Source organism: Rhea pennata, chromosome 1 (genome assembly GCF_028389875.1).
Source record: "Rhea pennata isolate bPtePen1 chromosome 1, bPtePen1.pri, whole genome shotgun sequence".
NCBI lineage: Eukaryota > Metazoa > Chordata > Aves > Rheiformes > Rheidae > Rhea > Rhea pennata.
This window is the reverse complement of record NC_084663.1, coordinates 64,259,102-64,398,887: the sequence shown is the minus strand read 5'-3', so window position 1 is coordinate 64,398,887 and position 139,786 is coordinate 64,259,102. Positions and strand designations below refer to the sequence as shown.

Sequence of the window (139,786 nt, the reverse complement as noted above, 5' to 3'; positions counted from 1 at the left end):
TCCCCTCCAAAACTGTGGATAACCTGAAAAGTGGCATTGGGTATCTACTCTTTTCATCTTTTTACAGTGAGTTATTTCTTTCTTTTTCTGACAATGCTTGCAAAGAAGCACAGAGAAACTCTGTTCCCTTAGATGCCCCAAAGTGCTCTGACTCTCTAGGTATCACCGGTGGTATTTGATGCTGGATGAATGCAGTGTATGCTCAAGTGGCCTTCAGAAGGAAGGCATTTCTCTGAGCATTTAATGCTCACTCGGACTGTTTCACCTGCCAGCACTGAAGAAAGCACAGGGGGACGAGCCTGGCGTGCATCAGCCCCAAAGGGATGGGCAGGTTGCTCTGGGTTTGTTTTTGGCTTCCCTGGCTCATTCGGGCCATGGAGGGGAAGAAATTCTGCTGGTGGCTCTGTCCCTGCACCCAAAGACAGCCCTTCTCCAAAGCACATCGCCACCGTAGCGATGATAGTAATGACAATAATAGCACTGAGTGAACGGCTGCCAATAAACAGACCTTCTTATACCTTATCCCTTAATTCTGGTGCCACTTTGAGGAGGTGGTTGGTAAGTTAGAGACTAGCAGTCTGTAAATACTTTTAGACAGTGTGTTTTAACATGACCAACAGCATATCCCGACTATGTACAGAAATAATACAATATGTGTAATACTATCCAGATAAGATTATAATGTAAATATATCACAATGAATGTCCAATTACTCTCCAAGCTGTATCTACGAGGAAGGACCTTGTCTCTTCTTGAGACTTTTTCTAACTTAAAAGTATGTAAAACCTGTTATTTATTTATATAAAACCAACTGCATTCTTTTCTTCAAAAGAAAATGCTATTGCAAGGAAAAACGGAATGCAATTACATGTAAATGATATCCAAAATCATATTACTATATGACCAGGCTGGAAACCAAGGATCGTACAAGTCAGGGGCTGGTCAAATTCTTGATGCCGTACATTTGATCTCATATAAATAAGATAAGCACAAGTTTATGGTTGGCTATGTAAAGCTGACTCACTTGATTATATATACATTATAGATATATATTTATATATACTGTATAGATATATACGTATTATACACAGCATTCATACAGCAAAAGCAAAGTTTGATAAAGTCATATTAACTGGGAAGCTGGGTGTAATGTTGTGCTTCATTTGGAGGAACGATGTCGTGTTATTCAGAAACTTTTGAACATGTTACGCAAGATGAAAGAGGAAGGTGTTTCATCGAAACAATTCATGAAGGACTGAGATAATGAGAGTTTAAAATATCTTCAAAACACAACTAAAATTACATGCAATATATGTGTATGTATTTCTGCTGAGTTGTATTCCTAGTTAAAGCATTTCATTAAACTGCAAATTATAACAATAATAAAAATGTTTTTGTATGTGATATCTCTGTTGATTTTTCTCCTTCTGCTGAGCGAACTGTCTCCAATAAAGACGTTCCTCTCTATAATTCTGTCATCTAATAATCTTAGAAGGGAGTAGGTAAGACTTTTTTGTAGCCATCCTGTTACATCAAAGAAAAAAAGAGACTTTTGTTTTTTTGTGGGGATGTCACCACTAGCAATCAAGTATATTTTATGAGTTTCCTTTGCTTTATAAATCTAAACCTAGCTACATAGCCGACATAGAAAGCACGTGGGAGGAAGAACAAAACATATAAGTTGCATATCTTCAGCTCCTCAGAATCACAGGATATTGGGTCACTCCTACCTCAAGACAAGACAGGGTTTAGATGCAGTGTGGGACACCAGTGGTAACGGCTGGACACTATCTCTGCCCACATAAACCCGGCTTGTGGTGCACAAAGTCATTCTGTCACTTTGACAAGTGATTTTAGTGTCATAAATACTGTGTGTGTTGCATATACACCAACTCTGTGAGGATTCTTCAGAGGAATAACAACTTTGCTATGGATAAGAATATCAGCCCAGTTTCTCCAGAAAGAAAAGTAATTTTAATAAAAAGATCTGTGATTGACTTCCTCTTTTCCAATCTGTTCCTTCATCGATGATTGATGATTTTTACTGATCCCACTTTTCCAGGATTTTACATCCATCTTTGCTATCTCTATGCAAGATGGTCCACCATTGCCATTCATTCTGCTATTTCTTCAGTCCAGCCTTAGCTCCTTACCTTCCACTACTTCCCCACCTTTCAGTTCCTGAGCTTTGCACAACGAAAGCCAGAATAGTCTCTTTTCAATCTACTTTTTTTCCCCAAACAATCATATAAATTTATCTGTGTGAATATATTTCTTTGCTTGCCCTTTATTTAAATCCCTTGCACTCTGCAAAGCATATGCTCTACTGATAGTGCTGTGAGGTGAGAAAATACTGTTACATCTCTATTACAGTTGGATTCTGAAGGTCCAAAGGGTCTTATTAAGGTCACAACAGAGAGAAAATTTGGTCCCTGAACACTTGTTTTCCCAAGCCATAGTATATCATTTTTCTGAACTATCTCTTCCTTGCATAGCATAGATTACTGGTTTCAGACTCCAGTACGCTAACCATCCCATCACAGAACCATATGCATAACTGTAATTGCCAGAACACTACTGTGGTCCAAATAATTCCCCCACACACTGTAACATCCTAGAATTGCCAACATATGGCTTCAGGAGGGTCTCTAGATGCCAAGGGTGAGTGTTTTGACAGATGGCAGAGGTTTCAGCAAATATGAGGGTTAATTTCCGAATGGGTGGAGCTGCCAATCCTATTCAAAGCGCAGCATCGCATGCCATGACTTAACTAGCCTCTGCTCCATATGTTTCGGGAAGCAAGGTCCAAAGAAACCCTTTTTCCAGTATGTAGGTTTTTTAAATATGTATATGGGCTTAAAATTCACTTAAAATTACAGAAAAGTTCCAAGTAAGGGTACAGGGAAATTCAGGGCACTATAATTAAGCTTTTTTTCCTGCAGAGTGTACATATATTGCTTTGAGACAAAGACAAATCCTCTGCCCCTGTGTCCAGAAGAGACACGAGAGGATTTCACTGACCACACAGATTTTAAAAACTCTGTGACCTAACCTGGTTACACATTTGGAAAAAGGGACATAGCTGGTGCCAAACTATCTATCTGCTTTCCTTTATCACTTACTCTTCCCTCATCACTTCACCATTGGGATGTGAACAAGGCTACCTTTTCTTTAAGACTGTAGATTCACACAATACATATTTCTACTTGCACCTCCGTATATAGCCAGTAATGTTTAAACTCAATTTAATATCTAGTGGCTTCATCCTGCCCCCTCTTGAGAGAGGAGAACTTTAGATAATGTCATCCAGACCAGAAGTATCTTTATTAAGTGTTTGCCTCTGAGGCCTTTGATTAGCAAAAAGGTTGTGCAGTATAACTACCTACTGTTCGCTGTGTTCGGGAAAGACCCTGAGAAAATCAAAGCAGAGAAATGCTGCTATTTTGTAAATCCATTAGCTCTGTTTCTGGCCCCTTGCCAGCCATTGTACGCACTGTCTAGACATGGGAACCTACTTGGCTGTGCCAGGAAATGGACTTTGCTGCCTTCTCCTCAGCAGAGCTTGCCAGCTTTCATTTCCACCAACTCAGAGAACCACGGGGAATATTAAAACCAGCAAGAATGATTTCAGAGAAGTAGACAAAAATATCCCTCTGCTTCCCTCTTTTCCTTCTCTCCTGCATTTTCCTTCTCCTCTTTCTTTCCCTCCTTCCTTCCTTCCTTTCTCTTTCTTTCTTTTTTCTCTTTCTTCCTTTCTTTTTTTCTTTCCTTCCCCTGAAGCAGCATTTCAGCTAACTTTTATTAACAGCTTGCTAAAGGTGCTGATTAAATCACTATAAAAGCAAGGCCTTTGGCTTAAAAATGTGAAGTAACGTAGGAGGAAAAGAGGCAAGACGGAATGCTCAGAAAGCTCCCGAGTTAATTCATTTAAGTTTAGAGACTAAAGGCTTTCCTTAACTCTCCCCATTACTACTACTATGATTTTGCGTGCAATTGAAAAATGCTCAGAAGCAGGGCAGAGCAGGACTGATTGGATCCATATGGCATAGCAGCAATATTCACAAATGGAAGTGTTACTGGTGGCAGCTGCACCAAATCATTTTCTGGGAGTATGGCCACAATGGGTCTGTGGCCTCATAAAATTCTTCCAAACCCCACTGCAACTCCAGTCTAAGAAAGAATAGGGAGCAAGGTCAAAGCAATTAAATCCCTCCAGCACAGAAGATACAGCTCAGCTCCCCTTACAGGAGGGGAGACTGATCGCTCCAGAAAAATGCCAGTAGCCCAAAGGAGAGTTTCCCTCTGCAAAAGTTACATTCTTTAGCAAAAACTGAGATGCTCCTGGGTCATTTGGCCAGGCTGTCTTTTTCGGTAACAAGAGCTAACCTACAGCCAATAATAGCATGTATTACAACAAGAGGTTATACTTCAATTCTCGTGCCAGGAGGCAAGGGATAAGGCTGCAAACAGAATACACTGTATGTAGACTTACTTATTAAAACAGTTCATGTTCTATAGAAAAAAATAAATATGACATTTCACACTCAGACATCAAATCCCAGATTTTGTTATGTTGTCTTCCTGTGACAGGGAAATATAAAGAAGTCAAAAGTTTTCAGTGGTTTTAATTGATATATTTTACATTACACATAAGGAAAAAATCGTGCTTTTATATAAGGGGGGGTGGATCTTTTCTGTTTGGTGTTTTACATGCTGAGAGGATGCGAGTTAAAGAATTACAAAATAATAGAATTGGTTGGGATCTTTCCAGTGAAATTGTGAATTTTTTTTCAGTATGAAATACTGATTTATTAAATCCTTTTTTTTGGTGGGAAAGGAACAATTTCAATGGATTGCCTGGTTTTGAAAAGTTGTCTTAAGATAATTCAGTAACACTTTCTTTAGAAAGTTCATTTTCTTGGTTCTAATACGTTTCTTTTAGAAAGCTCAAATACCAAAAAAAAAAAAAAAAAAAAAAACACATAAACATGAAAAAACCTTCATTAATTGATATATTAATTTATCTAGTCTGACTAGGCTGGAGGGAAGAGGGCATAAGGCTCTTTTGGGGTTGACTATTCAGCAAGATTTTGGTGAGAACAAGAAAAATTCTCTCTCCTTCAGCTGCCCCTTACCTGTTTCACTTGCATGATGGACACCAGAGCACCAGGCATATAACAGTGCCTGTACGCATCTTTCCAGGTGGTACTTAGCAGTAAAAACTTCCTCTCAAGAGTGTGCTTACAGAAAATCAGTCTCCAAATTGATCTACAACCTACTTCCATCATCCATGTTTTACTACATTACTAGTTTTTATGAGTAGATGTTTCACCATGGCCAAGCACAGCTTGGCTGATACCCCAGGCGGCAGGGAGGGCTTCGTGTTGGAGTCGTGCCTGCCTACACTGGAGTTGGTCCTGCTTGGACAACACCTGCAGAAATCATATATAATTAATTGCACTATGAATAGATACTGGCATCTAAGCCAGCCAAGTGCTGCTTATCAGACATTTTATTGCAAATTTGCACAGACGAGGGGCAGATTGTATGACTTAGCCACAGCCCTGAGCGGAGGACAGAAAAAAAAGCACCATCCAAAAGAAGCATCTGGAGATCTCCATGGCACTCTGCCTGGGAGCAGAGGGCTACCCTGTCAAAGGCAGACAGGTCACAATATTTCACCCATCAGACCACCACAGATTGCCTTTCTCTTTGGTGAGGGAACAGCAGAACTGGCGGCTTCTTGGGGAAAACACGCTGCCAGCCACAGGACAGGTTTGCTGTTCTCAGCTGAGCATTGCACTTGCACATGATGGATGGACAAGAGGATGGACTACATGACCTTCTGAGGCCCTTTCAGGCCTGTTTTCTGTGACCATCAGGTCCAGTGTCTGTAATGTTTGTCTGAGTCATGCAAGAGTTGTCAAAACTTGCCAAAAGCACATTATGTGGCAAGAGGATGAAACACAAAAGTTTTGCTTAGGGTGTAATTTTTCACATGACCTTGGTTTTTTTTTTTCTCCTATGTGTGCTTGTTTCATACTCCAGAGCAGACAGGCAGCACAATTATGTTTTTATGAATAGTTATCTAAGTATGACACTATATTTTGGACCTTGCACATGGGAGCTGTTTATAAAAGGGAGAAATATACATTTTAAAAGATAAATGTTAAAATACGTGTTAATCCCTGGGCAGATGCAGTTCAGACTGGAAGGCACTGAAAAGCAAAAGGCAATGGTGTTTGCAAGGAACTATGAGACCGCTGCAAGAAATGAAGGTGAGGTATGTCACGCTTCAATTGTCAAAAGTAGGGCACCCTCTCAGGGACAGCGTAGAGACAAAATTTTCTCTAGTAATGAATCCTTTTTTGAATGAGAGGAAGTCCTCTTTGGATACAGGTGTTCCTGTCTGTACTGATAGAAGCTGGGGAAGAGAGCACTGGGATAGTCAGAGAAGTAGCTCATAATACATCCTGTTAAACAGAGGCAGTTAAATGAGATTCATCCCAGCCCAGGTGTGCCAGGGCCCCGGGGTTTCAATCTTTGTCAAATTTTATAGATGCAGCTATAACAGTAATTATAGTAACTGGGATTATGCTGGAAAACAATTACAGCTTAATGATTAATTAGCTATTTGTGCTCACAGTCAGAGATACAGTCTCAGATGTACTAATTCAGATATGGGTTGTGTAATGGCTGAGATGAAACATAGAGATGGGAGGAAAGGAGACGAATCTATCATGAAATGTTGTGAGCTGGATGAAGGCAGAAAACAAAACAGATTCTTCCTTATGCCTTCCCTCAGCACGCAGGAGTGTCTTTACTCTTTGTCCCTCTGGGAGCATTTTCTGGGTCTTGTAACAGCCGCTGCTGATCTTGTGATGTCCAGATTTGCACATCCTTGAACACAGCAGAACAACCTTTGAGATACTTTTCCAAAGGGCTTAGGGAAATAGTCTTCCTGCTCTGATGCCAGCAGCAGGGGCTGGAGTGGAACTGCCCTCCTCACCCTACGCACTGCTCTTCAGGTGAAGAGATTAAAGAAACACGCTCAGACCCCGACGCTCCTACTTGTGGTAAAGTGAGCCGGCAACGGCAGGAGCAGCACTGCACTGCTAACACCGTCTGACATCCCCATCCCATTAGCTCCTCTCCATCACTGTGTATTAGCATGCATCTTACCTAACGTGCTATGAAAGTCACTTCCCAATGACATTACCTCATCTGAATGCTAACCTGAAATGATATGGGCCTTACAAAGGAAATGGCAATCTGATTGTAAGGGGCTAATGTGTCAAAACCCCAAAGGGCAAAGCAGTGACAGGCAGTAGCGTCAGTGCATTTATTTCCATTCCCATCCTTCCCTCCCTCCCCTACTTTGCATTTTGTGCAGAAGAGATTAAAAACAATATATTCACAGACAATTCTATACAAGCTGCTGCTCCTCCTGCTACAATGGACACTTATGTTGTGGCTGTGATTGATAAGCAATGAATATACTGATAAAAAGTCCACTCTGGCTTTTTCATTTGGCAGAAGAAGCACTGAGATTTCGATTTAAGCAATTTCATTTGCACAGACTATCTCCCACTGTATTACTTTTGCCTAGCATTCAAAGTTACCTCTTCTAAGGGGCTCATTTTCCATTAAATTATTGGCCTAATCATGAAACAGTAATTCCTCAGGGGCCTAGATAGCTCTGATTATCTTCTAATGAGACAAAGTACCTCTCCTCTCTAGTTCATTGCCTTGAAATCATCTCTAGCTCCTCGGTGACTAAAAGTGATGATAATCTGTTGATGACAAAATATGTTAATGGTGATGACTACTGCTGCCCCAAAGCAAAGCACTTAGGAGAAGACCTTGATGAAAATGTAAAATTTGGGTGGAAAGGACAATAACTTTTTCTTTTCCACTGTTTGTCACAAGGTCAGCAGACACGTGAAACAAATTCATAACTAACCTTCCGTTCAGAGCAAATATGTGCTCAGTAACAATTTGTGAATACATCTTGCCCATTTCATTGTCAGGAAATAGTATTAGAGCCAAAATTATTTCTTTTGCAATATCATACCTATACCAACAAAAACTTCACAGAAAGCAATTCAAAACCAGAAATGAAAAATGCAGTAAAAAATAAAATTTATTTCAAAATAAAATTCCATCATATATTCATTGCCTTTTGTACATATTTTGGTGTTGTGTTGTGACAGATCAGTGAGAGTCATGCACCATGTAACATGCAATTTCCAAAACAGATTTTTTTCTTCAAGATTTGTCATTTCATAGAAAATTGTGGGAATATGTTTTTGCTCCAAGCTAAATAAAAGAATAATTTCTAAGTTCTGTATGAATCGGAAAATCCAGATTTTATATACCAGTCACTGACATTTTCATGTCTTCCTTGCATACTTGTAAGCAGAAAGCTGTATTAAAGATCTGTATTAAATGTCATTGTGCTGTGAGTATGGCTTAAACAGATCAAGAAAGAAATCAACTATTTTAAACCTCAGAAAAGCGCCAAAAAGCTGTACTTTTTCCTCAGTCTAGAGCATGGACATTTCCTGTCCCATTTTTGTTCTGTTCCTCAGCTGGGAGAAGGAGGCTGAGCACTGATGCACAGTGTGTCCTTTGTGCCCAGTGCAAAGGTGACACTGCAGCCTCCTGGGTGAGATGGGTCCTGAAGAGGGTTTGTGCCAGCAGAGTAAGGGCAAGAAGGATACTCATAAGGCAAGATGGAAACAACCCTTGCTCCATGGCCAGGGTGCCAAGTCCCCCGCTCTCCTCTGCTTCAGGAGCACAGCTCAGCATATTGATCGGCACTATGCAGCTGTCCACCCACTTAGTTATTAAAGGATAATAAACAGCTGAAGTACACAGGCACACAAACAGTACTTTTCTTACTAAGCACTAGCCTGGAATCAATTAAACAACAACAAGAAGGGTGCTAGGAAGTGCCATCAATTGTAAAAGTTATTACACTCACAGGACGTTTCACTGAAAACTCCCACATGAAGCAATCAGATGTTGACTGCTGCTGTGTCTTCACCAGGCGTTCATGAAGCCCCTGGCATGCAGCATTTCCCTGCAAACTTGTTCAGCAGCCTGCTTGCTAAGCAGCCTGGTTTGACCACTGTGTCTTCTTTAAGAGCAAGAGAGAAACTGAAGGAGCCTGGAAGGAGCGTGGGAATGAAACATAGATGCAGTGAACACTCACTTGCGTCCAGTAAGGAGCAGAGGTTTTTGTTGGTCAGAAAGCAACTGATGGCCACCATCACCTCAAACTGTTGTGGACCTTCCGAGGAATGTATTAGGACAGATGTAGTATCATGTTTTCACTGCTTCATTTAACGGCTTAATGCTGTTGTTTGTGAAAAGAAGAGATGGTATCATAACAGAGGCAAACTCATCTGATTTTTCAAGGTGAATGCAAAAAATAAGCGGATAGAAGTAACATTTATGCTCAGGAAGATCAAGACAAGGTTTCTTTTCCTGTTTGTCTTTTTAGTAATGAACAAATTCTTTCAAGCAGTCCCCAGCTATGTTCTGTAGTCTAAAATAATATCCATCCTGGCTTTATCACATCTTGTACTGCATCTACAGTGACAAAGACAGAAGGAAAGGGTGATTGACTTCATGTCTCAGGCCCACAGCAAAGGGAAAAAGTGAACAAGCATCTCCAGCAGAAGTCAGCAGTACTGAATATTTCCTCTGTGCCCACACTTATGACTTAAGAAACAAATAGTTCAGAAATTTCAACAAGAATTATCACGAGGCAAAGTAAAAAAACATATCCAAAATGCCCATGTTTTTCTGCCATCAGGACAGAGAAGCAGGCGCACCAAATGAGAGAGAAAAATAATCTGCTTAAAGGAGCTAAAAGAACTTAGGAGGTGGCTGAGCAAGGAGTATGCAAATATTGAGCTCAGGCTCCTTATGCAGTAGTGGGATTGCAAAAAGAAGCCTAAGTTTCCACTGGCAAAACATCTTAAGTGCCCGAATACTTGCAGCTGTATCGCTAGCGCTGCTTCCGCTTGCTGAGCACTAAGCAGGGGGCACTCAGTTCATCTGTGAGCTCTGCTGGGATTCACAAACTCGCAAAACAAGTATTGCTCTGCCTTGCCTGAGGCAAGGGCCATGCAATAGGTGTCCTTGGAGCCACCTGCCAGCCGGGGCCAGTCCCTCGCACCGCTAACAGGGAAGGCAGGACCCCACCTCTGAGTGCCCTCCCCGGGTCAGGGCACGCTGGTGGAGCATGCCTGGCTCGGGCTGCCGCACCTCCCGCTCACTTTTTCTCCGCTCTTGTCAGTGCCCCAATGACGAGGTCATTCTGGGTAGCCTAATAAGCAGCAGAGCTTTAGCTGGATCAGTCACTCTTATAAACTTAAATGGGAGATGTGTGCTTGAATCCTCTTGGGCATGACAGATAAGGATGTGAAGGACAATTTCCTAGAGCTGGGCAGTTCCTGGGACCCTGAATCAATGTCTCAGCCTGGGAAATAGAAAGCAAGTTGGGGCAAAGTGGCATGTGAGGACACAAAGTAGAAAACACTTTAATTATTATTATTATTAAGCCTTCTTCTTTTTTTTTTTTTTTTCCCCCCCCCGTTGGCCAGAAAAAGCAGCTCCTCCCCAGCACATCAACTTTCAGGGCTCCCCCTCTGAGGCACCCAGCTCCTTGTAAAGGAAGCTTTTCAGGGCTTTTTAGGTGCCCCTGTAGGAAAGAGTACTGAAAGGTCTGGCATTGCTGTACCAAGCTCCTTTTGTGGATCTAACCCAAGGAGTTTATTACTGAGATAGAAGGATGTATAAGAGGTCTGCCTCTGACCAAGTTCCAGAAGATCCTTTGCTGTACAAGATATATATGGGGAGCAATTAGAACCCAGTAGAATAATTACTGCGCTAGCCTTAAAACACACACACACACACACACACACACACACACACACACACACACACACACACACCACACACACACAGGGAGAGATCCTTTCAGTGCTTGGAGGATGCGGTGTATTTCTTGTGACACATTCATCATTATAAATGTGTTTGTGTCTGCAGATGGTTGTTGCCTGCTGTTTAATCAGAGAGAAATGCAGTGCAATGATAAATCATTCCTGCAGAGGAGTTTTACAGGAGGCTCTCCCAGCTGGGGACTCCAGATTGCCTTCCAGGGTGCTCCCCCATCTGCCAGCACTGCCAGGCATCAGTCTGCCCAAATCAGATCCGAGGGGTTTTCCATCCAGCTCTAGAAGAGGGATGTTTTATACACAGCTCTGTTACCTGATTTACCAGTCAGCCATGAATCCAAAGCAGCCTAATACAGATTTCATGCAGAAGCAGCCCTGGTAAGTGTGATGATGAATCAACTCGAGTATCACCACTCAGCGCTATTTGTTGAATGAAAATTAAATTCTTGGTAACACGTGAACTTCCCTAGCCCTTTTACCTTTCCTGCTCTCCTCTCCTCCCATCCACTAGCATTCTCCTTGGGGAAAGACTTAGTGAAAATTCATTGCTTTGTTCCCAACGGCACATGCTTCCAGAGTCGCAGCGATGCTAATAGCAATGCTCAGCAATGATCATTGTGCAAGAGGCTGTCTTTGAACAGGAGCTACCAGCGCTTGCTGGTAGCCAGCAGTCTTCCTGGAGGCTGAGGAGGCTGATTACATTCCAGCCTTGTGATTTCTCTGTTTGCCTTTAGGACTACCAAACGTGGGTTGCCAAAACCAGAGAAAGTGATTCTGAATCCTTTTTCTTTTTTACAATCATAGTATGCAAAATTTAGAAAATAATGAAATTACGAGGTGATTACTACACTCTACTAGCTGTGAAATGCTTATTTAGATGGCACTACTTATTTTAGAAATAAAACAAATAGCAGTTCAGACTGATTCCCAGATAATCCAAACCATGTACCAAATCTTATTTGAGGCTTAATCGATTTACAAGCCTCTCATTTTACACTAGATAAGAGGATGTTCAAAAGAAATATATTTTTAACAGTGTATTTGATCCACTACACAGTGAGAAATACCATTCTGAAATGTCATCTGTATATTTTTAGGTCTACCTATTTCTAGGATTTTTAAAATCCACTGTATGCTTATTAGAAAACAAAGAACAGGATTTTTTGTTAAAGTAATCATAATTTTACTTTATTGGTTAAATGGAATTTCCAGCAAAAGTTTTTTTGATCATCTTCCTTTTCTTTCACAAGCTCATCTCTTTTTCTTTCCCACATTTCTTCTGTTTCCCAGCGTAGAGATTTTTGTGATTTACATTTGTATCTGGAGTGATAAATTTGCACTTGTAGTACTTTTAAAATCTCACCATATACAGAAGTGTGCTACCACCAGGGGCAAAATTAAAAAAAAAAAAAAAAAAAAAAAAAAAAGTCTGCCTGTTTCTACCCAGGATCTCCATCATTCAGCAGATGTAGCTCTTTCCATGCCCCATCTCTAACTAGTGAACATCCATACAGAAAAGAGCTATAAACTTTGAGATCATTTATCATTCAAGCCCAGAAATCAAGGTATGGACTCTTTCAGCGCAGGAATGAAAAACACAAATTTGGGTCAAGAAAAGTTATTCATGATAAGTTTTTCAAAAGAAGTTTTAGCTTGTAAAAAAGGAATGCAAAGTTTCATAATGAATAATTGAAATGTTTTGATGAAAATGTCAAAAAAGCAATATTTTTGAAAAATTACCTAAATTATGTTTTAGTAAGTGAAAAAATGAAAGAGAAGGAAGGAAAAAAAGCTTTGTTTCATTTAAACAGATTTTGACAGGAAATCTGGTGAAAACTCACTTTGTTTGACCTAATATTTTTGTTACTATCATTCATTGTAACTTAGCGAGCCAAAAATAATGAATTACAAACCTCCAGCTAGAGAAGACAGATATGATCACCTAGTATGACCTTCTGCCTAAGGCAGACTGCGGGATACCACGGAATGAGTCCTACAGTAGGTTCAAAAATTCTAGTGGATTAAAATTTATTTCATAGAAAAACTTTTTGCTGAATACTGACAGTCTTAAAATAATACTGGTTTAATGACAACAGTTGCTGGCAGGTATAAGCCCTTTCTTTAAAAGGTGCTTCAGTGATTGATTACCCTTATCTTATACATTTGCCATGGATTTTGCTCTGAATTTGAGCAGCTTCAGCCCCCAGTAATGAAAGTTTCTTGCAGTTTGTTATGTCTTTAGAAGGTTAAAATGTTGTCTCTCAGTAAATCTCAGAGGCACTTATTTACTGTGAAGAGGTACCTATTATCTTTAAAGATATACTAAAAAGACAGAATGTCATTAATTTTTCTACTGTAAGACAGATTTTCCAGGACTGTAGTAGTTCTTGTAGCTCTTTTCTGGACATTTCAGTTTTCCAATGGGCTTTTTAAGATATGAAGTAGAGCTGACTGGGAATACTGTTTTATTTGAAATGCCTTTTTTCCATGAAAGCCAAAACTCTTCATGAAAGCATATTGATTTAAAGGAGATTTAGGAACTGAGTCAGAATTAGACCAACAAATAAAATATTTCCCAGGGATGCAGCTGACACATGTTCAAGTCACCCAGTTCAAAGCAGCTATCTCAAATCTTTATTCCCCATAGTCCGAGGGATTGCCCTAATCACTGAGATGCCGATGTTCCAAGTCAATAGTCACCAGGTGGAGTTGTTCAGTTTTTATAACTAACTCAATCTTGGTGGACCAGAATGGAGAAACTAGGTATTTCCAATGCACTGCATTAAAGGCCCTCTCCTGGTTTTACTCCTGGCGTGAAAAGCTCAGGCTCCAATTGCTGACATGAGCCAAGCAGGGCAGATACTTGCAGAGGTTGAGCGTGGCCCGAAGGAAGCGCAGCCATCCTGAGTGCCTGCCTGAGGGGCTGTCAGAAAGGATAGGTATGCCTGAGCCCCACTGAGGGCAGCTGGTTGTGATGGCAAGGTACCAGGGGGATGACAACTGCTTGGGGCAGGATAAAGAGACAGCTTTGGGTTGGGAAGGCCCAAGGACACTCAAAAGAATTGGGTGCAAAAGGGTACCCCAGGCACTACAGCGCTCCGCTGGAGCACCAGCCACTTGAACTAAAGTCCACGATGGCCCAGGGGAGTGGCATCACTACTTACCACTGGCTAGCATGGTAGAGCTTTGTGCTCTCTAGCTTTCACACAGGAAAATTAGAGCAATCTCAGTTTTGCAGGGTTAAAAACAATGATTGCACCTCCAAACAACTCACTAAACAGAATTCTCGCTTTCTAGCTAGTCTTGGTATATATACCAAAACGTTATGCAGTCATGTCACCTATGGTGGTAAAAGCACTTCTACTTTGCTCAATGTTTCTCTATTTACATGGTCAGCTATTGCAGAAACTCTTTTTGTTGCTACTACACCATCCTTTGTCATATTGCAATGACTATCTGCCCCGACCCTTCAGTGCTTTATTACAACCATGCTTTGCAAACTACAATCTTCATCTAACATAAATATGGCCTATAGTTTTTTCCTAGATGTATGATCTTGCATTTAGCTGTATTAAAAAAAAAATGTTTGTTGTTCAGCTAAGCCCACTACACTCTCATCAGCATACAGTTTTGGAAAATTTCCATTTGTCTCATCCTCCCAGCTGGAGAAAAAGTTTCCACAACAGATGTGCTCTGAGGAAATCAAACAAAGAGAAAGGGTTCAGAATGAAGAGAATGAAGATAGGAAAGCCAGGGAGATTAGCCCTTACTTGGATATCTGAATGCAACTCAGAAAACTGCTGTGAAAAGGTTTCTAGTCTCTAGTCACCTACCAGATATCTTTCTTGTCCAGGAAAACAAGGAGCATCTCACACCTTCTAGAGTCCCCTTTGACTCCGCAAATTGACATTAATACAGTTTTTACTTCTTACTGTTTCAGTCCCTCATACATACACTGAAATCTGAAAGCTAGTCATGGCCGCCTTGCTCTCTATGACAGGAAATAAAAAACTGTCCAGACAGGAGATTTGGTGTGTCTGTGTGGGGGTCTGTGTGCACTTTCCCAAAATATAGATGTAATTACTAGGCCTCAGGCAAAGTGAGAGAGAGACAGGGAAAGAATATGTGCTTAAAGGCACCTCAGTTAGGTTTCTGCATGACACTTCCAGGCAAAGGTACTCTTCAAATTCTGAATTGCTGCATGCCCAACAGCATATGGGAGTCAGGCACATATTCTCCTTAAGTATAGAGTAGACTTTATTTTTTAATAATAGACCAACTTGTATTTTGAATACTTATTCCAGCCTCTTGATGCAGAGCAACTTCCTTGTTGGTAGAATGGTAGGAACTAGTGAAGTGACTGTGCCTGTTCCAGTCAAAATAGGTGTGCAAAGAAGTCCTGTATTTTGTATTTGTCTTGTATTTTATGTAACTGTATTCCCAACTCGACCTACAGAAAAGTGTAGCTTTACAAAGACATGCACTGGCAGTCTGGTAGGACTATGCCTTACATGTAACAGCAAGTAACTTGACTGTGAAGTTTGCCTTTTCACTATATTCTCCTATGGATTATTTTTAATACATCAGCCTCAGGTAATTTTGAAGATCCCACAACTAAAAATATTTAAAATCTAAACTGCCAAACACTCTCACCTTTAACCATAATGAAAGCCCAGATTGTTGGGGTTTAAGCTTTCTGAATACAAGCCACAACAACTTCCAAGGAAAACAGATAGCTTTTGTGAAAGCAATGTTTGAGGAAGAGGGTGAACATACCCATAAAAACGTACATTTCAATAGAAAGCTTCTCATTAACTCTAATTGCATGTTTTAGAAACACCAACACCTTCCTGGTCTCACAAAACAGAGCGTGTGCAAAAGGAAAACACAGAGAGCTGTGCAGCCCCTCAGGACAAATCTGTGGGTAAAGGGAGGACCTTTAATACAATGTCCATTAAAGACGCTTAGACATGGGATGATGATAGCGCCCTATCACCCATGTCCCAAACCCACCTTTGAGTCTCCAGATCTGGCAGTGAGGAAGCGCAGGCTGCAGCTGTTGTTGCAGAGCTATGAAGAGCACCCTCATTTCACCCTGGGAAAACAATCAGTGTCACAACAGATTAACATAAACCCCCTTTCATTTCCAGAGTGGGGAATTTCTTTATTACCATAAACTTCAACCTCATTAAAATATCACAAGGAAAGGATATTTCTGACATTTTCAGGACTTTCATTTTTCTAATTCACTCATCCTCACCAGGAGCAGTTATCAAGAGTGTGGGAGGACAACTCTTCTTAACCAGGAGGAGCCTTCAAGGGCAAACCACTCTGATCACGCTCTTGAGGAAGAATGAGAGAAATCCCCTAATAGAGCAAATCTTCAAAAGGGAGCATGGAGACTATTCTGAGCAAAAGCAAAATCCCCCCAGAGAGTTTAATATCTTTCTTTTTGCCTTGTTTTTCAGCTTTTAAACTAGAGAAGAATATATTGGACTTTTATCTTGTTGTTCACTGAGTACGTTTTATTGGTGGTGTTTTGTTTTTGTTTTTGTTTTTGTTTTTTTTTTTTTTTTGTTTATTTTGTTTTTCTTTACTGAGGACTCTGTTGGGCAAAACTTTACAAAAAAAACTCCAAAATACTGCAGATGATGATTGATTGCTTGAATGCTCTTGATGGTGATGCAGAATATGAACATGATATGGGTTAGAAAGAAGACACAATATTGGTTGAAAAAACAGTAACCTTGTGAGAGGTGAGATGGCAAGAGCACATGGAAAGAGTCATACCTCTAAGTTTATAATTTTAATAATCACCTAGAGCTACTGGATTACCAGTTTGCAGTTGGTAATGATCTCCATGCAGAACAGCAATGGAAAGAATGCAGACTAGTTTAAGTGAATCGAACAACTCCTATTTACTTCAAGCAGTTTGTTTCAAGTTTTCGTAGAAAAAAGTTGGTGGCTTAGGGAAAAATATGATAAGTTTTGACTAGGAATATGAATAGAGATCTCCATCCACTTCAAGTAACTGCTGGCTGCTGTTACTGGGCAGACTGAGTTAAGGAAGGGGTGAAATTCAGTCTGGCTGAAGTTCATTTCCTCCAGTAATATGTTCCTGATCACCAAAATACATGGGATTAGATTAAAAACAAACATGAATTCTCTTTTGTGAAAATACCTGAAGCTTAAACACTTGTTTTCCTTCTGCATTGGTATAAAAGCCAGACCTCTTGGAGATATTCGGTAAAATCAGACAGATCCTGCTCCAGGAGTGGAGCAGGCTGGAGAGCACCCAAGTTCGAGTTCCTGCTGCTTTGAAACTTTTTTATGTCCCAAGCAAAAGTCCCCCACAGCAGGTTATAATGTCAATCCCCATGCGGTTATCCATTTGGCAAAAATGCACATTCCTTGCACATGTAACAGATAACCTTTGAGTAAAAGAGAACACAAACCAGGCAGGTTGTTTCTCTCACATGTTGACATTAGCTAAAACAAATAAAATGTATTTCATACATATCCCGTCATTCAGTGATATGAAAGGTACACAGCCAACAATAACACTTCTGAAGGAAAATGAAAAGCACATGTGTTATGAAAGAATATACAAATCAAATGTAAATATTATTTCAAATTAAGTTAACTTGCTAGGACAGAAAATTTTACTTCAAGTTACCTAAATTCATACACTAAACTTACAAGGGTATTTTTAAAGTATCTACAGATGAGAACTACATGAACACATACTTAATAGAAGGTGATCACCTTCTTCATGCTTGTCTTTCTTGTATTATTATTTTAATCACTCACATAAAATTATCTGGATTTCAGTAAGATAATCAAACATTATAATACTACTTTATCTTAATTTAAGTAAGGTATAAAATAAGTCTATTCGCTGCTTTGTGATCATGCCACTCTTCCGAAGTTTAGCTCTGGGGAAGCCCTGTGTTCATAAAGTTTCCCAGTTACCTGTAACTTCCTACTGTACAAATTAAGGTTAAGCTATCATGAGCTGCCTCTATCATTATTCATTTATGTAAAATTACTATTGTTAACTTATTCTTTCCCTTATTGTTATCATGTACTATCTTGTCGAAAAACGTTACACTTAAACCTACAAAAGACTTAGGATTGAACAATGGCTTACTAATGCACATGTATGCTTTGACCAGAAGTCCACCTAAAATGAAGTGCCATTTTGACAAAGCATCCTACAAAAATGAAGTTTTTGTGGAAGGGCTATCTTGCACAACTTTTTCTTCTTGGAAATTTGCAAATGATTAAAATATATTCCCTATCCAGCCCTAATGAAGCCTTGAATTTTTAAGTAAAAAACATTTTTTAATCAAATTACTAAAAGAACGAACGCTTCTAAATCAGCAGCTAGAACTGCCTCCTTATGAGTTACGTAGCACAAAGGATCCAAGATATGTCTGCTCCAGGATCCCTCAGAGGTTAGCTTATCTGAAATAAACAACTGAAGAACAAAACAGGGTACCTCCAATTTATCTAAATATCATTTCAGGGAGAACTTGTGGTTTTGTTCTTAATCCAGAGTTCATTGTTGTATAAATTATGAATGGAAATTTATGCATATTTGAATCCCAAATAGCTGACAGGCTTTGGCTGGGTTTTCTTTGGTCCCTTCCATTAGGCAATCATGAAAATTTTAGAAGTTCAGTTTTGCATAAGAGAGCAGCTCTTTATCAAGTAATGAACTGATAGTGAATCACGAAGGTAGATATGTTATCCCTCTGAAGAGAATATGCCCTTATATCATCATGGGCTAGATCCCACGTTATTTCGATGCAAAGACAGAGGAGGGGCCAGCTTCTAGTTTTCTGTAGCACACAGAATGAAGAGATTATTTTACTGAATGAAGGAACTGTTCACCTCTGCTTTACAGTCATTTTGTATTTAAATCTATATAAAATAGATGTAATTTTTACCTTATCTAAAAAGGGTCCTTTTGCATCCCCTTTGAACAAGTGTAAGTAAATCATGACTCAGAATGCAGAGTTTTAGATCCAAAGAGACATGTTTTCTTACTCTACATTCATTTGAGGCTATTGGCTTAACCAAAAGATAAAAGAATAAAAGCTCGGACACAAAGCTTTCAGTTTATGTATGTCCTGGATCCAGACACGGAGCCTGATTCTGCCTTGCCTTGTGATTTTTCTATACAGTTGTGAAAAAGAGATAGTAACGTTTCCAGTGTGATAGAGCAGTAGGAAGCTGGGACTATAAACATGGACTATTTTCAGTTTGAAATAAACGCATATCTCATGAAAGTGATGAGAATACCTGGTGCTTTAATAAGTTCATTTGGACTCATGGGTCTCAAAGAAATTGTCAGGTTGTTTTACAGGCTCAGGAAAAATATAATGAAACTTTAAGAGGATTTTTCAAAACAATTACCATTCTGTTCCTCTGTGGATAATCTCAAAGATATGGAGCTAAAAGAGAAGGCCCTTGGGGGAAAAAAAAAATGGCAAGGTTTCTTTAAGTTGACTGAACTACAGGGCTTTGAGCTAATAGGATTATTTTATTCCCACCAAATGCAGGAAGGATGGGAAAGTTTATTCCATACAATAAAACAATTTGTTCCTGTTAAACGAAGTTAGTCCTCAAGCAAGTAGAATTACAGCCACGCTTGTCTTGAGAATGGCACATGCCACAGCAAAAAAGAAACATCCAAAGTACCATCTCTTCCCTCACTCCCTTCTACAATACTGGAGACCTTGAATTACGAGGATCTACTGTGAAAGGGCTTGTTAAACCCTTCCTTGCTTTCCTTCTCTCTTTAAAGAATTGTCAGGTCTACACAATGTACCTACCCCTTTTTTAATCCTCTGTCAAGGTTAATAAGTTGCCCCTAATACTGACATGATAAATGCGTGAAGCCAATACAAGGTTAATTTTTCTTCCCTGTGTGGATATTAAGTTCTGAGTGTGAGGATGTAATAACCTCTTGAATGTCAATGGTTAAAATGGAACGGAAAACCTTTTCTTCCTCTTACACGGGTTTGAGTGTGTGCCCATGTGTGCCAAAACACATTTATATATATACATATACACACACATATACATGCAGTATTGCATAGATATATGTATGTGTTTATATGTACACTTACTTATATAAAAAGTGATGCTTCTGTAAGTGTGTCAGCATGCATCTTTTAGCTTTGTTTACTTTTTCACCAGAACAAATCTATCTGATAGTTTATGCATGTTTATTTGTTGCGCTATAAAACTTTCAGCCATATACAATCCTCCAGAGACTCCCTTGGCCCTATCTGTTGTTTGCAGACAAACATTTCTTGCCCATAGGAATGCTGCAAGGGAAAGCGAGAGAGTGTTTCCAATGTCAGTTTATCTGCACTAAAACCACTCTCATTGCCTCACTAGAGAAATAAATCTGGAACTTGTAGCTACTCTACAGGTTATTCTGAAATAGGTCAGTGACACATTGACAAATGAACTGTATTCATTCTTGTCTCTTGCTACAGGGAACTTCAAATTCCTTGAGAGATAGAAGAAATAATAAGATGGAAGTATTTGAATATTATCAGGTAACAGATAATGTGTCCAAAATTCATCTTCCCTGTGACTCTTGACTGGTTGTTTTGTGCATATATGTGCCTTCACTCCTCCATCAGGATACAACAAGGATGAATTTTGTGAAGCTTCTTCTGATTGTTATGACCTCTCCTCATAGGTGGTGCAGCACAGCTGCTACAGGAAGGAGATATCCAAAGACCGGCATAGACATCTTTTAAGACATCGTGACACTTCATTCAGTAATGCTGTTAAGTATAATTCCAGTGTAATGATATGCCCTGATGCTTTCTAAAAGTTCAGAGAGGTAATGGCCAGCATTGTGTCAAGACTAATTAAGAGAATTTATGGAATCAGAAATTGAAAGTCAATGTAGAGATTAATTTAAATTAGGAGAGTAATAAAAAAAAATAGATAGAGATAGATGATGTATAGGTAGTTTTTGTTCTCTCTCGCATTTTCTCACTCTTCTATGCATTGGTTAAAGTCTAGTTCAAATTACTGAAAAAGATGGTTATTCAAGAGAATCTTCAAAATATTCTTTCACATTTTTTGATAATTCAGATTCTTTACCTTTTGGAAAAATTTAAGAGGATTGAGAAAAAAGGTGTAAGAAGGTCTGAAAAAAAGTGAGCGTATGTGGCCGTTAATTTAGTGATGCAATGCATCAGAGCTTGGAACATTCACAGTGAATTCAATTTTGTTTCTGTACACGATATTGAAAATTAACAAAGTTCCTCACAAACAAAACAATAATTGCTAGCAAGACAAAATTTCCCAGATCTCTGAGAAAGGCTATCTGGAAGGAAAAAGTAATTTAATGTGAATATATATCCTGCTTTCTTTTCACTAAAAGAGACGTTACATAAAATGGTACCGTCATTTGTTTAGTCATAGTCACTGAGATTTCAGCATATTGCCGGTATTTATTTTTCCACTGGACTCACTCATGTTTTTTCTAAATATACATAAACAAATTTATGACAAACATATTCATTTTCAACAATAACAGCTTAAATGCTTTGCCTATAAGAGTTTATAATTTATCATTAACTAAGAAGTTATGTTTTCATTGCAGTCGTTCCTGAACCAAAAATGCCCCAGGCACTCAAGAGAACTGGCCCTTGCAAAACTCTGGGGTAAGGGGAAGAATAGAAGGATTTCAGAGATTCATCTGAGCTCTCCAACACTGATACTTCAGCAGGCGATATTGTACAAATGTATCCATAAAAGTCGCAAGGCAACACTTTGTCTAGTCTGGCCAGCAACATAACACATGTCATGGGACTTAAGGGAATGAATTAGTTCTGTTTGGGCAACAGTGTCCTATGTGGAAGCATAACCACTTTTAATATAACTGTTTTCAGGAATGGAGATGCCATCACAAATCAGGAGAAATTCTTCCTGGGTTAATTATCTTCACTATTTAAAATGTATTTTACTTTTTAAGAAATTGTCCGTCAGGAATGTCATTTGAGATATTCAGTGCTTCAAGATGGCTTCAAGTTCAACATAATTCTAAATAATTTTCTGTAGGACAGGACATATGGACTGCTTAAAGTATTTTGTTCCTTATGATTTTGTTTTTTAAAAATTTAAAAAATATATTTCTCAAACTGACCATTTGACTGCTGTTGTAGAAGCATACAAGGCCTTTGACTTTACTTGCAGTAGAAGTCTTTACGCAGCTTGGAACTGATAATGACATATGTATGCTGGCTAACACCCTCCTGAAAGAGCCTGGAGTGATGGGAATATTTACTTCACTGGACAGACTTCCTGTAAAAGCTTATTCTCCTTGCAATAAGGCATCTACCCTTGCCTGACCCTGCATTTGATGTCAAGATAATATGTTGCTATGGATGTCACAAGCTCAGCATAATTTTCCTTCCCTAGAAGCTCAAATGCAGTCAAAGGAGGAGATGGGCTCAGAGAAGTCAAAATCCAATTTAATTGCAAATATCTATAAAATTAGTGAAAGATAAATTGGTTTATTACCTATGAATTAAAAAAGTGCAGAGAATTCAAATTCCAGGGTGGTTCTTGATCCTTCTGTCTGGCAGACATACACTTTCACATCCCTTATGGGTGTGATAAGTTTATACAACACTTGTAACACCATTTATTTTATAAAGGAACTGGTACATTTACATATCCTATAACAAGCATACTAAATATAATCAATGGCACTAATTCTGTTTTTTGGCTTTCAGGTAAAGTTTCAAAGGAAAAAATGGCAACCTTTTATATTTTAGTTTCAAAATTAAGAAGCAAATCCCACATTTTTCCCACTGAAAATTGTTTTTCTTCTATTTTAAGGTTTACTCTTTCTATGGAAACTATGAGGAAACCATGAGAAAGTGTCTCCAGCTGAAGTCTTAACTGACTGCTGAGAGGTTTGCCTGGTGAGGGCAGTAGGTCAGTGTCATGTGAAATCTAGATTTACTCAGTTCTTCCAGAGCAAAATGACAGTTTTCCTTCTCTAAAATCTAGCCCCTGTCAGCACAAGGCCTGTAGGCAGTCACTCTGCCCTTCTTTATGGAAGAGGAGAAACAGTTATCTGCAATGCGACATGATATAACCACTTGGAAACCCTTTGGACAGGAGATAAGGTTGTTTCACCCTCCCCCCCCCCCCCCAAGTAGAGAGGATCCAGCGTAAATCAGACTGATGCTTTTCCTCTGCCACCTCCCTCTGTCATTGAAAATTGTTATTAATAACAATGAAATCACCCATCGAAGACGCTGTATTCTTTTAAACCCTCATAGCTATAAATCTACATCATGCACCTATTTCCATCATTTTTACATCACTTACATCATTTACATCATTTTTTTAGTGGCACAGCACAATGCTCATTTTCTCAGAGAAACCTGCACTTTCTCCATATACCTACAAGTCTGACAGCAAGGTTATAGTTTTAATTAGCCACTGTCCTCCTTTACCTTAAGTAAGTGCAAAGTGTTAGCAAATGTTAGGGCAGTGTAAACACCTGAAGATTGCTGAAGTTCAGCATTGCCTAAAACATGTCTCATTTTTTTTAAAACTGTTCTCTGACACTCTTCCATCACGTTAAGGTGAACTGTCAAACGCTCCTTTGACAGCTGAATGTCATCAGAATATTTCCCTTAGATAAGAAAATCTTCTAAAGGATAAAATAGCCACAGTAGAATTCAAGATTAGTCGAAAGTGTTATTTCACCTCTTAAAAGACAGTTTGTTTCATCTTTTTTTCTCACTAAATATAGCTGACTCCATTTTGTCCCTGAATAAGATATTTCCTCTGAATCATGTTTTTTACTACTGTCAAAGTTGATCTCCATCCTTCTTTCCTGCCTCTTTTCCCTTCCTCATTTCTTCAAATCATAGGCAAGCTTCAGTGCTGATTAAGTCTGGAGAATTTTAGGATAATGCAGAAGAAGGACATGACCTTGAAATTATGAAAGGCTTACCACTGTACTCTATGGGCCATAAAATGCTAAAAAGGCACATATCCAACATTGCAATAGTTTACAAGACACACAAGATAACTCATAAGAAATTGTAGCCTGTTTCTAAGGAAGAGCTCATTTAGCTCAGCTGCTTTTGCTGTTCAAGTGTTTAAAAACAATTATAAATAAAAAATAAACTGACATACTGTACAGCCACAGTAGAAAGTGAAGAGGGAACAAAAAGGACCATTCTGCCTGAAATTCCTGCAACATCTTTCTCAATTGTTTTCAGGTCATTTTCTAGTAGACACAAATTTGGGGGTGGGGGGAGAGAGGGGATGGAAATTACTTTTTCCTATTCCTACAACAATGTGGAAATATATTGCTGCCAGGACATAACACTAAAACTGTGCTGAACAGTGTGCTCCATAGTGGCAGAGTCAGCATTTACCTGGACCGGGGAAGTTGTGCCACTGCCAGGTACTGGGGAATAGGAGGGGTCAGCACGGCTGCGGGGTGAGGTGAACGGGCAGAGCTTAGACACGCAGGCTTTGCCTCTGGCTGCATGGGGACTGAGCGGGGAGAAACGCTGATCTTCCAGCAAGAAAGTGGACCAGCATATAGGCCTGCCTACTGGCTCCAGCTCTGTTTTTCCTTGTGGTATTTGCGTCACTGCAAAGGATTTACTCCTCCTTCTAAACAAAGCAAACCAAACCCCGAAAGAGTGAAACGATCTTTGAGAGAGAGAACTCAGCTTTGTTCCCTAAAAGCAAGGTTTAGTAGAGCAAGGCTTTGAAAGCTGAGCCAAGCCACTGCACAAAGCTCTCTAAGGCTGTATTAACACATAATATTTGCATTCTTTTAGCCAAAGTACACAACGATGTCAGAAGCAGTTTCATAATTTTTTCTCAGCTGAGCTGGGTTTGGTAAGCTAGCTAATCAGGTCAGATGCTTTGGCTATTTGGAGTTATACCACAAAGCATCTGTTATTAAAGGAGGAAGTGATGGGCATCTTTCTTTTGCTGTACTGATGATCAAAGCAGCCCATGCAAACCAGGCAGACGAGAGTACAGTCATCCTTTGAGCAATGCTGGAGAGCTAAGGGCTTCTTAGATAATTCTAATCTGCCAGAGGGGTTTTCAGGGTCACCACACCTCCAGGAAAAAAAAAATGACCAGTGACTGAAATTACTGAGAGTCAGCTTTATCATTTTACTTGAATGAAAAGAAACTTTTTCTTTAAAAGCATAGTTGTAATAAAATGGAAAGAATTAACGAATGTAGAACAACAAAACACCCTATTACAACGCAGCTTTACAATATACATGGTTCAACAGCTCACCTAACTTACCTCTGTTTCACCCTTTCTCCTATACTAAGCTGGAATATCCATCTATTAATATATACTCTCCTTTATTTTAATGGCCTTTGCTGCCTCCTCCTTTTCCCCTGCCTTTAGAAGAGGGGGAGCACACACAGCTCCTTCTTCATTAAAACTAACTTCACAGTGTTCCTGCTAGAGTCATTCCTCTTTCTCTTTCTGTAAGTATTACATAGAGGTTAACATCACAGAAGTAGTATGGGGAATTGGGACTCCAATTCACATCTATACTGTTAAACTCTGAGTGGATGCTCTCCTGGGCCCTAGCGTTTTTTTTTTTTTTTTTACCAAAAATTTCCTATATTTTTCCTAAGCTTTAGTTAATTGGATTTTCTTATTCTGGTACAAGCATAAGACTAGATTCTGATATCTCTCCTGCATAAGTAGCTCTACTCCAGACACATTATCCTCCTGTTATAAGATACCCTTCAGCATGAGCAAAAGTACCACAGGCCTAATTTATTGCCAGTAGAAATGGTATGATACAGATCCTCAGATAAGAATTTCTTGGAATGAAGGAGGAGTGACAGAGACGTCAGTCTGAAAAGAGGGGTGAGAGCATTTTGCATAGGCAGATGTTAGCTTAAGGAAGGGGTACCTTTAGAGCGTTTTGACAGAGAGCAGAGATGCATGAGGTGGATGAGCCCTCAGATTTCCCCTTTGGGGAAGTCCCTCCCTGTCCCTACTGTCTACAGACGGTATCTTCGGAGAGTGCGTTCCTTAAGCAAAAGTTTTTCTGGAATATTTCCTCAAATCTTCCAGTCTGACCCTATCTCCAAAGTCAGGTTCAAGTAGGGATTACTTTCCCACTCTGTCTGCATAGGACACAGCAATCATCAGACCAGTAATTCAGATCTCAGATATTTCAGGTCACTATGAAGAAGATGATCTTACAACAAACCTCATTAAAGCCTTAGTGTCTACTTCTGAAACAGTGACACCTCAGAGATGAAGGACTCTATCAGCCACTCTGTGTGGCCACACGGCTTTGAAGCAACAGAATTTCCACATTTGGACAGGCCGCTACTTGTCCATACAGCAGCTCAATGGATCGCATGAGTGTATTTATTATGCCCTAGCTGTGACAGAGGCCACTTATGTACCAGACCTCTAATGCCAACCATCGCCTCCACCTGTGGAAAGGCTGCTATCACTAAGTCTACAGACCAAAGCAACTTGCCAGGCCTCAGTTGATTAGTGGACTGGCAAAATGCATACAGCTCATGTTTTCTTTGAATCACTGTCAGAGTTGAGGTCAAAAATAATCTCAAGAGACCCCAAAGTTGGCCATTTCAAAATTTTATGTCTATCAAAATTTCATGCAGAAGATGAATTATCAATGCAAGCACTGGGAGAGCAACAGTTTGACATGTGCAATGCCTCAGACTAATTCAGATGTATAGACATGTATGCCAGTAGGGATCAGAAATAGGATGATCTGTCAGCGGCACTCACAGAGGATTCTTCTAACTCCTGTCCAAAACAGACCCATTACCATTAGCATACCCTTGAATTCATTTTACTCTTTCCATGAGTAGTCAGGCAAAGGAGCAGTCAGGCAAACAGTAAAGTAACCCCCTCTATAATGCATCCCACACCCCTACAATTAGCTTTCCTTTTAAAAGCCTGCCACAGGCTATATTCACTGTGGGAAAGAACTGTGAATTGTGCAGGAAACCTATTTCCCCTTAGGGAGGAAATGGCCTGTAATTTTATTCCTTAACATTATAAATTATGCTTTTCTTTGCTGAAAAACTTAGAAAACATAGTGAGGATCAATAACATCACTGTTATTAATTATAAACCACCAGAATACAGAAGTTTCCACAACAAGGAGAGGGTATTTTAAACTGAATCTATTCTGCGGGTGAAGATAAATGACTTAGAAAACAGCCATGCCTGAGTCAACTGACGGAAAGCAATTAGAGCTTCTCTCCAGCACTTAGAAAACAAGCAATAGCATAATTGACTTATTGCACATTTTGAAATAAACCAGCCAGACAAAGCACAGAAAATACAATCACGATACTTGTGTCAAACTGGAGCCACAAATCCTGCAGAACAAAAGGGTAGCAAAGAAATACAGCAAGACTGAGGGCAATAAGATGACACTGACATCACCGACAGATTAGATAGCTAGGCTGGCACACAATTGGTAAATAATGATGCAGCTGCACATAACGTGGCATGTGAAAATATTTAGCTTTATGAATCTACCCTGAGACATTACACATCCTTTTGAGTCTGTGCATGTACATACATGAGGAAAAGGACAAAGATTATTTATGAACCTACTGTACACGCAGTTGCTGTGATTCAAGTAACACCCGTAGTGTGGAGAGAATATAATTTCCAAAAACAGTTAGAGGTTATATCCCAAAAAGTAGCTTAGGTTCTCCAGTACTGAGCAGTGAACATTATAGATACCCATTGGAGCAGGCTATTGACTACTGAGGCTCTTTGAACAGTTCTCAGACAGACTGGAACCTCCAAGGAGCATATTTTGAGTATATATTCATAGGGCTAGCCAAATAGGAAATGCAAAAGAAGGGGGCTATGGGGTGCTCAGTGACATTATCGTGTCCATCAGTTTCTGTTGGCAGGCCAGCAGCACCTGCCCCAGAAAAACAGATGAGTTAAGGCTTCGCAGCAGTGGTTAAAATCCCTTTCTCCACCACAACCACTTGATGCTCATGCTCAACCAAAACTAATTTTCTTTCAAAGTCTATGACTCAGTTTACAGCCATTTTTGTGTCATCTGGATATATTCTTCATGCTTTCTGTCATTTAGTTATGATTCAATGGCTTTCATGACTATTTTTCAACAACATACAATTGAACTTTATGTTCATAGTGACTGATGTGTGATTTTTGCTTCCTGAATCTTAGGTTTCCTGTAAAGCTTTATGGTCAAAATAAAAAAGTATTTTTTGTCATTGGTTGAAATAAGTGACATTAAGTACTATCTGGAACTCGCGACCAGTGATTTTCAATTAACATTAAATAGGAAACTTTTTAATATCAATTGTTATTAAATGGGTACATTAGCATTAAATTAATGCTAAATGGCACAGATAAACTTCTCCATTAAGCAAGTTAGTATTAAGTGTGGATTTAATCTTTTATAGTATGTATTATTCAGTCTCAGTTTTCCTTAGCTGAAAGATGCCCCTTGATGAATGGGCATTTATCCCACTTATGTCCTTTTTAGCTTCCAGGTCCATCTGATCTCCATTTTAAATATTCACTGGACAAGAGAGTCTTGTAAATTTTGCTGTACATTAATCTTACAGCTCGTGCCAACTAATTGTCCTTTTCTTAGAACCCTTTCTTTGAGCTTCATCTCATACATATCTTTAACTGTCTTTTCCCTACTCCAGGAGATGAATTTTTGTGTTTGATATTTCTCCAATTTAAATAAGGACCAACTGCTGGTATCAATAAAATGGCATTACACAGGGGAGAAACAAAGGCAGAAAAAGACTTGCTGTTGTTAAAAGGACAACCAGTTCCATACTCATCTACAGGAGCTGCCAATTTTTAAAATTCAAGAATCATTTTTAAAAGTGAGATCTGTATGAATCAAAAAATGGTCATTTCAGGATATTTATGTTTGTTGGAAATCCTTGCCTCTGGATGGATGTTAGATAAATGTCAAGTTGCAGGACAGGAGGGTTCAGTCCATAAGTATTCCTCAAATAGAAAAACATTTAAGAGGACTATCTGTACTGGACTACATCTGAAAGCCGTGTGCTCGGGTAGTCTTAATGAGAGAGTACCAACTTCTCTGATGATTTGGAATTCCAAAGTGTCCCCAAAACCTTCTTTGTTGGATATCTTAGTATACAACTTGAATTCCAAATTATTTATACTCAAATAAGCCTCGCTTTTTTAATCACCAAAAGGATCTTAAGCCATAGATTGGATAAGACCTCTTGAATCAGAATCCCATTTCCTATTCTCACAGACAATATTCTTAAGCTCCCTGAATGAATTTATCAAGCTTCATCTTAAAAGTTAGTATGAGAGTCTCTCAAAAAGAGACAGTTGTCTCCTTCATCTTGAGTTTGGAATGGAAATGTCTTCCTAAAAGGAAACCAAAGACATAGGATGGTGTATTCATGAAATCACAGCATAAATATACCTCTTTCTAATAAATAAATAAATAAATAATAATTTTTTAAAAAGGTGTTTTTCATTTTTCCCAGCTCAAGATGGGAAAATCAATAGCTTAAAATGTATTTTCCCTATGAGCTTTCTTTCCTCATATAGACGAGCAGTTTTAGATCGAATAAGCAGCAATTCTTCCAGTTGGCAAACATTTAGTCTTACGAATTTGTCTTCAGAGAGAAAAGAAAATAGCGTTATATAAAAAAATTGTGCAAAATAGCTTGTCCTGTTTGTGAAATGGCAGCATATTAGAAAACTGGTGCGACAGTTTGACGGGTTTCCATGGAGACTGCTAGACTTGAATGCATGAATGCACAAGCAAGCTTGCCAGGTGCCTGTTATTGGTTTGGAGGAGGGAAAAATTACATTTCCATGACAGCTATAGATTAGCTGAGCAAGTAGCTTTCCAAAGTGATGTACTTGCAAAAATAGATAAGCACCATCCAGACTAAAATGTGTTTGTACATTTTACAGCAAGTTGGATAATTTGATCTCCCTTGAAAATGCCCAGATTGCAGTTTCTGCCCACTGACTGTTTCACCCAAGATACTATGGTATTCTGCTGCAGGGTAATTTTCTGGATGAAAATTCATAACACAGTAGGTAAGATGAAGAAATCAAAATTGAAATGGGACAGTTCTTCCCTTTAAGAGAACCACACAAGCATTTTGGACACCAAACCGGGAATAAGCAATAGAATGAACCACATAAAGGGCTTATTTGATAATCCTTTACTTTTCACTACCCTTGTCTGCTGGGCTATTTTTAAAAATCAGAAGTATAAACAGGCCCTCAGCTACTACAAATCATCTTTGCTTTCATGAAGCCAATGTAACTCTGAAAGTTTCCAAGAGCTGGAGATTTAACAAGATACTCTTCAAAGGGTAGACAGAGATTAGGAACACGGGACAGGCTGAACTGTACCAAGTTCCTCATGTATTCATTTTCAGTGTCACGCAGTCATTGTCTTCTTCATTAACTCTTTGAGCATGCTTGACATTTGAATAAGCAATGCAGAGAGCGGAATATCACCATTATGGTGAGAAAGAAAGGAAGTGAACAATTCAGGAGGCTGAAAACGTAATTCTTAATGATGGTAATGACAGAGTTTCAAACCTCTGAAAAAACTACACGGAAATTTGATTAGGGTAACTGGTTGTGCCCCTAATTTCAGGTTGATAAGTCTTTTCAGAGGCCATTTTATGGGTTAGGGGAATGTGAACAAAATCTCATAAAAAAAAATCTCATAGCTGACCAGTTTCAGTCAGCTATGAATTTGATTTTACACACTGGAGAAAACACAGGGAGGAGAAAGTGGACTGAGCAAAAGATATGCATAGAAGGAATTACGGAGATCCTAAAGCACCTGGCTTAAGTCCAAAGAACACAACACTAGAGAAGAAATTCAGATGTTTCATTGTTTTGCCTAGGTCCATGAGTCTGTTACACAGTTGGAAGCAAAAACTTATTTGTCAGCATGCAAGAATCTTCTAATACACACTGTTTCTGGGGAAACTTTTAAAGATTGCCTTTAGGTACTGTTCTCAGGAAATGATAATGTGTCCATACCTTGTATATCCACATCATTTCAGGACAGCCAGAGATAGCTGCATTCTAGGAGCTCACTTCTCTGAAAGGGAGTCTACATTCACTGCATTTATCAGAGAAGTCAAAGCATCAAATATTGTAACTTACTCAGATCAAGGAAAATGTGCAAGTACATAGGATCTTTCTTATATATCCCAGAACAGCCTAGTAAGTCACTAAATGCAAGGACTCCATTAAAAAGTCACTTAACAAAAGCTGAAGACTTTCACAAAAGGACCTTCTGACTCCTTTCATTGCCCAGAAGTGCTACTACTGCACACTTCTTAGCCCAGATGGTTAACTCAAGTTTTGGATCTGTAATGTAACTATTAAAGTCTCACTTACAACAAGTCTTACAATTCAGAAATAAGTTTTTTTATAGATGTTCAAGCATACATTTAAATTAGAATGGCTTTGTACCTCTCCCCAGCTTCAGTAAAACTCTTCACTTTGATTACTCATACCATTCAAACCCACAAATTTGGGTGACTGCCTGGGGGTATTTACCTGCGATTTAGATGTCTAACCTCCTAACATGATCACTGGAGATCAAGGGCTCAATTCAGTTGTCCATAGATGCCTGTAGTGTCATTTTTGGAAGGGCACAGGATTCTCTCCAGTCCTGTATCATATCTACCAGTGCAAAGATGATACTTTGGATACCTTGAGGCATTTCAGATGGTTAGACATTTTCATGCAGACAACTAAATCAAACCACGCAGTAGTTTCAGAAAAGGCACAAATAAATGCTTTGTACATGGGTCCCTTACGCCGTGTGGTACTTTTCCATTCTTTCCTTTGACTAAATCGCATTTTCAGGATAAAATGATGAGACAGAGAACCTTGTACAAATGTGCTTAGTTTAATGGCTGAATGAGCTGACTCTGGAGAATCTTGCATGTTCAAGCAATTTTTTCTTTCTGTTTTCTCTTGACACTAATTCTGTCTCTGGCTTCCTATAATACATAATTGATATGGAGATTAACGCATGAGTGGAGATCAAGTAAAAAGTCACAGTACTTGAACTTTGTTATTCTTCCTTGCCTAGACCAAGTCATTCATATTACAGTAATGCAAACTCAGTTACACTAAGTGCATATAAATATCTGAAACCAAAGACACATTATCAGACAACAAGGGGCTGGCTGAAGGATTTACAGAAGGTGTTCAGGTTAATAAAACATACAGCTTTACACATTTCTAAAGCTCACGTTCAAACCAGGAACCTTTTAACTTATGACTACCATATTTCTGAAAGGAAATAAAAAACCGGAGGGCCTTGTAAGCTCCTCTTAAAGCACACATGTAGTATTTATTAAAATTTTTAACGTTCTACTGCTAAGAAGCGTATATCAAACAGGAGATTCACTAACTTACCTGTACTTAACTGCAAGTGATGACATTTTGCAACTCTTTCAAAACTATCACATTAAGAAAGCATTGGTCATAATGCAGCTTGAGAACAGTTAAGGATTGTTCTGCTGTCGATATAACCTCTATCTCCATGGCATAAGTGCATATCACAAAAGTACATGAAAGAGATTTACAAAAACGGAAGGAGAAAAAACAATTCTGAAAACATACACTGAACACTCTGGTGGGCATTTGGAGATTTAAGAGGCTTGAACTTACAGACCCATACACTCTTACAGACACATACATCATCCAAATGCTGCAATTAAATGAGAATGTCTCAATACACAATTTCCTCCTGACACAGGAGCATACAGAAATACTGAGATCAGAACCTTAGAGAAGGCTTTCACATGCTTGAAGCACACTTTGAATTCAGGCTCTATACTCTTTTTACTCATATTGACACTGGGTACTGTAAAATAGTGTCTTTGGCTCTGTGATAGCAAGTTAATCAGTCCTGTGTACAATTGAGTTGACCAGAGTGAAAACACTGTCTTTAGTGCAACAAGCCAAAAAACCTGCTGAAATGCTAAAGAATGACTTTTGCTAACTTTACTTTTCAAAGTACCCCTCAGCCGTTTTGGCTGGATTTTGCAAGGGACTGCAAACATTCTCTCCAAAGTATTTATTACTTTTGCAGATGTTGAGGAATATTCTTTCTAGAAAGGACTGTATTCGTGAGGACGTGGCTTGTGTTTTCATAGAACATTCGTTTGAAGATAGATATGTTATGCTGTTAACTGGTAACCTGAATACGGGACACAGATGTGCACAATGTGAAATGCATATTCAGCCTGTCTGACTTCACTCTGAAGAGTGAGCCACAGCTGAGGCACTCAGGAGTAGAACTATCACCAGGAGCCAGCTAAGGTCCTGCAAAAGCTTTGGATCAAGTATTGTGTGCATACTTCTGGACTTCTACCAAAAGACAGACAGATGCAAATGCTCAAAACAAAGTACATGCTTAAACATTGGCATATGCTTAGAAACCATTCAGAGCTGAGGCACAAGTCAGTAGGAAGAGTTGCCCTGTATTCATCCCATCTGAGAGTCATGTCTGTTGCATCTTTATACCATATGAGGCATGATTTGGGAGAATAATTTCCCTATTGTAAGTGAAGATGCAGTTCTCTTCTCAGTCATATTTCATAACAACAGACTGCTTAATTGACATTTCACTGCAATAGGATTTTTTTTTCAAATTATCTTACTATATCCTGAAAATTCATAATCATAGAAGTGTTGGCTGGAAGGATCCTCTGGGTGCCTCCAGTCCTATATCCCACATGAAGCAGGACTATTGCCAACACTAGATCAGATCAGCTGTTGCTTTGTCTTGCTGAGTTCTGATGCTCTCCAAGGATAGAAATTCCCTGACCTCTCCAGGTAACCTGATCCAGTGCCTCTCTGCTGGCGAAGAATTTTTTCATAATGTTCAGCCTGAATCACCCAAGCTGCAACATGTGGCCATTGTCGCTTACTATACCCTGCCACTACTGAGATGGGTTTGTGTGAGACATCAGTGTAGCTCCCACTCCACTAGCTGTACGATATTTCTAGATTGCCCCATAGCTTCTTCACCAGGCTAAACTATCCGAACTTCGCAATTTCATGTCATGGACCCTAGCCATCCCAGTAGCCCTCTACCTGACCCTCTCCAGTTTCTCCCCTTCCTTCTTTGACTGAGGGGTCCCAAAACTGGAAACTACTCCAGATGCAGCCTCCCTAGTGCTGAGTTATCCTCCATCTATGATGTGATCTGCTGGCCACACTCCTCCTATCACCTGCTCTGTGATTGACCTTGTTTGCAATGAGAGCACATTCTTAACACATATACAAGTTGGCACCCACTGAAACCCACAAATCCTTTTTAGCTGGGCAGCCAGGCTTGCACTGTCCAAGGTTATTCTGCTCCCAGTGCAGAACTTTGCAATTCTTTCTGAACTTCATGTGGTTCCTACTGGCCTAGTCCTCAAGTTTCTTTGGACTGTAGCTTTAGTGTTCATCATGATAAGCATTTCCTCAATCTGGTATTATCTGCAAGTTTGCTAAGGGTACATTCTGTCCCCAAAGTTGAGTAATTAATGTTAATATAAGCTGCAGGAATTAGTACCTATTAGACTGTTATTCCATGGTGCTCCCAAAGATCTTGTGAGGAAAATGAAACAACCTAGTCACAAGATTTCTAGTTGTCAAAGAACAACCAAGCATGGAATGCCAGAGTCCATAAAGCACAAACATCTGCTAAGCAGTTCTTACTTGTTGCAAAGAACAGTCAGGATGAATGCAAAACAAAGGGAGAAGAATAAGTGCTCAAAAAGAATAAATGAGTAGAACAGATACAAGGGTTTATAAAATATGAACGGGAACTGGCAGAGTATTTGCCATTTTTGTCTATAGCAGTAGTATTCTAGTTGGCTGTGACTCCATATAAGTCCTATCAGCAGACATTTGAGCCCCTGACGGTGAATTTATTCTCTACAGTGAGCAATATGCCTTTGAGGTAAATCAAAAGCAGAAATCAAAACCAAAACTAGCTGTCTCCTGTGTTTTAACGATGTGTTCATCCTTCCATGTAACATATCAGTTTTTTCCTCTCTGGAGAATACTTCCGCAGGGGGGTGAGGGCTACTGATACCACAGGGGATAAAGTTTAATTTTTTTTTTTTGAATCACACTCAATCTGCCTGCAGAATAAAACAAACAATACGTTGTCCCTGTGCGCCAATTAATGCTGTGTTAGAGCAACTTTCTTGATTTACTCTTCACCAATAAAAAAATCCAATAACCAGAAAAGGTATGAAGGAGGCTATTTTCACTTAGCACAAGGCATTGCATTTCATTAGGTTGGAAGAGATCTCTACTTTGCTTGGCCCTACCCACTACATATCATCTTCTCTCAAGACAAGAAAGCTTCCTTTTTCAATATCACATCATAACATTATTGCAGATTGGTCACGGCAAGGGGGAAGAACATTCAAAATGCATGAGAAGTAGTTTATTTTCTTGTGATGATTGGACTGAAGATTTATACAGTCTTTAAAAAAACTCATGCAGTTTTTCTTCTGAAAGAGTGAAGATATACATACAAAATAGTTCGATCAAGAACATCTGTGAAGAAGGACCTGGCTACTGAGCAGCTTTGTTTGTGAATGCATTGATCCTGACCTCCATTGCAGAGACAGCTATCCTATGCTGTGACAGAATAACTCCACTAGAAGATACGCTTGGACAACTTTACCACCAAGAGGCTCCCTTAACAGCACTTGTAAAATCTTTTAAAATCAGTTTGCTTCACACTTTAGCCCTTCTCTCTGCAGGACCACTGAAGAAGGAACATCTGTTCCTCTGGTGTCATGAGTGTATCTTTTCCCATGTTTTAATGTTCACATGGAGCCTTCAGTCTGGGCCATCAATACTGTATCTACATGCTCCAAGCAGAGGCATAGTCAGCCCTCCCTGCGCTAAGAAAAAGTTAATCTACAAAGAGGAGCAGCTACAGCCAGTTTTTTGAGACTGATTCTCTATTCAAATGATCTGATACATGCAAAAAAGCAGTTCAGTGCCTGCTTTCAATCAAGCTGATTTAGCATTCAAACATGTTAGTGTTACAAATCACCTGGCAAAGCTTTCTGGGAAATAGCACTTCTTCCTCAGAGCTTTTTTTGTCGATTACCAGAGGCAAATGTGAGACATTTTCTGAAGCATCTCTACTCAGACTATATTAAAAGGCTCGGTGGGCATCTCAAGGGACAAGAATCACGAAGTGATCAAGACCATGTTTTATTTGAAGTTAAATGCTGACGGGGCATGGCAGTAACCTAGCTCTTTACAGTAGCCTTTTGGCTTTAAATGCAAAGGACCGATTAGTCTAGAGCCTCACACGCTCATCATCAGAACCCAAACTGCAAGTGAATTTTTACCACAAAAAACAGCCCTAGCAACAAGTAGCTCTCAGGGTGATGATTTGTCCTGAAATGTTGCATCAAAGAGAGTCTGAGGAGCTTTTCTTTGGTCCCTTGAGTACACTGAAACCTTTTTCCCCCCATATGTAATATTTTCACTCATTTATCTGTATCTCCCCTCTTAACCTCGTGCTAAACCTTTAAATACTTCCACAGTGAAGAACACTTGCTTATATGGGAATTACATAAGCAAGGGAGAGCTCACTATCACAAATAGTTGTTGCAAAAGATGGGCTTGAATCTGTATGTAGATCCAAGCTCAGCTGAAACAGCAGGGCATCTTGTGGACGTGTGACTGAAGCGCATTGGGAAATCAGATAACTTCCTCCAAGCCTGTCTGCCACTAGCTGTCATCATAAGAGGTTTCTTTTGTTTGATTCGTTTTTTTATCAGCAATTTGTACAAATTATTCCTGAGCAAAGTCCATGCAATACACTGTGGCACATTAACTCAGATTCATTTCCTTCCAGGTATGTGCTCAGCAGAGGTCAGTCTATTAAAGCATTGCTATTAGCTACTGTCAAATCAAAAGTGAGAAATGTTAACAGTGAGAGTTGTGATCCTTTCTTCCACTAGCTATGAATCAGTGCTCTGAGATTGTTTACTAGGTTACAGAATATTCAGAATATTGGCAAAACGCTGCCATTATGGCCGAGGAAGATTTTTTTTCCCTCCCTACAGCTACTCTGCACAGACTGTAGATGTTTAACTGCCCTGTCTCTGGAAGGAGATAGTCTATGCTGTGGAATATCTCAGTTTAAGATCTACAGTGATGGGAGTCTGTCAGTCAAAGATGACGGCTAGGCAGAAGGAGGCAAGATGACAAAACTGCATAGGACCAGAGCTGAATCAGCGGCTCTATCTGGCCTCATTCTTTTCTTTGCCCTGGTGTTCCCATCCTCACAGTGCTCTCTACCTGGCCCACATATGCCTGCTCAGAGCATCAGCTGCTCTCCCACCCTCACAGATGCTCCTAGCAGATTCCTTTTAGCCACTGTTCCCACAGACCCGTAGGCCCTTTGCCTGAAGTGCAGCAGCAGCTGTGGTCAACAAGGCCTAGCTCCAGCTGCCTCCACTCAGTGCACCCCAAGGTAGGTATGTGGAGAAGGAAGCCACTTTACTGCAGCGCAGCATAAGACAAAATTAAAAGTCATTCTCCTCTGTGCACAAGCCTACATTTTTCCAGGCCGAAAGGTAAACCTATAGATTAACCTCATAATGTTGTAATTAGGGCCTTGAATAATTGTGCCTGATTATTAATGATTACAAGTGAAAGCACTGAAGAACATACTATATTTATAGCATATGCTACCCCTTGAAGGACAGACCAGAATCTAGGCTAGGAGAGAGACAGGCTTTTTCACCTAGTTTCATCTGTCTACAACATATCTGTAGATGAGCTAAGCACTTCAAGTTCCCTGTAGAGTCAATAGGGAAAATGTAGGCACCTTCAGAGTATCAGTTCTCTAAGTCTTTAGATGTCTCCTTTAGGATGAGGTGTAGAGCATTGCAAAGCCTCCCACTGCTCTTCACAAAGGCAGCCCAGAGAGGTGCTGGTGCAGACGGCTACATGACAAGCCGTTCTTTCAGCTTAGATTCACCTGTTAATCAAAGGTGAATCATTCAAATGAAAAGAGAGGACAGGTTGTCAGCAGAGCATGGAACCATTATCTTCACATACTCAGTTTGAGAGCTGAACAACTTCTAGAAGTAACACCTCCTTGTTTTCTGAATGCTGACGAAAAAGTCTGGCTCTGCCATCAGCAGCACTAACAGCTCTAGGCTTGTGGCAATAAGGGAAGCTGGAGCTCAGGGGACAAGTACAAGAACGCCTGGTCCCCTGGAGACATGCAGAACATAAAGTAGTCAAGAATATTGTCTTAACAAAGTGGCACTGTCCTAGTATGGTCCCACGGTCATACTTACAAAGTCCAAATGATGCCACCACTGTAATGAGGTCCACATTGGATGCTAAGTGATGACTTAAACTGCCTGGTTTTACTACAACTTCACATACTTTGTAGTGGAAGCTCGCTTCCTAACTCTGGAAGGCAATTTTTTTTTAGAAATATAGTCTCTTTTGTTTTTTTTTTTTTTAAATCAAGCATATCCATCAGATAATGTAGAGAAACAGGCCTATTGGAGCCATAGTATTAATAGCTGGAAAAGAACATTACCGTGTTTAATACAGTCATGGACAGATGACATGCTTGTAGCACAACATCCTTTAGTTTTAATTCAGATGGTAAAATAAGTCCTCTGCCTCAAAAGAAAGCACACCAAATAATGACTCAGAATCATATACTTTCTTTCCAGGGAGGTCCCGTCACAGAAATAAGCTTCTACTTTTCCTGGCTGTTTAAATCAGTACCTCTTCTTACATTGAAACAAAAATTTAAAAAAATATTTTCCTATGCCTTCATCCGTTGCTTTTCCATTGAACTTGACTCCTTCTGCTCCATTTCAGCTGTCTGCCTTTCCTGGGATGTCTTCAAGAGCCCTCACAGATGCAGGAACTTGCAGAAAGGCCCTTTCTGGAACAATTACCCCATTCCCTCCCTCAGCCTTTCTCCCAATGTCTGCTAAACCTCAGGAGTTAGGACTTGTCAGGCTGCACTAGAGCTTTGCATAGCTCAGTTTGAAAGAAGCCAGACAAAGTGAAAAGGAGAGGAATTATTTCCAACTCCTCTTTTGACAAGATGATGGTTTTATGTGGAAAAAAAATAATGATTTTTTTTTCAAAAATGAAGTAACAATTAGAATGAAAGGGGAGAGGGGGTTGCAGCAATAGACTTTAATCATGTGATAATTGAGAGGCAATGAATTGCTGCTGGCATGTGTTGACAGAATCTTTGGACTGTGCTAAAAATCCTTCAATAAAAAGCCTTGTGTACCCCTTCAAGTTGCTTGGTGATGCACTGGACACACAGGCTATTCTAAGACAAGGCTGAGGGCAGCTCAAATATTTTTAAGATTCTCTGGCTTCCCTGCAAGTGCATGCATTCACTCAAGCTTTAAATACGACCCTGGAAGGGCAAAGGGGAGAGCACTTTCTGTGGCAGCGCACCCTCCTCAGCTGTCACTGCTCCAAGTTGCTCCATACACTCAAATCCAGCAAGCCAAATACTAAACATCCTGTCTTCCCCATGTTAGCCAAGAGGCCTTCCCTATCATGGTTAATAATTGCAGAAGGTTTTGTGATATTTTCTCATCTTACTCTTACAGTCTTGTATTCAGATTGTTGCTAGTATCTGTGGCTGCTCTTTCACCAACATCTTTGAAATCCTTACAATATCTTAAAACTCAGTCTTATCTACAACTGCCAAATCCTTTGTTGCTGCTTTTGTTGGTTTAAATTGCACTTTAATCCAGTCATCTACATTTAGTGCATGTCTACACTGCAATGTACTACATCTCAAATGACCTCTAAACCATCTAGCCCAGATACTGAAAGCGGTCCACTGTTACAAACTGAGATGCACAGTAAATTAACACATGAAAGATTAATTTAAGAACTTCTGGAGTCTGTGGCCAGTCCATGACACACCATGATCAAAACCACCTGTTATCTCTATGCCATCTCTAATGTGCATACTAAATACAACCACAGTTTACCAAGGAGCAGCATATACATACACACACACATATATATATGCCCTCTGTCTGTGCACCTTACTTTGAAATAAAGCAAAAATTCAGTATAATGTTGCAGCCAAATAGCTAAAACCATTAAGTCACCTACAGCAACTTGTGTTTGTCTATAAAGCAAAATATAGATTTTACAGCATGAAAAAATATTGGGCTGAACTCTGTGCTGAAGTGACTCTCACCTCCTCTTTGTTCTTCTCAACTCTTCCTGTTATGTTTCTAATTTGCGGATGATTTCACACTGTTGGGGGGATTGTAATTTCAGTGTCTTAATTTTGTGTCTTGCAATTGTTTAAATTCTCATCTGAAAAGTTGCTCGCAACTTCACCGCAAAAAAGGCCCTGGAGTAGGAAACACGGCACTTGCACAGTGCCAGTCAAAGTTGCCAGCAGCAGAATGGCAGTAGCTTGATGAAAAGCAATAACAAAACAATAAGAACCAATCTACCCTTCTCAAACTGTCGTGTTTAGCCAGTTTGTTGTTAGCAGGGCTCTGAAAAGGGCTAGCTGAAACTGTGACTAGTGGGCAGTTCTGTCTCCTGATAAAGAATTTAGACATGCTGGATTTCCTTGTAATCTGTGACGCTTAATTTCCTGTCTTCCATGATTCAATCAATTTATGTTGTTGAAAATAGAAGGTTAAGAATGAGAATGAAGAGACCAGATAAAAAAGCTCTTTCATTCTTCTTTTCTTTGGCCAGTCTAGTTCGGTTTATTTCATCTTGTCTGTAGGAAATGATAAACAGCCTGCCTTAGGACACCTGTAAACATTATTAGCAGAAAAGGCTTAGTTTGCTCTTCCCTTCACAATTGAAAGCTACAAGCTATTACCATCAGCTCTCATTCTTAAAAAGGCAGAATATCAATTGTATCTAACAGTAGTCGCTGTTGACAAATCCACAAATCCAGGCTTCCATATCACCCTGGGAAAAAAAAAAAAAAAAAAAAAAAAAAAAAAAAAAGTATGTAAGAGTAACACTAAGCAGTTGTATTGCAAAACTAGTCTAATCCTAGCTGAGGAAACAGTACCTGCACCCTTCTCTCTCCCCCCTGCCACTCCTCCCTCAATCCAGGGAATCCACACCCTTGCTTTCAACAGCACAGATTTCCTAGTTTTATGACTTTTAAATTATTTTCAAAGTTCACTTGTTAGCACACAGCTTTTTGATAGGGAGTCCTAAACAGCACTTGCTGAACCAAATGTGTTCAGCTCCTATAAGTCAGGTTGATTCTGCTGCCTTCCATGAAGCAATGCTAGCATGAACCAGCCAGAACCTGGCCCACACCGGAGATTTCCACAGCACTGCTATATTCTCCTCCCCTTAATGTTGCTCCAGGCTCCCATGCTCTCCTGAGGCTCAACCCACTCAACTAGTGAGCTCTAACAGTGTTCGAGCTGCACGCTGCGCTGGTCTTGCTCACAGATCTCCTCAAACAAGGTTCATTCACACACCTGAGGCACAGCCTGGCCTTTAGAGCTAACTTGCTGTGATGGGAGCCAGTAGCCTCTTTTGCTTTGCATGTCTCACCCAAACCCAGGCTCATTTCTGTGCTCCCCCCACAACAGCGCCAAGAGTCCTTTTCTTCATAACAGATTCCAGATCTGAGCCTCGCTTTTAGTTCTCAGTATTAGAGAATACTCATATATTTGCTCCTTTCCAGCAAAAAGGATACAAATCTGCTTGACATCACTTGGCATTGCTTGCCTGCAGGAGCTGGAAGCTTTGTTTTCACCCTGTGTTAAGTCACATGAAAAGAGCTGAACACAGAGGCACTACTACGGCGAGCGTGACAGGCTGGATTTGCCTGCACTTTGAGACACACCTCTAAAACTCCATCAACGTGATCAGGAAAATGGATCACCTCTACAAACTCTGTGCTAGCCAAAAGATATTTCAGTGAAAACGTTAAACCTTTTTTCACAGTCCTTTTTTCTTCAGGAAGATCCTTTGGAAGAGAGGCATTTAGTTCAAGTCATCCTGAAAGTGTTTTGAACTTAAGTGAAGCAGCTCGCCTAAGGTTCTTGAAGCATTTTATTAAAGGGTTTCTGACACTGGTGCTCAGCAGAGAGGAGGAAAGACTCAAAAAGTTTGGTTGAAGTAATTTTTGGCTTCTTTGCCCAGCACCATTGAGGGAAAACGTATTTGAGGAAACTCTGTGGAGTAACACTTGCAAAGTAAGATGCAGCTTTAAAAATTATTCCAGAACAATTCCCCTGAGAAAGTATTTCTGGAATATCACTTTTTCCCCAGAATATTTACTCTTTAGTCAAAATGGATTTTCTGGAGTCAGTTTTTATAGATTTATGCTTTTCCTCTATTTTGGAATAATTATTGCACAAATGCTTTTTTTCTTGATAGCTCTTCTGGTCAATCACCCCACTTTACCCTGAGGTAGAAGGGGAATAGAGGATAATGCACTGGAAGAGGGAACTGTGGTCAAATCATTCCAGAGGGAGGCTGGATTTTGGAAGAAGGCCTACTCTAGGGTTTTTTGTGCTACCCTTTACTGAAAGCTTTCAAATTGGAAAGTGCTTGCTGGATTGCTTCCATTGCCTTGCTGCCAGGCTAGTAATTGATTCCACCACCTCATTAACTAATCCATTTCCAAATTAAATACGGACAACAGCCATATAAGCAAGAAAGGCAGCTAGTATAATGGAAATGTAGTTGTTTTTGATGTGATGTAACATCAGTAAACACTTTAATCAGTATTCCAGGGCAAGTTGTCTGTTCTCCTACACAACTGCCCATATAGAAAGTTAGCTGACGTAGGAATATATACACACAGAGAAAGCTTTTTGATTAATTCTCCAATGTAAACATCAGAATTAAATGACATTTGGATGGGAAAAGGATGTTGAATAAAATAAAGTACCCATGACAATAGTGTGTTTTCTCTACTTAATCCACAATGTAAATTTGTCCCTACTTAGTTAAGGTTTTATAAGCACAATACAATTGCTTGGTAGGTTTTCCCCCTACCACTCTTCATCTTCACGTCAAGCTTCAGTAAAGAAAGCAAAATTAAAAATAAGTAATGTGTTCAAGGCCGCAATCACAAAAACAGACAGCAGCCAATTCATTTCGCTGTCAGTTAATGGTGTGTCTTTTGATCAAATTCACTTGCATTGTAGGCCAGCTATATTTAAGTAGTCATTGAAGAGGAATATTTCAACCTATCACTAGTCCCACTGAACAACCCAGATTTTTCCACTTTCTCAGAAAGTTCGTGTTCTCTTCAGCAATATACACAGTAGTAAAATTTTATTGTTTGCACTCATGGGGTCATAGCGCATTCCAGCCCGTCAGCAATGGCTGGTTAGCATTCAAAATATACCCCACCACTTCATAAAAGTCAGTACAAGCTCAAATTGTACACTACAGAAAAATAATAGAAAAAATACATTCCGAGGCAGAAAGACTATCTTCCAGATTATTCTGCCTATTTTGAAATATAATCAGCTATCCAGGGATGTTCACCTGTTATTGAAACTTCCCAGCTTACTAGAACTGAAATAAAGTATTTCATAACTCAGCAAAATATCTGAGGGCATGATCCTCCAGTTCCTCTGATTGTTAGGCTCGCATGTTCCTCTCTGGAAATTCAGCCAAAAGCAGAAAGACAAACCATAACCCCACATAAAAAAAAACTCTCAGTAAAGGAAGTGTAAAATGCTTTCCATGAATAATAAGTCAGATTATACTATCTGAATTCAATGTGAACACAGATTCCCTTTTTCTGTTTACTTTCCACAGAGTCTAACACTACGGTTGGCTGGCAAAAATATTAGAATAAGTAGCTCATTTATGTCAATTTTTGGATTTGCAACTGTTAATATTTCTGTCAGTGAGGCAGTTTTCATAGTTTCACAGAATCACTTATGAGACAGAGACATAGCTTATGAAATACTGCATGCATTCAGCAAAGGAACAGCAAATGCAGCTCAAGACTTCACATAGCATCCTCCTGCAGGGATTTGCTTGCATTTAATTTCAGATAAAGAATCCCTCACTGACATGTTCTAATAGAGCATTTTAAATAGAAAAACATCTGAAACACACATGAAGCTCTTTAAAAAAAACAGCGGAGGTATAGAAGAGCAAAATGACCATCCACCAAAATAAAAAATAAGTAAAAACTATTTGCCTGTTTAAAAGATACCAGTGAAATTGAAATAAATGTGACACCTAAAAAAAACATTAACATAAGGTTGATATGTGGTCTGATGGGCATTATCCAAACCTCTTGCAAGGCTCTTCACAGGACAGTGATCCTTCATGCCCATGTAAGAGGTATAGACAATGTAAAGGGGTCACCAAAGCCTTGGGCACCCCACAGGCTGCAGGACACCCCACCAGGGTAAAGGTCTTTCTCAGCTATCTGCACTTTTTGGTCTTTTTGATCCCTGTTTCACTATGGTCTTTGACAGCAGGCTGCTGTTGCAAGAAAACAAAAGGGAAGTGCTTTTAATAAAGGTTATGGTAAGGAACTCAGGGTGCTTTTAGTTAATACAAGAAACTTTAGAGAAAAATGAGGACAGAGCTGCAGCCCAGCTAGCTGCATGCTGCCTCAAACTAACCAAAATGTTTGTGTCCCCTTCTCTTTTAATCACGTTGTCCCACAACATCCTTAGCTTCTCTGCTGCTTTTCCCCCTTTCTCTGCCCCATGGGGATGGGACTGTTTTCAGATGGTCAGGTCCCAGGAGATGCCAATACAGACAGTGGCCAGCAGCACCTCAAAAAAGAATAAGGACAGGGCAAACTTGAAGATGTCTCAACTGCCAGTTCACACCTAAGCCCAACTCAGTAGTTGCACCCTGAATATTGCTTAGGTCAGAACTGCTAACCTTTCATTTAATAGCCGTGAGTGGACTTTTTTTCCTATGAACTTGCCCAATTGTTTTTTGAACCTGTGTAAGTTTTCAGTACCCACACAGCCATACTAGAAGGAGTCCAACTACTAAACCACATGTTACAATCACAAGAAAATAAATGATTAAAAATAAATATAGATTATCAGAAGTATGTTTAGAGATAGGCTATATATGTATATACAAGTAGCAAGGGCTGGCAGCAACCTGAGGCTGGAGTCAGGGGACTCCCAGCAGGGCAGGATTGACAGCCCCAGGCTAGGCTGAAATGGGGATTGGGTGAGTGGGTAAGGTTCAGGGAAAGCAATTTAATTCCTGCAGGGTGCCACTGGGCTATTTGAAGGGACAGAGCCAGAGTGAGGACAGGGACTCTTAAAAGGAACAGAACATAGGAGATGTGGAGGTGGGCAGCATTGGGCCAGCTCTGGCAAGCACCAGAGGCCATCTCTCAGGGCACAGCACAGGCCAGCTACCCCTTAAGGGACAAGGATGGGCTAGAGCAACACCACAGCCAAAAACAGGACCTCACCAGGCAGAGCTATATCCCACCACACACAAGCAAAGGAAGCAAGACAGACCTGAAGGTGGTAGCAAGCCTCAACCAAGCATCAAGATCACCAGCAAGCTCCTGGTGATGAAGCAGGTCCAAGGCCAAGCTGGGAAGTCAGCCCATGGCCAGGCAGGGGAACAGCTGAGCTGCAGCCTGGTGCTCCTCCAGCACATCCCAAACAGTAGCTGAGAGCACAGGACTGAGCATAAATGGGCTCTGGGGCCCTATGGGCAGGGTGTCAGGTGAGGCTGGTCAGGGTCATTAAGGCCTATTAGTGCCCTCAGGGTGCTGAAATACTGAAATATATATATATATATATATATATATATATATATATATATATACACATAAACAGTCTCAGTTTCTCTTTCCTTATACAAATATATGTATCTTTAAAGTATTTATGTTTTGTATAAATATATGTAAGCAAAGTACTTTTTGATCATTTCAGTCTTTCTCTTGCATAAGACAATGCAAGTCTAGATGTGCTGGCTAGCTCACAAGGCAGCAAACCCAGCTGTTCTGTGATGCTTCTACTGTCTGATCTTCTCAGTTTGGGGTAAACTCCTTTCTCTCTGTTCCCCTTCTTTCTTAGATTTTGCTTTCTGCTTCTATGTATACACAAGCAGAACTGATGAATCCCACTGCACTCCTTTGCTGCATTTAGGTCCCCTGGTATATAACTTCCAGCTTCTTTGGCTGGAGCTATTGGGTTATATTTCCAGCTGGCCACCTGGTCTACACAGCAGTTACATGTACTGATGATTTTGGAAGCTAGTAATAACATTCTGCATTTCATCCATTATGAAAAAATATGGCATGTATAAACATTATTTAAAATAGTCATCCCTAACCCATTCTCCACTTTTGTCAGATGGTCTCCGGCAAGTGGACTCTGTGGGACACCATTAACACAAACAATTGATAGAGGAATAAAGCATTTTTCCAGGCATGTCTTTGGGACCTAATATCCCGTCAGTAGAATCTCCTATTGGCAGGGTAGAGATCCCAGAGTCACAAGAGAGAAAGATTAAGGATTGCAGGCCTGAAAACATCAGCTGTATTTCTCCTCACCATTCCACCTTATCTCCTCATAGTCAGCACTTCAGAAGGTATAGAGAAGAGCAGGGTCAAATGATGCTTGTCAACGTGCTGCTCCTTGCAGAGCATCCTGTCTGCTCTAATGCTGCAGCTGTGTAAAGAAATACACAGGATCAGATCAAATCCAGACATTCCCCAAGGGGCAAGGGAGATTATGGGGAGATAGGGCTCAGGGATCTTCCAGACCAACTTTTTAGAAAAGCAACTGGTCTTAGTTATTCATCTAGGGGCCATGTCTTCTTTCAGTTGCATGGAAAGAAATCAAGATTTCCTTTTAAAATTCTTCAAGAAGCAAGCAGTTAAAAGAGTGTACAGAAGGTTTATATTCAAAGAAGTCACACAGAAAAAGCAGGTAAGTAGGAAAAGCCTTTAGCTACATCTCATGACTGTTGAATTTGTTTCATGAAGCAGCCTTTTTTGGTGAGTTGAAGGTAACAAGATAAGCAGCCTGAAGAAGCGTATCGTATTATGATAGGAAGCAGGGTACAGAAGTCCCTGTGGAACAGCACCAAGAAATAACAAGGTAAATCCCTTAAGCTCTTGGTATAATAGCCTAGCATGCTCAAGTCTCCTTGTGTCTTTACAGAGACAAATCATGCAAAGGAAATAGAGTTTATTTCAGCCTTTTGTTCCAAGTCAAAAGATACCTATTATCCATTTGCTTCCCCATTAAAGTCTCTTGATTCAAGCTGTTTCCTGTTTCGAGCAGTGGCCTGTCCAATGTTGAGTACTGTTTTGCAAGCCTACCTGATAGGCTATGAAAATAATAAATTTCTCGGGGAAAGATGCTTTCTCTGGCAAGAGACCGAGATGTGCACTGCAAGCACTAGTCAAACATAGCAGGAAGAACAAGCATCTTGTCATCTATACAGCTTGCCAGGAAAACCTCCTTGAAATGGTAGACTAGGCTTGAAAGTTGTTTTCATTTGCCTCTTTTTCTCCATGTGTTTCACTGTGAATCTGTCGCCTTGTTCAGACAGTGTTCATTCAGAGCTTCTCAGTTTTTGTTATTTCCTTCCTTTTATTTTTCTTCTTGTTCCTCTTTTCACATAATTCTAGTTCACGTCATGGTCTAGCAGTTGTCCCTTTTGTCACTGTGGAGGAATGACCGCAAAAGACCAACTACCTACAAACTGCCCAACTCTCATACCACAACATGGCTGAGGCTCCCTGCCTTTTTTGAGAATAGAAAGCTACAATTTCTATGACTGCTAGTTTTGTACTTTTAGCATGACGTGCTGCTTAACTCTATAAAATTTTGGACTCTTACACAGCTTTCTCCATGGACAGTTATAAGACCTGTTTCAGGTTTAAAGATGGCTTTATCTTTGGCTAGGAATCTCTGTACATTGCCTTTTTCCTATCCCCTTTTCCATCTCTCATTTGATTCTATCATTGATTTTGGCCGGCTCTTTTTTCTGCTGTTTGGTCACAGAGCAACAAAGTTTTCTGGAGCCCTTAAAATCTGGACTATTTAGTCCTGTCAGTGAATCAAGGACCTGCTGATTTCCTAGGTCAAAGGCCAGGCCAGATTTGCACAGCTGAGAAGATTGCTCAAATTCAGCTTTTCAGATGACATTTTTCTTGCATTGTATACAGTAATATTAGCACAGAGACTAGTGTGGTCCAAGAATTCAATCTCTTCTATAAGGTGTAAAGTATAAGCTTATTAATCATCTTGATTTGTTTGATAGCAACCTTGCTATTTTTTGCTTTCTGCATGGAAGTCCCTCACTGAAGGGACAGTTACCTTGTAAAGACATCCTTATTTGTGGTGCTACTCAACAGGCTTGTAACCTCTGAGGAAAGTAGTGCTATGAGACTGTCACCATGTTACTATCCTGTTCCAGGTACATTCTTCACACTCAGGACTGTGATGACAAAATTGCTTGAATAAATTTCTGTAGGTAATTTAGTCTCTACTTTCCTACTCGCAAAGTAATCTACATAGTCTACCTCTCCTGTTATTGCCTTTACAGATGTACTATATTCCTCTTGTCTTCCTCAGTTATCTCCCACCACAGTCTGAAGACTTCAGCAATGTTAGCTAAAAAAGTTCTCCCATCACTGATAGAGCTAGACCAATTTATATTTGCTGAACACCATGTGCTTTTTCCAAAAAAAAAAAAAAAAAAAATGGATGGAACACTTGTTTGCTTCAATATTTCCCATTTCTTTTTTGCTTTACCTCTCTGCCTCAGCTCTCTCACTCCATATTTCAAAGAGGCATTTTGCTCACAGAATCTCCATTCTGCAGTTTCTGGAAAGCTTCATCTCATTCCACTTGGAAAAAAATCTCTCCACAGGTGAAAATATTGTGTCAGAAAACCAAAAGCTGCACCAGTGGAGATTGTAAGAGTACCCAGCAATTAGTGATAACAGGACTAACAATTCATAGCTGAGAATTGAAACCTCTTTATATTTGCCCATTTCAAAATAAGCTGTCTTTAAAGGCACAGCAAAAGAAAAGTGAAGGGAATGCCATCAGGCTTGCTGAACGTACAGGACTCCCCAGCGATCCCAACTGCTCATATCTTTTGCAAATTACTGCTTGACATGGCCTTTTCCAGCCAGCCCTGACCTCCACATCACATCCCACATCACACTTGGCTGACTTACTATGGAGCTTTTAATTAGAACTATTGAAAAGATTATCTCAGCTCAGCTTCTCAGCTGCCACATCTTAGAAGTTTCTGGCACTTTGGGCATTAATTGACAATGCTCCTGGCCACTGAAAGGCCTAAATCTTTCTACCTCAGTTCTCAGATATGGTCAAAGCAAAAGGATGAAGAACTAAGTTTGTTTAGTTTACTGTTTGTGGTGGTAGGGGGAATTTGGTATCTTTGGTTGTATTTGATTCATAACAAGTATGTCTGTTCTGATTTCCAGGTTTTGGCTTATAGCCTCAAAGATGTTTTTAGGCATCTAATTAAAGTGTTGCAAAGCTTCAGCAAGTGACTCAGACAAAACAAATATGGTGTCTCCAACCCTCCCATCACCAATGGAAGAAGTTAGATCTAGAAAACAGTAAGCACAGAAGTATATCTGAGCTCCTCCCTGTTTTGAAGCTGAACTCTGGCTCAGGACTTTGTATTAAGGTCCAGTCCATATGGATCAATTTCTTCTTATGGTCCAGCGCCTAGTGCTTCCTACTGGCTTGCTCTACACCCTCAGAAGTGCCCAGCCAACAGGAAATACCATTCTCAGGGACAGAGGTAGAATTAAGGTTGTCTGGAGGGAACTCTAGGTGCTTTAACACACTTGAGGGAAGGGTCCCTTAATTTAGCACATGCTCATCTTCAAAGCTTTAAGTTAAGTCCCTAGCAATAACAGTTAGCACAGTATCTGAGACAGCACAGCCTACTGTATCTGAGACAGAAATTAATAGAGGGATATTTTTGTTTTCCTTGATTGCTAAAGCCATAATTAAAATAAAAATTAAAATTAAAAGCAAGCTCAGTCTTTCTTTTAGAAGGTGACACGATTTTGCTTTAAAGCAAAAAGAGCACCAACTTGAAACATGTCAAGAAAAATATGGCAATTGCAGTGCCCCTACCTATCAGCTCTAATTCATGTGCTTAATTCTGTTTTTCTAAAACTCCCTGACGGTGGCTGGCCTCTTTGGAACAACAGCATAGTCTGCCAGTTGCAGCCCTAGGCCTCCTTCCTCTAACATTCACACCTCCCACCTGGCACTGAAAGCGCAGAGGAGGAATCTAAATATACGGTTTTGTCCTGACAGAGGCTCCCACATGCCAGGCATTTGGTTTGGAGTTCTTGTCATTTCAATAGTTGATATGGATGTAGGGAAAAGAACAGTGGGCTGACAAGAAAAAGCCCATGCCAAACTGAAAGCAAGCAAGGAACTGGAATGTGAATAAGAGGGGCCTGTGGGCACTGTGATTTTTTTTTTTTTTTTTATGCTTATGTAGCCTACTTCAACTGAATAATTTAGAAGTTTGTGGCCAAATTAGCTTTTCTCAGGGAAAAGTGGTTAAGATACCAGTTTTTGGTCTCTCGGGAGATGCTGAACCCCTTGTGAGATCAAGCCTTAAACCTGTCAATGGGCAATTCTAGATAAGGAGTGGTCCTGCAGAGCTGTTTCCAAACCATCTCCATTCTTGCGCCACAGCCCCTTCTTGCATTTGCTTGTTTCCAGGAATTATTGGCCTGCTGTTGAGAAATGTGGCTTCGCTGTCGTTCCCAGACCGGCCATGAAAGAAGTGCGGCATTAGCATCCATATGCAGATTCATCTCGGGAGAGTGTTTCCTGTCACACCTGCTGTGTCGCACAAAGGACGCTGAGCGCCTGCAAGGCTCAGCTCTCCAAGCACCGCAGGCAGCAGAGCCCTTCTCTCTGCCTCCTTCTCCCCCTCAGCTGACACACACAAACGAACAAAAGCTGAGTTTTTCTCCCTCAGTCGCCCACTCTCTCCTTTGCCTCAAATCATTGTCACTGTCTGGCATTTTCCACATAGGAGCGACTAAGCACCAGTTGTGCTGGGCCAGAGGAAGGGCCCTTTGGCTAGGACTCCTAGCAATTCCTTCATTCAAATTGTGCAGCCTCCTGGATTGCACCGTAGGATCACCTCACTGGCCTCACCTGGCAGAGGCCCAATATGGTTGGCCTGGGCCTTGCCTCTACAGGTAGCAACAAGCATCCATCCACCTTGTGATGCTTCCACCTTGTGATGTCTTAATCTTTTGATTGCCTCTTCAGCTCCACCAACCATGGAACTGAAGGCAATACTGTCGTTGGGGCCAAGAAGGAGACAGTTACCTCTCCTGTTTCACCGCTCACACTCTCCAACCCCGTTCAGGGCCTCATTACATGGGGAGTCCTCACTCCCCACTCTTTAGTATGAAACAGCTGGTTCTGTTAGCCCTGGGACTTTGGATCTGATCAATAGATGCCACATAACACTGCCTTACACCAGTTGTCTCACGCTTTTGGCCCCTATCATCAAAGCTATTAAGACCCCTTACTTTTAAATCTCATAAATATCTTTGAAGTGCTGGACTTCAATGTTACAGGTTACTATCTTAATGGGAGGGCAAACTACAAGGCGAAACTCAGATCAGGCTAATACACTTAATCTCCATAAGCTCCCTCCACAGTGAGCAAAAGAGAGGTCCTTCATGACATCTTTTAGATTTACCAAATTAGTCCTTTGCTCTGAATCACCTTCTGAATAGACCTGTCATGCTCCACTGACTGTAGAGAGTCTATAGACAACTTCTGAGATTAACCCTCCACCTCAAATGCAGGAATGGTTGGTATTTAGCACTGACGAATTGTTTAGAAGGCCTTGAATCAAAGATGTTAGCTGAGTGTGTGTTAATAAACTACGGCATAGAGAATAATAATAGCTATTGTTGTTATCATTGCTATTAAAAAAAAGCAATAATGTGTATAGTTCTGGTTTAAAGAATGTTTTCCATCTTCCCACCTGCTTCAGGGACATGTGCCATAAAAGCTACAAAAGGGGAAAGTTGGCTGCCTTTTCTGTTCTTTTTTCTTCTAAGAGCTTGACGTTCTGCCTTTATTGGGCCATCTTTATTGTGACCCTAAAGTTGAGGTTGCAAAGGACTTGCTGTTCTGGGTATACACTGCACTGAAAAAAAAATTATACTGGTCTTTTTCTTCCCAGGCGGGTAGATAGAACACTTGCTTATTTAGGAAGCTTTCTTGATAAGACACCAAGTAGCACTGATGATACACAGACCGACTGAAACTCAACTCCTTACAAAACAGTCCTTATGACAGGGAATGTGTGTTTTGTCTTTGTAACACTCAGTTGTGCAGGCTGCTTGATAGACCTCTGTCATCAGGAAAAGACAATAGCAAAGAACACAAATTTTGTACTTCACTCTCAGCTAAAGGGAGCCCTGAGCCTGTCATTCCTTGGCTTTTTGCAATGGGAAGTATGCTGTTGAATCAGTAGGACTATCTGCAGCACATGAAGCAGAGCACTTGGGTAAGTTGTTACAGGACTGAGATATTATATATTTTAGCATCTTCATATATTATATCAGAAAATCTCAGGACATTTCTCTTGCATTCTCGGTTTTCATAACTTATAATACTTAACTTTCTTCGAAACAATTCCAATAGCCTGCATAATTCTCCTATAACCAATATCGAGTATCTCCTCTCTAGGCAGTGAGGGGTAGAATGGCTTGTAGAGAGTAATTAATTAATCTAAAAATTTAGCTAGCCAATGGACACAGAAACAAAACCAGGAAGACACTTGGAAAAGAAAACAGATACAGGAATAAAAGCATAACCAAAGGACAAGAAAAAAAGGAAAAGAAATGAACAGGTAATTGAGGATTACCCGAATTCCTCATCATTCTATTCGTTCCATTAATGTAATTTAACATCTTTGCTCTACTCTTGGGGCTTAATCATCTCTCACTGAACACTCATTAAAAGCACTATTAACGTATATGAGCTGAGCATAACAGGGCTGGGATTGTGGTTTTCCCACTCCTTAGCTGATAGAATAATTTAAGAAAAACAAAAAAGTGATTCTAAATTCTTCATCTATTACCCATTATTGTGTCAATACTGTAGAGGCTGAAATAACTACATACTGAAACAAGCTCCTTTAGAGAACTGTAAGTATGGGGAATTTGGGGAAGAGAGACTTCAGTATGCATGAACCAAAGAACCATCTTCTGCCAAAACTATTTTCTGGCAGATTTCTTCCTACAGATTACAACTCTTCCTGAGTTTATAGAGATAAGGGTTTCTTTGGCAGGCAACACCTATGGTTGATAGAAAATTAACACCATAAAGAAAGACCACTATGAATATTTGGAATTCATTTAAGAAACCTCAAAAAATCCCCTACAGTTTCAACAACAAAATGAGGACACCACAATTCTGTGTATTAGTTTATTTAATTCTTTATCGCCACTACGAGCAAGTAAATTATGTTGATACAATTGGTAAACATACATATTTGCTAGGGCCTCCCACAATCCCACAGAGCTAAAGGAAACATTAAGGGATGTTACAGGATTAATGCTTTCATTCTACAATATGGATATATGGCTTTCATACAAGTTTAAAAATATTGAAAAGGTAACACACTACTAGCTTACAAAATCAATATACAAATCGGGAAAAAAAAAGGAAAAGGAATAGGAAAAGAGGGTAACTTATGAGAAGATATCATATAGCACTGGTTTAATAGATATATACATAATTAGCAATTCATTGAACATGATATTCAGGCTTTGTTATTTTAATTTTCATTCCTTTTTATGTTTAACATCTGAACTACAAGTATCAAGAGAATTTTTTATTTGCTCTTTTTATTTTCTTTGCTTGTTCTTTGCAGAAAAAAAAAAGCCTTTTTCTCTCTAGGCTTCTATATTCACACTTAACTGAATCAGTTCTTCCCCTCTGAAGTTTTAAACAAGGCCCTTCCACGTACTCGGTGTGACAAGAGAGCATCACTCTGATGCTATCCTTAAACTGCTGGGCTGAGGAGCGGGCAGAAACCTAGTTCTTCATCTTATATACTGCCCTTGTGTAACACAGCAGAGGACAAAAAAAGCACTTTCCCTTCTGCTTTAGCTTTAAAACATGGCAGTATAGTTGTGAGACACATTTTGAGTTATGGATACACTCTATATTATAGAATTTTGCCTCTCCATATACGGATATATGTATATATTGATATGTGTGTATATATATAGATAGGTAGTACACATTTATGTATATTTTTAGATAGATACTGTTTCTGATACTGAAATCCTCATTAGGTGGTTTCAAGCTCCAGCAGCAGCAGTACTAGCCTGCATTCTGCTTCAAGCCCCCTCAGTGACTACAACAGCCTCTGGAGTAGCTGTAAAAAAATCTAGACGAACCATATAATTTTAACACAGGCAGTGTAATGAACGATGCATTGAAAAAAGGTTAGATAGTCTCTTGTTGCCAGGCAGTTAGGATAAGGGAACTCAAACAGCGTAATTAATTAAAAGAAGTTGGCTATGGGCTCTGCAGGAACTAGATATTTTCCTAGCTTTATAGCATAGACTTTAATGCCAAAGTTTTTGTACAATCCTTAACTTTGTATGACCTTCCAAGATTGGAACACTTGGGGAGTCTCTGTCATAGCTCATCAGTAAAATCATAGATAGGACACAGGCTTTCAGTTTTTTCTTAAAGAAAGGTATAAGAAAACTGTACTTGCTATAGGTACCTCAATCAGGAATTAAAGGCTGTAAGATTTGGGTTTTGAGCTGAGTTTTGAGCCATCTGGCACTTTAAGATACTCCACACTTAAACGGCAAACCACAGAAAGGGTCAAGGGCTTGCACAGCTCTCACCAAAGAGATAATGACAGGGAACATAGTTGAGTTCTCATGTTTTCCTTCAAGTATCTTGACATTGCTAGGGTCAGAGGGCCTAGGCCACAAGGCAAACGGACATTTTTGAAGAATGGCAGAAGAGGAGCATCAGGGGAATAAATAGATATGGTATTGTTTAGTTTTGGTTCATAAGCACATAAAAGTTTTTTGCTGCTTAAACAAAATTATCTAGACCTTCTCCAAATGAAAACACCCATGGGGTGGAAGAGGCTGTCTCCATGCCCTTCTTCTCTCACTGTTGCTGAAGCTCTATGTGCCATTTCTCTTCCCTTTAATCTGACGGTAAAAGAAGATGTAGTAGGAAAGGATGCAGCTTCTTGCCACTGTTTACCTAGCTAAGGGGCTTTTCTGTTTGAGGGCAGCCCCTCTTTCATCACTGCCTCTCCTCTTCCACCAAATCTGATGCATGTCAATCCACTAGGCACCCTAGGCTGATCTACACAACAAATGTTTTACCAGCAAACCTACCACCCTCCTAAAATATTCAGAGAGTTTCTTTGCTTTTTCTTGTATTGCCTTGTTCATTCTCATCTTTTGATTCACAAGTTGCTACTAGTTCTTTTATTTTTAATTCTAAAAGGACACAATGAGAAGTGACTGGTAGTAAGCGCTTGCTGGGGTTGTTTTGCAACCAGCCAGCCAAGAGTGGAAAGCATATCCTCTAACAGGAGGAGGAGTTCAACAGTGTCTCCAGAAGTTTGGGTGGAAAGTGGAGTTCCTTGGCAGGATTGACAGAAAAATTCTGAATACTATCAAAATTAGTGGTAAATTAAGGGTGAAGGCAGGCAGTAGATATAGTATGTCCCCTTAGAAGAGAGAACACAGTCAGAAGTTCAGAGAAAATGATGTTGAGGTTTAAGAAGATTGAATATAAGATACTTACCATCATTCACATACTCTTTCCCCTTCCTATAAGTATTTGGGAGACGCGGAACACTGTTACAACATGCTGACATGATTCACCTCACCAATATTTCACTTTAGAAAAGTGGCAGATTTATATCACTAATATTGCAGAGGGATTTCAGCTGCAACTGAGAACAGAAAATATATTTCTACACAGAAAATATCCTTGGAACACCTAGCTGGATTATTCCTCACCCTCACCTCTGATGTTAGACTACAGAGCCTCAAAGAAAGCTTGTAATTTGTTAAGGAATTCCATTAAACAAATGGGAAAGCTATACGGTATTTATCTTTAGATGCTCCTTGCTAACAATATGGTTAGTACTAAGTTTTTTATAACTTATAAAAACCTCTCATAAGGTAAGTATTCACTTCCCGTAGTTCATCATAACTAATGCTCTGCTGTATTACTTGAATTGTCCATGACCACACGCCAATTGATGAAGGACAAGATATACACTAAGATGAAAGAAATGTTTTATGCTACCAATATCATCATAACTTGCAATCCTACAACAGGAAAGATAGTCATACTACTGCTTCCTTTTGCCACTACCTCCTGGTGGACATATTCTTCTGAGTTTGGAATGGGACTCTTCGCTTCTCTGCATTTTAGTAATATTCTACATTTGCTTAGTTTTCATTAAGGCACAAATGAAGCAAAGCATAAAAGTGAACGTCCTACCAAGTGGTCCAGCCATCTCTGCTCAAAGGAGAAAGCAAAAAAAGTTTGTAACAAATGATCCCAGTATAGTATCCTTCTCTTCTTGAAAAGGGCCCCATGAACTATGCTACAGCGTCTTCTGGAAAGTTATATAATTATTGTTCTTACATTTCTCCTTATTCTTCTCCCTTGAAAAGTAGCACATTCCAGAAAGTCATTATGGAGTTAGAAGATCAGAATTGGTGGTTTACAACTTAGTATTTACCTGAATGTACAGTACATTTCTTCCCTTCCAGGAACCCTGTCCTAAAACATACTTTATGCAATAGTTTTGTCTGTTAAATATGTTAAGCTGACAAGTAAAGATTCTCTTTCAATCTGGACATCTTTGTCAGGAGACATGTCAAAATGAGAAAATGCCCCAATTCCCAAATACTGATTTGAATCAAGACATAGACAGGCCTCATTGCTTAGGAGAATGGTTCAGCCTACTTAGAGGCTCCAAACTTCCCTAAACTTAAAGTTGCTGCAACCCAGGGTCTGGATGCAGACTCATCCTTAGGTGATGAACATCCCTCATCCTAACCCTAACCCTCAATCCAGAGAAACTTTGTGTTGTTTCGTGTGACATTCTTTTATGCTCATTTTCTATTATAACAGAGAATCACTTCATGGACAAGAAGGACAAAACATAATTCATCTGAAGCAGCAACCCCCTTTGCAGTATCAGACAGGCTGACCTCTCAAAAGAAGGAGAGTAGAAGATTAGGAAACAAATAAGGAGGAATTTCTGACTAACTCTGGTGGAAATTTTGAGCAAGATGGAGCTGGAAGAAGATTTGTTCAGACACTTGCCTCTTGCTTTCTCAGATAATGTCACTAGTGAAGCAATTACTCCTGTTCTTCTAGGAAAAGAGTTACTTCCTTTCAGAGCTGATCTGACTGACCTATTCCATTTCACCTTCCTCCGTGTTTGGCTATGAAATTACTATTTATCTCTTCAGTCATAGGCACAGCCCCTCCGGAACGCTTTCTACTGTTTTCTTGGATATTTTCTTCATTCTTTATAAAGCATGACATATATAACCCAACTATTGTTAACAAGAAGATACATTGTAGATCCAAACATCCATGACCGGGTAGTACAGAGGAAGTGCTCTCTTATTTCACACCTTTGCTCCTTGCACTGTTGTGCTTTCTTCTGGTCCAAACATGGATTTTGTTTGTTTGTTTGCTGTAAACTCTTTCCATGGAGTGCCTACACTTCTGTCATAATCATGAAGACTTGACAGGTCTCCTTCAAAAACTATTAGGAATGTTCTTTTAACAGCCCAGATGGGCAGTTAATCATAAGGGCCAGAAGTCACAGAGGATGAACTTACACGAATATATTTTCTTTTTACTCACAGAAGCGGAAATCAGAAGTTATGTCTGAAGGTGTGCTAAAAGAGAGTCAGACTGTTGGTCTCAGCAGCATTCCCAACCCCTGCCAGCTCCCTGTGAAACAGGGACTAGATTAATCAATGTAATACAATGGTGCAACAGTGTTTTCACTCAAAGTTGAACCATTTTAAGTGAACTGATGCAGCATTTAGACAGACAAACCTTTGGTAAGTAAAAAAGCTTCTTCCTGCCTTCACTTCAATCAGACTTACCAATCCATTAGCTTAAATCTGAGGCGTGAACACTAGTATACCTGATTTGGCCATGAACAAACCAAATAGCACCCAGAATCACCCAGATCTAAGCCTTTGCAAATGTCAGCTTGAGAAGTTATTTGGGATTTGGTCATTGTATGTCCACCACATGTTGGGGACACTTTTAACTATACCACCTGCTCAGATATGTTTAACAGTGTAGTCACAACATGAAAAGTATCAACAGAGACTGCAAAACTCACCCACAGAGAGTGGGAAATTCTTCTGTGGCTAGCTATCTTATGCTATGTATAGCTTTGGCTAACTGATTTCAGAAGGGCTTGGGAATGTCTATAGGAGGAGTTGCCTCATTGTGAGTTCAGATCAGTGGTTCCCTTTATGTGAGCAAAAACAAGGCAAGTTTTAGAGTATTTTTTGCACAGAAAAGGGGAGTATGAAGTTAGTCTGAGAAAAGACTCTCTGCCATGTCTACAAGCTATATGCCAAAAGATCAAAACGCTTTACTCATATGAATATACCTTGCTGCAGCTTCACTGAAGTCAGTAGACTTCTGCAGGAACATAAGGGAGCCTATCAGCGAGCAGGCCTGGGACCTATACAAATGGCAGAGAGCTTAGTTCCTGCCATTGAAATGTAAGATTTAGATTTTAAAAGTAATGATTTTGAAATTAATTTGGGCACTGAAATCCCTTAAATTTCCTCTAAGAAGACTGGGCTGAACACTATTTGTAAAACAATCCTTTCTGCAGATCAGCCCTTTGTCAGATCTTTTTCTACTTTGTGACTTCTCTCAGGACTCATAATTATTTGAAATATTCAGGTAAAATGAGGCAGAATGAAAACCAGCTGTTTATAATTTTTCTTTTTCTTTTTTCTTCCTTCACAGGCTGTTTTTAAAACAAAATTTCCACAAAATTATTTTTAATTTGGCTGAAATTTTCCAAAGCTGTTTTGTTTACGTTAAAATGGATGAAATCAAAAGATACTGTTCTGTTATTTCCCTTCTGCTTAACTAATAGAGAAATAAAAATTAATTTGATTCTATTGGTTTTAAGCCCCCACAAATTATCTCCTTCTTGGTCAAAAATATGAACTATCCTAGGCAGTTTCCAAAATGATTTCTTCTGTTACTTTCCACCAGAGATACTTTCTGTTTTTCAACCAGCTATAACTGAATCAACAGGAAGATTCCTGCTGCTACAAAAGGGAATTGGGTCAGGCAGAATCACAACTCTTTCAACTAGATTTATGTGAAAAGAGTATTCTCCCTGCTGGCAAAATAAACAAACAAAATAAAACATTTTTCTGCTTTTGCAGATAAAACACAAGCCTCTATCATCCACCACGGTGAAAAACGGAGAGTATTGCTATCATTCCACCTTGAAAAAAAAACAGTCTTCTTAGCCTACTTCAAAATCACGAAAATTTAGGACTCTGCCATATCCAGCCATTGAAAGAAAGTATTTAAGAATTTTTTTACTGCATACAAGAAAAATATGGCCAAGAAAAGAAGCAATGCTACTATTTTTTTGCCCAGAAATGGTGGCATTTTGGAATGAACATTCACAGCACATATAAAAAAAAATTCTTTGCCTGCAAATACTCAACAACACGCCCTCATCCTTTCCTTAAACAAATGATTTCATACAGTTAGCCAGATGTAGTACGAAATTAAGAAACAAAATCTGTCTTTTTCAGACAAAAGGTCCAATCTTAAAATATAACTGCATCCAGACAGACCCCTCAGTCCACGCAGGGCACCACTGGCTTCAGCTGGGCTCTGCATAGGTTCAGGTTCTGCTTGCATGGAGTAATTACAAGATTGAGACTTACAGCAATATTTGAGAAAAAATATTTTTAAAACTTCTACATTGTTCAATATACAATAGACATAAATTTCTAAATGAGTTTGGAGTCCTTTATTGCAGGCCTCTAAAAAATGGTGTTAGGGTTATACATTAAAAACACTAAAGTAATAAAAAAAGATTTTTTTTCTGTATGTCTGCTTGTTTCCTTCTATTGTACCATTAAGCTATAAATAATTTTAGCATAAAATGTCTAAGTATAAATGAAACTGTTAACTGATCATGTTTGCTGATGTCCCTTTCTCACACTGCCCAAGTTGGCTCTATTAATCCAGCATCTTCTCTTGTTTCTTGCCTTCCTTTTTCTTCTTCTTGGATTCTGTCAAGATAACAATAATAATGACCACAAAAATTAGCATGTAGCAGTCACTGAAATACATTTAAGCCAATACCCATAAGAGAAAAAGTTCTTTCCCACCTCTCCCCTGTTTTCTCTGTGCATGCAAGTAATTCTGTTTCTTCATTCTGAATAGGGAAAGAGAAAATAGAAGGAAACAAAAAACACAAGGAATGATTAAGGGGCTGGAAAAGATGGAAAGGTGAGTTTATGTCCAGTTCCAAACCCTTCCTATCTGAGTGGCTGACCCTGTTTGGCAGGCAAAGCATTGTCTCAGGATCTTGGTTCGAAAAAATAAAACAGCAGGCAGCCCCTGGAGAAATGGGGTCACGGCTCAGCGGAGAGCTGGAAGAAAGCTTTGCACGAGCGGAGAGCTGGAAGAAAGCTTTGCACGTGCTACCCATACATACCCCTCCCTTGCTTCCCTTCTACTTCATTATTTGTCTTTGGCTTCCTCTGAATGTGAGAGCAAATCCAGAGTGAGGTGAGAAAGCTCACACGTTTCTTCAGCATTGTCAACCCTTCCCCCTTTTGTTTGGAGCAAACACCCATGTGCACTTGAAAGACAACTGAAGTTTCGCCTGGAACCATCAGAGCAGAGTTAGTCCAGACAATATGCACTGACAGGATAAGGAAAGGAGTAGGGAGTATGTGCTGCTCTGACAAACTTAGGACACGTAAGGGAACAAGGCGATGGTAGAAGTGATATACTACCATCTGCAGTAATTTCCACCATGGCAGAAGTAGAGGAAATACAGATAGAGTAGGTTTCCTCTATAGGTAGAAGAAATTCACAGAGAGGCCTAGCAAATTAAGATAAACTAAGGGGATTAAGAATTACTCTTCTATCACATATCACCTTACAATGGAAGAAATAACAGCTCTCACTAGGTGCATGAATAAATCCTCATGGATATCGCCACAAAATTCAGCACAATAGATGCTTGAGAGATGGAAAGAGTTCTTGTGAAGCATCTTTCCTGGAACCCTAACAGCAAGCAAGGAGTAGATCCATGTTTGCCTGAACCCAAATTGCACTGACAGGCATTATTGTCCATTGAAAGATGCTTCTACTTCTTCCTTCTCAGGAAATGGAAAAAGGGGAAGGGAAAAGGGAAAAGGATCCATCTCAGGTTAATTAGAAATACCATAGGCAATGGGGAGACAACCACTTGGCCCTTAATAAGGTAATATGATTCTTTTCTCTGACAAGTTTGTGTAACACAGACAGACAATCGAGTAAACTTCACCTCTGGTAAACCAGCTTAATTACATTAAAGTCAAAAGAGCTATAATGAATTCTTCCAGCTTTGGATAGACTCAGAGTACTTTCAGTAGAAAGCAGACGTATGTTCTTACATTTCTCAGATTGTTGTTTTTCCTGTTTGTTAGTTTTTCAAAGTAATAATTTTTTTCTTCAACTTCTTAAATAAGACAAAAATTACTTTAAGTAATCCTGAAATCCTTTAATCAATTCAAAATAAAATACTTTTTTAATGTCTTCAGTAGCATAATCTGTTCTAAAATCTATTTCCCTTAAAAACTGGGTTTAACATTTAAAGGAATAATAATATTTCAAAATACAAAGTAATTTGTTTTAGTTTAAAAATGTGAAAATGAAAATTTGAAGACTTTCTTTATTTCCACATATCTGTGTATATGTGTGCAGGTGTGTGTCATGTACATATGCGTGTGTGTGTGTGTGTGTGTGTGCGCATGCACATGTATGAGGCCTGGAGTCATTCACAGAATCTGGCACTATTTTACAAACTGTCACTCAAAAATGTCATTTTTCATTAAGCTATTTTTTTTTAGTGAAAGCTTCTTTTCTTCTACTAAATGTATGTCTCTCCTCTTACTCTCTTCGAACTCTGTCTTCCTCTAATCTTCCTACTGAAAGCTAAAGCTATTGGATTAAGCAAAGGCACTGTATCACAGACTCCCCTGGATTCTGTATCGATTGATCTATCTTTCTTTCTTTCCTTTTCTCTGAAAGAAACAATGACATTTTATCAAACTGGCTAGTTCTGGAATTTTTAAAATCTATTCAGGCCCAGGGCAAGCATAAACTATGCACACTTCAATAAATTTACAAAGTAGACATATGAACGCATGCTGACCACTAATAGTACTTCACTGAAAGGAAGAGTATGTACAATACACAGTAGCGGTGAGGTCACTTGTTACCAGGAGAAAGTTTTGTTTAGAGGCTGTTGTGTGATCAAACTAGGTTCCTATCCTCAAAGACCATCTGCCTTGCACTTGACTTGAGGAACCAGACAGATCACTGTTTATTCATTTGTGCTTGGCTGCACTCTGCCGTCCTTGCATCTGTATCTGCCTCTGTTAGCTTCTCCATCAAAAAGAAAAAGCAAAATCCTCTCCCTTATTTACCTTGTGATAATCTGCATATCATCCAAACTGCCAAGGCTATCCAAAGAGACTCTGCTTCCTACATCAGTGGAGTAAAATTTTCCTGTCTGGGATGTAATTATGCTCATATGAAAGGTATTCACAACACCACAGCTTAATCTTTCAGAGGGAGAATAAGCTGTATCTATGTAAAGCACATTTACTGTATAAATCAACATGCACCCTTGGACTTTTGAAATAAAAAAAAAGAAAAAATAAAACAGCTCAAGCACTTTCCACCTCCTAGGCACTTTTGAAAATCCTATCTCAGATAACAGTATCTAGTTAGTGGCCTATGAAAATGTTGCTCTTTGTACTCTGATGGTCCCCACTACAAAAGTATGTTCATAGCTACCCTTCATCTGTTTGACTGTGGCCAGGTTATGGACTATAGTATCTCCATGGCTAGAGAAGTAGAAAACTGCTTTAAAATGTACTTTATTCATGTTTTGTCACTGCTCAGACATCAGCTAAGTGTCTGTGTCACTCAAGGCTTCATTGTTCTCATCTCTGTTTACCCCACACTGTATTTTCAATTTGTATGGTATCACAGAATCACAGAATGGCTGAGTTTGGAAGGGACTTCTGGAAATCATCTAGTCCAACCCCCTGCCCCAGCAGGGTCACCTAGAGCACATTGCACAGGATCGTGTCCAGGCAGGTTTTGAATAACTCCAGAGAAGGAGACTCTACAACCTCTCTGGGCAACCTGTGCCAGTGCTCCATCACTCTCACAGGGAAGAAGTTCTTCCTTATATTCAGATGGAACTTCCTGTGTTTCAGTTTGTGCTCATTGCCTCTTCTCCTGTCACACAGCAGCCTTGAAAAGAGCTTGGCCCCATCCTCTTGACAACCTTCCTTAAGGTATTTATAGATACTGATAAGATTCCCCCTCAGTCTTCTCTTCTCCAGGCTGAAGAGGCCCAGCTCTCACAACCGTTCCTCATAGGGCAGATGCTCCAGCTCTCTGATCATCTTTGTAGCCCTACGCTGGACTCTCTCCAGTAGCTCCATGTCTCCCTTGTGCTAGGGAGCCCAGAACTGGACACAGTAGTTGAGATAAGGCCTCCCCAGGGCTGAGTAGAGGGGCAGGATCACCTCCCTCAACCTCCTGGCAACACTCTTCCTAATGCACCCCAGGAGACCACCGCCCTTCTTGGCCACAAGGACACATTGCTGGCTCATGGTCAACTTGTCATCCACCAGCACTCCCAGGTCCTTTGCTGCAGAGCTGCTTTTCAGAAGGTCAACCCTCAGCCTGTACTGGTGCATGAGGTTATTCATCCCTGTGTGCAAGACCCTGCACTTGCCCTTGTTGAAATTCGTGAGGTTCCTCTCTGACGAACTCTCCAGCCTGTCCACGTGTCTCTGAATGGCAGCACAGCCCTCTGGTGTATCAGTCACTCCTCCCAGCTAGGTATCATCAGCAAGCTTGCTGAGGGGGCACTCTGTCCCTTCATCCACATCACTGATGAATAAGTTGAGCACGACTGGGCCCAGCAATGAGCCCTGGGGCAAACCACTAGCTACAGACTTCCAACTAGACTGTACCGCTGATGACAACCCTCTGAGCTCTGCCTTTCAGCCAGTTCTCAATCCACCTCACTGTCCACTCACCTAGCCCCCACTTCCCGAGCTTACATATGAGCAGGTTATGAGAGACGGTGTTGAAAGCCTTGCTAAAATCAAGCTAGACAACATCCACTGCTCTTCCCTCATCTACCCAGCCAGTCATGCCATCATAGAAGGCCATCAGATTGGTTAAGCGCGATTTCCCCTTGATGAGTCCACACTGACTACTCCTGATCACCTTCTTTTCCTCCATGTGCTTAGAGATGACATCCAGAATGAGCTTTTCCATCACCTTTCCAGGGATAGAGGTGAGGCTGGCCAGCCTGTAGTTTCCAGGGTCCTCCTTCTTGTCTTTTTTGAAGACTGAAGTGACACTACTTTTCTTCCAGTCCTCAGACACCTCTCCTGTTCTCCACAGCCTTTCATACATGATGGAGAGTGGCCTAGCAGCAACATCTGCCAGCTCCCTCAGTACTAGTGGGTGCATCCCATCAGGGCACATGGATCTCTGGATGTCAAGTTTGCCTAAAAGATCTCTAACCCAATCCTCCTCAACCAAGGGAAGTCTTGCCTTCTCCAGATCTTCTCTCTCGTCTCCAGGGTCTGTGATTCCTGAGGGCTGCCCTTAGCAGTAAAGACTGAAGCAAAGAAGGCATTCAGTAACTCTGCCTTCTCTGTATCCTTTGTCACCAGGGTCCCCACCCCATTTACCAGTGATGCTGGAAGTATGCTATCACATCATCTCACACAGCCACACAGGGATCCATGTCACCCAACTCACTATATCTGCAAATATATCCCTTTCATGGTAGCCAGATTTGACTGAAAGGGTGGCCATGCAATCAGTGCCAGTAGTGATGCCATGTGAGAAAGCCCTGACAAGCTCAGAGTACAGTGCCAGTTATCTGAAAACTCAACAGTCTTACTTCCCAGACGAAAATCCCATAGACAAACTGCATCCACTATGTCAGTTTATTCAGATTCCTATTCCACATGTGAAGACTACCTGAATTCCATTCACCTTAACATGGGATGCAAAACCTTCAGTTCAGCATATTAAGTAAGAACAGCCATTTCTCATCAGGCATTCTAATGTGGTCCCAGCCTGTCTTCAGGATTTATAATCATCTGTTAAGTAATGTCCACTGATAACAGCCTCCACAACAGGGAAGCCACTATACCACTGCATCCACATCTCATTGGCCCTGCAGAGCAGCTTGAGCTCAGTGATGCTCAGCATTGAGTCAGAAAGAAGCAAAAAAGCCACATGGTGAATACTGATTACCCTGAACAGTACATTGCCAGCATCCTGGCTGAATAGCAGCCTCCTTCACTTCACCTATTTGATTAATGTGAAATTTGGAAGGAAAATAGCCACAGACTCCATTTCCAGCTCACCTGAGCATTGCCTACAGATACGTGTTTGCCACGGACATGTGCTAGCAATAATATCCAGGGTGATTATGATGAGGTACAGTGAACAAATGAGATCCAGCTGCATACCGGTCCAAGCAGAATTTCAACCTGAAGCTACTCATTGCATCATTTGCTTTATAGCAAAAATGGTACAATCTTTTTAGTGCTAAGGCAGACAGACACCAGCCTGAAACACCCCTATGAGCTGCCTGTGGTGGAGTTCATGGTTCTGTAAGTACAGAACAAGACAGGAAGGAGGATCACAACCTTGCCTTCAACAGAGAAGACTTTAGACTGTTCAGGGATCTGCTTAGAATCTCACGGGATATAGCCCAGGAAAGACGACAGGTTCAGGAGAGCTAGCTGATTTTCAAGGATCACCTTCTCCAAGCTCAAGATCCTGAAATGCAGGATATCAAGCAAAAGCAGCAAGCAGCCTGTATGGATATTCTTGACAAAACTCAAACATAAAAAGGAAGAGTACAAGAGGTAGAAGCAGGGACAGTGTGCCAGAAGGAATATAGAAATACTGAGCATGCAGGAATGGTTTTAAGACAGCCAGAGCCCATCTGGAGTTGACTCTGGCAAGAGACATGAAAGGCAACAAGAATGGCCTCTGCAAGTATACCAGCAGCAGAGGGAAGACTAGGGAAAATGCAGCCCCACTGCTGAATGTGGCAGGAGATCTGGTGACAAAGATTTGAAAAAGGCTGAGGTACTCATTGCCTTCTTTGTCTTGGGTCTTTACTGGTTTGATCTGCTTTCAGGATTCCCAGACCCAAGACCACTGGAAAAGTTTGGAACAAGGAAAACTTACTCTTGGTGGAGGAGGATCAGGTTAGGGAATATTTAAACACACTGGGACATACACAAATCCATGGGACCTGACGAGATGTACCTCCAGAAGAACTGAGGAGGCTGGCTGATGTCACTGAGGCTACTCTAGTGTCTTTGAAAGGTTGTGGCAATCAGGAGAAATTCCTCAGGGCTGGAAGAAAGCAAATACCACTCCTATCTTGAAAAAAAAGGCAAGAAGGAGGATCTAGGGAACTACAGACCAATCATCTTCACTTTGGTCCCTCAAAAGGTGATGGACCAAATACTTCTGGAAGCCATTTCCAGATGTATTGAGGACAAGAATGTGATGGGGAGTAGTCAGCATGGATTTATGAAGGGAACATCACGCTTAGCCACAGCCAACTATGATGAGATGACTGGCTTGGCAGACAAGGGATGAACAGTGGATATTGTTTATCTCAAGTTTAATAAGGTTTGTGACACTGTCTGTCGTAGCATTCTTGGACAAACTGATGAAGTATAAACTAAATAATTGAGTAATGAGGCAGACCGAACTGCCAGGTCAGAAGGTTGCAATCAGCAACAGAGTCTAGCTAGAAGCCAGTCACTGTGGTGCAGTGTAGTAGTGGTGTAGTCTCAACCTAGAGGTTGAAACTAGCTCCAGTATTTTTTAACCTCTTCATTAAGGACCTGGATGATAGAATAGAGTGTGGGTTCAGGAAGTTCTTGCAGATGATACAAAAACGAGAGGAGCGGCTGGTATACCAGACGGTTGTGCTGCCATGTAGAGGGACCTCCACAGGCTGAAGAAATGGACTGACAGGAATCTCACGAAATTCAACAAAGGCAAAGCCATGCACTTGGGAAGGAGTAATGCTGTGAACCACTACAGGCTGGTGACTGACCATCTGGCAAGTAGCTTTGTAGAGAAGGACCAGGGGTGAACAGAAGTTAAGCATGAGCCAGCAATGTGCCCTTACACAAAGAAAGCCAACAGCAGCCTGGGCTGCATTATGCAGTGCATTGTCAGCAGACCTGTTCGTTAGTGCCCTAGACAAATTGTCATTCTGCCTCTGGCATGCCTCAACAGTCACATTGGGGAAGGCAGTAAGAGGAGTAGCTTTATCTTCTCCAGTTTGGATGGGCCTTCCTTTAAATCAAGGAAATCCTTAGCTAACCACTTGTTTTTACCACCCTTAGGCATCCCTGCAGCAAAACTGAAGAGTGAACTAGGTATGGTCCAGAATATTAATAAGAATAGTTAAACTGTCCTCAGTTTCTGCCTGTGTGAGGTTGCTGAGCAGTGCTCTTGCACAGCTGGAGGCCAGGATCTTGGATCAGGATATATGCAAAGAGTAAGTTCAGAATACCTCACAATTCCCGGAAAACAGCAGTCAAGCACTGCACAGCCAACTAGCTCCCTCCTGGAACCCAAAGTACTTCCAGCCAGATACAAACACCCACATAGCTCTGTACAAACAGCCTTGCACAAGCAAACTGTGTCAATGTAAATGCACTTGATTTTCCAATTATTCATCACCTGAATCACTCTACAAAAGCTGGTACACATAAGAATTATTCACAGGATTAAAGGCCGTATGGTCATGGATTCTCAACATCTCCAATCAGTCCCTCTCTGTTGGTTAGGACAAGATCCAACAGGATACCCTTCCTTGTAGGCTCCTCCACCATTTGTGACAAGAAGTTATTGTCAATGCATTGCAGGAGCCTCCTGCACTATTTCTGCCTTACTGTGTAGTCCTTCCAGCAGATACCAGGGTGGCTGAAGTCTCCCATGAAAACCAGGGCCTGTGATTGTGAAGCTACCTCCAGCTCTCTATAGAAGGCCTCATCGACTTCCTCTTCCTGCCTGGTCAGGTGGCCTGTAGTAGACACCCACAACAGTGTCCCCCATGTTAGCCTGCCCTTTGATCTTCACCCATAAGCTCTTGACTCACTCTTCAGCTACTGCTAGGCAGAGCTCAGTACATTCCAGTTGCTCTCTCACATAAAAAGCAACTCCACCACTTCGCCTTCCTGGCCTGTCTTTCCTAAAAAGTTATCCATGACAGCATTCCAGTCATGTGAGCTATCCCACCATGTCTCTGTAACTGCAATGAGATCATGGCACTGCAACTGCACATAAATTTCCAGTTCCTCCTGTTTATCCCCCATGCTGCATGCATTGTACAGGCATTTCAGAGAGGTAGTTGAGCATACCATTTTCCCAGGAGGGATGCAAGGGGATCCCCCATAGCTGTGTCTCATATGCACATCCCCAGATGCATGCACCCACTGGAGGCATCTCGACCTGAGCTGTGTTTTGTTGATTACCCTCTCTCTATAACTCTCTCCTTCCCCCATTGTTCCTAGTTTAAAGCCCTCATTACCAGTCTGGCCCTTTAGTGAGGTGGATTCCATCTCTCGCCATCAGTTGCTGATCTTCAAACAGGGTTCCTTGATCATAGAAACCAAAACCCTGGTGCCAATACTTGTGATGCAGCTGGCTGCTAATTTGGAAAAACCGTCTACTCCTCCCCTCCTTCCCCCTCATTGGCAGGATCGAGGAGAAGATCACCTGGGCTCCCAGATCTTTGACCACCATCCCAAAAGCTCCGAAATCTTGTTTGATTGTTTCTAATTTGCCCTTGGTATCATTAGCACCCACAAGAAAGAGCAAAAGAGGGTGGTAGCCTGACCTGTGGACAAGCTTTGGCAGTCTTTTGATGACATCTCGTATATGAACCCTTGGCAGGCAGCAAACCTCTCTAGACAAGATATCAGGTTGACAGACAGGTGCCTCTGACCCCTGCAGCATGGAGTCACCCACAACAATCACTAATTGCTTTTTCCAAGTATTCCCACAAGGCACACGGTCTGTTGGCCCCGTTGCTTCCCTTGAAGTCTGGCCTGGCTCCTCCTCAGCATGGAGGGCACTAAATCACTTCTTCAACAGCAGGTCTTCAGGAAGAGCAGGAGCCTTTCTCCTCCCACAACATGTGACCAGGTTCCAGCCTTCTTCTACAGTGTTGTGATGTACAGTTTCATTTGGCACAGAGCACTCCAGCATCTCCTGTACTGCAGGAGACTCCTGGAGCAGTACAGTCTCTAAGAATGCTCTATCTCCTGCTCATTTTCACAGATGCTATGCAGTCTACTGACTTCCTCTCATAACTCCTTTACCTGACAATCACAGAATCAGTAAGATTGGAAGGGACCTCTGGAGATCATCTAGTCCAACCTCCCCGCTCAACAGAGTCACCTAGAGCATGTTAGCCAGGGTACAACTCATCAACAACAGTACCGCTTCTGCAAGAGAGCTGACTGTCAGTCCCAGCCTTCTGGGGAGGCCCCAAGCAATCCCTGCAGCCTCAGACCTGTAGAGCTGCGTCTGTTGTCAGAGGGTTCGTCTGGGTCAAAGTTTCTTACATAGCTGACGCAGCAACTCCAAAAGCTACAGGCAAATGTTCTTTGCAGTCTATCATAACCATGCTTGAGGAAGCGGGCACTGCTAATATAGGCAACAAAGATGTCTTCTTGCACCTTTCTGTGCACCTTCCACCATAACTGCTGCATCTCTTCACTAGCTCTGTTAGCTGCACTCTAGGCCTGGCTCTTATATAGGCCTCTCCCTAGCACTGACTCACAGGGTGCTTGACCCACCCTAATCAAAGGCCACCTGGATCAAATGCCCCAACTCCCTCTAATCAGGGGCAACCAAGAGAGTTTGTTAGTGGCAGCTACACCTAGTTAGAGCTAGGTGCTAGAGCTTCTCCCAGAGGTTAAGGTCTCCTGAAGCTGCTCTTATCTAGCTCCCCTTTCCTGTTAGCAGAATCACCCTCTAGTTCCACAGGGGTTAGCAGAAAGCCCCACAATGTCTAACAAGGTCCCCAAAACTTCTAAGCAGAGCTCAGAGAGTGCTGTGTAAACTGCTGCTTCTGTTTGCTTCCTCTGTTAACTGCCAAACTGAGATTAGTATATAGTTTTTTTGGTAGAAATATTTTATTTCTGATTTACTGTGAATAGGGACCCTAATTTATTTGTTCAGCTTTTAAAAATCAGACAGATGCATTTTCCACTTGTGTTTTTTGCCTCTGCCCCAGAGGGGATCTGGTCTTGGAACAAGGGGCATAGCTTTGCTTTGATCAGGGTGCCACACTGAATAGTTGCCAGCAAAACTTTTACAGTAAGCACAGATAGAAGAAAAGATAGATAGGTGATGGAAAATGAGATGGAGGGAGAAAGAAGTGGGGGGAAGCAAAGCTTGAAAGGAAAGAGAAAAGTAGAAAAGGAAAGGAAAGGAAGGAACAGAGCTTTCTCTCAGTGTTGCTGCTGGGAACAGTAATGAGTGTAAACACTTGCTGATGGTATATCTTTTATCACAGTTAGTCCCACAGCTTCAGGCATTTTCACTGCTCAAGGGCACTGACTAAGGCCAAGGAGGCTGGACTGCTGCTGCAAGCCAGGAAAGTGAGACAATGAGCATGTAAGAGCACTGGCACACATGAGGCTATTTAAACTTTCACCCACAAAGGTCTGTATTAAACACTAAGAGAAACTCCTGCAGGCACAAGAGGGTTAAACAAGAGCATTTGTCACATCCAGTTTTTCATCATTTGGGGCAACACTGAAAAAAGAATCTGAAATATAAAACAGAGAATAATAAAATATGAAGGCCTAGGTTTCCCATGAAACTTGGCAAATTTTTGCATTTCAAAAATACTTGTAAAAGCTGCAGAACTAAAAATCCTGAATTTTGAAAACTACTTTTTAAGAAGTATTTCTTTCTCCCCTTCTGGAATCAGGGCTGTGTCAATCAGATAAATATTACGTTATGATCTGACAATGTGTTCAAATTATTCACCTAAACAGTCTAACTTCAAAGGTACAAAAGCAGTCTCAAGGGAAACAGTAGTGGGAAGCCTCTAAGAAACATAAGGAAATGGAAGTAGAAAAAATACCATTAAACGATACCTAAACATTATCAGCTTAAGGTTGTACTGGCAGCTTACTAGCAGCTTGAGGCTGGTCCACACTGGTAGCCAATGTTTTGTTTTATTTTCCTTATATTGCTTACTCTTGTTTTAAATTCATAACAAAAATTAATTTCCATAGGTTACAGCATCAAGCAACCGAATCATGAAGATCTGTCTCAGAGACTAAAGCTTCCAGTGAGTTGTATGTCATCTCAAAATAACAAGCCTTGTCCTCAGACTTAGCACGGAGCACTGGGAAACACAACTAAACATTCAGAACCCAGTCTTACCCCTCCAGACAACTATTTCTCCTCTTGCTTCTCCCGTTTCTCAGCTCTATAAAGGATAAAGTATTCATAGCAAAACTGTCTCTCACAATGTTTATACAGTGCTTAGTACAATGGCACCCTTTTTCAACTTGGGCCTCTGGGCACTCATGCAAAAAAAATAATCATCATAATAGCAGCAATAATAACAGCAAGCGATGCTGTTCCCACTGGACAGTCACTGCTAGTGTTTGCCCTGCAGAGCTCAGAGCACTGTATTTCACTGCCATCTCCCATGTCGGTGTCACAGGCCATTGCTAAGAAAACCAGCCTGAAGCTTTAGAAGAGAAAAAAAATTGTCTTTCAAGTTTTTGTTTAACTTTCACAGCTGTTTCTTAATATGAGAAAATCCCTCATTTTTATATCTAATTAGTTTGAGCAGATCCTATTATTCTGCCTCCTGTAATACTAATTATTATGCTAATGGCATGCATGCACAACTAATGAGTTACATTAAAGATGGGGAACTCTGCAACCTACAGAGGGAGATACAGCATAGATGTGATGCCAAAACAGGAGATACCAGCATCTTTTGAATAAAACAAAATCACAGTGCTAATAAGTCATTCCTTCTCCTCTTACAACTCGCCAGCTACTCCTTAAAAGCAGGTAAATCTATTTTGTTACTGCACAAAGGCAAAGTCGAGGGAGGGCACCAGAGAAAGAGCAAGCTGTCTAACATGAAAAATGGAGGGGGTCACAGGGGGCCCTTTTTTTCCAGTGTGGCACCCAGATTGTCTGAGCAATGAATAGCTTCATATTAGGTAAGCAATCCATTCAGACAATAGCACCATCAGCTCCTTTCAACAACCAGCAGCCAAATCACCCTGCCAAAATGCAGGAAGATTGTTCTGGCAATGCACTGATATGTCCTGCCTGCAAGCAGGAATCAAGGCTGCCACTACAGAGCCCTAAAGGCACCTGCTGTATTCTGCTTCTGGCATCAAAGTAGGGATAGGATATATCCACTCAGTAACAAAAGTCCAGCTCTATGTTTTCACGTCAAACATCTAAGATGACATAGGGTAAATTAGTGCCAAACACTATCTTAAATCCACTGAGATTACTGAAGCCAAAACAAAGACCATGGTCAAAGACTGTAGTTCAGACACTTACCTTGAAGTAAATTGTCATGTTCTGCTTATCGCAGAGACTGGGAAAAAAGGGAGCAACAGCTACTAGTCAGAGCATGTAGCTGAGAGTCAACAGCTCCTAGCTGAGTGCCTGGATCTGCCACTGATACTGTGTAACCCTGGAAAATCATTTAACCTTTCTGCCTTTCAATTACTTCTTTTCTTTAAATTTTTCTTCCTCAGGTCCCAGGAGTGATATAGGAGGATTAGCTAATTGTTGCCTGTTCCCTAGATAAAAGACAGAACGGAATGCAATGAATTTGTATTGCACTAACCTCTTAAGTCAAGTACTTCAAATTATGTGAAATCAGTAAAAAAACACAGAGCATAGTACTTCCTCTACTGTAGGAGTGCACATGCCTTGTCAACGACAGAGAACTGCACTGACATATGGCTAGACTCAAATTCTACATCTGACCTCCATTACAGGAAAGAAATTATGGCCATTATTAGCTGCCTTAAGGTGAGCAACCTTTCAAAATACTGGATGCTGCAGGATGCAATCTTTGGATGCAACTCCCATTATTAAAGACAATAGAGGCTGCAAGCGGTGTGAATGTTTACCAAGTCTAGCTGGAATTGTTTGCCTACATGGTAAGGACTGAGCTTAGCCAGGGTAAAGTAATTCACAGATCAGATATACTATAAATTGTTGGTAAAAAGAGAATTATAAAGAAGAAATAAATACAACTGGGTGCAAGAAGTTATTTGAGAAAAAGTAGCTGAATTAAAAAAAATAGCTGAATTTAAAAAAACAATGGGTACCTTGTATCTTAATCAGAAGAATAAATGGCTACAAGTACAATAGAGATTGAGAAAGAGATAGGAAGAACCAGAGTGACATAAAGACGAAGTGAAAAAAGAAAGAAAAGCCTATCAGGCAACCCAGCTCACTAAAAATAAATTCCTTCTTTCTCAGCAGCTAAAGCAAAATGTTTCCAAATCTTGACAATACCCCATTCTTTTACTTTCTGGTTGGCTGGAACTTGAAAAATCATCGATCAAGTTTGGGTGGCCCTGAAGTAGGCCAGATGGAGCTTGTCGGCAGTGTTTTCTGCTCTTCAGTACAAGCTGGCCATTAGAGCAGCTGCTCCACAGAAGTGCCCGATTCTTTCACATCTGTCAAGATAGTTTAGGGAGACCTTGAACATTCCTGGCATTGCAGATATTGATTAGAATACGCAACTATGTGTGTTAGAGGAGATGTGGCTGCCTCTGCTGGGATTCTGTGATAAAAATTATCCTCTCATCCTTTCTAGCCTTTGAGACATGTTTTCTCATGCCCTCATTTGTGTACTAAAAGACATAAACCATAGTGTCTGGGATATCATGGTCTTATGGCTGACAATCTCTCTCTCAAAACGCACAAGATTCAAGAACATACTATAACTTTCATTCTGATATAGCTATACACTGGCCTAGGAGCCCAGATCAAGCTGTTGCCATCCAATCTGAGAACACCTCAGCAAAGCTATGGAAAAGAGCACTCATGAGAAATCCAGATAAGCTTCAAATTCCTGATTCACTATCAGCTGTTCCTTAAATTCAATATACAGCAGATTTGCTCTAATAATTCTCCTCTTACAAGCAGTGAGCTCCAAGATGTTTAAGTGACTCAGCCTACAATCCAAGTCAGCTGCTTGGAAGTACTAGCCAAAGACAGAATTCTGAAACAGAGCAATTGCCGATGAGGAAAAAAAAAGTTTTTAAGAAAAGTTATCCAATACGTAAAATTAGTTTCCAGAATAATGGGAATGCTTCAAGACCACTTTAAGGCTTTTCCATGAATGCTGACTAATGATAAAACAAATCCTTAAGAACTCCTAGATCACCAGTTTATCAGACAGTCATTGATTCCTAAAGTTAATGAGCATCTCCCAGTTTAATTTAGCAGAAGTTTTGTTGCAGCTTATAAAAGTTCCTGTAAAAGCAAAATATACTTCCATCAGCAAATCTGCAAAATGAAAACCCTTGGGATTTCTCTATGGCTATACATTTCCTTTTGATTTAACATAGATCAACCTCTTATGAAAAAAAAAATCTTCTTCCAAAGTAGTTAGGTGAAAGCGGGGAGATATAGGCTTCAACCTATGAGCAAAGTTGCTGCATGTAACTGTTTGTGAACTGGAAATATGGATAAGCCAACAGGAGAGCAGCAGGATGCCATCAGTTTATCTGCATTATTCTCCAAGAGCAGAGAATATGAGGAGGAAGTTCAGAGACCGAGTCACACTACAGAAATGCGTCAGGTGAAATTCGATACACAATATGTCATTGCACAACACTAGAAGACATTATCTGACTTACCAACACACCTTCTTGGGCTCTTAATTAACTGCACTAATTCATTCTTTCAAAAAATAAAACTCAGGGACAATCATGAAAGGCTCAGCTAAAGATATCTGCTCCATATGCAGCAATGATGAAAAAATATTTAGTGAGTAAGCGTATTACACTTACTGAGTGTAATGATGAATAATAAAGGAAACACTACAGTGTTATTTTTCTTTTTCAACACAGATCAGTGCTTGGAATACTGTGTACAGTCCAGTCACTTGATCTCAGAAATACTTTAGCAATAATAGAAGGAATTTAAGTAAGTCCAGTAGGGAATATTCTTATCATGGATAAACTGTCATGCAAAAGAATACTTACAAGCCAAAGGTTTTAGCTTTAAAAGCAGGCAAGTGACAAAAAATAACAAAAGACACACAAAACTAGAGTTGACTGGAGAAGCTAAATGGGGAGCTTTCACTCTCTCTAGGTATAATACCAAATCAAATAAAAAAGCAATGTAATAGGTTACAAACATAACCCTAATAAGCCTAGTAAAAGGAATATTTCAAAGCAAGGAGGTTTAGTCATCAAAATCATCAAAATAAATCTTTACTAAATATACTGGTATTTTTCAGTGAAAATAGCTTTGTTGAAATGTTCTCAGTCAGTTCACATCTTTTGGTACTCTCAACTTGTTTTTGTCAAGAGATGTACTCAGTGATGCTATTCTTGAAGAATATGCTAGTCAGAAACATAACAGTTTGGTGGAGGAGTACATTATTTTAATGAATAAGACCCTCACTTATTACTCTCTTGCCAGAGATAACAAGTGCTACACAGCCACCGCCTTGCTATTCTAAGCATTAATTAGCACGTACAGGTCCAGTTGCATATAAATACAAACCTTATGCAACCGTGTGCCTCAGAAAAAAATGCTTCTTCCAAATAAGCTATCATATGCTTTTTCTCTTGTAATCTTGAGCCACTGATGTGAGGCTAGCTGTAGGTGAAAAGGGAGCCAAATATGCACCTGCACTCCATTCCAAGTGATCAAACAGTAAATACATTATATATCTTTCTTCAAAGAATTAAACTGGGTCCTATTCTAACTATAGATTGAATGTGGTTAAATTTTTCCTCCACTTAGACCCAGGTGGGAGGGGCTATCCTCCAACCTGTAATTTCTTTCACCCGAGGAAAAAAACAGAAATGCAGATTCTCACTCCCACCAACATTTCAGCATTCAGATCTTTAAAATAAAGTTCAGCAGGGCACAAAATTTGATACAGTATTAAACTCATTGACCTAAATTCTTACTCTAGTTCCTACCATCACTGTCAATACACTGTCCCATGTAGCTCCTATGAAGTTATACCCAGATTCTTGTCTCAAGTCTGTAATATGGATTTCTTATCTTTAGCTTAGGCCCTTGACAGATTTGCTGTGTTTGACTTCCACACGTGCTACTCCTACTAATGCCAATAGCAGATGAATGAGCAGGTGGCATGAAGGAAGATGCTATAAGATTTCTAATGTAAATCAGGAAAGCAGAACTTCTGCTGAGTGCTTATTATCACAATCTACATTTTTACCTATTTCTCTGTTCACATTCTTTCAAATCAAATGAAGATAGGTTTCTCATTTAAATTGCACTATATGTTTACTGCAGTTAGTCACAATCCAAAGTTTCAAGTCCAACTGCAACTCATTCATATCTAGACCTCAGCTGAAATTGCTCCAATTCAGCACGCTCTACTGAGATGCTGCCTTTAAAACTATAGCTTGAAAACTTCTCTGTACTACCCAACAGCACTGCTCTCACAGAACGATCCTGCATCAACACTCAGCTCTGTCTGCCTCTTTCCTCTTCTGATGGCCATTGATAGAATATACTGACTCAGCAAGAGCCGAACAAGGCAGACAGTTACTCGTGGCTCAGATGGCAGCAACCTTTTGGCACCACAATAGGAAGATTCATTCAGTAAACTTTCAACTGCTACTTAGGCGTGGAAACTTACTCCAAAAAAAAGAAGAAAGAAAAAGAAAAAGATGCCCTTCCCCAACCTAATCAACAATAAAAATCACACAGTTCATTCTGTACTTATTCCCTTTCAGTCACTTCCATCTCCAAATGAAGATGTTTATAGCTACCAACTCACTAAAGTCAGCTGGTCTCTAAAAATCTAGTTGTATCCTTTCTGCTTCACAGCTTGTTGTTATCCACATAAGTTCTAGACTCAGTGCTTATTTGATAACTCCATGGATGATGTGCAAGGAAAACCAGTTACAACTGTACTGACTCCAAAGCAAATAGATGGGTGCACTCATAAAAAAATAAGCTTGCAATCTAATCAGATGTGTGTCAGACTACACAAGAAGCACAGGCCACCTGCAAGTACCCCTCAAATCACTAGTGCACCAAAGTCTACAGTTTGAAAATTGCTCGTCCAAGCTCCACTTGTCACTCCTAATCAAATACATCTATCTTTATAATAATCCACATATTCAAAGCCAGGTATGTGTTTAATCTTGGCTGGTTTTCATCAAACAAATGCCAGGGTAGCATAGCTACATCACTTAAAACACATTACTTCTGTATTTCAAACAACATCTTACAATTTCAGCTCTTCCTAGAAACCATCCTACATACATCCTGCTGCTGCAGCAAATGTGTGCATTAAAAGCCCTTGATGGTTAGAAATAAAATAAGTTTGTCCAAGGGATACTTGGAAACACAAAAGTAGTGACAAGGCCTGTATCTGTCTGTGTGCTCGGAATTACATTGCAAACTGCAGTTAAATAAGACATACACATTCCCTACTCTCCTTCCTGTTATCCTCTCCCAGAATACATTATAACCCAAAGCATACAGAACATTCACACTCTCTTTCCCGTATTCAGAGCATTACATCCCTTCATTAGCACTTGCCCTGAAGGAAAGCAGTCCCTTTCCAACTAGTCATTATTCATTGCCAAATACAACCTATATGAAAGGTATGTTTATCTTGCAAGAGACATTTTTGCGTGCTATTATTGGTTCATATCAACAAATGAGTCAGAAAAAGCATCTTTACTCTGAAGATCTAGTGAGCATCAACAAACTAGTAGCAGTGTAAGTGGTCTAAGTTTCAAATTAGGGCCCTCTAAGCTCACTTCCTGTCTGTAAAACTGCCATGTCTGCACAACTCAAGAATGTTGTCCTCCTGACAGCTGGGAGATTACACACAGCAGCACAGCACTGAGGAAAGACAAAGTACAATCTCTTCTGTACTACTAAGTTTCTATTGAAGTATATGGGACATCACAAATCCAGTGATTTAAATGAACTACTGTGTAGCTGTCAGTAAATGGAATTTACCTTGAGGTTTGGGTTTGGTAAGCTTCCCACAGGGCTTTGAGATTGTGACAGTCTTCTGGCAGTCAGCATTATGAAGGGCTCTCTTTAGGTTTCCAGTTCGAGTCTTCAAGGCAGTATTCAAGTCACATTCTCCCCAGGCCTGGAACTGGTATTTACACTCTGCTGCAAAAAGTGAATACATGGCCATTTTTAAAACAGAATGACCAAGCATGAAACAAGAAAGTTATATGAGTCTAATAGGAAATCATGGACTGTCAGTGAATATAGACAGAAGAACCATGGAACCGAAGAAAGAAACCCCAAGACAAATTTAAAGAGAAGTTACAGGGATAAATCTGTCCCCTCTCCAAAAAATGCTTTAAAAGGAATTCTCTGGATTGGTATGGATATGACATTATTGTCATATAAAGGAAGAAACATGCAACTATGCAATTACAAAATAGATAGAAAAAAATTAAAAAACAATGAGATACGTTGTTTGCATTCTGTATGGCCAATACTCCATTCTTGTGATGTCAAAGGGTGGCAAACAAGGCTTCAATAGTTTCAAGAACATATGTGCAGCAATGAACTCGTCAAGTCTGGAAGTGCTTCACTGATTACCTTGGTAAGGTCATGATCATGTCCTATAAGCTGTTTACCAGAGAAAAGGTTAAGTTTGCAAGAATAATCAGCTCTGACTCCTGGATAAACATCTTGTCCCGGACAAGTCTGACATATCTTTCTGAACTGTATGGACAAAGTACAATGGTTTCGTTTATTCCTTTTAATGCACACATTGGTGGCTACCCACGCTCCCTGCTACAAATCAAGTATTATAAGGTCATGTAAAGACCATGGTACCCATAGTACAGATTCACACCTGTGAAAGAACAGATGATGCTTACAGAGCTCCCTTAAACACAACTGTCCACCAAAGGAGAACAGGGTTAAACATGCTGCTGGAACACTGAGGTTATAATAAGTAGGTTAGACTGACTGTCTGCTACAGAGATTGCTTGCTCTGAAGAAGCTGCCTTCTGATAGCCTTATATCTTCTAGTGGAAGTAGTAACACCTTCACCAAGACACTTGCCAGAGCTAAGCAGAAAATACAGACCTCCTTCTCCAAACTTAGGTAAAAAAAACAAGCAAATCCCTTGGGAGAGTGAAGCTTACCTCCAAATTGCTTCTTCCAGTTGCAGGGAATCTTACACTTCTGAGTCTTGGTGGTTTGTTTGCATTCAGCTCCACTGCGAGTGCCTTCACGTGTCCCCAGGCCACAGTCACCATTAGTGGGCACACAGACACTCCACTGCCATTCTCCACAGTCAGACTTCTTTGCTTTTTTCTCTGGATGATGTCAAGGAAGCAAATGCAAGCAAGAGAAGTGGTCAGTACCCAGAGCTTATGGAAAAGTTTCCATTCATTAGACTTGTTAAACAGTCATTACACATGAAAGAATAGATAAACACGACACTTTTAACACAATTTCTTCAAAAGCAGAAGATCCAGCATTCTCTACACAGGTCTACAGAGACAGAGCAGTCTCCTAGACTTTGACTCCAAACCAGGGTGGATCACTCAAATTCAGTCCCACTGTATATTGGACCACACAGATATTCTGAAGTAGATTCTCATTTTGGGAAGGTGGAATAGTCTGGACTTCCTGCTCACATGACTGGAACACTGTCATTGATGGCTATGTGCTTTTTAGGAAAGACAGGCCAGGAAGGCAAGGTGGTGGAGTTGCTTTTTATGTGAGAGAGCAACTGGAATGCATCGAGTTCTGACTAGGGGTGGAGGAGAAGGCAGTCGAGATCTTATGGGTAAAGATCAAAGGGCAGGCTAACATGGGGGACACTGTTGTGGGTGTCTACTACAGGCCACCTGACCAGGCAGGAAGAGGAAGTCGATGAGGCCTTCTATAGAGAGCTGGAAGTAGCCTCACAATCACAGGCCCTGGTTCTCATGGGAGACTTCAGCCACCCTGGTATCTGCTGGAAGGACTACACAGTAAGGCAGAAACAGTGCAGGAGGCTCCTGCAATGCATTGACGATAACTTCTTGTCACAAATGGTGGAGGAGCCTACAAGGAAGGGTCTCCTGCTGCATCTTGTCCTTGGAAGAGGGGACAGGCTACTTGGGAGAATTATAGGAATGCAGTCAGAGGAAGGCGAGGAAGGCTAAGGTCCAGCTGGAATTGAGTCTTGCAAGGGACGTTAAGGACAACAGGAAGGGCTTCTCCAAATACATCAGTAGCAAACAGAGGACTAGGGAAAATGTGGGCCCTCTACTGAATGGGGCAGGGGCCTGGTGACAAGGGATACAGAGAAGGCAGAATTACTGAATGCCTTCTTTGCTTCAGTCTTCACTGCTGAGGGCAGCCCTCAGGAATCACAGAGCCTGGAGGCAAAGGAGAAAGTCTGGAGAAAGGAAGACTTTCCTTTGGTTGAGGAGGACAGGATTACAGATCTTCTGGGCAAGCTTGATAACCACAAATCCATGGGCCTGGATGGGATGCACCCACTAGTGCTGAGGGAGCTGGCGGATGTTGTTAACAGGCCGCTCTCCATCATCTTTGAAAAGTCAGGAGAGATGCCTGAGGACCGGAAGAAAGCCAATGTCACTTCAGTCTTCAAAAAGGGCAAGAAGGAGGACCCACGCAACCATAGGTCAGTCAGCCTCACCTCCATCCCTGGAAAGGTGACGGAACAGCTCATTCTGGATGTCATCTCCAAGCATATGGAGGAAAAGAAGGTGATCAGGAGTAGTCAGCATGGATTCACCAAGGGGAAATCCTGCTTAATCAACCTGATGGCCTTCTATGATGGAATGACTGGCTGGGTAGATGAGGGGAGAGCAGTGGACATTGTGTACCTTGACTTCAGCAAGGCTTTTGACACTGTCTCCCGTAACATCCTCCTACATAAGCTCAGGAAGTGTGGGTTAGATGAGAAGACAGTGATGTGGATTGAGAACTGGCTGAAAGGCAGTTGTCATCAGTGGCACAGAGTCTAGTTGGAGACCCCCAGGGCTCATTGCTGGGGCCAGTCCTGTTCAACTTATTCATCAGTGATGTGGATGAGAGGACAGAGTGCCTCCTCAGCAAGTTTGCTGATGATACCAAGCTGGGAGGAGTGACTGATACACCAGAGGGCTGTGCTGCCATTCAGAGACATGTGGACAGGCTGGAGAGCTGGGTGGAGAAGAACCTCATGAGGTTCAACAAGAGCAAATGCAGAATCCTGCACATAGGGAAAAATAATAACTCTAGGCACCAGTACAGGCTTGGGGCTGACCTTCTGAAAAGCAGCTCTGCAGCAAAGGACCTGGGAGTGCTGGTGGATGACAAGTTGATCAGTTGACCATGAGCCAGCAATGTGTCCTTGTGGCCAAGAAGGCCAGTGGTCTCCTGGGGTACATTAGGAAGAGTGTTGCCAGCAGGTCAGGGAGGTGATCCTGCCCCTCTACTCAGCCCCGGTGAGGCCTCATTTCGAGTACTGGTGTCCACTTCTGGGCTCTCCAGTAGAGACATGGAGCTACTGGAGAGAGTCCAGCGTAGGGCTACAAAGATGATCAGAGGGCTGGAGCATCTCTCCTATGAGGAATGGCTGCGAGAGCTGGGCTTCTTCAGCCTGGGGAAGAGAAGACTGAGGGGGGATCTTATCAAGATCTAAGTGCCTGAAGGGAGGGTGTCAGGGGACAGAGACAAACTCTTTTCAGTTGTCCCGTGTGACAGGACAAGAAGCAATGGGCAAAAACTGAACCACAGAAAGTTCCACCTGAACATGAGGGGGGATTTCTTTACTGTGAGAGCGACGGAGCACTGGACCAGGTTGCCCAGAGAGGTTGTGGAGTCTCCTTCTCTGGAGATCTTCAAGGCCCGCCTGGAGGTAACCCTGTCTAACATGCTCTAGGTGACCCTGCTGAGCGGGGAGGTTGGACTAGATGATCTCCAGAGGTCCCTTCCAACCTTACTGATTCTATGATTTTATGATCCTCAAAGTACTGATCTAAATATGCACGAATGCTCATTCAAAGGACATTCCTCTGTCCTCTAGTAACTGATGGTGTATAAATATTTTCAGTGTCAACTGAAGACCTACACAATATACAGATAAGAAATTTATGTGCTGACATCATGTATCAGAGGATTTGAGCACCTCCAAGGAAGAGTATGGGATACAAACTTTTCATTTGTAGAGCATGTTACAGTCTGTGTCAGCATATAATCTAAACTTCAAAGGAAAGAACCAACTAGATGGATTAGGGTACTTGAATGCAAGTTTAATACAGTTATTGATCACTTTACATGTAAATGGTCAGAATCTGATCAGAACACCTCTAAATGCTGACTATATAGGGTTTTGCTGCTCCAGAACAAAAGGAAAGGTCTTCATTTAAATCCTTACACCTAAGCCTGATGAGAAAAATTAGCAGTGTTATCAAACCTAAGAGTTCAAAATATTGTGAGCACAAGCAGCTTTAAGTAACATGAACAGAATGATTTGCTTTTTAGTCTTTGGATTCATATTTTCTCATATTTCCATACAGCCACAACAGTTAGAAACATTCTTTTCTAATGAGAACACTAATTCTAAAGGATTCACAGGTTATATTAACCAGTAGGTAAGTAGTCTGTAAATAGTGAAGTTTTAAGAAAAACACCAAAAGATGTCATCCATAAAAAACATTAAAGCTGGGTATGATAGATGTGAATTTTCCACCTCAAGCCTGTCTCACCTATAATGAGGTCTGAGTTCATCTCTGACAGGAAGCAATTACCACTGGATGTCTGGTTGTCTATCTGAAGCAGAGGCTTAGTTCAATTCATCGCTGAATGATTTCCGTATCACACAGAACTGGTAGCATTTTCATATACAACACAGAATGAGCAACCTAACTGCTCCTCTGTGATTCTCTCTTCAAGCATGAACTCATGCTCTGAGCAAATTTTAAGGAAAGCTGACTTGCAATGCCCACTCTGTGATAAACTAAGAACTTCAGTCTCTGGGGCTGTCTAGTTGGCAGCTTTCATGGAAACTAATTTCTGTTTTCCTATTTAACATAGAATAACATGTCACAGCCACAAATCTCTACCCTGAATGTCACAAGGTTAATGACTGCCCTGAATTTCATAACAAGACCAGAAGCATTTGACATTTTCCCACCCATGCAATCTACCTCTGGGATTAATTTTGGATTACTTTAGACCTTACCTGGTTTCTCTTTTTTGCCAGCCTCAGTGGTGCTCACAGCTGCCAGAATGAAAACAAGTGCCAGAAGGGCAGCTGTGAACATTCGACGTTGTTGTTGCTGTTGCATTCTGGGGATTAACAAGAGAGAGGAAAATTGGTTGATTAGATTGTAAAGTATCTAAGGTATGGCCACAGCATTTCTGGGAGCTATACTTCAGGGACACAAGACATAAGCAGGTCAAACACACTATCAGCTATTGGCAAAATGGGCAATTATTTTTGTTACAAACAAAATACAAAGATTTTTAACCTTTTATTTTCCATTCTAAGTACCAAATTGCTAATCTACATCACTGATGTTATGGATGAGCTTTGCCACAGGAAGTTCAATAATTCAATATTGCTCGTTTTGTAGAATCTTGAGAGAGACTGAAGTCTACTGATAGGCCTGGAACTTCTCTCTTCTTTCTTTACATCTGGCTGTGATGTTTACATCTGTCATGTAAAACTAAACATAACATATACTTGGTCTTTCAGTTTACCAAGTAGTATAAAGTAGGGAATGCTACACAGTGCACCTTGTGAGAGTCCAAGTTTTTGTCAGGCTTATTTGAGATTTTAAAAGAGCTTTTTTCACAAAAACATCTTATATAGGTAAAATGTGATGCACTATCTTAATTGTCATTGGCATGTTGCTACCTACCTTTTCCTTCCCGTCCAATTAGTGTCTATCCCTAATATCAGCTAAGCTAATTGCCTCAAATGCAAAATGGGTACACAGACTTGCACACATAGCTACAGGCTATCCCTAGCATGCTAATGAAGTATATGCAATGAATCCAAAATCTGGATTTGGGAACCAAATACTCAAATATAAAAAGGAATTAAAAGCATTTGCCTGGCAATGAAGAATCAATTATTAGCCAAATCAATTATTAACCAAAAATCACTCAGACCTGGCAGAATTAAATGGCTTCCATAAACATTTCCCCTTCACTTTGTTATAATTTGCATTGCCTCATCTAGGCTCCCTGAAAGCAGAGCCGTAAAAACAACTGAATATGCTACAACAGCAGGGTACAAAGACAGTCGACTAGAGACTATTTAGATGGAAAGATTCCCAACCCTTTTTTTAAACCAGAGCTCATGCCATTCATGCCATGCCAGTGCATAGAAGAAGATGCCAAGGGCACTAGCCATTAAGATGGCCTTAAAGACTCAACAAAACTGATATTACTTTTAAGCACCCAGGTTTAATATTATGCTAGAAGCCAGATGAGAAATTTTAATAAGCAGGTTTGCTTAAATAAAGTTCATGCACAGACTGCAAGAGACCTGGCATTCAAATGTCTGAAGCAGCTGTCAGTAGTTTAGCAGCAGCAGTCTGGTTTACTTCAAAAGCAAGTCCTGTCATGAAGAAAAAAAAAAAGGCCATCAGTGTTTTCAAGGGCATTCAGAACTTAAACAGAGCCTGAAGCAATAGCACACATGAACCCTGCTCAACCTTTGGGTTGTTTTTTCCTCCTTTCTGCTAAGTTTCTATTCAAAGCCTCATATCCTTTAAAGAAAATGAAATGAAATTAGATGGAATAAAACAAAATACTCAACCTGCTTCTTCACTCAGCTTACATTGTAGATCGATTCTCCATAACTAAACAGAGTTACAACACTGTTAGTATGTCAGCCTTTTCCTCTTCAGCCCCCTTCCTTTGGGGCAACTTTGCCGTCTGTAGCACTGCACCTCATCTTGTGCCCCATTTCCACTATAATTTATCTTCTTACTCCTCTCTTCCAAGCTATTCACTAGCACTCCTTAGTTGAAGGAGCATTAACAGCTGGCATGGAAATACATAAAGAAAGAGACCTGCCATAATTACTTCCATAATCCAAAATACCACCCCAGAGTGCTGACTGGGAGTGTTAGAACCTGATGCAAGGCTGTACCAGTGGGTTTGCTGCACAGGAAGACAGTGTATGTAGGAGAAGCACCATGATGGCTTAAAGCTCCCTTCTGAATCAAGATGGTAAACTACACCCTGTGTTAGTCATGGAGAGCTGTGAACCATTGACTTGAGGAAAGCTGCATTATAGAGAGATCAGCAAAGCCTCAAATGGAAATCTGATCAAATGATGCTATTTCCCTCCAAAGAAGTGCAGGCAAAATACCTATTTTGAGTCTGAAACGCTCCAGAAGCCCTATAAACAAACAAACAAAAACAAGGAGTCTTGATATAACATATATGCCTAAGACTCCAAGTCTCTCTATGGCCAATATAATTGCCAAGTTGTCCAAGAAAAACACCAAGCCTACAGATATGTATATCCCTCTGGCACCTGAAGTGCCTTTGCTATTAATTATAAACCAGTGAAAAGACATGTAATACAGAATCCCTCCCTTCACACCATACAAACATCTAGAATCTGATATAACTGATGCAACTATAGAAAATTCCATAATTGTTATGTACATGATAGCTCAGCAAGGGCAGCTGCTCCCAGGAAATTACAAGCATCACCCTACACCCTGCATTCATTACTTATCTAAATATCAGACCTTTTTTTTCAAAAAGCTGTAAGAATTCTACCTTTCAATAATAATTTAATAACTTGAGTTTAATATTCAGTTTTCCCTGTAAATATTTCAGCTAACTATTAAAAAGATGGGTAAGGAGAAAAACTTGTCAATGTGGGCTTGTTTTTCAAAACAATAAAGCCCACTGAAAATAGCTCTTTTTTCCCAATTTTGAAGGTGACAGATTTTCCCTTCTTGTTAGAGTCTGTGATAACATTTCCAGTTCAACTTTTATTTTTAACTCCAGTTCACCCTTGATTTAAAGTACTGCCAAAAATTTTAATATCAATGAAAAAATAGGTGTTTCATAACATGCAGAATGGATGCCTCTTTGATGTTTTGATTTTTGTAATGAGTTTTCCATTTACAACAGTAAATGGAAACAAGTAGATTCTATGTCAAGAAGGAAAAGTGTTTTTAAAATCCTGTATGACATCCACTAAACAGAGCAAGACAGAGGCATTTAAAGAAACAGCAATAGCATTTACTATCAACAGAAAGGAAGAGTCAAAAATAAAAAAGAAAGAAAGGAGACAATTAGGATGGAGGAAGCTACAGTAAACAAGAGTGAAAAGCTAAAGAGAGAGAAAGAGGGTTTAGAACAGATTATATGGTGAGCTGAAGCAAGATCAAAAGAAGAGAGTAAGTATGAAAAGACATTGCTAAAATCATGAAAAGAGCACCAAAACAAGAATGAGAAAAAAGAAAAACAGTTAATGAGAGTTAAACACTAAAGAAGAGAGTGTTATGAAAACATGGAGTGTGTAATGAGGTGAGGACTGAAGCACAGCTGAAATGAACTGTAGCAAGTGGCTTCTTCCAACAAAATTGAGGCACAAGAATTACTTCCATCTAACAGTTGATTTCACAGTCAATCTCTGTGCTAGCAAAAGCTAGCAAAAATGAAAGGAAAATAAAAAATTGGGAGGCAATCAGAAAATGGATGAATTCATCAACCATCCATGCGTGAATTGAATTGTACACGGAGGTCTAGAGAGCCAGGCACAAGTCATACTATCTCTACAGCTTAAAAGATTTTGGAATAGAGCTCAAGCCTCCCACTCCAAATCTTTCACTACCTCCTGACCCTATTTTACAGTAGCACCCATCTCGTCTGAAACTCTTCATTAAATCATTCATTCTGTGTTGAGTTCAACCCCCATGACTGACTGTACCAGCTCTTCAGGGAAATATCTATTCCAGGACCTGCACACAGAGCTCCCAAATCCACTAGGGACCATACTGTATCCACATAGTGCAGCACTGTGACATGCAGACACATCTGCTTGGGTCCAGAAAAATGACAGACGTGTTCATACAATGCCACTCCTGGTCTAATGAGCCCAAAAGGTTTATTCCCTCCAAGAGCAGATCCTGCAGACATGGCTTGCTGCTTCCATATCCAAGTTAGCATCACAGAGGCAACCAAAGCGTGTTCACAGTGCACTCCTTACACCTTTGCATCTCAGTTATTGCAAGCCAAGTTCACTGCTGTGGCTCTACCTGTGTTCATGCAATAAACAGACACAGCTTCTCCAATTCTCAGCTGTTTCCTTCATCTGCTCCAATTTGAATAAGCCTTCCCTGAATGCAGGCATCCAGAACAAAACACACAATTTCAGATGAAGTTCCATCAGTGAGCAACGGTGTTTGTTTTTACTAGTCCTACTGAAGCTAGCATATGCAGCATTTCCTAGGATCACATATGCCTTTTGTAGTTTTTTTCCTGTTAATAACTATTACTCAAGCCCTTTTCTTCATCTGTTTTTTCCAAAGCAATTGGCAAGGTCCCAGCTTATAGAAGGAATATGTTTTCTTAGTCTGTATGAGTATCATCTTCTACTGCAAACTATTAGGTTTTGTCACATGATTTAAGCCATCTTCCAGCTCAGGCAATATAATATGCCAAACATCACCTGTGCTTACAGTGCTGTTTCTCTGTAACACAGTATTATCATCACTAGTAAGGGGGCAGAGGCTTTGCACTGAGTTTGCAAGGTCTCAGGATGAGGCTTGTTCAGTTTATTCTGCCTGCACTTTCCTCAACCTACCTACAGCTTTGTTTCCTTGGTTTAGCTGTAACAGTAATTTTTCCAGCTGACCAGGTGGCTATGGTTAATATATTTTACTTTTGTTTGTCTTTGAATGGTACCATCCAGGTTTTATGACTCCAACGTAACAATGAAGTACAGACAAACATAGGCCTAATATCTTAGCAGGGGAGCTGAGGCACAGGAGAAGTCCAGGCAAGGGATGATTCAAGATGGGACACAGACTTGACAACAGAGATCTCAGAATTATAAACAATTCAGCAATGGACAGTTAAAGGAAGGCAGACCTGGAGCTGGACAAAACTGCTCTTAGAGGTAACAAAGAGAACAAAGAAACAGCATCTAACATATGTGAAAGGCACCATATATAGTAAATTTGGTTGTAACAAGCCTAAAACTGATCCCAAGCGGCTCCTAGAGTGAGGAAGGAGAAACCATCAGCATGAACCTTTTCTTTTCTCAGTGGAGGACTCCCGTTGCTAACAACTCACCTTAACACTGGCACCATCAACACTAGAATGAAACCACCAGCTTCAGAGGCCAGAGGGCTGTGGTAGGGAGAGTATAACATCAGGAAAAGTGGTAGAAACCAGTAAGTTTATGTGTAATCATTTTAACTGTATTATTACTGAAACTTCTTCTGCCTAGATGAATTAATTCTGTAATAGTCATATCTGGACTAATAATGATTCTTAGAATGTTAAGATTTCATTTATGCTACCAAAAAATTCTTTGTTTTATACAAAAATTGTGCTTCCTCTTTGCCCAGAAACAAAATTTTGAGCATAAGAATGCCTCCCAACTTTGTTATTTAGAATATTATCATTTTTATCCCATGATCAGAAATAAATAAAATAAACCCTCAAACAAGACTTAAAAAATTCCTACAGCCAAATATTTCTCTTCATAGCGCAGCTCACTTTTGAGTCCTCTTTAAGTTCCTTACCCTTTTGTGTGAATCCCCATTTTTTTCTGGTTGATTTAATAATTTGTCAAGTCCCACAACAAATGCTTTAATAAAACACAGTTAGATTAGTCCCAGATTAAAGTCTAGAAAATCAGTTTTCAAGGAAGCTAATTTGAAAGATCAGTCTCCCTTCAGTAAATACACAGTGTTTAATGAAACTTAACATTTACTTCCAATTCTTAAATTATTCTTATTCAAAATGTGTTCCATTTCACAGTCATCAAGGGCAGACTAACAGATTTGTAATTATCTGATCAGTTAAATATAAATATTTGCTATGCTTCAGCTACACAGCACCAGGAAGTACTAGATGTGTATATTAATAATATTTCTTAATGAATCTGAAATGGCATGCGCCATTTTTGCAGTAATCTGACATGAAAACGCATAGTTTTCTCCGTAAAAGAGGAGTTGAGAGCATTCAGCTCTTAAGAGCTTGATCTCTGTGACAGCTGCAGAAACTTCTGCTTCCCCTGTTCTCCCCCTCATTAGCTACCAGATACATGTCGCTGTGCTTTCTATGATCTCACTTATTGAAAACTGAGGCCAATGCTCACAGTTTTGTAGCTAGATCCATAAACATCCAAACTGTAAAGTCTCACTGTAAAAGTGTTCTCCCTTCCTCGCGTGCACACACACACGTTTTATTGTTTTTATTTTCAAGACAAGAAAAATCTTTTATATTCGCTTTCAATTTATCTTGCAAGATTTCAGTGAGCTTAATTTTTGGAGAGATACACAGCAATCTGCCATTTCTGGACTTCTAAGACACTTTGAGTGATCCGTACCATTTTTCTAAATTCCTGTGAGTTCCAGAAAGCACTTTAATGGGTTGATCCCCCAATATAGTTTGCAATTCCTCTCTAGAGGCTTTCCTGCCAATCCCTTTTTTCTTTTTCTTTCTTTTTTTTTTTTTTTTTTTTTTTTTTTTTAAGGACACAAATTTCAAGGGTTTTTTGTCTTTGATACAAAGAGCTTTGAAAACCTTATTTAGACATCATCTGACATCAGCTGAAACATACTTTTAATGTTTGATTCAGAGTTATTTTTAAGGAATATCTTTTCTGCAGGGTCACACTGAAATAAATTCTAAAATAGCATCAACTTATCATAGTCCTTTGTAGCAGATATTGAAGAAATCACGTCCTCAAATATCTAGCCTATATACTATTGTTATTGGCACAATTTCTCCTCTAAATCTGGATGGATGTACCTTTCTATAAGAACTCCTCATGAGATTTTCCTCATGCATAAGATCACAAGGACTTCTACCTAAATCCACATCCAACTTTGAGTTGACACAAAACCAGTAGATATTTTTTTCCTTTCTTCTGCAAAGTAATTTTGAGTCATGTGAATTCTGTTATGCATACTAGTAGTTTTTGTTTTATTTTTGTTTTAATAATGTGTCATTAATTTCCATTATAGCTATACCATTTTTACTCTGATTTCTATCTTTTCTGGATAGGACTTGAAGGGTATATCTGCCAATCATGACTGCTAATTCAGTGTGTGTAGGGACTACCCCAGTAATATCCTTATGTGCATTTCAAGCAGAAATATAACTACAGCTTAGTGGTTTAAGTCTGTAAGTGAGCCAAGGTTTGTGAAAAAAGAAAATATCTTTAATTACAACAAATGATTGGTCTAAATTAGTCTACCAAAAGATACTTTCTCTGCCAAAACACCCTTGCCTTTTTCTCACAAGTAATCATGGTTATGTTTAAAAAAAAATTAAAGAAAAACTACTAGAGCAATGATGAAATGCCAGTTTTTCTTGGGTTAGTTAAATAACAAAATGATATTCTATCCTCATTTTTGGGAGGGGTTGGTCAGTGAACAAAAAGGAAAAAAAAAAAAGGCAGCAACAACGTATTTAACCAGAGACCTGCAATTGCTGCATTAAGCATCACAAGATGCAAAATCTATGTGATCATTTCTCTTATTCCTTATACTTCCCTGTGAGGGATCTGTACTCTTCTGTGATACAGCCATGAAATTTTGGGAGCTACATCAGCAACACCAATCATTGGTGGCCAGTGGTCTCAGTCTGTGTGCTAACAAGTTAGTTCAAAGTGATGCAGGAAATCACCAACCCTACTGAGAAAAGCTGCCTGCATTCCAGCAGCAGGAAGATGGCTGGTTTGCAAGGGCTGCACCCCACTCCTCTGCCTCTGGGTCACTGCTCCAACAAGATCAAAACCATGCAGCCAGTGGGTTGATTGGGTGAGCAAAAAGATAGAGCATAAGGGAGTTTCTACTATGAGGCAGTTCTGAGCTTTTCCTTTTTTCATGTCCTCTCCTTATACTTAATAAGGGGCACAGCATGACCCTGATGACAAGTCCAAGTCAAATGCTTCACTTCAAAAATTGCAGCATGCAGCTTGGGGACTACATTTTTCAATATGTAATTAACTTCACATTCTCTTCTCACCATGGACATCATTAAGGACCAGAAAAATAAACCTTAAGGCCAGTGGGTTATGCCAATGCTATAAAAGTAAGCAGGGAAATGAAGAGTTGCATGAATGTAGAAAATTATTAAAATGTTAACCAAGAAAAAGTTGAAAACAATGTTCAGTTAGCATTCCTTGCCTAGTTTTGTTCAAGTAAACAAACTAAAGTAATTGGTCAAGTTGTGGACAACAGTTCCCCTAGCCTTGATATTTGTACAGTTGATTGCATGTTTTTCGCTTGCATCAAGCTAAGGCAAGTACACATGCTGGGATATTTTATATTTCTAGTTCCCTGGACACAAATTAATAGTTCGGGTTGATAACAAATACTTGTGGGTACATAAAACCTGCCTTTTGATGCAAAGCAGAATTTAGACTGACTTAAGATGCAAGAAAACAGCTGGTCAAAAAATATAAAAAGAATATTTTTTCCATTGAAAATATTTTGTCAAAATTGAAATGTTTCATGGGAGAACTTCAACAAAACAAGATGGGAACTTTTGGGAGTTATTTTTATGAATTAAGCTTATTTTTGTTCTTTCTATTTCAATAATACTAAACTCTATTCCTTTCCATAAAAATATAATTTTATAGGAGACATACAATGCATCCTACTGTTTCACACAGGCAGAATCTCCAAACACAAATATAATGGTAAGAAATAGTTTTTTCTAAGTAGCAAAGTAGTAGGTGGAAACACAGTCCTAAGTCAACCCCATAAGGAGTATGGGTCATTGAAAGACCATCTCTAAAGAGAGCTGGGCAAACCCTTCCAAAAGAAATTTAAAATTCATTGTCTCCCTCCTTCCAAATTTGCAACCTGAGGCTATGTGAAAGTGATTTTATTTTCAGAAAGCCCAGAGAAAACTCTTAGAGAATTTTAAAAATATCAGTCCTTCAATTCATACAATGCTTGGCTCCAATCTGGGCATTCCTATTTTTCTTTACATAAGTCTTTCTTCCTTTCAACATTACCACAAGAGCTACACCTTTTTGGTATCCTAAGTGGATATTAAGAAATTCACTATGTAAAAGTAAAAGAGTGAAAAAGCCATACAGTCCTTTCAAGACAAGCACATTGCATGTTTGTTAAATATAAAGGGGGAGCTTGATATTTCTCTGTTGGTCCCTAGCCAGTGTATAGAGATGATTTTCCTAGCACTGGCCTTCCAAATTTCTCTCTCAGAAACTACACTGTTTAAAGGAATGCTTTTGAAAATCAGTTTTCTCTCCTTCTCCTCTCCCCTGTTGCTTCTTTTTCTCTCACCCACAACATACATTTTTATCCTCGGCTTTGCTCATGGTGGCCTAAGTTAGTCATGGCTTTCAATTGATAACTGACTTCTACACCTGTCTCCTCTATTAACCTTCTCTTCCCACAGCTCTAGCTGAGAGGCTCAGAAACAAAAAGGAAACAAAACACAAAACAAGGCTGAAGTTTCAGTTCATTCTACTGTATTCCTAGCTTTTAACTGGAAGCCCCCTTTAAGCCACTTCTGTTACAGTAGTTTTGTTCTTCTCTGCTCATCCCACAATGATCTCAATTGCTGTAATAATCACTATTTATTAGACGCACTGGGTTTCTTTACACTTTCATTTTCAAGACTGGAGACTTTAGAACCATCCTGGATTTGACATACCAGGAAGACCATAGAAGAAGACCCACGTCCATTCTCTACATTTTTGTTGTCATGAGACAAAGTCAGAGACAGCAGCTCGGCTCTCTTGTGCATCACCTGCATTAGCATATCTCTCCTGGAGAAACCACCTGTTCTAGTCACGAGTTTCCCCAACCACAAATGCTAGTAAATATTCTCACTTCCTTCTCTTTCAACTCTCTCTTTATCACTTTTATGAATTCCAATATGTAGAAAATACAGCTGCTTGATAGTGGCAGGAGGACAAAGTAAGTAGATCTGAAAACAAGCTCTTGTTACAGTTATTCCTTCTGCCTCCCTTTCCTACTCCAAATTCACCAGTTTCTGTGATCTACCTAACTTCTTTTGCTTGCCTAGAATTGTTAAGACACAAAGTATCTTTTCATGGTTTTGCAGTGCCTCAGACAAGTGTCCAGATCCCTACTGTTTAGATACTATGATACAACAAGACTACAAAAGGGTAAATAAATATCATAATACGAAGTCTTCTGGTATAAGAAACACAGCTGCCGCCTCCTTGTCTAGCTACTATTTCTTTCTACCAGAGATGAATTTGAGTGTGATCTGAAAATGTTTAGAGTCAGGGGTGGCATGGTCTCATCCCTTTGCTAAATGTAGATATAATAAGCTACTACAAACATCACAGTCAGAAAACCAGGAATGATCAATGAATATAACTAGTTTTGTACCTGAGTAGATAGCCAAGAATTAGTGCTTTTACTATAAGGAAAAAAAAAGATAAACACTGATTTCACCACAGTCCCAGTGGTCATACCTTTACTGCAAATGCACCATAATCTGAGAGCTGTTTAATCTGTAATATATTTTTTTTCATAATAAACAGCTGTATTGTATAAGCCAGGCAGTTGCCTCGACTGTATTCTCATTCTCACTTCCTCCTTCTGCACTAATGAGGATGTTTTCAGCTGGATGACACTGGGCAAATCACAGCATCTATCACTATTCTCATTTCTCCATTTATGAAATGGGGATAATAGCACTTGCCTCCTTCAAAAAAAAAAAAAAAAAAAAAAAAGAAAAGAAAAAAAAGAAATTGAATTGAGAAACCCGTAATGAAAAGCATTACACGTGGGAGAGAAAATTTTATTACCTAGCATCAACCACTAGATAATAAACCGTGCCACTTTCCTGGATCTTTGTGTTTCTGCGGTTCCAGGTTTTCAGCAGAGTGACCTGATCGACTCCCAGGCAGAGGAGACAGGCAGCAACACTGTGCAGCCCCTCTGGGTCACCACGTCATCAGCATGTCATCACAGGAAAGCTGCAAGACACAGCAGGATCCCTTTGCCTTTGATAGCTACCTTTCCCTGAGAGTTTTCAGCTTTTGTCAAATACTTGAGCTGTTTTTTGCCTGAGCTGTTTATCAGTTTGGGGAGGTTTTCTCCCAGTCAGCCTCTGGGAAATAGTCTGTACTCCTAAAGAAAATAGCCCATTTTGTTATTTCCTTTACTCATTATGACTCCCTGTCTCCTTTACTGTCTCCCTGTTCAGATGGCACTCCAAAAAATGCAATACAGTTGGAAACTATTTAAGCTGAAAGCACATGGCCTCTCACCTATGCCCTCCATTAATCTTTTTGAAGGACTGCAAGCCCTACATGTTTCTTTTTTTCTGAGAAATTGTCTGCTTGCTTCAAATGACAGAAATCTCACAGCATTGAAACAGCTATGCAGAACTGAAAGAGTGGTGAGTTAATTCAACCAAAACAAATACAATGTGCAAATAAGATTGAGATTTCAGCTACACTGGAACACAGCACTAGAACATGTTTTTAAATCATTCTCCTCCAAAAGCAGTTAGTGAGCAGAGGGCAGCAGTTGCGCAGCATGCTCCCTCCCCTTTGCCAGGCAGAAAGCAAATGGCATCACTAAGGCCCGTGTTCCATTTACCATGATGCTGACCAGTGAGTGAAGAAAATGAAGAGCACAGACCTCATCTTCTGCAATTAGTATTCCCCAGACTTCACAGCCCTTCCTGTTTAACCAGGGCTTTAAGAACTGCCTCTTATTCCAGTGTATTTAACAACCATGCAACAAGGGCCCTACCTTAAATTCACAAAAGGACATTCACCGTGGCATTTAATGGGAGCATTCCCTTTCCAGATACGAAAACTTGGCCAATATTCACCACTACCACATTAGCGCTAGTAACAGGCAACACCTGGTGATGGCTGCAGTGAAGCACTGGCAGACACCACTAACACTGGACACCAGCAAATAGCACTACTCTACGGCACCATGTCAAAGTGGTGTCTTCACCCATAAACAGGTCATCAGGCAGATCAGGGGAAAAGAGGAAAATGCCATCATCTTCACTTGACAGAAGGGAAACTGAGGCTTGGTGATATAAAGCAACTTGTTTGTAATTATCCAGAAAGTCTGTGACAGGAATAGGAGCTTTTTTCAGATAACAGTTCAGTCTAGTGCCTTAACCAGAAAAGTGTCCTAGACAGCAGGTCCCTCTTTCAAATAGCACCAGGAAGACAGAGCTGCCATTTTTGCTCCTGTCCCTTATCTTACCTACCTTAATTTTCATATTTCTACCCAGGGCAAAAAAATGTCAAGGTATATTGCAACTATACCATTTGATGTAGATTGCTCAGGATAAAGTAGTAGAGCATGCATTCCATGAGAGTTCAGACTTCAGAACAGCTTTGGGGCTTTTAGATTTTTGAGCTGTTTTGCTATACTACATAAAATCTAGCTGACACCTCCCATTTTGGAAGTCAATACAGAGCTGCATGCTCTCATTAAAATTCTGGTAGCTACAGAAAAAAACTGCATGTTGCTGTAGGAGGGCTTTCCAGAGGACACTGTGCCTGGCAGCTACATAGTAGCCATGCAACAGTTCAAATATTTCCAATTTTTTCATGTCTATTTTCATCCAGCCATGAGAGGTGTGTGTATATGTGTATGTATGTGTGTACGTGAGTGTATTTCATAACTTGCATACTTAGAAAATATATTAGAAAAAAAACATTCAAAAATTCATATTATCTACAGCTCCTCTCTAGCCTAATGTTCACTCTCTCTCCCTATTCTTTTAATTATCCTTCCAACTCTCATCTTCTCTAGTCCCATCTGTCTCCTCTTCTCTTCCCTCCCCTCCCTTTCCTTTCTTTCCTTGATCCTTGCATACACTTTTGGATAGAATATCCTCCTGAGTCATTCTGCATCTCATGGCTGCCTCAGGTCATAGAGGTCTCCTAAGACCATTAAAACAACTCATTATTAAAAAACAAACAAACAAACAAAACAAAAAAACTAATTCTTTCCAAACTAGATGACAGCATTCTCTGAATTGATAGGTGAGAGTTACTTAGAAACTAGGTCCTTTCAAAATCAGAAAGGTATCTCATTCCATCTATTTTTAACACAAGAAAACAATGAAAAACTTCTCATGTTTGGGAAACATTAAGGAAGAGCACAAGCAAAAATGGAGGATATTAATCTAGTAGTTATTAAACAGACTCATTGGATGAGAAGATCATCCATACTGGAATCAGAGGAGTAAAAATTCATTGAGTAACAGTAATGTAAAATTTGCAATGCAAAAACTGAAACTCCTTTTCAAATGTGGGCAGGCAGATGTGTATTTCACACTGTTCCCATAGTCTCAGTTTTGCATCTGCCACAGATCTCTGTATTCACTGTGCAAGTAGGAGATAGAAATTCTCAGGAAGAGAAGTGGAGATTTTGGCAGCTGACTGAAGAACAACAAGACCCGCTGTTATCCAGGGATTGTAAGGTCAAATAGGAGAATTGGATAGCCCCAAAAAAGTGTTATATGTGTTGGAATTCAAGACTGTCATTTTGGCATACAGAGTTGATGGCCGGCTGAGAATAACAAAACGATCCACAGATTATTTTTCGCTTTACACAGGATCCAGATAGATAAAAATGCAATGCGTCACACATGAAAAGCTTTCTCAGAGTTGTCTTTCCAAATTACAATGGGTAAAGAACATTCTCTTTTCTTTAGAAAGTCTGGATTCTACACAGTCTCATGCAGTAAGAGTTGTACTTGTGACATACTGTGTCACCACAGAATCACAGAATAAGCACAGCAGATACCAGAAAGGCAGGACTGCATTTAGGAACCTCAGAAAGGAGACTACAGCCCCGGATAAAGTTGAACTACTGCTGGAAGGCAGTTTTGATTCAAATGAAGTTCTTATTAACAAACAAATAAGGTAATTTTTAAAAGCTTTTCATATGCTACATATCCAAATGTAATAATAACTCAAAGAAAGAACTGAGGGCTACAAACAGCTCAGATTTGCTGCTGATCTACTAGTTAGTTGCTCCCCTACAAAATGTCCCTTACTTCTCTCTGGACTAGCACATTTTCAACATCGGACCTTTCAGCACATCATCCAGGTTCTTGCAGTTTGAGAACCTTTCCTTTAGGACTTTTAAAAATCTTCTGTTTTCACAAATCTAGTCACTAACAGCAATTGAAAGAAAAAAAATGTTTATGGTTATGTCTTTTCGTTGAATTAATTCAAAACAAAAATGTACAATTTGGAAGTTTATAAAAAATGTCACTGCTCTTGTTACTTAAAGTCAAGAGCTTTCATGCCTAATGAATTCTTCCAACACATCCTCCTAAATCTGAGGTCAGTACACTCTTTTGGAAGATTCATCTTCAAATCCTGTCTGTGATTGACAGCTGAGGTTTTGACTATTGTTTCCATCTCCTCCAGTGTGTTCTAACTCAGGTGGACATTTCACTCCCCCATACTGAGAACTTGACTCATAGTATAGATATTTCTAGCAGCCTTAAGGGAATTCTCCTGGAAGGCAGGATTACACCCCAGAGAATATTTAAAAATTTTATACCGCATGGTTAGATTCCACTGGAGACCTAGAGAGACTACCACTATAAAATGTCTTGTAGAACAGTATTAATAGTATTCAGTTATGAGAGACTTTGGCTGAAAAGCCTTCTTTCTAATCCAGCAGAGAAGATATTTGAATTGGGTTTCCCTCACAAAATGTCCTATCCTAAAGACTACCATGTAATATAAGGCAGTGCGACAGAGTAGCTTAACTGCCTTTTTCTCCCTTCCATGAGGGTTATGCTGTAAATTTTTAATTCAACCTGTAGAGTTGCACCCCATTTCTCAGTGAATAATGCATTTTCCAAGAATGATTCAACAAGCTCTTCTAGAGAAGACATCTCACAGCAGAAACACTACATAGTCCTTCTTTTATATGTGTAGAGGAAACTGCTCACGAGTGCTTCAAATTCTACCATAATAAAAGCAGGAATTTTAGAACAAAGTTTCAAATAGTCTGTTCCCTACATGGTGCACTTACGGATATTTAGAGTTTCAAGTGAGAGAACTCCATAACCTAAAGCCTGTGTTTCACATCATCTTCCCAATGTTGAAACCCAGGTGGTCTCTTTAAAGCCTGCTGATCAGTGAAACTCTAGGGATCATGCTGTGTACATAGTTTTGAATGTACATATTTTCCCCTTCTCAAGTGAATTGTCACCTCTCTTCCTTCTGTTCTTCTGTTATGTGCAGAAATTCAATACTGTATTTCCCCATATGAAGAAACTGGCAAGAAAAGACTACTTGCTCTTGGCAGAAGTTTATCCTGGAATTATGCCAATAAACAATCATTTTCTGGTTGCCACAAGCATTCTATTATTTCAGTTCAGCCATTTAGGCCACTCCAATACAGCTCTGTTAGCGCTTCCTCAACAAACCCCTATTATCAGGGGCTTACGCCTCAGTCACTTGAATTCATGCTCAGCAGAAACTTGGTATTCAGGGGATCAGTCTAAATGTCCTTAAAAAAAAATAATTAAAACACTCACTTTGCCACAGAGCAGAGACAATGGAATTTCATTGGCTGCAAGTTATATTTGCACTTTTAAAGACTTAAGAAAAGCTGGATATTGAGGCTTGTTTTATAAACAACTCTTAGAGGCTTTAGTTCTCGCAAGAGAAATGTGACAGCAGTCTTTTGCCTTCATGCTTCTTTGCATGTATATGCCTGTTTTTCACAGTACAGATAGATTTCATTTTCTCACCCGCTTTAATTACATGCTTTTGTAGCCAGATTGAGTCACAAAGAAAAAAAAAAAGAAAAAAAGAAAGAAAAAGAAAAACAGAAGCTGGCTCCTAAAAGTTCCCCTTTTGGTACATATTGTACAGGGACAGTACCTGAGACAGCTCCTCATTTGGCATAATTCACTGCTGTTCGATGGAGTTTGTGCCACACAGAGCAAGCTGCTCAAGCCACTTATAGATAAAGCACTCTCTGTTTGGTCTTTGAATCACGTCCTTGAGTTCTCCTGCAAAACAGGAGGGTATCACTGGAAGCACCACACACCCACACTGAATCAGCAAGCTGGATGGCTCCAGACTTAGAATTCTAAGTAACTGAAGTCAACTTTGTTGCTGTGTAGGTCAGTTAAAAAAAAAAAAAAAAAAAAAAAAAAAAAAAAAGTTTACCCCAAAATCAGTTACAAGTCCCAGATCATTGGGTTTGCCACGGGAAAGGCCTATAGCCACCTCCTTCATGTAGCCCACTGTCACAAGTTTTACTATTTAACTTGTTCTTAATTTCCTATTCTTTTTAAAGGTGTAACAGCCATTAACTCCAGTAATTTGCTGGCCCTCAGTCAGATTTGTTATGCTATGTAGCAAGAGCAATACCTGTATACTGCAGGAGTAGCTGAGTATACACCTTAGAACAGCAAGAACTGCATCTGTCTGCTTGTCTGCAGCAAGTTGTCCTTTGTACAAGCTGGATGCTATTGTAGTTCTAATGGCAGCCTCTGGAGACCAAAATTTACACTGCAAAATGTGTATCATGTAGCAATCAAATTAGCAAGGCTTTATACTATATTTATCTTCCTTCTCTGTATCACCTTGATATAAAGGTAATGCAAATAGCTGGATAAAGTAAACTAGCCAGAAGAACTACAAAGAGACCTAATTCCAGTACAACATCCAGCAGTATCATGCCTTCCTTGCCTTTCTAGAGACAATTTTCATCCATTCCATTCTCTCCTTTCTTCTCTTTGTGATTATAACCAGATACGCAGACCATGGAAAATGCAGCACATGCCCTGACTCATATTAAGTGTGGCTGGTCTTTTACAACACACTGGCTTGTAGGATTTCACAGAATCACAGAATGATTGAAGTTGGATGGGACCTCTGAGGATCATCTAGTCCAAGCCCCCTGCTCAAGCAGGGTCACCTAGAGCATGTCAGACAGGATTGCGTCCAGGCAAGTTTTAAATATCTCCAGAGAAGGAAACTCCACAACCTCTCTGGGCAACCTGTTCCAGTGATCTGTCACTCTCACAGTAAAGAAGTGGAACTTCCTGTGTTTCAGTTTGTGCCCATTGTCTCTTGTCCTGTCACTGGGCACCACTGAAAAGAGTTTGGCCCCATCCTCTTGACACCCTCCCTTAAGGTATTTATAGACATTAGTAAGATCCCCTCTCAGTCTTCTCTTGGAAGTCTCTGCTGACTTATATTAGAATCAAGGAGAAAGTCAAAAAGGTGTAATGAAGAGGCATATGTATTTCGGATTGGTAAAATGAAGCCCTCCTCCATTTGCTGCTGCTAGTTACTCTGCAGGTTGCCACAGGAGTAATCCAACCTGAGAGGATGGAGGAAGTGCACAAGTTTCTCAGAGAGGCCTTTTACTGTAGACAGATTTGGTAGGCGTTCCCTCTAGGAACACTTTTTGTCTCTGTTTCCACACATCCAACTGCAACTTTTTACTCTTATTGTCAGTGGAGGAGTTTAGAGAATAGCATAGCAAAAGCAGCAGTCCAGAAACTGCAGTACTGCTGTGAGCTGCTGTTGTGGGCACAAACCGGAGCTGGCATATAGCTGTGAGACCAGCTTTGGAGCTGCTCACATGGAGCCTTTGGCAGAACAAAGACCTCCTGAGGAGTCAGGCTCTGGGTTCATCAGTTAAACTAAAATGACCAACAGTTTGGGCCTGAGACAGCAACAGCATGGTTGCCTCCAAAGAGGTCAAAGTCATATATGCCTCTGAGGTTGTGGCCATCTAAAATTAAACCAGAGCATCAGCACTTACAAGGTCTCTACTGCGTTTCACGTTCTCCATGACAGTAGACAACAGAATATATTTGTAGCTCTGATGGGCACCTCCCATTGGCCCTCTGTTTCAGGCTTCTTCCCTGATATTTCACAGACAGAAAAGTATCATGGTATACACTAGTTTTACAATTTCTAAAATGGGAATTCAATTTCAACGAGTCTCCCAAAAACATGGTTAATTTGACTAGTGAATTTTGTCATTTCTTGTCATTTTTGTGAATATACAAGAAACAACTATGAAAAAAACTTAGTAAAATTACAGTAGCTGGAGCAGATAATAGACGTGAAATAAGGAAAAAATGATGTGGGATGTTAACTCTTGACAGCTTTAGTGGAAAGTTATAACAAGTCATCTTTGTTTTATTTCTGTGCAGCTCAAACACACGGTACAATCAATCCATTACTGTGTCAGTAACATGCCTACCACCACTGGGAGCAATTTCACCAGCAATACTCTTCTGCAAAAACCCAACCACAAGGTTAGTATAATCTATCATGAATTAAATGCATGATTTCTCATTAGAGAAGATAAATTCAAAGGTCCTCGAGGTAGACTCATTTGCAATGTCTGTATTGGTGCAATACAGCATTGCCCTCTGCTGGATTTTAGAAGGCTTATGCATGTACAAAAGTTGCCTCTAACAAAGCTATAAAGGATATTTTTTAAAAAAAAAACACTGTACTAATTATCATATGGGTATACCCTGCCCCCAAATAAGGAATGAAGTAGAGAGTTATCACTCATCTCTGAGCTTTTCTTTTCTCACAGGACTAGCATTGGCACAGACAGGACTAGTTTTCATTCAGCCCTCGCCTGGCTCAGCAAATGTCACAGATCCAAATGCACTCCCCAGAGTGAACAGAACCAGTGCAGAATCAGATCCATAACATTTACACAGGCAAAACCTAAACTTTAGTTGAACTATGGGGGAAGCCATGCCATGGTTCTGGTACCTCCAGGAGTGGTCCTACAGAAATGACTATCTTTTCATATCCAGTTGGGTGTTCCCTGGCACACTACATCCCTGCCGCCATCATCTCCTTTTTGGTATCTCACAATGAAAATTCAAGTGCTATTTCCAATCTCTTGATATATAGGAATATGGAAGCTCTCTCACTGTAAAATGATGTATGAAGAACATGATAGAAATGGGCTAGGGCAAACTGGACACAGCCTTTTGGTTGGTTTTGCTGCTCAGCATCTATCATTTGCTGACTCTTCCCTGACTTACTGGTGTTCGGCATAACTAAGCAAAAGCGCACACACAGGTGCATTAACAGTTATATAGGTATACCTATGTACGTATATAAACATAGCTGCTTATGATGGGTTAATTGTAACTGTATGATCTAGATAAAGCAGGCAAATTCCATTTCTGTACTCCTTCAGATAGTAGTCTTGCTGATCATGTAAAAGAGACACAGCAGGATATTTTGCATCTTGTAGTTTGAAGCTTTGCAAAATGGGACCATATTCAGATAATTGGGACATCTGCTAATTCAGACTGATATATAGGAAACTGAGAGCTAGCAAAATACGATTTCAGAGGGAAAAAAGTGCATTATGAAAGAGAGAAAAAGCTATTTCTCATTAATTCTAATTTCCATCCCACAGTCTACTCTTGTTCCTTCTTAAATAGTCTCTTTTGGCATTCCTTTCAACTTTCTTTTTCCTACCATTCTTCCTTTCAATCTCTATTCTCTCACTCCACTCTCATTTTAATACTTCATTCACTTTCCTTCCTCAACCAATAATACATGTTGTATTTTTCCTTCAGAATAACTAGCCTGTAAAAATAGCTACTTATATCTGTGGTTTTCCTCAGATTCCAACTCTATCTATCTAGATATAGATAGATATCTATCTATATCTATCACTGTGGGAGCAATTCACTTTTCCATGTGTGGCATTAGTAGTAGTAGTAGTAGTAATAACAATAACAATAATAAACTGAGTTTCTAAAGATACTTTCTTGCTTTGTCACTTGATAATGATGGTAATCTCTGTACTCTAAAGAGCTTCAGAGCTTTCTCCAGTCTGTGTCTCACTGCAAGGTGTTCTGCAGTTCTCGGTGGGAGGCCTCTTCCTAAAAATAAATGGCATGATTTGTTTTTTCTTATGTTATAGCTAACTAAATTTTGCTACTGTAACATCTCACTGTTGTACTATGCTGTATTTCCAAAGTATCAAATGGAGCTTTGTCCTTTCCTGCTTCCCTCCCCCCCCCCCTTTTTATTGTCAAGCCCGGAGCAATGGTTGGGTTTTAATATGAAAATCCCAGTCAAGCACAATGAAAACAACCAATCCTAAATTGTTTGATCTCTTAGAGGAACTTAGCACCAACACAAAAGAAGATCTGACAATCTAGCAGCTTTGGCTTACAAACTCTGCCAAGTACAAGATACAAAATGTAATAAAAGGTCCATGGCACTACATATGAGAGCACTCAGTATGAAACTGTGAAGAACAGTGTGCTGAAAAGCTGACAGATAAAAGTTAAGAATGACACACACACACACAGTGAAAAATGCTGAAAAGATTCACATTATCCAGAATTCAATTCCTTAATACAGTTTACCTGTATTACTATCGAAATATAGTTTTTCAGACTACAAAGACATTAAAAACAACAGTTTACAGTATCAGTCCCATTCTTCACTGACTTCTACCTTGTTTGGTAGAAGGCATACTTGTACAAACCAGAGGGTAAAACGATCCACTAGCATCATACTCACGTTGAATGAGAAACTAAGCAACATGTAAAGCCCTAAAATGGATCTTATTGTAAAGATAGCAGAAAAATAGGCATGCTGTAGTGCCAAAATAATTCCAAAATAATTGATACTTGGTATTATCAGCAGTCACTATGGCCAGTGCTGCAGTTGACGTCCCAGGCTTAAAGACTGAACAGGTCATAATGCAAATGGTTCAGCAGTCAGAGATGTCAGCAAATGTACAAAATTCTCAAAACTACTCAGGTATATTCACATTGTGAATTTCTACATTGTTTTAAAACACAAAAAATTCAAAGGAAAACCACTGACATTTTAAATGTAAATTGCAAAGAAAGACTTTTATCTAAGACTATATGGACACACTGTATAGCATGACTAATTACAGTATAATATATATTTCCTACAACTTTAGCTATTTGCATTTTAAGTTGGAAGATGCTTTTTTATGATAATATAAAAATTATATTTGAAATGCGAAAAATAGCCAAGTGATGACTCTCCTGTCTTAAGCCTACCAGCAGGTTAAAAAAGAAAAAAAAAAAAAAAAAAAAAAAAAAAAAAAAAAAAAGACTGTGCAAGGCTTTTAGTGGCCACAAATAAGGCAGTGACAATATATCCACCATACTTCTCAACAGCAATATCAAAGACAATACAAGAGAGCTACAAAACTGCTGATTCTGCTTTTCCCTCCTAAGGCGTAGGTGTCCCAAAAGTCTTGACACATTCCAAAGTGGTTTGCAAAGAGCTCTGGAGGCCAGGAGAGGAGTGGGAGGATTCTGGCAACATTTGGACTCCTTTAGAGTTAAACGTTGCCAACAGACTAACAACAAAAAAGTTTGTTCTCTTCATAGAAATATCATATATATGTAACCGGAAATTACTGCTAGCAAGCAGGTAGAAAGAGTCTAATCTAGGCTTCAAATGGTACGTGTCTGAGACAAAAAAGTGGTATTTAAAGCTTCTCCTTTTTCCTGAGGTCTCCTTTTAGCTCCTGTCAGACAAACTATGTATAGCCTATGATGGTTGGTACTGAGGGGGTAATGAGGGCTCAATGATGGCCCAGTTCAGGTTTCAACTGCAGTAAGGTCTGAAGTATACAGCACAGTCCAAGCCAATCAGAAAAATCCTCTGATTGATTTAGCTCCACTCAGGTATCTTGGCGTCAGTGGATTCTTAGGTAAATTTGCAAATGGGAAGAGCAGTGATGACAAAAGGGCATGACTCTGAATTGTTGAAACTTTTTGAAACTTTTTGAGAATCATGTTACTTGTTATTGTTGGGGTAGAGGGATATTGTAGTAGTTATCACATCTGCTTTACATGCAGAAGGTCCTGGGTTCTAGCCCCAGTGGAACCAACACCAAATCTTTGGGACGTTGGACTAGATGATCTCCAGAGATCCCTTCCAACCTTACTAATTCTGTGATTCTGTCCATTGACCAAGAAAAAATAGAGCCAAAAGATGCCTTCCTTAAAAGGCCAAAGGCTTGATAATATCATGCATGCATATCTCTTTCCCACCTCAAATTCTACACAAATCAAAAATAGCACTCCAGGGACCTGCAGTCAGACCTTTTCTTCCATACACAGCTATTGTTTCCTTCATGTGTTTATTTCTGTAAAGCTGCACGAGCTAGAAAGTAAAAACCTTACATTAAGCAGAACTTGCTGTCTTTAATGAATGAGGGGTAAGATCTTGCAAAGTGCAAAAATATTTCTGGTAAACTGCTGTGCTCATAGGGTTAACCAGGTAATTGCTTGGAGATAAAGTCCAAGGGACATAGCAGCTTTTTGGCAGTTAAGTACCTATAGTCACATAATGTAGATGTTTTGTGTCTCTGCTTAGTAACCAGGTAGTACTGGTAATCTCACAGATTGCAGCACACTTTACACCTAACTATAAATATAGCTCAGCTTTATCTTTGTTATCTAGAGTACCAAAAATCTCTGGTACTATAGGGTTCCTAATAAGGTAATTTGGCTCATTATTTTTCTTAGTGCTGTAGCCGCACAAGCTTTAGCACCCAAGCTACCACTCAACCAACAGGCTTCTACGGATTTCAGTCATAAACTCTTAATTCTCCCTGTATAGCAATCTTTGCAATCTTTACAACTCCTAATTCCAACCCTAAACTATTAGCCCATCAAGGCTGAATCTATCCTCTGGGATTGTAGCCTCAGATTTTAGTGATATGTGCCAGTACAGGAGACAACAGTTCAAGCCAAACTCCAGTTTAGTCATGTTAGTGAGTGCTTCTTCTGAGCAGTTTGTGGCAGATATGGTACTGAAACCTGTTGACTGTTCTATTTTCACTTTTTGCTAAGAAAGGAGAAGTTCAGCTTTTGGATAAGCTTTCCTCACTCTCCAATGCACAAAAGAAGGCAAGTTCATATCCAGACTTGCCTGAAGTTTCAAATCAACTTCCTTCTCCATTAGCTCCCCTCACCTCACTGCATCACATTTGCTTACAAGGACACAAACCTACTGCCTCTCTGTTCACTAGTAACTTTCACTCCTCTTTTCTCTAACAGGAGGAAAGCCTAGTCACAGGGCATGCCTATTATATATGCTCACATAATGGTCATGTGTACATGGGATTGCTTTTAGGAGTATTTCTGTCATTCTTCATTCTAGCCATTAGAGCGACCAAAACTCACAAAGCAGTATGTAAAAGAAAAGTGGAGGAAAAAGGATACTTTATCCTGATGTTTTCCTCCATCTCCATTACATTAATATTCATTTTTCTTTTGATGGAAGAAAGAAAGAACAGGTTATATTGGCAAGGATCATAACATCAGCTTTCTCATGTGTGGATTCAGAAAGCCAAGAGGGAGCATTTCTGCAAGTAATTAGCCCTGACTGCTAATCAGATCAGCCAAAAATGATGAGCAAATTACAGCTTCAGTAGAGCAGCTTGTCTGATGCTCTTCCCAGATCCCTAGAGCAGCATGGTTGGTTACCGTGATGATCTGATGCAAAGTGATTAGCAATACATCCCCACTAGCATATCAAGCTTGGCTTTCATGGCAGTTCAACCTTAGAATGGATGGTAATCGTTCAAGTGCATGCCTCCATCAGTTTGTTGCTCTATCCCAAGGACCACATTTCCTTAACAGATCGGGCAGAGATTTGACCTCGGAGCCACTCCACTGATCTGCCCCAATGCTACAAACAGTACAAGCCAAAGAGGAGAAAAAGTGGTTTGTTTGATCTTTTCAGAGTCAACATGCTTGTTTTGCAGCTCTACAGAAAAAAGAGAAAAGGAAAGGTCGTGTTCCATTCATACACTGAACACAGTGAGGAGTAGATAGGGATTCAGATTCAAATTTGTCTACATTCCTTGTCTCCTAATCCTTTTAGGCAGACTTTGTTTAAACTTTAAAAAGACAAAAATACTACAGCACTGAACTTTTGCAAGACTTGTCATTGAAATCTTATTCACTCCTGAAGATATGATGTAAAGACTCAGCACACAAACTCCACCTGCAAAAAAGCCACTTCTATTCGCAAGTTATAAATAGGAAAAAAGCAAGTACATAGATAGTTGGTGTAGGTGTAGACCAGGCCATGCTATATCTGGGACTTGAAAGAAGGGAGCATGCAAGCAGCCCCAGCAGCCTGTTTTTACAGACCTCTGCCAAGTCTCACACATGAAACTCAAGAGTTGATTCACTCTAAATGCCTGCCCAGTGCCAAGGCTGGATGTCACGCAGGCAGGCTGTGGCACTTGCTACCTTCCTCTCACTCTTTCAGCCTGCAGACCTGGAACTACTTCCCAGCAAATGCTCTGCCTTGCTGACTGACTACATCGGGGAATACAGAAGACACGCACCACAGCTGGGCATAAAACCGATGCTTCTCTCAAAGGGATAGAATTCCAAGATGAACTTAGTACCATGGCTCTTTCCTCATCTTATGTTTGAGCACATCAGGTGCATGTGACAGTCCACAGGTCTATCTGCAGCAAAGAAATATGGCCTTCACTTCAGTGGCAGGCAGGGTCAATCTGACTGTCCTTTCAGGGAGTGAGCCAGTCCAAACCATGCAGTGAATGCAGAACTATGAGTCTCTACTACAGCTGCTCCTAAGAGGCTCCCAAGCAAAAAAAGAGGGCCCTACTTTTACAGATGCTGTACATGCATATTATGAGAGTCTCCAAAATTTACTAAGATAGGAGAAAGGCTGTCTCAGACATGCTGAACTGAGAAACTCTCAGTTCTGACTTTGTCATCCAAGAAACAGACTCTGAAATCTTTCAGACTAGTGGATTTTGTCACAGATGGTAAAGGCCTAAAACAGATGAGATGAAAAAGGACTTGGAAGAAGGAGCTGATCAAGAATGGATAGACCAGAAGACACAGTTTTAAGTGGGCTGTATATTGAGAAGGTCCCTGCAGGAAGAAAGCTGACACAGAGGGCATCTCAATATGAAGCCAAGCCCAGCCAACTGTTTTGAAGATACAGGGACAGAGGTGGTTGCAGACCTTGAGAGCAGATAACTAGTTTCTGTACCCTGACATTTTCAGAAATGAGATGAGGGAAATAAAGAATAAATCCTTCCAAAGATTCTTTTTGCAATCCAAGATGATGGTAGCTTAATTACACTGGAACTTATTAAGAGCTAAATCTGAAAGAAAAGCATCCTGTAAGGTTTCACGGAACGGAAACAGAATTTAATAGCTATTACTACTAAACCCTACAGAATTTAATTGCAAACAGTCACAGGTAGATGTCAGATTTCCAACAGCTAGAAGATCAGAGTAATTTGATTCTGCCTCATATAAACATTTACATAAGTCGGAGGCTGCTGAAGGATTTAACAATAGAAGCTCTACGTCAGAAGAGTGGGATTTCCAGCGACTATTTCCAGACCTGTGATTCAGGATATCCTACCCCATTTCCTCCCCCTCTCCCTGCTTCAAGACAGACTTGTTGTAAGCAGCTTTCTGCCAAAACAAGCTTGGATGATTAAGCTAACTACTTCATAAGGCTCAAGGATTATATCTCCCTCTTTACTGACCCAGGAAAAAAAAAAAAAAAACTTAGAAAGAAAAAGCAGACCTCTTAGTAACAAAGATTAGAAAGTGGGGGCAGGAAGGAAGGAATCTATTGATGAGTTCATGAGTTCAACACACTCCAGTGCCAGACTAACATCAATGCCTATTCCCAGGAAGGTCCTACCAGCTTTGCTAGCAGCATTCAACCCTCATGGGTTTCAGGAAAGCTATATTTAAACACTTCAGGCAACCAAGACCCCTGTGTAATACCCAAACTACAAAAAACAACCAAATGTTGGTCTTTTCTCCAAAGCAAATGTAGTTCTGATTTAAAACAGCCTTCCACCAGTGCTAGCCACTGGCAACACTAGCTTCCCCCACAAATGACCAAAGAAGCTAAAGGACTAACATGAGGCTTAGAAAACTTCACAGCTGTAAGCACTAGGTCAACATAAGCCACAGCACAGGACTTTTTCCCTGCAGCTCCAGGCTATCTTACACTGCAATCATCAAGTCTGTTTGAAGGAGCAAGAACATTTGTCCCTCCAGAGACAAATATTTATCAGGAAGTCAGTGTGTGCACATGGCTGAACAGTAGTTGCAATGGCAACACTTCTGCAAGTAGTTCATTCAGTGAAGTGCTAGTTCAGCATTATCTGTCCGCTCCTCTTGTAACACAACACACAGTATATGCTTTTCTCTTCATCTCTACCAGCATACAGTGCTATTCTAAAGCTTACAGTTTTATCAACAGAATGACAGAGATGGTGCACAAGTCTGAACAAAACAACACTCAAGAATCCTTAGAAACAACCAGAACAAGAAGGGACCACAGTCTCACTTACGCCTAACTCCACAAGTAGGCCTGGTTTTGATACACTGAGCTCTCATGGATCTGATGACCGAATTCACCTAGTGCTTCTCTCAGTCCTGGAGTATCCACATCCCTGCCTAGCATCCAAATTAATGTGTGGAAGTTTTACATTCAAGACCCTACTAACTAAGGAAACAAATGTCTTAAAAAAAAAAAAAAAAAGAAAAAGAAAAAAAAAAGAAAGAAAAAAAAAAAGAAAAGAAAGAAAGAAAGAAAGAAAAAAGAAAAACCACAAAATTCACAAGTGTCACAAGAAACTCATATTGTCCTAAGAAAGATGTTGTAGGCCAGTTCTAAAACACTACTGTCTACTCTCTGACTGGAAACATTAGGATAAGAGTATTGCAAGTGTTGGAAAAAAGGGAGGAGGACTACCAAGATCTACTGTACAAAAGGTGGCTTTCCCAAATCTCCACCTGTTCAAGGAAACAATGTAAATCCTTCATAAGGGCCTGACTGATTCAAGTATTATCTATCAAGATTATATTCTTTAAGGTTCATACGCAACCCTAGACTCAGAGACACAAGTGTGGATTTTGAACTACCATCTTCCTGCCACACTAGCGATTAAACAGGACCTAACCCCAAGTCATCCTTAATTTGTCTGAAGGAACCTAAGCTTTCCAAGGTTTCCCCTCATTCACCCATTTTTTTTTCGTATCTGTTCTTCAATAGGATATACCTTTAAATGAAAGGTAAAATTGTTATAGGTTATGCAGTGCTGCATTTCTGTACTCTAGTTCTGGAGAAAATGGATTGAAAGAAGAATGGGAATTAGTGCTTTACCCAGTGAATCGTATTATACACTCCCACTCCTCAGATAGCAAGCCAATTAACCAGTAGGTCAGCATTATGATTACTGCTGGCACTGGCTTCATTAAGGAGCGTCAACTCTAACAGTGGCATTTGCTATGGAGAGAGGAAGAATAAAAAGAGGAACAACATATTTCAAGCAGGTATGAAAATACAAAGAAATGGGAAGATGTATATAACCAAGACAACATCCCTGAGGGTGCAACTACAGAATTGTGCCATGAATCAAAGTGTATGTGGAAAAGTAGGATCAAGCACAGCAGAACAGGTAAATCAAATCTCCACATTAAACCACGTTTTCTCCCCACTGTTTTCATTTCTTGTTTTTTCTGTCTGATGTGAAAGGAAAGTATAGAGGACTAACAAAACTGAACGGCCTGCTGGAACAGATTTATATCAGCCAAGCACATTACTGGTGATAGCATAATGGAAAAAAGAAGCCAAATCTCTTACACGGAAAGAGAATAGACCTAGTTCACTGATAAGTATTCTCATTACAAGTGCTGCTATCAGGGGAGTTCATAGAACTTGAGAATAAGCTGCAACTAACATCACCATCCAGCAGGCAAAGAGACCTGATCACTAATCAGATTACATAATAATTGAATATAATAATTGAAATATAATAATTGAAAGGACAGCAGCTCCCCCCTACTCTAATGCCTGTAAACTGGAAGTCTAGGTCTACCAAAGTAGGTCAATATCCTTATTAACAGAGAAACTCTGCATACTCAGTCCTGTCTTCCTCGTCTTTCTACCTCTCACGTAAAAAGAACTATGTGCTTTTATTCTTCATCAGCTTGTCTCTGCCCTACTTCTGAGGTCCCTTTGGCCCGAGTTTGCATACCAGTGGCTGCTGTTACTGTTTTGATACTTTCCCTGGCTATTTTAGTTGCCTTTACTAACTGCAAGCATGTCTCCAAAGTTAGATACATTTCTCTCAGAACTCTCTCCTTTAGCATGGTATCATACATACTACAACCGATTCTCTCCCTAATTAGAGGACTTTTAAGCATCTCTAGAGTTATATATGTTCTCATCTCATTCAGTAAGGTAAGCAATGGTTCTTTGCTTCTAAATATATGGTATTTCTGTCATCTCAAACCATTCTTTCTCTGTCTTCTGTACCTTTAAAAGACAATAATAGTTAAAAAATCATGAATGTCTAACTTCCCTAATTCCTCATTTTTATCTCCTATAGTCACTCTATATAGTCCCAGTTCTTACTTTTGCCGCATCACAAAAGTGTGGAATTTGTGCAAACTTTAATTTTGTCTGAAAAATTCAGTGTTCCTTTCAGTCTGAGTTCCTCCCTTTTGTTCGTTAAGCAAGAGAAGAAATGCGAAGAAAACAGAAATAAATTCATTATTTTAGTACACTAATTACTGGCTACTACTGTCTTATATACCAAACATAGAAAAACTCATTAAAACTCATTAAAATGTAGACTTGTGGGATAAAGAATCTTTAAGATTATTAATTTAAAAGATTCTGCAAATAATTAGTAGGAAAAAAAAATACCAACCAAATGCAGGCAGGACTCTGTCACAGTTTACTTTAGGCACAGAATTGTGACAGCCAATTTTCTATCAAAAAAAAAAAAAAAAAAAAAGAGAGAGAGAGAGAGAATTCTTTTCCATCTAGAATGTGTTAAGTCATTTGTTACAGTGCCACATCGGAGTTCAGGGAATAGCAAATGGTAGAATATTCAGGGGAACTGCAATGATGTGAAAGACCTAGCTCACAAGTGTGAAATCCTTGAAAGAGGAAGAATTGAATCTTTTCAGACTTCCAAAGTTGACCTGGGTGCTGAAGGCTTCATATCAAGTGTAATTCATAGTACAGAAATACTTCTATAAGTCTTATTTGCTGAACACACAGAACAAAGGCAAGGATGGTTCTTGACAGCAGCATACTCAGGACTAGCAGGGACAGTATTGTCTAGCTTTGGATCTGAAGGATTGAGAGTGAAAATGAAAGAAAAAGATTTATAACAAAATTAGTAGGCTTTACCAGTACATATGAACATCAGACACCATAAAGGAGAAATGAATGACCTAAAGGATGGAGGGATAGAGAGTTACAGAATTACACAGAATGGCTGAGGTTGGAAGGGACCTCTGGAGATCATCTAGTCCAGCCTCCCTGCTCAAGCAGGATCATCTACAGCATGTTCTGAAACTCAATAGAGCAGAAGTAAAATCACATGCTTGAGGACCAACGGAAGCTTCTGTTTGAAATGGTAACTCATTAGATGGCGTGAGTGTGAAAGGGAGAGTCTACACACAGACCCTGATTACCACCACGATGGGACTATTCAGCAGTGAAGGAGAATTCGGGATATACCAGTAGTGATATTCTTCATGGGGACAGAGAAAAGGTGATATTGTTCTATCTGTCACTGGTGAACATACAGCACAAACATGCATGACCAGAACTGTACAAGAAAGATGGCCTCAGATTAGAAGTAAAAACAAAAAGCTATTAGGTTGATCACAGGAAACAATGCCTACCTTATGACAAAAATATAAAGGTTCATTTCAGTTTACAGAAACAAAGGCTTTCGGTAAAATCAGAGCCATTTATAAATGAGCATAAATTACTGTGAATAAATTTACACACGATATTTGAGAAGGCTCTTCTCTGAAAAGTGAATGAAGATCTGAAACAGCTTTCAAGGAGGAGTGAAATAGACAGCGGAGGCAGGGAACAAAAATGTTAAGTTTTGTTTAAGATAGAGCCAAGTAAAATTAAAAAGGATGTCATGATGACTGCAATGGCATGGAGCTGGATTAGACACAAAGTTCAATTTGTATCAATGTTCCTAATAATGGCTAGCATTCAGTGCATGCACAAAGAGAATGAGGTCCCAGTGCCTCCTTCATATTCCTCCTCCCTGTAACCCTGTAACCAGCTTTCAAAGAAGAAACATTTGCAAAATGCAAGGGACAAAAATGCAGCAGATTTTTTTGTTTGTTTTTAAATCTAAAAATTGATATGTTTCCAAATTTAATGGTTCTGTTTTCCAATAAGCATCAAAATACTGGAGCTGGAAATAGCTTTGCACACTTCACTTTCTAAAGATGGGTTGGACATCTTAATTGCCTCCATGGAATATGAGATTTTTGTTTCTTGTCAAAGCTGGGTATGAGAAAAGACTCTCATCTGGAAATTTTACATTCAATCCCATCTGGGAAAACACAAGTAAAGTCAAAAACAAAGAAATAGTATTGTAGAACCTCAGAACCATAAGCATGGTTCAATTCTAAGCCTCAGCTGTAGATGAAACATCCAGTCCTGTTCCCCCTACCTTACCTGGCCTGTTTTGTCCATCAAGAATATTATACTTGTTGAAACTTTGAGGGGAATTCTCTCTACCTCACACGCTGTCTTTTGGGACATAGAGTTTCTCTCAGTGACTTTGTATACAACGCCAAGAAAATGTCCTCGATCCTGGTTGGTTGAGGCCTCTTGGCACCACTGTGAAGCAAATGAAAAATAACCTAAAGAAATCCCAAAGCAGTTGGGGCATTTATCTACACTCACTCTTCCCTCCCATTTCTTAGAGAAGGACTGTTTACTTATCAGAAGATCATGTCTGTTGACCAAAGGATGAAGAGAAATCCTTTCTACCTTGCACGCCCCATCCACATGCAGATTTCGGAGCGTGCCCTCACAGAAGCACAGTACAAGGTTACACAAATGAACTACCCCTATATTAAGTCACCAAATGTAATCCTGACAGAAACTCCAAGTTCTTGGATTCCTCCTCCTCTGATCTCTCTCCTTCTCCTCCTTCCCCTTCCCTCTGCTTTGATTACTTTGACAGCCAAGTTCTTGGAGAGTCACTCTAGGTTACAATGTGTCACCTTTAATGGAATTCAAAACTTTAACTGAGAAAGTGGCCACTCTTGACCTCTGACCCCACTACCACCCACTCTGCCACCCCCCTCCTTTCTCCATCTCCATGGAAATGAATAGTAGAGCGAAAAAATGGGAGCAGGCAAAGTCTAAAGCTTTTCACAGAGCCCCCAGAAGAAAGATGAATGAAACTCATTCATCACAGAACGGGAGACCCAGAGAGCAATGCTGACTGAAAAGCAAGCCAGAGGGAGAGCAAGAGAGAGAGAGGCAGAGAGAGAGAAAAGGTTACCTCATGCAGGAAGTTATGTGATTTGAAAAAGAAAAGCACAGGAGGAATGAGGGAACATAGTCCACTTTCAAAAACTGTGGATTCCATGAAGAAAGATGCTGCTACTTGTTGTGGGGGAGGGAGGGAGGAATTAGGGTGGAGTTATTTCCTCAGCCCCTTCCCCAGAAAAGAATTTCTTGTTAGAGGAACAGAAAAGGATGGCAATTCAAGGAAAGAGAGAAATGCCTAACAAGAAATTACATTTAATTAAATGCCTAAAGGATAGGCAAATCATGGAAAAAATAAAATTAGAAACAAACCTGTTTGAAGGAGTGTTCAAACTCCCTTAACCAAATCTCCTACTTCAGAGATATTTTGCCCTCTTGTGTATATCTCCCATTCATCCCTGTCACCTCTGCATCATACAGCTTGATTTGTCTTATCTTCTGCTAGAGGGTAATTTGTAGCACTAGAAATCAAATGTACTTGAAAGGTAATAGCTGATTCATTTAGACACAGCAGTGATTTTATAGTATGCTCCTCTAATTTCCCCTATTTCTCACAACTTTACTACAACAGCAATGGCAAGAAACACCTTCTTTTAGGTACCTGAAATAGAAACACAGTAAAGAGAGGGGGAAAAAAAAAAGTAAAATGAAACCACCTAGTCATCAAATGAAGGGAAATGTGCTACTCTATGCAGTCTTAGAGAGCTAGAATAGGGAGCTCACTGATGCCAGTGACAGAGAGGAAGGGAGAAAGAGAGAAAGGAAAATCTGAGACGCAGCAGCTCCAAAGAGGCGGCTTACTTGCCTGCATCACTTGAAAAAGAGACAGGCAGGACAGAAAGAAGGCAAGAAGCCGTGACAAGTGATTCCCTAATATTAGAATCTTTGCAAAGGTATTAAATAAGAAAGTCATAGATTATACTGGGATATTTATGCAGCTGATGACTTCTCAGAAAAACAAGCCAAAATTCATCTTAAGTACACCAAAAATTGGGTAGAAGCCAGGGGTATACTTGCTTGTGATGCTTATGTGAGAAAAGTGGTAAAGTGCTGACCTCAGTAAGAGGCAAATTCTTACCTAGTAACACTCCTGTCATAGCTGCAAAGTGATACTGAAATTCTCCTTTTCACTGAAAACCAGTTCAAAACTTACCCATTAACTACCACTTAGAAGAGGGCCTACCTAAAAATTAATTGATATCTACTGGAGATAGTTGCCCCCTGAAGAGTGACTATCATTCCAAACTATGTGATTTTTCCTTCTGAAAAGCTACTCCTCATTTCCCCAATCTCTACTCTATAATTTTAGTGTTGTAGTGAAAATGCATCACCAAAAAGACAGGAATCAGTAAACTGTATTCAGCACTAATTCAGAGAACAAGGTGCCAAGTCCAGCTCCCTGGGAATGGCATCAGCACCTCTATTGACCAGTGAGATCAGGCCCAGAGTTCATCCTTAAAATTCAGCTAAACTTCAACTTTTTGATAAAACTCTATTGACTTCCACTGCGGCTCATATTCTAGCTCTAGCCTGAGTCTCCCTGCTAATTCTCCAGGCAAGGAAATTCAGGAACACAAGAAAAAAGGCTCACTTTAGCCATGCTTCTGTTGATAGTACATGCTGAAGTCACTTGGATCAGAACAAATCACTACTACTGAAAGTAGTATAAACATAGTCTGAATCACAGCAAGAGAGACTCAGTATATTCACAAAATTCTTTGAAGATGGAAAAATAAAAGTGATAACCTATTTACAAATGAACGGAAATTAAACTAAAGCTGACAAAAAGGGATGACGTTCCCCATTTGCCTCTAGGTATACCTTCTGCAGCTATTAGAATGTCTCTGTCAAAAATGGAAGTAGGCACAGATAACACCTTTTTCCCCTGCTGAACAACTACTGTTATTAGGGTAGAGTTTTTTATCTTGTTGCTTATTGCCCTTTATTTGAAATTATTACCTCCAAATATCTAAAGGCTCTTCCTCCAGAATGAGCTGAGACTAAAGGCATCACCTAATAAAGCTGGTGAAGCATACTTCACTACAGAAGGAAGTCAGCACTGAAGGCCAGATGCAAAAGCACTGGTGCCTCTCTGTACCTCACCCTTCATGAGAAGTACCTCTGTACATCAAGGATAAATGGAAGTAATGCTCCAAGTCCATGGAGTAAGCCAGATGGACAACAGAAGCAAGAGATAGCACTGCAATGCAGCAGTGGAGGAGAGGAAAAAGCTATAGTACCTTACAGTGCTGTTACTCCCATCATTCCAACTCCTTTGAACCTCGTTTTCCCCTCCCCTCATGCCTGTGGACATGTAGCTTCGTCTCTTCAAAAGCTGGCAAGCAAACAGAAAGAAGTGGATCACTTAGAAAAGACTTGCTAGTTACCAGAAATGACTGCATTTATTCAAACCTTAGCAAAAGTTAGTATGACTATACTAAGTTACCATGTATGCAAAGCAACCACACAGCTCTAGTCTAAAACAACTGGTTTCAATGTAAAAAAACAAACAACAGAAAAATCTTAATGAGGAATTACTCTCTAAATGGTTCACCTTTCAAGTTGCCTCAGGCAAAAGCTTTGAATTGTCTGTACTGAAGATGTCTCTGGTTCATCCATGCTTAATCCCCATGGTAGGGAAGTTCAGGTCAGTTCCACACTCCACATCTGTTTATGCTAAGTGGATTGACTTTGGTGGCAGAAAATTCCACTGTAAATGGCTCCACAGAGCTAGAAAGCCTCATTCGGTCTTCAAAGAAAGTAACCCCCTACAGTAAATTTAAGAATATCAGTGCTCCAAACCATGAAGGACACCTGCATGTCATTAAGTACTTAAATGCTGAACATACAGCTTTCTGGGTCACCATCTGTTCAGTAAGAGCACCAGCTCCTGACTGCTGTTATTCCAATTCAGCATACTCTAGGGTTTGAACTCTCAACCTTGGCAATTCACAGTTTTCCAAAAGGTAGTGTGGACGAATCTTCTGTGTCAGTAACACAAATTAAGAAACAGAGTCTCAAGAGACAATAATTCAGCCCAGCAAAGCTCAGTAAAGTCTATTTCAGGATCAGGAGCTAACCAGAGTAACTCAGAAGGTATACAATGCTATATCTACTGCAGCCCTTCTAACCTCAACTAGACATCCGCTTACCTGTAACTATCTGGCTTTGATAACATTTATCTGTGTTGTTTAAACAATATTCTCTTCTGCATTGGAAGATTTGCTATCTAGGCAACCTGCCACAGGAGAAAGTTCAAAGCTAACATGTCCTCAGTTAACCTACAAAGCCTGTTGAAAACAGCTAGTTGTTACAATGTGAACTACCTGCATAAAGCTAGAGGTATCTATCCCTAATAGCTCAGGATATCCAGAATGATTTTCCCTTATTCCACAGGAGGCAGGTTGGCCCAGCGCAGGCATTTCTTCCATCCAAAGTTCTTCAGGCTAGTTTCAGCTCTTTTCAAGCTAAATCTCCAGATGGCTCAACTATATTTTGATATAATCACTAATTAGGCAACATTAGTCACAGAGATAAAACTAATGGTAGTAGGTCCTAATGGTCATTGGGAAAGTATGATCTTTGTATAAAATAAAGCAGGGGAATAGAGCTTCTCTAAGGCCTGGAAAACTGATCCAGGCCCACATCACAGGCTTACAACATCTGCTTCTTACCCTCTGTCTTCCCCACCCAAGTTGTACTACACATGAAAACCCAGTTCAAGGAAGTGTGCTCAGGGGAACCATTCCACATGCTCAGGGAGAGAAACGAACACAGTTTTTCCAGTTGGAAAAACTCTGTTTGGGATTTGAGCTTTCAGAATCTTCTTAATTAATGCCAGCAATTTAGTATAACTGTAGTCAGTGTTCAAATTGACCTAGAATTCAAAGGTGATAAGTTCCTTTGGTCTTCTCTTATTTAGACGAGAATCAGCATTTTTCCCGATTCTGGATACATAATTTTCTTATCTATCTAACTAAAAATGCAAAAATAAAGGTTCCTCACTCCCATGAGCACAGGAAGCCAAGAAAGGCTAACTCTTTCTTCCCTGTAATGTCTTTATCTCCTCAGTCTCACAAAGTCCAGAAGACTTCCTTAGTCCTTGCACATCCACCAAGTATAAGTGGGTATGAGATAGCATAAACTGGTATGGATACTCTTCTTTGAACTTGCATGATCTTAACTTATTTTAGCTCACTCTAAAGAAGTCCTGCTACATGAAGATTTAACAAAATTAACAATTTCACCTTAAATGCTTATCTTTAGTGATGTAGATTCATTTTTCCAAAAGGCTTCATACAGACAAGCATTAAGTATACTAAGACAATTCCTGAATAGAGACCTTTTGTTCTAAAGGACCAAGATTTCAGGAACAATGACTATGGCATGCATTTCCACTATCAAGAAAATCCCTCTGGATTGGAAAGCAAAGCATACACTTAGCTAACATTCCACTAAGGCAAGATAAATGGGGAAAAAATATTTACAACACTTGGAAAGGAAAGAGTAAGCAATTCTAGATTTTAATAATAAATGCCCTTCTTGGCACTTCTAGTTTTCATAATGCACATTTCTCTGTTCACTCTGTTTTTCTCAATATGTTTGGCTCTACTCTACGTTTACAGCAGTTGAATTGTAATTTGCTATGATAAAGCGCAATATAATAGGTGTGACTTACAACATGTCCTTTATAAGAAGCAAATTGCCACCCAGCTTACAGTATCTGTTTTTACAGTTTAAAAAGAAAACTGTTAGTTTTTAAAGTACATCACATCTACTATTTTGTAAAACACAGACTACTTCACTTACTTACCCATGTTTCACCTCTAAGTAGATGAGAAAGAACTCTTGTCAAGATAAAAATCTTACACAAAAGCTCCAAGTTAGTTCCTTATACTAATCTCCTGCAACTCATGATTCTATATTTCCCATCTAAGCTTCAAAAGATGAGACCCACTGCCTTCTATGATAGCTTTTATGAAGTTATCATCCTGCCTGCCATCATCCACACTGTTAAACAGTAAATTAGTTTTTAATTGGTTATATTTTATTACGACTTTCCTCCAGTAAGTTATAGAGGCCTTCAGGACCTACTGATTTTTTTCCTGAGAAGATATTTATAATGTGGTTTTCTGCTCTTGAGTCTGTTACACAGACTATGTTCTTTAAACCTCAGTGCAAATTTTCTCCAGCCATTAGTTTTTCTTTTGTTTTTTTAATTTGCATGTTTTGAAAATGTTGACGCTAATACAGAACACACCAATCTGGCATTGTCCTCATCAGTACCATCTCCTTGGTCTAGCCCTCTCATATACATGCCTAAGGATTATTTTTAGATATTTCTCCACAGCACTACATTCAGAGCTCATGTGCAGATGCCTGTCACTATGATCTCCAAAATCCTTCTTAGTCACCGTTTTCCAGATACAGCCCTTTATTGTGCATGTTTGGTTCATACATATGGTCCTATAAAGAAAAAGTGTATGTTGTGCTAAGAAAGCTCCTTCTTTATTTTCAATCCTGAAAACATCATAGGGAAAGTGTCACTCAACCCTTCTACACAGACATGGGAAGAAATAGGTGGAAAAGGTTCCCTGCCTCTTCTGGCACTTCTTCCCATTTCCAAAAGGTAGAATGAGGTCTTCAGAAGCCTGAGGCTCTTAATATGGATGCCAATGATCAGTTAGTAATGATTTTTTGCAATATTTAACATTTTCCTTAAAGCCTAAAGTCCAATTAATTTAAAAAGAAAATAAAAACGTGTTCTCAGCTTTAAAGAAAAATACTGGAAACTGCGACCAAAGGGTTATAGTAAAATAATAAAAACCTATGTAGAAGGACAGAACAAAGAATCCCATCATTGTTTTTGACTTTCTAGTGATTTTTAAGTCACTATCCTGGAATGGGGTAGGAGCAGGGCTGGCCATACTCAATTAGTGTAATTTCACTGAATTAGTGCTAAGGGGTTTAGAGAGAGGGGAAAAAACAATACTTTTCCACAGAGTTTATATAAAGTGAGGCTTTCTTGTACATAAAACCCACAAGTACCAAGCTACTGCCTGCTGAGACCTATTTTAGAGCCAAGGGGCTGATCGGGCTCAGCCAGCCCCTGCATAAAAAAAAAGCCGCAGTTGTGAATTACTGTAAAGCAGTATTCACATGATTGATGGGTTTACCTTCACTACCACATTTCTTTCAAAGATCTATTTTGTCTTCTATGGAGATGGTGTGAATTAACCCCTCTCACAACTGCTGGCTTGATTCTGCAGGACCAATCCAAAGGAGCTCACTGAAGCTTTTATCTTATGTAGCTGTGTGACTGGGAACATAGGCAAGAGGCACTACTTAACACCCAGGCCTCTGAGGAACATCATAGCTCTAACCTCCTCAGTCTGCAAACTTTCTGCCATCAGATTAGTCAGCCTCTTACCTTTTTGGAGAATTTGCTTTAAAGGAGCTATGCTCTGATCTTCCTTGCAGTCTGATACTCCCTCTACTTGTCTTTATATCTAAGGGAGCATGAAGTATATTCATTCAAGCTCTTGACTTTTTAACCTAGTTTGCTGCCAGCAATATTTTTTTTATTCTTTTTCTGCTTATGGAGAGGAGGAAATAGCCTGAACTATTTGTGCTGCAAAGAATCTAGAAATTCCAGGTAAATTTGTGATGGGATTCTTCTCAAGCATCAGGATTCATAACTTAAAAGAAGTAGTTAGAATGGTCAACAGAATGTGGGAGAACAGCTAGAAACAACTACCTTTTTAAAAAACTTCAGCAGCTTTTTAATTGACTGTACAACACAAAGTCAGATTTCCATGAACCTCCAGTCTTTGTCTGCTTAGGAATAGGTCCACAAGATCTCAGGAACAGACTATTCAGCCAGGAATAAATCCTGTTTGTAATCAACTGCAAGATGGACTATGTTTTTTCTGGTTCCCAGTAAGGTACTTCACACATGAATAATATTTCTTTTTCCTTTAAAAGGTAAATACGTTACTGATTAGTATGAAAGATGCAAACTCAGAGTATTAAATACTGTTAGCTACATCAAATTGACTGCAGGCAGGTGTAATGTACCTTTCCCACACAAAACTCCACCAATGCATTTCACACTATTTCTGCCCCATTTTTCTTTCACTGGACTTCCATAAAACTATGTGCATAATTCTGCAGCATTTGATTCTGCTGCACCTCCTCTGTATTCATACTCTGTTCTAGCCACAAAGGAGGAAAAAAAGAATGCCAACCCAGTTACCTGTGTCACAGCTGTACTCTCTACCACCACATTGTCCATGTTTCTTTATCATTCCCTGCAGCACCTTCTGCCCCTTGGTAGTGCCAGAGCACCTTATCCCAGACCGGCAGCACCACCTGCTGTTCCTGGCCTGGCCTTCATAGAGGGGGAAAAAAGCACTCACAGCTCAGGTAGCTTTTAAAGGATTCTTAGCTGGGGAGTTTTTCCAGTGTATCCTGTCTTGATTTATCATAGTAAGTCATAAAACTGCTGTCCTTAGGCTTAGGGCTCCTTTCTGTTCAGACAGTCCTTTCTTGGACACCAACTTCATCTGTCTTGATAGTTACAGTAGATGTCAAACCCAAACAATGGGAGAGATCTCCACCTGAAAACCCATTCTCTAAAGCAACAGATGGTGAAGTAGTAGTAGTAAGGACAATAATAATGGTTATTCACCAGTTTTTTATTTCGGAGGAAGAGTTACTACTGCTAAATGTGGTCAAACACATTCCAATTTCTATACTCTATTCTTAGTCAGAAATTGGCAAATTCAAGTCAAAATATGTAATGACTTTAGACATCCCGTAGCTAAGTTAGTCCATCTGCCTTAAAGTTATAAGAGATCATTATAAACCAGGATAAGACCTCAGCTTCCCAAAGGTAAATGGGTTAGTGGGTGAACACTCAGCATCCTCTACAGTTGTATAGTAACTGTTTGCAGTCAGATCATCCTCTGCTATACTACATTTCCAATTTTTTTGTGTGCATTTTATTAATCCCAAAGAACAGCATGTTTCACTTCTCGAAGTAGAACTTTATCTCAGTTTCAGAGAATCTGTTCAATTTATCAGAAGCATTTTGACTTTTAGTGTGCTTGTGACCTCTGTTGTTGTAAATCTGCAAGTTCTGTAAGCGTGCTTTCTGTTCCAGCAAGCAAACAAGAGAAAAAAGGAGCAGCAGATCAATGACTGACAATTCTGGGACCTCACAGAGCTGCATGTGGCTTGTAAATCACAGACATTGCAACTCACATCATAACACAGTGAATTCTACCTATGCCAGTAGGGTACACCAGAGCAGCAGAGTACACTAGCTTCACTACATCAGTGTGCTAATATGGCATTACTGTGTTAACAGAGCAGCCAACATCCCATAGACCCACTATACAAAGCTTAAGGCTCACTAGAGTCCCAGGAGGCTAGTGGTCTTTGTTTCTACCTGTCACATGACAGAAATGTTTTCACTGAGCTCTGATCAGTAGACTATGATATTCTTTCCCGTAAAATCCCCTGACTCTGCAATTTACTCCAGCACCAAAAGCAGCAGAATGTGAAACAGATGTGCTATTAAGAAAGGTTAGGTTAATTTCCAAAGCCTACACACAACATAGTACTATTGCAAATAGACATGTTTTCTTTCTCTTTCAACTTAAACTATGATTTACTTTAAATAGAAGTTACTACTTGTCACCCCTTGGGCTTCTTCATTTGCCATATCAGAGGTGTTATTGGCAGATGATCTATAAGCGCCGTCATTAGAAGCAGGTTAACTGCAATCTCGATTTGTTTCTATTGCTGCTGATACTTTGCGTGTCACAGTAAAAGCTGTAATGCATTTAGAAAGTCACATGATGACAAGCAGCACTAAGCCCTGTGCCTGTTCACAGCATCCTACTTGAAAGCTACTTGAGCTCGTCAAGAATAGGAACAAGCTCCTTCTTACATCCACCCCAATCCAGTTAACAGGCTTATATGGAAATGCTGAGAGATGGGACTTACAAGTGGCAATACACATTAACTTGCATGCACTATTTTGCTAAGCATTAAGGAAAGGCAGTTTTATGCACTCAAGTAAGTTTTGTGATTTCCTCTCTTTATTCTCTATATATCCCTTTACAGTTCCTTTTCTTTAAAGATACGAATTTCAGAATGGCCTTGAGTCACCTTTGTGATTAGTAACCATTACCATAAATATTCTTCTACTAGGGAAAAAAGGAAAAAATAAATATAGCAGCATATTTCTCTCTTTCTGGTCAATTAGCCTCCCCTCCTGCTCTTGGCATATCTTTGTGTAAGTTGATCATCTTCCACTAAAGAAATGCCAGCGCACATCAAAATAGAAAGAAGCAGCACTGAGACTTTGAGACTGCTTCTCATGACATTAGTTGGTAATAACATATTATTCCAGCCTGTCTCCTGCACTCCGTCTTTGTACAAAGATTCAATTTGGGGAAGAGATTGTAATGACATTGTACTGAGGAATAAATGCATATAAACAGGTGCCCAAACCTTGCCCTCCTCACCATCATGGAGCTTGTGAGGTGATAATTTCAAAATGAAGGAAAGATGCCTCCCATTCTGGAAAGCTAAGATTTATGTTGTGATTCATTACTTAAAGGTAATGACCTCAAAGAGCTTGTAACCTCAACTTGCTAACTCTTGACTTTCCACAATAGAAATGAAGGGAGGTATCAGTTTAGCTCAGAATATGGATAGCTCTAGGAGTTAGATGAAAGACATTTTAAAAGTATGAGCATTACTAACAGAAGTTAACATTAAAAACATTCTCTGTAAGATGGAAAGAGACTGAGTCATCATCAGATTGAGTACAGCTAGATGTAAGGGAAAATGGGAACTTTCCACTGGATATTCCAAATAGTTGTCCCTTTACTACAGCTGGAAAGAACCAAGGTGTCAAATTAGACATACTTGCCTACAATCAGCTTGCATTTCTGAGATCACAGCTTCCTGGAGCATTGTTTGATCAAGTGGTAATGACAAAGGCAGCCACAAACCACATAGCCTGGTCCAAAATGCAGTGAACCTCTACATTAGGTTTGTAGCTAAATACAAATAGCTAAATACACTTAGCTATTCAATTGACTTTGGATCAGGCCTTTAGCTAAGATGTTTTGAGGGGGGTCTTCTTAAAGGAGACAATGTACAATCTTGAGCTGTATACATATACACACACTAAGTAAGATGAGGAAGACAGAGTCAGAAGTACAAGTCCAAAGGCCTACAGACTCTTCAGGCTCTCTTCAATGGGCATTTCCTCTTAAGGGATGCACATTAGGAGAGTTTTTAAAACCAGAAATTCTAAGCTACAATCTCAAGGATAGTAGAATACAAGCCTCCAATTCAGACCAGAGTTGTTCTATGCAAAATACTCAGTGATCAAAGGATGATGACACTATTGCTCTATACAAAAGTCAAAGAAAGATATAATTTTTATAAATGATCTCTTGTCAGCGTAAGCAATTCATATAGTTGCAGCTGGTTTGAAGCATTCAGGAGGAAGGCACTACAACTAGTTATTCCCAAGCTATAGAAAATAATTGATTTTTAGAAATTAGGCAAGACTACCTTTCTAGATTAATTTCCAAAGTAATGGAGAATTGCCACAGTTAGGATACATTTCAATGGGATGTAAATATTTAATTCCCTCACAATCCTTTCAAATATTCACTCCAAAGTTACTACATAATTACAGCAAATGGTTACTATATAATTATGGTTATGACTGGGAGGTCATTATCAGTCCTTAAGGGACTAGACTTCAAGCAGCACAGTATTTCAGAGTCATTTCTTTTCTTTCTGTTCTCTGTGACTTTCCTTTTATCAAATACGCAAGGCATGAACATGGATATTCCGAACAAATGCCAAAGTGCAGTCACTGAGGGGACTGCTGACAACTCAGAAAAAGTGATATTTTAATGTAGTATGGAATTTTTTCCACACACAAGATATCTTTAAAAGAAAGGAAATGGAAATCTAGCCCTAGTGATACTAATAGAAGAGAACAACTTGGAAGGTGAGATGTAAAATAGAGGTTAAGAGGGCCAAAAGCAAGCTTGAAGAACAAGAAGGCAAACACATAGTGAAAGTAATAAGGCATTCCTCAAAGACTGGGGAAACAAACTCCAGAATAGTTGGTGGGTCCTGCAAACTACTGTTATGCAAAGGAGGCAATAAGAGAGGATAAAGAGATTGTTGGAAGTTAAATGGCCCCTCTGCTTCAGTTTTCACTTCAAAGCAGGCAAGAGAAATGCATGGCCCAGAGAACTTGAGGCAGAATTGCCAGACAGAGTGTGCGTGGGAGGGTGGGGGGGAGGGAGGGAGGGAGGGAGTGAAATAACTCGAGAAATTAGATTGCAGTAAACTGCATTCCAGCACTAGGAACCAGAGCTGAAAATAAATCAGTTAAAAGCAGGTGTAAAGCAGACAGTCCAAAATAAAAGCCTCACAAACCAGAAAAGACTACAAAAAGCACAGTTTTCACAAACACAAATCATGCCTCTCTAACTTGTGAGAATCCTCTAAAAAGAGTTATCTAGAAAACTTGCATCTAGTGATGAAGAGCCAGGATTTTCAAAGACTTTGGAAGGTGCAGGGGAAATCTCCCAGTAGAGGCTATCAGAATTGTTTAGAATTGTTTAGCGATGGGTTAAGAGGTCAGGTCCAGGTAAGATCCAAGGTAAGAACAATAATCAAATCTTTGTTTGGAAGGAGGTTAGTAGACAAATAGTGCTTGAAGGACCAGCCCAGGACCAGAGCTGTTCAGGGCATTTATTAACATTTATTAAGTTTCTGAAAAGAAAAAAAAAAAAAAAAAAAAATGAAAAAGAAAAGCGAGGTAACAAAACCTGCTGCTCATATAAAATGATGAGATTGGTCAATAATATGGAAATCTTCATCCTCTTAAATAATTAGGCGCTTGGGTAACACCAACATCAGATAAAAGTCATCACAGATACATGGAAGCCTAATAGAAGGAAAATAATTCTATGTATTTACATACCATTGTATACCAGTGATTGCCGAATTAACTAACATCTAGGCACCACAGAAGTCCCCGAGGCGAAAAGATATCACATGTTTGTGCTTAGCAGAAGAGTCATCTCAGACTAGAGAAAAATTAATAATAGAGTTTCTAAAAGGCAATGTAATGGAATTATAAAATGTTAAGTTATATTTAAGTGTGCTCACTAAAATAAGAACATGAACTGTCAGCATACTTAGATAAAAACAAGCTTAAATGTTTTACTGATTTGGAACTTAATATGGGGCTGTAAAGAGCCACTGAAAATGAAAGACATGGGGAGAATGTGTTATTTTTATGAAAGGGGATCTAATAAGCTATTTAAATAGTAAAGAAGTTAAAGCAAACTAAAGTTGTGGCTATGAAAATACGGATATCAGAGACATAGGAATTCAGAATTAAGATTGAAAAAACCTCAATTATTCATAGGTACAGAAAAACATCTTCAACAGAACAGCTTGTCTTTGTCCACAGGGAAAGTTTATAAGGGAAAATCCATGTCAGATCTACGCACATTTAAAGCTAAGGAAGATGAAAGCTACTTGCAAAGAGTTGTAAGCATTCCACATAACCCCTGGTTTTATAAAACTTGACTCATGCTCTTCCATCCACTTTCATATCTTGCATGGGTGGACTACTGCTTGTAGGGCTTGATGCACGTCTTAGAAAAATCCAGGTCTAATTCTCAGCCTGATAGCTTTTGCCTACACTACAGAAGCAATAGGAGCCTTTAATAGCTTTTCTTTGCAAAACAGCAAAACTGGGATTGGACAGGAATCAGAGTACGGAAACTAGGGAAGTAGGTGAGGCTATGCAATGCAGGCAGCTTACCTGGGAAAAACCGCTGGAGTGTGGAAGTTCGGCTACTTGGGGGGTGGGGTATGTGGAATTTAGGCCTAGGATATATTTTTTAACTTGAGGGAATAGAAGAGATGTATCAATGTAATAAAAAAAAAAATCCTCATTCATTTCACACAAATCACATACTGTATCAGACAGTGAAAACGGGACAATGAGGCTCCTGTTAGCACCTCCATATACATCTGTTCCTGGCCAAGACTCTACCTCACCCTGAACAAAGATTAAAATTTGTTTTGCAAGAGAACCAATGATTTTGGGGGAGTGAGGGGGGCAGGGAAATTACAATGTTCCACGGAGTAACTGCAAATAATACATATATATACATATACACACACAGAGATATATATTATAATATAGTATATATTATATACTATATATAATACAGCATATACATAATACATATATTACATTATATATATATATAATGTGTATATATAATATAGTATACATAATTATATATCTCTTTGGAAAAAATATTGAATCAAAATTCTGTTTTTATTAAAATACTCTAATTTTCAAAGGCACACTTTGTGAAAAAAGTTAACAGCTTTGTTTTATACAAAAATCCACAAAATGTTTTACTCTAACATTGAAATAGCATGATTCTTTTTTAAAAAAGTGATCAGAAAAGGATATAATTCAGAAAATACTTAGCTTCCAGTTTCTGTACCTCATTATCCATTGAGGTATACTATACCACTACTGCTGTGAGATATCACAACCACCAAAATCCCGTCTGGCATCAGCCAGGCATCATGCTGCTTCATGAAAAAACTCCATATCCAGCTCATATACAGCCTGAATTCTCTACCCACTGAAATACTGCAAGAGTTCAGATACAGGCTAGAGTTCTGCCGATCTGGAATAGAAAGCAGTAACTCAAGAAATTCCATTTTGATAGGCCTTATGTGATATTTTTATTTCATTTTTTTCCTGTCTTAAGTACATAATTCACATTTCTCAAATTTTTTATACTTTGGAGAATTTTTTACTAGTTTCAGAATTTTGCATTTAAATAAGACAGGAAATTCTCGTGTATAATTACTTGAGAAATCTCACTAAAATCCCAAACAGAATTAAACCCTTATTGCATGTGTTGGAAGTGTCAATAGAGAAAGGAGTTAGCTTGTCATTTATAGTAGATGCCATGCAATTGAGAATCCTAAAGTCATAGAGAAGACATTTTCACTGCACACCACTAAGTTTGGAAAGTTTCTCTAAACACAGACTTACTTCTGATGTCTATGTGTAAAGTACAGTCTTGGGGCATAAGTGTCTATATATCTACGGGTTTTTTTCTGTGTAAAAATGAACAGTCTCCATAACTTCAAAGACTACTTTATTTTAATCCACTCCCCCTACTGTTAACACAAGAAAGAGGAGTTCTTAATCACAGGACTACTTGCTTGTAGATATAAACGTAGCCATAAATACTTCAGACTAAATTATAGTACATATCAATTAAATGAACAGTGCATTTTAAAATGTACAAACTTTCCTCTCACATGCCAAACACCTTTCCTGGTATAGTACAATTCAAATACCAGCCATTCACAAGAGTTCTTCCTCTCAGTGCAAATTAGCATGGATATGCTAAATTTGGTCACAGAGAAACAGCCAAAGAGAGACAAGGACCACGTTTCACACTATTCTGCTGAATATAAAAAGGAGCTCGTAGATATTAACTCAATTGTAAACTACTAAAAGGACCTATAAATGTTCTTGAAAGTAGCCTAAAAATAACTTCTCTAGATAAAAATAATGCACAAAAAGCAAGTAATTTCACTCACTTTTCCTCCCATTCTTATCCCCTTTTGAACTTTTGATTTTTCATCATAAAAACATGACAAGTTCTGCATTTAGTTGGGCATGGGGAGAGAAAATGTCCCCACTTTCCAATCTTTCTGATTTCAGGCAGTTATATGAAAGCACATAAACTGTTAAGCCCCCAAGTTGGCTCTTTACAGTGGTAAAAACAAAGGCTGATATCTGTGGAAAACTAGCAGTCTCCATTTATCATCAGGATAAAGTCAGAATCTTTACAGTACCAGAAGGTGGAAGAGTGACAGATTTATCAAGGGGTTATGCCTGACCCACACTGTGTCTTGGAAAGGCACAGTTATTAGCACTGAGGGACAAAATAAGTTTATATCATAAAGAAAAGGGGAAAAGTAGATGTTTAGTTCTAGACTAAAAACACATGAGCAACTCCAGCTTAAAAAAATGTCTGGGAAGACAGTGAATGAGGCTACCAAAAGTCCAAGTAAATGTATTGCTCAAAGCTTATCACAAGGGATTTCATCTCTGCATATGAAAGGTGCATACCACAAGGTATACTGTGATTTTCGCTTCAACTAATTGTATTAATCTTTTATATTAAGGAACCAATTAAGTTAAGGAACTGAAAGGTTTCACATGGATTTTTACATTCACATTGTCTAAATGAAGACACTGTTCTCGCTGGGTAAATCATGATACATAACCCTATTCTAATGCATAAGACTTGGCAGGATTGGGCTTTAAATTACAGGTGGTTGAGAGAATAGCTTAACATCTCTTAAAACACATACACCTATCATCTGAATGGCCACTTGATATTAATGATTCCAAAACACAAACTAAACTCAACAAAAACAAATAGGCACAAAGGGAGTGGAGCTTGTCTTTTCCTCTTTGTCATTCCATAGATACAGTTCCCCAACTACCTATCTTGCAAGCACAGGGAAGTTCCCAAAAAAACTATATTCAGTTTAGCTACCCCTGTTGACGCAATCCATAATCCCTGAAGCTCTTTATAAATCCTCAGCTGATCTATTTATGATTGTTACAAGATGGAAAAATAAGAGCAGCCGGTAGGCTCGGCTGAACTCAGCAGGTCTCTGGTCAATGTAAAAATGGCCAGAGGATCAGCACTCTGCAGCTGGCTTCCTGATGGGTTTCTTTTTTCTTTTTTCCTTCCTTCTACTGCATAAACAAACCTAGAAGAAAAGGCCTGCAGCATGGAGCGAGTATGCTGACACCATATGACACTAACTGCCATACCAATGGCAATTGCACATATGCCTGTTCATATACTTCTGCCAAATAATCAGTTAAACATTAACAATCACTTAAACTATTATAGGGATTAGCAAAAGCATCTGACAACATGCAAATCAGACAAGAAACATGGACTGAAGGGATCACTTACTGACATGAAGATTTAATAAGTGAAATGAGATGAAGTTCCCTGAATCAAAACTTCCAGTGTTTTTGGAAGATAGCTAGAAATCCTATCTGTTGGCCTTAGAGAGAAAGCTAGCAGATTTTTTTCCATCCCTTAGTCTCTACTGCATATCAGCTGCACCCAGGCAGGCTTCTAATAAAAGCAAGTGACTCTCACGCAAACAAAAACATCTTTGTGACCTCTGGGAATGCAACAGTCCAAACAAACAAGCCAGGCAGTCAGGTGGCACAAGCAACAAGAGCATCTCAGGGGCCTTTCTTCAGCATCAGAAGGAAAGCTAAGTCACTAAAACAGAAGATGGTTTTCAGGAGAAAACTGAGGGTAAACCATCCTAGGTAGATAGAGTAGGAAACTCAATGGTTTATGTTTAATATGGGGGAGGGGGTAGGGGGGAGGAGTGGAGAGAAAGGCTACTACTGAATGAGTAATTTTTATTGTTCAAACTAAAGAAATGAAGTACTGTCCTACCAGAATTAAGGCAGAGTATCAGAACAATCTCTTGATTTATCTTTAACTTACTAGTTTGTACTTCACTCCAAGGGCACTTTCAATGAAAGCAATGAACTTCTGCTGCAAAAAGTGCCAGAACAATCACAACCATTCACTAGCATTATAACACATTTGAGTCTTTATTTTGAAGAATTTGTCACCAAAACAAAGGGATGGGCATCCTTTCTAAATCCTAGGTTGAATTATACAGCCCTTCCTCTGGTGAGGCTCTTGCTGAAGCATCAACTTTACCTGCATAATGTTTGCAGAAAGTGGGCCTGTACTAGTAGTCTTCTCCATTTGACAGGCTGAATGTAATCCCTGGTGAGCTGAAGAAAAGATTCCAGTACTGAAACAGAAGAAAGAAATTCAGCTGTCCCAAAGCAGCCTGTGGGCTCATAGTGCCATACTACTGCAGAAACAGCATTGCATTAGAGGCATCATCTTTCTCACAAGCTGTTTCTATCTCCCTTCATGCATCACTTTCAGAAAGATTACAGACAATGTTACCTTTCTTAATAGAGCAGTTAATAACTCTCTACCAAAGTGCTTAACAAAGCATCACATAAGTCTTAAAATGTGCATTTTGAGCAAATGTTACTCCTAACAGTTGTTTGCACAATAAAATTCTCCTTTTGCCTGTAAAATATGGGAACTACCTACATGCAGCATCAAGTACATTTTAGATACTTCTGTTACAGAGGCGAAGACACTCTGGATCGTGAGCCTTGCATTGCTGACCATAGAGGGGCACGTGAACATGTGTTGCATTGTTAGGGCTCTTCTGCAGTTTGAGGCACGTGATGTGCGAGAGGTATAACTAAAACAAAACATCCGTTTTACTAATGATCCAGTCAAGACAAGGAAGCTTTAAACCCAGCAGTCAGAATATCTTTAATAGGCCATGAAACTATTGCCATTGTTCTCATGACACCGAGAAACAAAACCCAACAACAAAACTGGTTTTGTGCCTGATATCACACGGAATTGAATTGGAGAAGTCAATTTTGTCATTTCCATTGTTTGCCTCAGAGACAGACACTTCAGCTTCCATAAATATCTCTGAATTTACTACTTGTGTCAACCTACTGGGAAATCCTCAGAATGTACCCATAGAGCACAATTACCTGTTTTTTTACCCTCCTTATCCCCAGGGGCAGCCTAAAGCAACAGACTGACACTGACACACAGTCAAATGGTAAAGACAACAACAGAGTAGTCTGTCCTTCTCAGTGGGATGAGAAGAGCAAGATCAACTTTGTACTCCCGCCTGAGGAACTGGCTTCCTCAGCCCTGCTGCCAGTGCTCCAACTGCTGCGCCTGCATCCACTGCCAGCTGGACCAGCCCCACCAAGACAGCAGAGTGACAGGCTTGGTGCGCAGACGGAGGAGTGCTGAAGCAAAGATAAGCCCCCCCACACTTTTTCTCTCCTCCCCCCCCCGCCTCCTCTTCCCACCTAGTCTGTCTGTTTTCCCCCTTTTTGCTGGAAGGAAAACTTGCACAGATGGTGAGTTGCTCCAAAAATATTACTTGAAGACAGCAAAATTCAATTTCATTTAAACTGCTAGCTAACTGTGGACCAGTGCCAAAACAGGCATTTGGACTGAGGTACTGGAAAATTTATTTTCTTTCTCTTCCTTCCCCACAGGCGCTCAGTGATGGTATCACTTACAACTAGATAGGGGAAGTTTGCAAGGTTCAAGCTATACTGGAACTCTATAGAAACTGATGAGGAAGAATGATTTTTATAATGTTCTCACGAAACATTTAATGAACTCTGAAATAGTGCTGGCAGGCCTCAGAGGAGCAGGGTCCAGTTTGAAAGTGAACCTCACAGTTTGCTAAATGGTGATGAATGACCACATTGGAGCCCCAAGCACCATTTATTCTCAGAAACTATTTTTATCTGAAAATCCCCAACCCCTGTAATGCCTTTCTATGTTGTAAGTCTTTACCCTTCTGTAGCAGCTGCCATTGCATCAATGGAACTCTACAAGCATTGTGCTCTTAGGGCGCAAATTAACATATTAATACATTTTTCTTAATATGAGGAAACTGGATTTTGCTTTAAACAGAGTCACTTCTACTTCTCACCCCCAGAGGCTATCCACATTGAAATCAGATTTTGCTATTTTAGGAAGGTGATGAAAGGCAGAGGCCTTTTAGGCAGAAGGGGATATCACCTAACTGCATCAATAATCTAACTGACTCTTTGCTTCATTCCACTTTCCCTTTTCTTATCTTCCATGAAAGAGCCTCTCTATCTTTGCTCTGAGAGACATTAAAAGTAGTCTGCAAGATAACTTCAGTTTTCAAAAAGTCACTCGCACATATGTAAATAAGCATTGAAAAGAGAAAAGTTAGAAAAAAACACAACAATAAAATGAGACTAACTCTTCATATTTGTTGTAAACAGAAATCATAGTGCCACTGCAGAGATGGTGCCAGATATTTTAAACAATTACATAGTTCTATTGCTTGGAATAAAACAAAGTGAGGCTTACTGGTCAAGCATGTCCAGCTTTGAATATGTAGTCATATTTTTTTTAAAAAAAAGGGACCCTTTCTATCATAATAAAATAAGCAATTGCTGAAAACCTAACACACTAGCTACTTTTACATTGTCAACTATCACATAGAAAGGGTGTATCCTGCCTTAAAGATTTTAACTTTTCTTTTACTGGTGAAAAGATTGCTAGAGCCTGAAGAGGTCTGAAAAACATTAATGAACTCGGCATCACAGGATCAGCTCTTACAACCCTGAGCAAATGAAGTTTTAAGTAGCAAATTCCATACTGACTGCCAAATTGTATTTTCTGATTTGGATCAAGCTCATGATAAATACAGCGGTATTAAAGACTTTCCAGTTGATGGTCACCTGAGTCTGATACAACATTAATGCTTTGCAAAGTATATTGAAATAAACTATCTAGTTGTCACGTATTACTGCTGGCACCAGTAACATGATCTGAAGCGTAATTCACTGGGAAGTTAATGACAATGGAAGATACATCTTTTCTCAAATTGTTTGGTTGCTGCTATGTCAATCCACAGAGGCACAGCTCTTAAACAACTAAATGCTCTGTGAATTATTACAATAAAATGCAAACATCTATGTTACAGAAGACATTGTTCAATCCTTTGATTTAATTTTTCTGCAGTGCTTCCTGAAGAAAGTTGGTTGGAGACAACTGGTTCTTGCATTCAGATCTTCCCCAACTCTCCTCAAAAGCACTTTGAATATTTTTACAATGCCCACTTTTCTATTTTCCTCCATCGGAGAGAACATTCTACGCATTCAGAACAGCACAATGGATAATTATTTCCAAAGCATTAACTTGGAGCCATTGAGACTTGGATGTTTTCAAAATAAATCTATTGTACACAAAGGATTCTAGATTACCCCAGCTACTCTAGAAGCGAGTCTTTCTCCCTTTCTCAAAACGTCCATTCCTTGAGCCATCCCTGGAGTGCATTGTTGAGGCTGATCCTTAGTGCAACGAGTTCCATCAGTCAAAGCTTAACAGATACAAATAATATCAGGATATGGATATAAATTAGTGAGACAGACCCTAAATAGTTTTGACAGGTTTAGTAAGCATATATAGCAACACAGAATGCTATCCCTGCTGTCAGACATCAGTATGTAGACAGAAGATTGGGGGCACCATGGAAACTCAGCGACATAAGAGTGGTATTGATTGGCTAGAAAATGAGGCTGCAATTTAAGCTTAAGACTGCCAGAGATGCCAAGAATGGAGAATGACCTCCAGCAGTGAATTTGCAGCATAAGCTCCCTGTGAACAAGCCAGTCCAAGAAGGATAAATCAGGGACAAGCTCACCAGGGATATGGGTCGACCAAATGCAGGCTACCCTAAGCAGATGAGAATCCCTGTGTGCGTGTGTGTGTGTGCGCATTACAGTGACCTAGTTCGTTCAAAGACAGCATTCTGAATGGTTTATTATAAAGAGGCTTGAAACAAAGAGATTTCCTCAATTAAATTCCTGAAATGAATCCTCTAAATGAAAATGCTTTTGATACACTGATCAACAAGCGGTTGTAAATATTGAAGCAAAGCTTACATTGTTACTCAAAGACCAGTTCCCACAGAAAACACCACTACTGGGAGCAAGGGCAATGAGGGGGCCTGAACAGAGCAACAAGTTTCATCAGCAAAACTAATTCCATCCCAAATGCCCTAGTGCAACATTTTAACAGTTTATAAATCTTACCTTCCCTGCTGCAAAACTGCACTAAAATAAAACAGAGTATGTGTTAAATTAGTACATTTTCAGAACTCCAGTAAAAGACCATTTTTAATTGTTATCCAGGGACTCAGGAACAACTGTTCCCAGAGTGACCAAAAAGATGCATAAGATGAGTCTACAAGGTATCTTGCCAGAGCTGTTGCTGGTAAAATCAGTTAACTATTAATATTCAATTCAGTAAGAGAAAGCTGAATCTACACAAAAATGCCAGCAGTGGAGTTGACAGGAGTAAGATACGCCTCAAGAGTGTCCTCAGTGTCAGTGCTGGCATAATGACATAACCACACTTTTTCTGGGAAAGTTTGTTTCCAATACTGGAATACTGCTACATGGTACCGAGCTAGCACTAGTAGTAAAACCAATCTTTTGCTGGCAAGCATTTATCAGCCAAAAATTGCATCTCAAATAACCGGTAATAAATAGCTGGGTGCTGGCAAAAGTCTGCTCTTCTTATGTCACTTGCACACTATAAACAAAACTTACTCGTTTGTAAGGGAAAGATGTGTTGCTGGCTTCAGATTTCCCTCTCTTTCCATCCAAGAGCTCACTCTGGAGTCAGTAAGTATCTATCCCTCAATTTCACCAAAAACTCCCTAAGTAATAAGTCACCAAAGAGTTTGACTGGAGTCAAGAGCACACTTAAACCTCTTCTTTCTTGCTCTTTTTTAGAGAGAGTCATTAAATTATGCAGTGGTTTTCTTGTTTTTGTTTTTTGACTGGCCATCCTAATAAAATACCTTCTCCATCCAATTCCATCCCCTATAACAAATTAACAACTTTTTTTCACAACTAGGCAGGTCTTTTCTTTTTTTTGGGGGGGGGGGAGGGGATCATTTTAAATAAAAAAAAAATTTTTTTTGCTTTTTAGTAAGGAAGGAACGGAAGCACACAGAATAAACTAAATTTTGCTTTGTAGATCAGCTCCAGCACACTAGTCTATGAAATACAGGAGAAATATTTCTTCATAACAACCTTACCTGTACTCTTCCTTTCTCTCTCTCTCTCTCTCCTACCCTTCCTCTTCCTTCTTAATACAAGCAGAGTTATATACTCTATCCAGTCTTTTCCCAAAAAACTCAACTTTACAAAAAGCTCAGAGCAATCAAGGTCTGAAGGGGAAATGGGAACAGAAAAGAAAGTTCAAGGCTTGATAAATGTAAGGTAATATGTTCTTAAATGTTAAAACACCTACCACTATGCATAGCTGCAAGGCTACTACATAGAAAAAAGATTTAATGCATGTCACAAACCAACCTACAATGCTCCTAAGAACCAGTTAATATCGGACTTACATCCCTGAATCCAGCTTCTGAGTACACACCACTAAACCAGCGCACTGTAGCCATCCACCGCCACAGCACACTGCTCACGGGGTTGAAGGGAGGAGTGTGCAACATCCAGCTGGAACAAGTAAGACCAGATGAGCTCCCAAAGAATTAAGACCTTTTTTTTTCTTCTTCTTTCCCCCCTCAGTAAAGAGCTCTACTTTTTTTAAAAAAGAGAAGACCAGAGAGGGGTAAGGAGTTAAAGAAATACATGCTGGAGATCGTGGCATTCTTGCCGACTAATCTGTACACTCAGTAGGAGAAAATTGTATTTTCACCAGTGTTAACTCTACTTTTAAGAGGAGGGGATGAGGAAGGGGTAAGAAGCTAGAGGAAACAGTGCTGGAGACCATGACTTATTTGCAGAATAACCTGTACCCCCAGCAGGCGAAAGCTGCGCTTTCACCCGTGTTAACTCGGATTTTCTCTGAACCATCCTTCCAGAGGAAACGGCAGGCATAAACTAGCGGCAACAGTTTTAAAATAGATAAATCGGCACTTTCTGGATTCAGTTATTTCACCAACAGTAAAGTAGGGTCCAGCTCGACTTTAGGATAAGTCCTGAGGGGAAAAAAAATAACCGGTTAAGGTGCTCAGCCCGAGGGCGCCACTTTACCCCCCACCCCAGCTCCGCAGAGCCGGGGCAGCCGCCACCCGGGGGCGGGGGAAGGAAGGAGGGGGGGGGGGGTCCCGCCGCCGCCGCGGAGCGGGGCAGCCCGAAAATCCTCCCTCCTCTCGCCGCGAAGCCGCCGGCGGCAGCGCCCGTGACTTACTTGGAGCTGCGGGAGGCTCTCGCCCTTCAGCCGGGAGCGGCGGGCACGGCCGGCGCAGCGGTCCCTCCTCCTCCTCCTCCTCCTCCTCCTCCTCCTCCTGCCGGCGGGCGGGCTGCCTGGTGCTGCTGCCTCTCCCCCGCGCGCCCTCTCGCTCTGCGGCTCGGGTTTGGGTTTGCCTTTTTTTGTTTGTTTGTTTTTTGCTTTGGCCCCCCCCTTTCGGCAAGATTTTTATACGCGGGGGCCGAGGGACCCCCTTCGCCCGCGCTGCCTCCGCAGAGAGCCCCGGGCGCCGAGTGCGGCGGCGGGCGGCGCGGGGCGGCGCGGCGGAGCCGGCGGCGCGCGGCCCCTCACGCGATCTGATTGGGGCGCGCCGCGGGCGCGGGTCACTCGCGGGGCAGCCTCGCCCCCGCCCGCGGGGGAGGGGAGCGGAGCGGAGCGGAGCGGAGCGGAGGGAGGGGGCGCCGCCGCCGCCGCCGCCGCCGCCGGGCGCGGCTCCTCGGGGGGATGAGGGGTGCCGCGGGCCCCGCTGCGGCGGGGCCTAACGGACTTCCCAAGGGGCGCAACGGCCGCTCCTCGCGCCCGCGGCGGGGGCGCTGGGCTCGGCCCGCCGCGGCGGCACCCAACGGCTGCCCGACGGCCGCTGAGGGGGCCCTTGTGGGGCTCGCCGAGGCACCATCCACCGCCTTCGCCCTGTGAGATGCTTTGGCTGCTTCGTAACTGGGGAAAGAGGTTAATTTCAACCTCAACCAGCTTCCAGCTTGCTGCTGAGACTGTGGCAGTGTTGGGCTGGAGATGTTGTTAGGGAGCAGGGAAAAAAAATAAAGCAAGCAGCATTTAATTTCCAGTTGGGCTGAAAGTAGCTTGAGAGCAACTTTTGTGGTGGCATTTCAGCACTTCTGGGTGTATTAGTTGCTGGAGTTGTGTCAAGGCTTTCGTTTAGGAGCAGGCCTTTCCAGCTTTTAGGTTCATTACATCCACTGAATAAGAGCGTTCCCCCCAGTCCACAGCTTAATTTGAAACTTAAGTGGACTTGTTCCAAAGCCCAGGCAATTTCTGTGTAATTCCTGAACCCCAGAGCAAGTCTTGGTTCCCGATCCGAAAGACTCGGCTCATTGACGGTTTGGGTCCCTGCTGGGACTGTAGCTCGCAGCTCCTGCTCCAGGTCTGCACAGAAATCCAGTTCAGATTCTTCTCCTGTTTCCAGAGGAATGAGCTAAAAAAGTAATTTGTCTGGCACTGTACTCATTGCATCATCTAACACCTACCATCTGTGACAATGGAAAGCACTGTACGGCTAGTCCCAGTGTGGGCAATTGCACCCACCTGGATTCCTTCTCCATAAGCTACTCTTTTCCTTCTATCCACACCTTGGCATCTTCTTTCCATCACGCGGTTACATGTGTAGTTACATGCATGGCTGTCAAGGATTTGCACCCTTGGCAGATTTAATGACAGTGATGTAATTTAAAAACAGCTTTGACTCGCGG

At 40.1% G+C, this 139,786-nt stretch overlaps 1 protein-coding gene and 1 long non-coding RNA gene across 9 annotated transcripts; one reads left to right on the top strand and one right to left on the bottom strand.

Annotated features, from left to right (window-relative positions):
- Positions 1–52,443: 52,443 nt before the first annotated feature.
- Positions 52,444–72,005, top strand: LOC134148152 (uncharacterized). Of its 4 annotated transcripts, none has more exons than XR_009960145.1 (4): positions 52,444–52,629; positions 58,016–58,216; positions 60,603–60,668; positions 71,780–72,005. It is a non-coding gene; the product is annotated as an uncharacterized LOC134148152 (long non-coding RNA). The 4 variants fall into 4 exon arrangements; XR_009960150.1 differs by having other exon boundaries at positions 57,267–58,216; XR_009960149.1 differs by lacking the exon at positions 58,016–58,216.
- Positions 53,539–138,610, bottom strand: PTN (pleiotrophin). 5 transcript variants are annotated; one of them, XM_062589953.1, is made up of 7 exons: positions 138,300–138,610; positions 132,183–132,279; positions 85,249–85,320; positions 83,935–84,041; positions 79,892–80,065; positions 78,735–78,896; positions 53,539–60,448 (listed from the first exon to the last, which is right to left on the bottom strand). In XM_062589953.1, the coding sequence occupies exons 4-7, from the start codon at positions 84,038–84,040 to the stop codon at positions 60,396–60,398; spliced, it is 495 nt and encodes a 164-aa protein (XP_062445937.1). In that variant the 5' UTR covers position 84,041; positions 85,249–85,320; positions 132,183–132,279; positions 138,300–138,610; the 3' UTR covers positions 53,539–60,395. The 5 variants fall into 5 exon arrangements, with proteins under 5 accessions (XP_062445937.1, XP_062445927.1, XP_062445947.1 ...); XM_062589943.1 differs by lacking the exon at positions 85,249–85,320; XM_062589963.1 differs by lacking the exon at positions 132,183–132,279.
- Between the last annotated feature and the right edge of the window lie 1,176 nt (positions 138,611–139,786).

Excerpts from the sequence above, each read along its gene's own strand:
- PTN (XM_062589953.1), bottom strand. The coding sequence starts at position 84,040 with ATGCAACAGCAACAACAACGTCGAATGTTCACAGCTGCCCTTCTGGCA. Across the intron at positions 80,066-83,934 it reads TGGCAAAAAAGAGAAACCAG|AGAAAAAAGCAAAGAAGTCT; the intron begins GTAAGGTCTAAA and ends GACATCATCCAG. Across the intron at positions 78,897-79,891 it reads CTGGAAGAAGCAATTTGGAG|CAGAGTGTAAATACCAGTTC; the intron begins GTAAGCTTCACT and ends CACTTTTTGCAG.